General features: G+C 46.6%; 1 protein-coding gene across 6 annotated transcripts; it reads left to right on the top strand.

Annotated features, from left to right (window-relative positions):
* The first annotated feature begins 39,987 nt into the window (after positions 1–39,987).
* On the top strand, positions 39,988–142,871 carry pcdh7b (protocadherin 7b). Of its 6 annotated transcripts, none has more exons than XM_047608719.1 (4): positions 39,988–44,070; positions 88,256–88,451; positions 137,113–137,131; positions 138,353–138,499. In XM_047608719.1, the coding sequence occupies exons 1-3, from the start codon at positions 40,996–40,998 to the stop codon at positions 137,127–137,129; spliced, it is 3,288 nt and encodes a 1,095-aa protein (XP_047464675.1). In that variant the 5' UTR covers positions 39,988–40,995; the 3' UTR covers positions 137,130–137,131; positions 138,353–138,499. The 6 variants fall into 6 exon arrangements, with proteins under 6 accessions (XP_047464675.1, XP_047464684.1, XP_047464665.1 ...); XM_047608709.1 differs by having other exon boundaries at positions 39,989–44,070; positions 88,256–88,475; XM_047608699.1 differs by lacking the exon at positions 88,256–88,451 and having other exon boundaries at positions 39,989–44,070; positions 138,353–142,871.
* The last annotated feature ends 1,308 nt before the right edge of the window (positions 142,872–144,179 follow it).

Raw genomic sequence — 144,179 nt, 5'->3', positions numbered from 1 at the left:
TACAGAGTTCATGCGAGCGCAGCTTCTCTCCAAGTCTGCATGCGTCAGGAGCTTCTCCAGCTCCACCTGTAGCAAAAGGTGGGATATGGACATGGAGTTTGACACTCAAATCCTAGCATCACAGCAGCAGCATTATTGAAATGCATCGGTACTCGGAAGAGAAGACAATTACATGGGATGCAGGGGCAGCACAAAGTTAGTTGTTCAATGATTGAGATATATCAAGTAAAACTGTCAGTATCGGCGATACTAGCCCTGTATTTACTTGGTATCAGATTGATACCAAAATTCCCAGTATTGCCCACTCCTACTCCAGAGTGTTTTGTAAGGTGGGATAGTAGATAATAGATGGGATAGTAGATCATGTTTAAACTTGTCCAACTGTTACCATATGTCATTACTCTGTGCTGTTGCTAGGCTGCTAGCTTCTGAGCTAACTAGATGTGACTAGCCTGTGACATTTGGTCAGTGAACATGCAGCCATGATGTAAGACGTTTGGAGCATGTACGGTTGACATGTGTTAGCTCAAGCCCTACCAGCCTCTGCTCCACTTGTTGACTGCCTCCATTCACTTATTCTTCATTGCTTTCCACTGACATTCAATTCATTCATCTTTTTACACTTTTTAGACTTATGTGAAAGTGAAACGACTTATTTTCCATCCTGGCAAAAATGTTCATGGTTCGCTTGACAGATGCAAGTATCAGTGTTTCATTTAACTACTAGAGTTTCACAAAACTGCGGCAATGCATTTCGCCATGCCACTTCCTGGTGTGTCCATGGCATTAAGTTATAACTGGGGATGTGCAGTGAAACAAACAACGCTCATTTTTGTGCTCTGCTTGTACCAGGCCGGAATTTACAGCTTACTGTAGTCCGCATTTCAGAATCAAATTATCATTAATTTAATTCAACCATCATCTGCATAATATCATCAGCTCGGTGTCGTCAGCTCCCTCTATCACTTTCTTCCCTACACTATTAAAAGAAGGGATGATGGAGGGGGGGGAAAAAAGGCCTGGTATCCATCTTCGCTATCTTCTATCTCTCAGAAGCTTTTTACTCTCTCCGGTAATCACGCAGCACACCTCTCATTTCAATACAGGCCTGAGTGCGCTGAGTGAACTCTGCAATCTGGTCCTTGTAATGAAAACGTATATTCCAGCTCCCCTTCCTGAAAGGAGGCCCCATTAGAAGACTCAGTCTCATTGATTGAAATGCTTTTAAACGTGCACGTGTCCATTAATGCAGGAGGGGAGGCTTTTCAGAGGCATAGGACAATAGTTCCATACATAAGCTATTCAATATGAAATCAGTACAGAGTTTCTGGTTAAAAATGTTTTTTTTTTTTGTAACCACAGAGCCTATGAATATATTCCAACTCTGACCAAATTAACTCCACATTCTTACTTTTCTTATTCATACTCAAGAACGATGACCGATACTGATCGTAAAAGGAAACATTTTCTAACAGAGAAGTGTTTAGATTGCTTGTAGACACTGGCGGAAACTCACAACTGGTGACCCAAAAAGCCACCAAAATCTAATTTGACAAGTTTAGCGTTAGTGTTAGGGCTAGGGTTAGAGTTAGGGTTAGAGTCAGGGATACCTAACTCTTGGGTTCCCTAGCTCCCCTGATCCTGATGATGGTTGCTTTAAAGGTTAAACACAAGTAATTAGGTAAGTCTTATTACAGCTACTGTAAGTACTAAGCTTCTGCATTAATGAAGGAAGAGAAATTGATTCAACATACTTCACTCCTGCAAGACCATTAAGAACTCTGCTGTCAACCCACCGCCAGAAGCCTCAACACGAAGTTAAAATATCAACTTTTTTTTTTCTCTCCATTATGTATGCTATCAATTGCATCTAACGTAATCTTCTCCGCACGAAGGAAAAATATAACCCAAACACGTACTGTAAACGGCTCCCACTCCAAACCTGATAGATTTAATCTCTCCTGCTCCGGATGGAGTTGGCTTTCGCATTCCTCTCGCCCCTTCCTCCAGAGGTTATCGTAGCTGTCAAGGGGAAGAGCTGCGCGTTTGATCTGACCCCTCAAATTCAATTACGCGCCAATCAGATTCCCCCCCCTCACCCCTTGAGATTGACCCCACCCTCTCCCACCCCGGGGCCAGCCAACGAAATGGTCTTGTCTCATTTGGAAAGTAGAGGGGTGGATCTAGTTTTGCGTTTGTAGAGAGGAGTCTAGGAGGTCTGGGAGCGGGTGTTTGAGATGATTATCTAATCCAAGGGTAAGTAGAGGGGACAGAGGTCGAGAAGACAGTGAGGCAGGTGGACAGACAGATGACACACCCCTTGATTCCGCAGACCAACACACATTCTCTTGCTGCTGCCTCTGTCTGTGTTTCAGTCCAGATTAACAAACTGCTTACGTAGCCGGCAGTGTGACTGAAATCAGAGCTGAGTGATGCTCTGAGATAGATGTGTGGGAAAAAGAATCTAGCACAGCCTTGTTGGTTTAATTTCCTTGAGTGGAAAGAGAATAAAGTGTGCATTTACTCTGGAAGGGCTGCAGGATGCGGACGGATCAATTCTGTTACTGGTGTGCTATTAGATGTAAAGAATAACAAAAAGCTGCCCTACATATAGTACTCTGCAACCTGACTTAACATGATAGAAAAACGATTAAAACTGATATGCAATGGTTGGCTTAAAAGCTCCCTTTATGACGCCGCATTTAAATATCTGCTCTTGAAACGGTTGTTTTGTTTGATGAAGGTAACATTTTGACAGCTCAGTGGACCGTCCACTTTGACTGGCACCAGTCACCCATGAATTATTCAAAAAAAACATTCCAAATATCACCCAATATCATTCTAGCAAACAGAAAAAAAGGTATATTCATATTTTATCATTTGACTCCTGACCTTTTCGCAGGCCCGCTTCCCGTTTGCTCCCACCGCATCAGTATAAACCAATAAAATCCGACGGACAAAAGCCTTGATCAAATAGCAGCACCGCAGAGGCATGGGGGAAAGGAAAACCGGAGATGAGACTGTCTCGCAGTGGCAAGCGCTTGGCAAGTAAAAATAGCTGTAATAGCCTCAGGTAAGTCAACTGCCTGAAAGTCCCCGAACTGATTTTAGGTACAGCGCCGAGTGTGGGTGTGAAAATGGCCCCAAGAGTCGTTAAGCCTCTTTCAGAGAGGCTGCTGAGAGGACGCTGTGATAAAATATGAAACGGCACGATCGTTTAACCAAACGTTCTCACCTCGCCGCGCAGTTTGTGGGATTGTTGCGCTTTTGTTTTGACAAGACTGACCAGGAGTCAGCTTCAATGGCCTATTAAAAAGAAAAGTGATTAACGTGATTGCGCAAACAACAGATGTACCCTGGAACTGAGAAGATAGTTTTCGTTGTCCAGCATGTTTTCCGCTAAAGTAACATGCCATAATGGAGTGCAGAATGGAATGGATGACACCTTCCCGCTAATTAATTTGCCCCATTTTGCTGACCATCTTGAACCATCTTTGTTTTCCAAACCACTTCACGGTTTTCGAAAGCTGAAGTACAAATGATATTTGATTACAGAAATGAACAGGCCGGATGTTAATGGATTGTTAAAAAAAATAAAAAACACAGACAATTATCAGTGTGTGGCACAGGCCACATGGTGGGGAAATATCGGCCTCCATACATGATGCACTAAATATAAGATGTGTTTGCCCGGCACATACATGGTATTATCTCATTTGTAACCACCACCCACCTGCGGAGCGCCAGTAACTTCAGAATGCAACTGTGAGCCTTACTCAGTATTGGCTGCTGGATGCTCAGGGCAGCTGCCAGGCCTGAACTCCTCACAGGGTGGGGAGGATCAAGACGTGTGAGGGCTTGCATGATGAGAACAGCGGGAATTCTGCAATTTCCTCCAGCCCATCACAAACCGATAGCGCTGCGCCGCCGCATTTATTTATGTCCGAGTAGTTTGGATCCAGTGTCGGAGTGAGGAGAGTTAAGCGGGGAAAGGATGCGGAGTGAAAGAGAATAAACCGTAGCATGTGTTGAACAGCAACCGCATTTCTCCCAGGTGCCACAGGACAAGCTGGAAATGTAAGCAAAATACTCATCAAACCAGATTTAATGAGGCAATATCGGGATATCTCACTTGCCCCTGATCAGAGACCGAAACTATTTCTATACATTTTTGCTTTGATGTTACTTCATAAAGAGGAATAATAAACAGTGCATTTTTTCCTCCGCATGCATTGCTTTGTTTTCCCTTTATATGAGCCGTCTGTGCAGGGTCTACATAATTCACCAAAGAATGATTGCTAATTATGCTTACGAGAGCTCTACTACCTAAAAATGATGGTCACATAAAGCATAATTCAATCAAAACACCCTTTAAAGTTGAACAAAGTACATTACAAACTCTTTATTAAGTGCTTGCCAGTGCCATGAGTCCACGCTGGTCGGTGGGAAAGCAACGCTGTCAGTCTTAGGTCACGTTCTACCAGCTGTGATAAACATCAGTCTTGCAGTCCAGACATGTCTGGCGGGTTCATCACACTGTTAAACACATCTGGCACTTTTCACTGATAGCAGGCTAAGTGCTGTAAGTAGACAGTCCAGTCAGTTTTGGGCTGATGGAGTATGACAGCAATGGTTATAATAAGAGAACGCTTGAAAAGATAAGTACGTAGTCGTGTTTTTATCCCTTTTTGATCCTCATTTCTACCACATTTGCTGCGATTTTGATCTATAATTCAAACATGTTCTGCTTGTTTAGAAAAGATCTCATGTAATTTATTGAAACAAGGCTAAAATGGGGATAATACGAAAACTGCATTACACACAATACGGAGGGGGATTGATTGAGTGAACGGCCCAAACTGGACGTTACGTCGCAACTCTTTCATCCGGTTGAAAAGTTGGAGCTTTTCAGTTAGCATTTTGGGAAATGCACCTGAGAAATGCTAACTCATATCTAAATCTGGCATATTGCTTTCTGCATCCGTGTGAAAGGAAAACAACTCTACACACCAGCAGGTGGCAGCATTCTGTATACAACATTAAAAAAGGGAAGAAATGGGAAGCGTTAACTGGCAAGCGCTGGTTCTCTCTTTTCAAATGCTTATGGATGAGCTCTTTTAAAGTGCTATAGCATTTTGATTTGTAAGCATTTTCAAGAAATTCTCCACTCTTATTTTATTCCCTACTTTAGTGTTGTAACGCTAAAACTGCTAAAATCTCTTCCACTTCCGCTTCTTTCTGTTGACTAACCAATTATAAAACACACGCGGTTTTCAAAGTGTGAGGCGCGCCTCTCCTGGGGGGCCACAGAGGGCTTCAGGAGCGCTGGTGTAGGATACACCACTCAAACTGGGGCCGTAGGTGCTAACTTATGGCCCAACTTCGGCAGATGGCTAATCATTGGCTTGGTGTGATACGATGGAGGACAGGAGTAGGCATGCGTTAAACAAAGCTAAGCTAACCAGTTTCTGGATTAGTCACATTTTCTCTGGACAAATATTAATGTTACTGAACCTCTCATCAAACAGTGAGCAAATAAATAAATAATTAACAAAACAAACAGGTTTATTTAACAGTTGTGCCTAACAAGCTAGTAGGCTAACCTCTAACTTGCTAACTGCCCAATACTTTCCAGATCTCAGAGCTTCTATTTGCAGACAGTTCAATCTGTATATGTTTAGAACAGTTAGTAACCCCGTATTTTTACTTCAACACAAAATTAAATGGTGCGACACTGCTAATAAGATACAGTAGCTGCTCATTTTCACAGGCTCCCCTCCAAGGTCGGCACTCTCAAAATAGCTCACATCGGTCCCCAGTTTAAAGACTAGTGGTAAAGGTGAAAAAATGGGTGAGGATTAAGGCTCTTATGAACCTATGATTTCTGCGATTCAGTGAGGATGCCGTTTTGAATCTTAGTGCGTCCACACCTTTAGATTAATAGATTGAGCCACACGAGAGCTGAGTTCTAGATCCGTGGATTTGTTTGCCCAGACGTCACCAGCCTTTCTGGTAATGATAAAGGCAGTGACTGCTATGTAGCTATGTAGTTGTCGACCGACAAACTGTCTTGTTGTTTCCTTTTGTAAAGAAACCTTTTTCACACTTCCCAAAATCAATCAGGATAGAATCTGGATATGCCTAAAACCAGATTTCATCTGGCGGTCTGAACAGGAATCATATCAGTTAGATGTACATTTTCAGCTGCCTTCCCCGTAACAGTATTTATTACCAACCCTAGGCTACTTCAGGATTAACGGGTCAGCGCGGAGCCGCTTTATACCCCTCAGAGAAAAGGGCTCTACCTCGTAAAAGCTTTACGCTGTAGCACTGGCAGACATTTGGCATTTACATTTATTGCCAACCTGGGTTAATTAAACTCGACCTGCCCGCCATCTTGATTAAACAATGGTAAATAAAGACACAATATTTCTTTGCAGAAGAGAGTGGTGTCATGGTCGAGGGCACGAGGAAGAACTCTGAACAGGCTGCACAAAGAGCTTTGACACATACACAAAACATGTGTATGTGGATACTTAAGTGTCTGTCCCCCTGCTTGTTGTAGATGTATCGATCATGTGTTTGCACAGCTGTTAAACAAAGACAGCCCATGAGCAAAGCTAGTAGTTTGTGGGTTATATATATTGTTGCCTGGCCTTTTGAGTCACATATTCATTACTTAGGTCTATGCCAAGTCATGCGCAGGCAAGAGGCAATAAAATGACATTTGTTTGTCTCACCAGACTCCATTTTCTGGGCATGAAATGGCACCTTTTGCAAATTCTAATTTCCTAGACAATCCTCTAAACAGCCTATAAGCAAGTGAAGGGCAGGTAAACAAACCCTTGCCTAACCCCAACTCTGTGCAAGTGCTCAGCCTTTAAAATTGATCTGACTGACTCACGGCTTGTGCCGGGGCCGTTTTTGTGCAAATGTGGGAGTTACAGTAATTGCCTGGCCATTACAACACTCAAGATTGTTTTATTAGATTTTTCTATTTGCTTATTTGTATAGTTCCTGTTTGCTCATCATTTGGATTCTAGTGTCTTGGCCCCCAGGTGTGATTCATTAAAGCTGCATTGGGTCGTTTTTGTCCACTAGGGGGTGGAGAAACCACGAAGCAATCTCTGCAATGGGCTTGATATCAGCTAATCGTGTGCTTCTGGTTAATGTCAGGAAACAATTGCCTATCTAAACACCCGGCGGACATAGAGAATCTTTTTGGAGTCTGAGTCTGGCATTTATTTGTTTAATTATTTAAAAAAAAAAAAAAAAATGTTTTGCCGTGATAACCTCACGAGGGATGGGCCACAAAAAGCCAAAGCAATATTCAACATGTATATACTAAGATCCCCGGAGTGCTCTTTCTCATCATCTTGTTTAAATCACATGCAATTATCAATGCCATTTGGACATTCTTCATCCAGCATATGCAAAAATCAAATGAAATCTGCGCCGCAGCAGGTGCACGGTATATGCCGCGGCGCCTGACAGCCGAGCAGGTCTTTGCACGGCAACACAGAGGCAAAATCAATCCAGTGTTGTTTGTGTTGCCTGCCACTTGTCGTTCTTTCACTCTCATTTACTCGCGCACTGTTTTCTTTCCCCCCACGAGCGCAAAACATTGTCACTGGACCATCACTGACTCGGCTCAAATGACTTCTGAAATTGCTTTGCTTCCCCTTCCGCACGCACACATGTCACAGATTTTGTTTGGCCGACTGTGGCTGCGTGCCAAAATCAAGCGTGACGTGCTATTAGCAACTGAACCGACTGTGCGCGGTTTAGCCTTTCTTCCATTATTCATTTTTGTTGCAGGGTGCGGAGTAATCCAGAAATAAGTGTTCTGAGGTGGCACCGTGCTCCTGGCCTGCTCCGACCCCTGGACATGGCATGATCTGCAGTGAGTCATCCTTAGTCCGTGTGGTTAGACTCAACACAGACAGCCATTAGGCCTATCATGAGTTTATAGTATGTTTTGTGCGATTAGGCCTAAGAACACGGGAATAATAATTAAGCAAAGCAGCTGAAAGGCTTTTAATGAGATCGCAGTAACCGGTCCAAACTGCCACATTAATTCTGCCCTTCAAATAATTTAACTGAATATGCGCGGGATGACAGATTCATTTCCAGACATAAATGCAAGTCTGCGCCGGTGGCTCGGAGGAGGTCTGCGACGGCGGCGTGTCTGTTGTGTCTCTCTTCTTGAAGTTGCTCTGAGGTCAACTTCAGATTAACTAACGTGATGTATCCCCGCTGCCACCATGCATTACCGCTCGCATTGTTCTCCGGGTCGACTCGCAAGGCGGGCATTGCTTTCAATTACACCCTTAACTTTTCTTTTTAATTAAATGTACAGGCAGATTAATTACGGGGCAACTTAAATGATGAAAAAATTAGAGGTGTCCTGAAACGCTGTGTTTGGCGTGGATCTGCCCGCCCTCCCCTATGCCCCCCCCCTCCCCTCCCCCAGGGCCCTTAAGCTGTCACGCCCGCTGTTCAATAAGCAATCTGGCGGAGGAGGCGTACAAACGAGTGGAGTCGTGCGGGGCAGTTTGTTTCTGTTTGCCAGACAGGTTCGATTCTTTGAGAGACACGGCCCACAAAACCAGACACCCAGGGCTGGAGGCTGGGTAAAAACTAATTATGGTGGTGTTAAAAGGCGAGCTCAATGAGGCGCGGAGAAGACAGCCAGATTCTCAGCACCTCTTGACTTAGGCTCTGCAGGCCAGCCGTGGGAGCCGGTGGCACCAAACAATGCTGTTTGTACTTTGATTTCAAGAATCCCGCTCCCTAATGAGCATCCTATCTTTGAGTTCTTTCATCTTCAAAAAAAAAAAAAAAAATGAGTAAAACAGAACATCACCCCGGCAACGTGAACGCAGGAAGTGGGGAAAATGCATCTCCACGTATTCACTAATCAATTTCATTGATTTTCATTCACAATAAAAAAGAAGAAGAAGAAGAAAAGAATCGGGGTGGAAACATCACGGCTCATTTGGTTTCAGACTCTCGGAGCTCTGTGTGAGACCAGAGCAGGCAGGCATCCATCACGCCGCACCAAATGATCATTGTGATAGAGCTGGTCTATATCTGGAAGACACCAGAGGGCCTTTAAAAAGGCAGAACAACGGATATGTGGGTATCAGATGAAGGCATTAGGAAAGGGAGCCTGAGTGACACAAACATGTTATGAGAGATGAGCAACATCTGGTGCAATGGATCTTATCCTCTGGTCGCCAGCCATCACTTTGAGTTCATATTCAGATGCAGTATTTGCTCTATAATCTTGGCCCTAATTCCCGCGTATCCCCGGGCTTAATGGACTCTTTAGAGCATTAACATTTTTACTTCCCCAACTTGCTCCTAGTATACTTTAATGTTTTTTCCTTTACGCAGTTACAGGGAGCCCGTGCAGTTTGTTAATACCTATTAAGCGCGGAGCAGGAGCTTTCCGCCTTGTTTAAGTAGCATTACTTGGGATTTTATTGTACTTTTCTGGTCGTACTTTCATGCAAATAATAAACGCTTCGCCTCAGAGGACAGCTGTTTGTCATTCGGCGAGATGCCTCCGCAGATTTATAAAGTGCGTTATATGGGCCCCTTTTCAAAACTGGTGAAATGTGAGGAAGGGCGGCGGGGAGCAATACAAGGGGGGTTAGAGATGTGGCCGCAAGTGCCTCCAACAAAATGAGCGCAGCCCCTGAACTAAACCCAGGGGATTGAAAGTGGATTGAATGCATCTCGCCATATATAGACAGCGGCTGGCACCGAGGGGGGACAGTGATAGGGAAGGAGGGAGGGGGGGAGGGAGGGGTGGGGGAAGGGGTGGGCCTGGAGTGAGTCGACAAGTGCGACGGGGATGAAGAAAAGGAGCAGCGGGGGAGAGAGAGAGAAAAAGAGCAGTGGCGTGTTACCAGCTGACCAGTGGAGCTTTTCAACCCCACCATTACACCATTACCGAGACGGAGGGCCCTGTTTTCGCCCAGCCGTGCGGCAGCCTGGTCCGAAGCCAAGCCCCTGCTGGCCGCTCGGCTGAGCGTCCCGCCGCCTCGCTGCGCCGTCAGCACCGGGAAGCAGTCACGACTGGGGGAGCCAGACTAATTCCTGGATGGAGTAAGAAGGGCACCGGATTCCCAGGGGTTAAAATGCCTTAATCTTTTTATCCTCTGCCAGAGAGGACTATTCACAGATTTGATACACTCACCCTAAATCCTTAAGTGGCATGCCAGGGCAAGGCCGAGGGGGATCCCCGACAAACACATGAGCACGCTGGCGGGCAGCCAAGGATACGAAGCTACAAAACATCACATGCATGGCGTCGGGATCGTAGCGTGTGCCGCAAAGAAACGTCGCCATCCGAAGAAAGTAGCGCTTTTTGTGATCGGCTGATGAGAGTTTACTTGAGACACAGCTCGCAAACACATCTATTACTATCGCATGAACCCCCCCTACTCTTGCCTTTCTTGGTACTCTCCAGCATACTCACGCACATTGTCAGCATCCCCAGTTCCCTAATGAGGCGTGATCACTGTGTTAAACTGCTAATTAAAATCAGATATTAAAGCCTTCTACCCATAATCCCTCTTGGCTTGGCGCTACAAACACCAGGCTGGCTGTCGCCCGGTATTATGCTCAGACGGATCCTAGTTCAGTGGCTCCTCTCACCTTCATGGAGCAGCCAGTGCATCAATCAACAGCTAATCTTTAAAGTCCGCAATACTCCACAAGAAGATGACATACTCTTTTATTCTCCCCCTCCCCTCCCACCTGTGGTCATGTGCGGGTCGGCGGAAGAGGAGACGTGCGCATAAGGCGAGCCGAGCGCGGGAAAGCGTGTCCCAGGCATATGTCAGCATTTGAGCGGAGGCGCCGCTAGTTCGGCAAAAAAACGAGGCGGGCGCGTCAGCAGATACACTGGCTGCTTTCGCAGAACAGCTGGAGGCCTGTTACGGAGCGCGTAGTAATGATCGGCCGCGCAAAACCCATGAGTCACAATCTCTTAATTCCCAATATGTTAGAAAGGACCATAAATAGGTTTCCCTGCTTTTGTTCAAAGCCAATTCACATTTGGAGTTTTTTTTATGTATTTATATACTAATAAGGCATAACATTATCACCACCTTCCTAATATTATGTAGTTCTCCCTTCATGCCTCATAAACAGTTGTGACTCATCAGAGACTGCATATGGGTTTTCTGTGGTGTCTGGTAACAGAATGTTGTTAGTGGGGGCCTTTGGGTCCCTAGCCTCAGTGGATCATCCCACAGATACTTGATCAGTTTGGGATCTAGTGAATTCGGAGGCCAGGTCAACACCTTTCACGTTTTCTGAGTTGTTCCTAATCCATTTGTGTGCAGTGTGTTCCTGTGTCAGGCTGCCACATGAACGCCAGGTTCAAAAGTTTCCCGACAGAACATTGAATTATCGCAAGACGGTCATTGATCAGTGGTTTAAATGTTGCAGCTGGTCGGCATTATAGTGGCGCTAAATGTATTTGCCTCATTACTTTAATTGGATACACTTCTAAACAGATGGACTCTCACTGAAATTTACTTGGAATCCTAGAGGTGCACTTAATACTTTTGCGTCTCACTGATATGTAATATTGGCTCATTTTCCAGAATAAACAAACACACAATTATAATATATCTGTGGCATTTCTTAGTTTGGGTTCCCTTTGTTCACACAATGTTTTGAGTTATGTTTATGCAGAAGCGAAAGAGAATTCAGAGGGTCTCACTTAAGAGGCACTGTAAAGTAAATCCCTGGCCTTGCCAAACACAGCTCACACAATGCTGATTAATCTAATCAGTACAGACTCAATCCCTTTATATTTTGCAGTATACTGGAGTTTTTATTTTTGTATCTGTGGAGACGTTTAAGATGTGGCGCACCAACAGATTTTTATGTCTTTCCGGTTGTGTTGGTGTGTGCTGGTTTGCCTTTTCCACATGGGAGAGAGACCTTACTGCCTTTGGACCATAGACTGTATAAAATATGGAAGAGTAAGTAACATCCACACTTTCTGCCAGGCCCAGAAGTTTCCCGGCAGAACACTGAACTTTCCCAATGTTATTCACTTCTCCTGTCGGTGGTTTTAATGTTGTGGCTGATCGGCGTATCACGCACTGTCCCATTGTTATCGCTCAAATCTTTCGGAACAGCAGAAAATAAAATAAAATAAAACAAAAAAAAAAAATTCTCCAGCAATTTCCAATTAATATTCTGTGCTGTAGAGTGGTCGAGACCTCAGTGATCTTCTGTCTCCTTTGCTCAGGACGATGCAGCGCTGAGGGCGCTGCTCCAAACAAACTCGGGTCTCCACGGTGGAGGCTAGGGGTGATCTCTGAACCTCGCTCCGCTACCTCATTAGCCTGCATACACACCGGCATCTGTTCTATCATGAACTCTAATATGACTGCACGAAACCGGAAAATATCTGCTCTCATTGGGCCACGCCGGATTAGATCGGCGGTGACCGGGGTTCGCCGACCGCGTGACACCGCCCGGCTTACGTTCATTTGGAAAAGGAGTCGTCCGCTTAATGGCGAGAAAATAGCTAAATGAAGCTTTGGGGAAGGTTGGAGTTTTTTTTTTTTTTTTGACGAAATAAGGAGAGGAGCCGGGGAGAGGAGGAAATCGACAGACAGAACGAGAGGGGTCATCGAGCACAACGGGAACACGGGACCCCGCTCAGCTGGAGGGACTCTGGCGAGGACGGAGCCACCTATCTTGCCTGTGACAAGCGGCAAATGGGGGCCCATTACCGCGCCGAATGCTAATGCCAAACTTTCGGGGCCCCGGGGACTGGCTCGCGTTCCCCCAAACACGAGGAGGGGAGACCTGCCAGGGCGCATGCATGACAGCCTCAATTCACACCCACAAGTGCTGGAGATAATAACCGTATAAATCACACGAGACTCTTTCTTCCTCTCTCCCTCGTGACTCTCAATCTGTATCTCGGCCGCCTCTGTCACTATCACTTGCTGTTTCTAATTGTCCCCTCATCTGTTTTTTCCCCTCCCACACCTATTCTTCATTGTCTCCTAACAACCCCCCCTCCCCACCTCATCCCCGTTACGCGCGCTCACGGTTCCCTTCAACGACGCGCTGTCGTTCATCGAGAGGACAGCTGGTGAAAACCATTCATATTGATTAAACAATTTATGCTCATCACATCCAAAAATAGTGCTGCCGGCATAGGTTGAATGCACACGAGGCATAGGAGGTGTGACGCTAATAATTAGTGCTTGGTGAAGCTGTATTTTTCCTAGAAATTAATAGCAAATAACATTACGCGTAAATTCCCGACATGGGAGAGAAACCTCTTTCCTGAATCCTTTTGATCCATACAATTCTCTTTATGAAGGTTTCTTTTGAGAGCGGACGAATTAAACTTTTAAAATAAACTATCTCAAATGTGGATTTATTTTCCTTCCACCGCCGTGTTTGTAAAAAAGAAAGCCTAAATAAATAGCTGAAGTCAAGGGAAAGATGAAGAGGAGAGGCTGATGCAGAAAGGCAGACTTGTCTCTCGGTTCCCTCAGGCCTGTGGTGTGGGCACTGACTCTATTTGACATCGAGATGCGGCAGCTGAGAAAGACGGAGGGAGGCAGAGACAGCAACACGGAGGGGGAGACATCAGAGCTCTCGTGCCTTCGGGGGCTGTGTAAATGTGAGTCATGCCATGATGGGGCGACTTGTTCGGGGTAACGTCACCCTTATAACTTTCATTTCGTTTGGGGAGTTCAGACAGTTTCAGCTTCCTTGCTCCGACTGTTTTTTTTTTTATATATATATAAAAATACAGAAGTGGAGAACTGAGATTAGATGCTAAAAGGGAACAAGATGATATCTGACCATAAATTTGATCTGCCTTAGAGAAGAATAGAGCCGTGTACAGTATATAAATGCGGTATATGTATATCAGCAAACAATAGCAGCAGAGCTCGAACTGTGATTGGTGGTTTATAGAGTATTAAAAGTCCAAGTGTGTAGGATTCAGTGGGATCTAGAGGTGAGGTGCCAGATTTGCAGATTGCAACCAGCTGAATATCCCTGTGTCTACAGTGGGTTTTCAAGTGTGCAAACCACGGCGGCTGACGCATCCGCAAAACGTCACAAAAGACCCTCTCCGGAGCCGGTTCCAGTGTGAATTTTGCCAGATCGGGTGATTTCACACCCAGTGGGGCGGTATTGAAGGTAAAATTTTGCAGGTAAAAATAGAAATGGCCATTTTCACTCAAGCACACCGAATACGCACGGCTTGTGACGCGTTCTGTTTACCAGGGGGCTACGAGGCTTCATCAAGCGGCTCCATGGGAACTAGATGCGAGTAGCTGTGGCGGTCGGCTGCTGTGGTTGACTTCGATTTATGTTCATTGAGACACTGTTGGGTGTCCATTCTTGGGTGCCGTAGAAACATGGGAGCGCAACATGGCGGGCTAAGCTTATACTATGTCCAGGGCTCATTTTAAAAACACAAATAGCGAGAGGAGATTATGTTTCAACAAAAACACATTTATGAATGAATCTAATCAAACAAGTGCAGCATTATTTAAATTAATAAGAAAAAACAGTCAGTTCAACGACTAAGGATGGAGTATTTTACTGTGATGATGAGTAAATATTGTAGAGTAACTGACATTTACAGCTCGAAGAAAAAACAAGAATTAAAGTTGACAAGAATCAAGATGAAATGAAGAAACGGGGACAATTACGGTTTCATTTGTTTTGTCATATTCAAACATGTTTAACCTGCTATGTCTGTAATGTCAATAGCAGCGCTACTGGTTACCGTAATAATTGTAGTCTGCATGCAACATTTTTTTCTCATTCGGGGACAGCTCTAGCTGGCGGACGAGTCATCAAAACGGGGGCTGTCCCCAGAAATCAGGGACATCTGGTCTCATTAAAAAAACAAAGAAACAAAAAAACAATCGACATAGCACATTTTTTTGGCACAAGTTTTCTCGTTCTGCCGCTTCGTTGTTCGGACCTTTCCACCTTCACCACGCCTTGCAGTGACACAGTCGCACCATGCGTGATTAAAAGCGCAACACTTAAATTCGTCCGGTCTGAAACAGCGTCTCACGGAGCAGCGTTCCTGAACACTGTGTACGATGCACCAGTATGCTGGTAAATTAAAAATCCATATCATAACGACAAAAAATACCAGCATTAGCTCTATGTTTAACTAAAAAATGTCCCAAGAGGTGGAGTGTCAGTCAAGTTGAATTGGCTGGGTGAAGCAGAGGCCGACAGATATAGGCTATATATTTTTAGATGTATTTAGAATCTTCACAGACCCATCTATATGAAAGCGTTGCTCAATAGCACCACCTGTGGTCAAACGCTCCACGGGGTGCTTTAAAACTCCATTTTGATCTTTTCAAGGTCAGTCTGAAACCCACCATTACACACATAAAAAAAATGTTTTATCATGGAAAACAAAACAAAAAAATCAACATGTGTTTGTTTTTTAGTCTAGTTTGTCTTACATATAAATGAATCTAATGCCAGCAAAGTGCATTATTTATGGCGGACGGTACCACTGGTTACCATCTGAAGAAAATTTCTGCAAGGTGATTTTTAATACCTTACTGAAACTAATGCAAACTAATAGTAGCCTTGAGGGTGTGAAATCAGCCTTAAAGTGTGGTGCACTTTGAAAAATAGTCGGCAATGGCAAAATACGCATAATTTGTAGTTAATGGCCTAAAACATGCAAAAGCTTCAGTATGGTTCTTTAATTAGTTTTTGGCTACATAATTTATTGGAATTTTGTGCTATTAATCATTTTGGTAGCCCCTTTTATTACGAAAAGAGAGAAGAATACAAATGTGACTCTGTCCCTTCCTGCGTTCTACATTCATTTCCACCATTTCGAGCCAGTGCCAATTCCTAACCCCGTAAAGCTTTTGACTTCAGCGGAGGAAAAAAAGCGAGGCCAATATGAGACTAGCTACAAAGCGGCAGAGATGGGAGTAAAACCTCTGGGTAATGCACTCCACACAATGACCCTATTTACTGAGGCACCTGAAAGAGAGCTTCATGGTGCAAAACAGCACATTACTGCGTAGGAGGACTGTGCAGGATTTCACGGTAGCCTTCATGCGGCTGACAATAAACGCACACGGGACAAAGTGGATAGTGGCAGTCCTGGGGTGTTTTTATTGATGAGAGGGACGCTTTCTTCTCAGATAGATCAAATATGGTGGGTCGGTGTATGTCTGCGCGTACGTCTGTGTGTGTACCTGCTGCATTGTTGCATAATCCGAAGATTTAACTGTCCGCCATGTTGCACAGATATAATTACATTGGTTTTTCTTCTGGGTAATAATTTAACAGTAAAAGGCAAGAAAATCAGAATAGGATTTTCTTTTTTATATGAAATGTGGAAGAAGAAAATTGTCATTCAAACCAGAAAACTCAAGTTTTTCTCTATCTGCACTTTCCTCTTTATGCCACAAAGCAATTTACAGTGAATGGAAATTAAACACAAAGAGGGAATACGTTTTAAACGCTCTCTGTGTGCGTGCTGATTTATTTGCCTGCTCGCCTGTGTACCTGCTGTTCCCATTGTGTGCGTAGACTTAGACAGACTTTAATGATCCACAAGGGAAATTGCTCGGTCACACTAGCTAAGTTGCACATGAAAACACTCTTAAGAACCACGAGTCAAAAGAAAGATATAATAAAAGAAAAGGAAAAAATTAAATGTTCGTAAAATAAAATAAAAAAATAGTATAAGCCATAGGTCTTCAAACAGGGGGTACGTGACCCCTAGGGGGTCTATGGAGGTACTGCAGGGGGCAGCAAAATCTCTTTTTGATTAAACAGACAAACAAAGAAGAAAAAGAGACAGAAGAATATACATTATATGCAGAGGGGTGATAGCATGGTGCAATGGTGTCCATTAAAATGAATAACAGAAAGGTGAGTTGTTGTGCAGCTGGATAGAGTGCGGTGGTCCGTTTGGCCCCTGCGCGGGGAGAAGCGGAGCGGCCAGTGTTACGGATCCCATCCGGATTCCCCCGGCGAAGGGGTTTGGGCGCCTGTCTTATGACCGTGCTTTTCAAAGAAGCAGCGGGGTGCCCTCTTTGATATCTGCCCAAAGAACAAAACACAGCTCCGTTGCCTATAAGGTGGCATTTTCTATCAAAGCGAAAGGCCATAATCCAGATTTATACACTAAATCCTATGTACACTGACATAATGCCCTCTAAGCTGCCTAATTCCTCCTAGAGCCCTGTTTTCTCCTCTCCCGCTCTCTCATTTCTGTCCGTCTCACTCTTTTTTTTTTCTTACGCGCAGTATATCTTTCCTTCACGTCTCCCTCTCCTCTCTGTCCCTTTTCAAATGCCTGTCAGTTCACCCACTTCACAGTATTGTTCTTTGCCTCCTCTCTATTCATCTTCCTCTCTGGTCTACCCCATTGTCTCCCCGGTGCATATTTTTACATCCCCCTCCATTCTTTCTGTTCGTTTCCCCCCCCCCCTCCTATCTGTACTTGCATCACAATAACAAACAACAACAACAACAATAATATCCTGCCCAAACAACCATCTGAGCACTGCCGGTTGCTAGGATACCCCGCGGCCATTATAGCATCTCATTATAGCTGGGATTTGCCATTTAATCCAGGCTATGTAATTGGCCTCCTCTTCACTGTTCAGGAAGGCTTAACTCCTCAGACGAGCATACATTCTGCACTGCTGCTGCACTGCTATCGTGTATCAACAAATAAAGCGCGCTAATGTGGATGGAAACACACTCGACTCCTATTGTCGCGCACTCCTCGAGGTCTCCACGCAGCGCGAGCAAGCGAGGGTGGAAAACAACAGCCGCTTTGTTCGCCGTCCAGCTCGTCAGCAACACCCGGTCGACCAGTGTCACGCCACGCCACAAAAGTCAAGTTACGCGCCGCCGAGTTATGCCTCCACACCCACGCACATGGGCGTTGCGAGTGTGTCAGAGCCGGGGCCCACGTGGAACACACAAGATCTCCCCACAGAGGATGCGTCACGCGCACAAGATCAGGCCGAGGAGTCACGTGCGAGGTGACTGACGGCGAGACGTTAAAAGGTCGTCACACGTGCACGTGTGAGTATGAGTGAGAGTATGGATTTACGCGCTCGCGGGTATCAACGGGGATCATTCGTGTTTGGTGGTACATAAAACCGAGGCTATCTGACACGCGGCGCACTTAGACGTGAATCTTCCTCATTGCCGAGGCTCCTGGTGTATTGTTTCAAACCCTAATCAATTATTCAGAGGTTAGATGAAAGCCTGACGCATTCGCAAGGAAACATATTTTCTCACTTACCACAGGTGCTGTCCTGCCTTGGAAACTTTTGTTTTTTTGATTTATGTGCCTACCTACATTTTAGATGTCCGCCTATAAACCTTCACACCTTGCAAGCCTGAAGATTGGCATTTGAAAAACTTGCTCACAGGCTTCCTTGACCAACCTACGAGGAGTTCACCATTTGGATGGACAAACCAAGCAATCCTTTAGGCCGCCAGATGCCTTCCTTTTGGCATATTTTGCAATGAAAACAAAAAAAAACTTCCCAGAGTGTGCTCAATTTTTAGGCAACTGAACATTTATCATCATTTTTAGGCATATTTCCAGCTCCAAGCTGTGTGTGTATTTGTGTAATAAAGGAGGGTGTGGCCTAAGAACATCAACACCATATATCAAGGTGTGCATAATTATAAGGCAACTTTTTTTTACTCAGGAAAAATGGCCAAAAGAAAAAGATTTAACTGACTCGGGAAAGTTAAATAGTCTTTCCGGGGGATGCAGCACTCCTGAACGTTTGCACACGGGGTCTTCAGTCTGTTTTTCTGGGCAAGGACCCAGAAAATAATGAAGAGATTAAGTAGGGACCCCCTACCTATATGCGTTCTATATTAAACATGGACTAGCGCTATTTGTAAATGTATATTATTATCATTTTGCATTCAATATTAAGTTATTCAAATAATGCACAGGTTCAAATATGTGTTCATTTATTTCAAACATGTGCAACAGTAGGGTGGCTGTGCAGCTGCCAGAAACATATACGTACCTTCAAAACACAGCTAAATGTAGCTTAACAATTTACAGTTCTTGGATTTAACTTTAAACATAGCTACATGTTGCAGTGACGCCAGTTATTTCGGCCTCAGTGGTTGGCTGATAGGAGTGAGCTGCACTGTTAGCTTCTCTTCTGCTAATATTTCATCTGGAAGAGGCTTTTTACCAATTGTGGGGAACCTGATGGAATCAGCGTCTAACATCCGGCCCCATGATTGGCTCAGCATCGTTAGGGGCAGGGCCTACTGTATGCAGGAGGCTTGGATTGACAGGTCCGGGCTATTGTGGCGCTCTATGTGAAACCGTGCGCTGTTGAGTCAGGTCTTGTATCACTGACTGAAAGATAACGTCTTCTGCTTCCATTGATCCCTTGACTAAAATATGTTGGATTCATGTTTATGTATATTTCAAGAAATATACACTTTTGGAGACAATTAAAAAAAATATATATATATAACAAACAACTAAAGATTTTGAGATCCCCCTGCAGTACCTCTCCTGTCCACCTGTTGGAGACCTATGGATTAAACCTATGAAGGCCTTACAGAGCATTGACAATATCCTAAACCCAACCCCAGGGATCCTTTCTACCTACCCTAACACCAATTTGTCTAGTTTGGATTGCCTACGTCCAGTAAGTGTTCTTTGGACACTTGTTGTATGGAGCTAGTACGTACGTTCTTAGCCTAGGGTTCCTACACCTGTTGTTTGAGCTTTTTCATATTTCAACACTTTAAGTGCTATAACGGGGCGAATGACAGAGTGATAATTCAGAAACTTGGTCACGCAACGCGCAAAACAGAAATACATGTCATGTTGTTACCCAGGAGAAATGGCCAGTTTAAACAATCTACACTAGTGTCTCACTATGACTCTACGCTTGTGTCACACCATGACTCCACGCCAACTCATGCTATGACCACTTATGAATGTGTTACCCACTGTCATTACACACTTTTAGATATTTCTGTTTGTGTGCGGACATGCATATGTAGCAGTAACTAGGCTCTGCCCTAGCAGACTGTTTACGTGCTAATGGAGTTATGACTCCCATATGGCAGCCATCGTGGCCTGTACACACACAACCACACACACACACACACACACACACACACACACACACACACACACACACGCACACACACACAGAACACATGCTTTGAGATACAAATGCACGCACATTCAGTAGCAGCTGCTGGTAATAATGTTTTATGGGGCCCGCCCTTAGCCCGAGATGCCCATGCATATATATCCAAAACCACACAAGCGTCTACAGACAGACTGCTAGGTGGCATAACCGATATTTAAGATAATATTATTCAAAACTATTAGAGAATAAATTGACGAAAGCTGTAGGATTTATGTGTTGCGGTATGTGTTGTGCTGGTGTTGCTAATGTGAGTATTAAAACTATGTAACAGTCAAAAAGGATCCGTAACAATGCATATTGTCATCCTTTGTGCACATTTAGCTCCGCATCTTAAAAATACACATTTTGAATGCTAATGACTACCACGCAACACAGTACGTGTAAATGCCTCCTCTTGTGTATTACAAATACACCCCAGGCAGTCCTGATTAATGTCTTCAAGGATATATATGCGTGATGATGATGATTCCCGAGTAAGGATTAGCCCATCACGGCAATATTAAACCAGCTACTCAGGCAGGGGAGCACCAGTTCGTAGAGCCCACTGCGCCTGCCATTCATCTTCATTCAGCTGTTTTCACTCCATCACCGCTGAAGGTCAAGCTGAGAGATACATGTGAATGGAACGCTCAGTTCTTTTTTTTTCTGCGGTCAATTATATGTTCACGTGTCAAAGGCATGATGGAGGGGACGTGAGGATGCTGCATCGTGGAGAACTGTGTCTTTTTTTTTTCCATTTAGGTGAGAGCACGGCACCGGCTGATACAGAGCTACATCATACGAGTCGTTCTAGGAGGGAGATAGGAGAAGGTATAGCCCCATAAAACCGGCTTATCCTGTTCTCTTTCTGTCACCACGGTTTTCGTGGACAACATAATAAGTCGACCACTTTATTATGTTTTCTGTCAGTGGTGAACACTTCATTTTATGTTTTTTTTCAAATTATTATTCAAAGACATTGGTGATTAAATATAACCACAGCAGCGTATAGATCATATCTTAAAGGATTGGTTCGAAGTAATGAATAAACAAATGGTTTGTGAACCGGAGTGTGTATGGAAATCTGAAGCAGTAGCGGGTATACCAGGCAAAATGTGATCTCACATTGGGACATTTGGCCGCGGCGCTACCATAACCGCAAATGAAATCCCATTTACTACACTTACTCTACTTGGGGTAACCACTGAGTCACCACAGAGTGGGAGACAATTCCTCCAAAACATACTGTTCGGAAACCACTTCCAACAATAAATATCACCTTTGTGCAGCTTGCCCAAGTTTATGCGAAACACCCACTTCAGCTGCAGTTTTCACCGACCATATTTGCAGTGGGTGTTTTCAACCCTTCAGTCTCAGGGGTCGGTAACGAGCCCGTAATAGCTCGGAGCATCTGAACGAAGCAAGGAGGAGAACACCTTGGGATACGGAGAGAGGAATCCAAAATAAAAATTTAAGCCTCGTCAGAAGTGTTTTCAAATGGAAATTGTGTCGTTTACAAGAGAAAGGGTGTTGCGGAGGAATAACTTTATGAAAAGGGAGGAAAGACTTTCAGATCATTTTCGGTTAATTGAATGCAGCATGCAATCCCAAAAAGGTGTGAGGGTTCTGGTAGCTGCATCAATCACAGGAATATTTTAGATATTTATACCGATCAGCCACAACATTAAACCACTGACAGGAGATGTGAATAGCACTGACCATCTTGTGATGACCTAATCTTCTGCTGGGAACCTTTTGGACCTGGCATTAATGTGGTACCACCCACCTAGCCCAGACCAGGCACCACCACCCCATAGCAATTAGATCGTTTAAAGAACAGCACAAGGTGTTGACCTGGCCTTTAAATTCACTAGATTCCAAACTGATCAAGCATCTGTGGGACGATCCCCTCAACCCATAGGACCAACAGATTCCTCCACTAACCACAATCTATTTCCAGACACCACGGGACACCCTCAGAAGGTCCATGTCCATTCTCTGATGAGTCCCAACGCAATATTAGGTAGGTGGTCATAATGTTATGCCTGAGTATGTGACTGAGTCTGGTTGCGGAATAATCAGCTGCCTATCTGAACGATGGGTATTTGCGCTTCCCATGATTTGTTGCAGAGCAACTCCCAGAGACAAATGCATGTCACTATGTGAGATTAAAGCAGGGTGGCAGTGGAAGAAGAAGGAAAAAAAAAAGAGCTCCCATGCTTGGCAAACCTTCCCAGGATGTGTAAAGGTTACATTAAGCAGTGCTGCTGTCCATCCAATTCCCCCACAGCAGTGTCTTCTCAGCGTAGCCCTGGCGAGTTGCCGTTTTCATGTGTCTGACTTGTGTTGTTGTTGTTTTCTCCTGTGGGCTGAGTTTTACACAGTCTGTCAATCTCCTGAGCGTCACACATTAGAAGGACCAGTGGAGTGAGACACCAAGAGTGATCCCTCTGGGGGATAGCTCGTCTCCCACCTCCCGCCCCAACCCCTCTGTGTTTGTCTCTCTTTATCTCCCAGCTTTCCTCGCTCCCTCCGGCTCTCTCTTTCTCCGTTTTTTTTTTTCTTGCCACGTATCCTTCTCTCTCTCTCCCCCTCCCCATCCTCCTCTCTTCTTCCTCCGACTCCATCAGCGACTCCCCAGACTCCTGGCCAAGTTTGAGCGCGTCAGATCCCCTCTGTTTGGAGAGGCTACGCTACATCTGTTGACGCGCTCAGTGCTCGAGTGGTCGGCCAAGCCCAGCCAACATCCCCCAGCATGCAATCACAGCGAGTGTGCAACTAATGAACACGACTGAAGGAATGTGCCCGCGCCCGTCCCTTGCCTTTTTTGTTTGATAAGTTTCACTCTCAATAGGGGTACTGTTTACAGCGATTCAGCCCGGAACGAGCAGCGGAAACACGGAGTCAGATGACCGTGAAATGTCTGTGGAAACCTCTCAAACGAAAACCGGGACCACAGTCCAAACTTTCTTTTGACTTGTTAGGAGACAAAGCCAGCGAAGGATCACATGGAGATCCCGAGTGAGGCTTATCGAAAATGCAGGAATTAGTGAAAACCTTTAAATGGTGGGAGCCTCCTGACCCAGGGAAAGGCCTGATGGTCACGGAGTCAAATGAGAACAAAAAAAACAAACAGTGAATGTTAAAATCAACTTTCTTTGCCCTTACGGATGACTTTATACGAAGGGCGGCGTCTTTTGCATGAGTATGGAGATGGGGATGTGTCGGCAGCTGGAGTCTGAGAGTTAAGGAAATATAAAAATGCAGTGCTTTTAACTCTGCTTTGTGAATAGCCCTCGCATTCTTTGGATTTAATGAAAGCTCCCGAAGTGAGTGAAAGCCTGAAATAGCATTAGTTGGCACACAATAGTAGCCTTAACTCTAGGTATTAAACCTTAATAGCCAAGACCTACTGTAATTGGCTGACCAGTGAATAGACCAATGGGTGGCTGACTCTTAGGCTGCGATGTCAGAATGCCTGACTAGCCAACAGCCTTTCCCCTTGTCTCCTTCATTCTTCTCGCAAATGAGAAAAAAAGTTGGATGTCCCTCTTGAATGAACATCCGTATCGACTTTTACATCTCCCCCTATGCCCGCTCTTTTGTTTAGGGGCTTTTCTTCACTGAAGCGAAATTCTCTACTGAACGGCGAAGCCTCAGCCTTAATTTTTTGACAAATGCGTCCACCATCAGTTCTTCCCTCCCCCCCTGCGTGTTCCTCCGCGGTCCGAGTATGGATCTGTTCTGCGGCCGACACGTCTTGGTTGCACATTGCCGCGTGCTTTTAGCTCGCCTTCATGTGACAAAACCAACATAAAAACACTCAGTCAAGCGGAGAAAACATCAAACTCTTGGATCTTTTACCAAAGAGGGTGAATGTGTGTGTGTGTGTGGGGGGGATCCTTGGTGCATCCAATCACGGACTCCAATGAAGTGAAGTACTCCCCGGCCAATAGAGGAACAAGAAAGCAGAATGGCGGAGTACAATCATGCAGTGAAGCTCCTGTTATCCAGCCAAGTGTGCTAATCAAAACCTTGTGTGCCTGATCAATACCAGTGGACAACAGATTGCACTCCTGGGGAACTGGTGGAGGCTACAGGGGTGTACGAGAGGCCGGAGGAGAGGGGACAGATAAGAGAGTGTGGAAGCAGGGAGGAGGAGGAGGGGAGGGTGATGCAGTAACCAGGGACAAGTTGAGTGATTTGAGCGGGTATAAAGTGAGACACTGCTTGGCCCGCAGAGAGAGAAATATCACACACAGAGACACAAACACACACCGGGGTAGTCATTTGGAGTGACCGTGCCTGGTAGTTTTCCAGCAGTAAATTCTTTAAGTACGAAAAAGCTTCGCCAAGGCCCTGTACTCTGAAATGCAGACAAATAATAAGACACTTTTCCGTCATTTTATCCCGACGCCTAATATTTTAGAGTTCTTTGGAACTTTTGGTCTTGGAGGACATGCACACATTGATAAAACAATCAGAAACATGGCCAGAATTGGATCTGTCGGATACAGTCTGACAAACACAACACAATGTTTGAATCTTTGCCTCCATTTGTGTAAATTGACAGGACCATTTAGTACTTTTTCCAGTAGAAAAAACAATCTAATGACTGTCTCTAGGCGGTGGGGGGGACTAATACTGTTGTCAGGTGGCAGTGTGACAGCTTAAAGTTCCAGTGAAATTAGTTTAAGTTTTAAGTGTTTCATATGGCGTGCCTACGCACTATACCTGTGCTATTACCCAATTCCAAAACAATTACACATAAAGTTGTTTTTTTTCAAGCACTGTTTTAGAGCACAGGTGTTCAACAGGGGGCACTGCAGGGGGTTTACAAAATCTTTGCATGATTAGGCAATTTTTTGAATATATTTTTAAATTTCCCCAGCAAATTTTAATTTTCTTAAATACACCTTAACACAAATCCAACATATTTTAGTGAAGGGATAAGGGATAGCTTAATATTGAATGCAAAATAATAATAATGTAAATTTTAGAAATAGAACTACGCTGAGTTTAATATAGAACATGTATAGTAGGTAGGGAGTCCCTACTTAATCTCTCCATCAGTTTGGTCCTTGGCCTGAAAAACGTTGAAGACCCCTGAGTATGACGTATCCTGGAAAAAGATTTAAAAGTGATTACTCGTCCCAACTAGTTCAGTGAAAGCATCACCCCAGAGGTGATGCAGAACTTAGATGCCTCAGACGGATACAGCTGAAGAGTGCAGGCTTATTTCTTTTTTTTCTTTCATTGTCTGCTGAACTCTTTCTCTTCTGAATGTATTAGCGCTCACCGGAGTGATGGCGGCGCCGGCTGAAATCGATGCACACAGATTTACAAAAATTAACAACGTTCTTTAATCCCTCTGTCATCTCAGCGTGCCTTGAAACAAAAGAGATCACGGAAGGGATTTAAAGCGTAATACCTTTAATTCTAATCACGCCAGTAAAGCTGGAGCCTTTTATCCCTAAAAACATCCTATTTTCAAAAGAAGGAAAGTGTGCGCCCGTGTTCCTGACCATGACCAAGCACTGTATGCTGCGCCCGGGATAAACAGGTGTTAGGTGTGAAGGTTTGAGATTAATAGGAGTTTGGAGGAGTGCTGTTCATAATCTTGCCAGAGGCACGTCAGAGCGCATGGAAATGGGAAATTCTGGGGGCGGCTCTGAGCTGAAACATTAATCTAAGATAATCTATGATCAATCCTGATGATTGCATTAATCCAGGCAAATCACTGTCAATGATACAGCCACCTAATGGATTACTATCAGTGGAGCGGAATATATGCCACCGTGAATGCTGCAGATCTGCACAGGACCGGCGCAGACGGGAGCTTAACAATAACTGTGAATATAGAAAACAAATTAAATCGTTAATTAGTGATAATAGGGGATAAATCACTCCACAGATTAAACCATGCTTTTACTATTCATCGTGTCGGGGCCGGAAGGAGAGAGAAGCATGGCTATACATTAATGACAAAAAACAGCCCGTTTACTGGCAAGAAGTAGCCAGGTACTGCCACTTTGTCGCCGGGTGAAACACATAAATAAAGGAATCTAGGAATATGAGCCGATCAAAAGCAGCATGAATTCATCCCCTAATTACATGTAATAAAAGTAGCAACTGTGGCCTTGTACGTGTCTGTTTTATCTGGATCCACGAGATGTGCCCCTTTAGTGAGATACCTTTTTTTTTTTTTTTTTTTTAACTTTACTGGCAATCTTAGGGCAGGGCTGCACGCTGGTTTGGGGTGTTATTCATTGAAAATCAATATTTTCCATTTCTGAGGATGCAGAATGAATTATTACTGAGATGAGCATTGTAGAGAGATTGAAGACTTAGTCTGAGGCATCACTCATCTGAAGACTTTCACAAGGACATTTACTTCTTTTCCCTTGGAGTTAACTCAACGAACATGGATTTCCCTTTTTCTCGCCACTGTTAGGGCACATATCACCTCCAGTCTTGAAGTCTGTATCTCACACCAGCAGCACCAAACCCGGATGCACATTTTTTTTTTCTTTAAAAAAAACTAAGCTCTTGAACTCCTCATGTTTTAAGATCTCAATTTGCATTCTGTGGCTGGTCCCTAGGGTTGAGGGTTATCGGATGTTCGAAAGTTCCCATGTTGGGCTGGTTAGGCAAAACTGCCACTTTTAATGAACGTGTCCAAAAAATGCCAGCCGTGTAATTCGACAGTGACCTCAAATCCTTTGCGGGGAAATGATGAGCTAAGCACAGACACACTCTAATTAACGAGCCATTCACAATAGAGATGAACAAATTATGGAGCCAGTTTGAAATGTCAAGATAACCAATTATCAAATGAAAATGGTCATTAGGTAGTTCCTTCTGGCCACAGGTGATGAAACCACCTGAAATAATGGGTAGAGCAGAGGCAGAATGGGTTTTTAGACGCTGTCATAGGAGAAGTATTAGATCAGCCTTGAATGTAAGATGCCTCCAGGGCCAAATTGAGCCAGATAGATTTAGAACCCATACCATGAAATGAATAATCATTGGCTTCTTAAAGGGTACGTCTGTCATGTCTGAAATTTTTTTACATTTTTAATCACGGTATAATTAAACATCATTCTGTTCATATTTGTCACGACATTACATTGACCCCACACAGAACCCAATGTCCCTCGGTTCAGTATATGGAAAATACATATGTGGACGTGGGTGTCTTTGTTAAATTGATTGTCTTGGTACAATTCAATCTTCTGCAGGGAAAACTTCAGGCATTCACATGGATGTTCCTCCTTACATTCGTAAGACCCACCTCAATGTCCTTGAAGACCAATCATTTGGTACGGTATGTACCTTCCTACGGTAAACATTTCTCAGGGGGCAGCTCAGGGAGAACGACACAGCCCCCAAGGTGTTGAATCCCTAGCTCCCGGAACAAGCCCTATCCAATACACGCCCAGAGGATCCACTACCAACGTCACAGTACCAGACTCCATAGGACAACCCCAGAGATCCTAGGACAGAATTGGATTGGAAGGAACAGGCGGAGAGGTGGTATAGTCCTTTTTTAGACTTCAAATTGAGAGTTTGAAACCCCACAACACAAACTGAGAGACGGCAAGAGGATTAACAAGTTAGGAAAGACGTGGGTACATTTATCTTATTAAATAACTCAGTGGGCTTCAGTTGTACTTGCTCAGAGCTCAGGGGAACCGTTGACAATGGTGCCCTCAAATTTGTGGCAAAACTTTGGGAAAGTTTTTCATTATTTTTAGTTTAGAAACTTGACTGCTCCGAGCTGGAGCTCTTACCGTGGAGATGCTGAAGGCCTGGATGGGAGCAAACCCCTGTAGCCAGACTTCAGCATCACACAGGAAGCCTTCCCAGAGAGTGCAGACATATTTAACTGTCCAAACGTTAGATACGGACAGGACGTTCTTATACGCCTGGCCATTACAGCATCCCCTGGCAAATGACCCTGACTCATTAGCTTCATTCACTTTGATTTTGTTTGCGGCCCTGCCGGCTACACAGATCATAATCGCTCCTGACAAAGGTACCAAGACCTGCACTGTTCTACAGACAGGACCCAGGAGATAGACATCATGTTTCAGTGAAGAATGGACTTCTGAGTGACTGGCAGATACCTCACTGAGACAGAGAGCTCTGGCAGGGTTCCAGCGTGGGGTGGGGAGTGGGGGAGTGTTTTTCTCGGAGCAAAGGCAGCATTCAATGAGAGCTTCACTGGAGAGGGTGAGATGCCCTTTCTGTGTGCGATGAAGGATGGACAGAAGGGGGGTAGAAAAGCGGAGGAAGAGAGAACGAGGGAGCAAGAGAGGAAAAACAATGGGGTAGAGAGGGAGTGAGGAGGAAACTTTTCAGTCTGTGTTTTCCATTCAAAGACATTTTGACAGGGCAGAGCCCACTCTGTGGCAGGGAGTGGAGCCATTTTGAAGTCTCCTACCGGCAGCTTGAGGGAAGCGGGGAGCCAGAATAGATACATCTCGGGGCTGCCTGGGTATTATTTTTTATTTTTTTTCTCTTCCCTACCACCACACTTTCTTTCCTGTTTTTGACAGCCAGCTCCGAATCGCCGAGCAGGTGTCTTCTCATTTTCCGCAGAAGCAGTGGGACAGTGCACACAAACACTCCGGCGCTGTTCATAAACAGATAAACACACGGGCAAGACCAGACAGACAGGCAAACAGATGCGCGCACACACTCACACAGACATGCACAGCAGTGGCACTCGAGAAGTAACTATGCATTGGGAATGACTACCCTTCACACGTAATGTTTTTCCGCGGCGGCGGCTGAAGTTGAGGGAGGGCGCAAGAGACAGAGAGGGAGGGGGGGCAATCTGTGACTATCCACACTGACACAAAATGAGTGTCACAAAACAGAGACGCTATTTTCACTTTAATGCATGCAAATAACAGGCAGCCACTGACAAAGGGGCAAGATTCAGTATGCTCTGCAATTTTTAGGTCACGGGCAAGGGAGGGGTAATTCATCCTTATTATTCCCTCACCAGATCCTAATAATGTGGCTAGTGTCCCATGCTCCGGCTGGTATTTTTCTCTGTCTTTTTTTTAAAGTTTTTATCCTGTCTGGAGGGTGGGTGGCGCAGAATTAGCGGGGTTATTGTGCCCGAACTCCTCTTTTAAGTGTTAGATTTTCATGGCTCTCTCTTTCTCCGCGACAAGCTCTGAGCTCATTCGGGATCAGGGGGGCTGAGGGGAGGGGAGGGGCGCGGGCGTGTTGACACTGGAATTATCACAATATAAGTCGCCCCGGAGCAAATTTGCTCCAAATCAATCCATTCATAGGGGCCACAGCGGCCCTCATCCCATTGAGGAAGGAAGGACGCTGAATGGCTTCTTTGAGAGGTCGCCTTTTGAAGTTTGAGGGGCGTTTGAAAAGCAGTGTGTCCCTTGTGTCACTGGTGTCAGTGATTAAGTTGTGACTGGGTGACTGACTGTCTTTGAGTGGGGGTGAGTAATGCCTACACAATGTATATGCCCTTTGTACTGATTCGAGTGATATAGTGCCAGTGCTTGGGAGTGCTCAGGCGTTTGAAGGCTGAATGCAATTTTTTTTTGATAACAAAGTTAATAAAAAGCTGCAATAATGAAAATAAAAAAAATAAATTAAATCAAGTTTAAATAGAAATAGCATCTGAATGTTGCAAATCCTTGCACAGAACATGTTGTTCTAGTTGTTTGAAACCAATCTGGCTAGACTAATAATCTTTGAGTAAAAATGTAAGTAATTTAATACTTTTAATATTATATTAATAATCTCTTCATGATGAATGATAAAATGTACATGCCATTGTAGCCTTTCCTTTAGATCAGGGGTCTCTGACATTTTTCAGGCCAAGGATCCTTATGGACCCCTGATGGAGAGATTAAGTAGGGTCCCCCTATTTACTATATGTGTTCTACATTAAACTCAACCCATCGCTATTTATAAATATACATTATTATTATCATTTAAAATCATTAATTTCAATATTAAGCTATTCAAATAATACACAGGCTGAAATATATATATTTCAAACAGTAATTATCCCCTTAGGGACAGTGAATCACCAGCTGATCAGCTTCTCTTCTCCTAATATTGCAGCATGCGTCTGGGATTTCACTTCAGGGCTGAATAGGTTCTCGGCCAATTGAGGGAAACCTGACGGAATCGCTGTGTAATGTGCGTCATGTGATTGGCTCACCAGTGAGAGGAGCAGGTCCTACTGTGTACAGGAGGCTTAGATTAACAGGTCTCAGCTAGCGTTGCGCTCAGTGTGAAGCAGTGCACTGTTGAGGCGTCTCCTGTATCGCTGAATGAGAATTTCTCCCTTTACTGAAATATGTTGGATACATATTGAAAATACATATAAATGTGTAGAAATTTAAATTTGTGAGGGAAAATTAAAAAAAAAACACATATAAAAAATATCTAATCAACCAAAGATTTTGCGACCCCCCGCAGTACCCTATGAAGACCTACGCCTTAGATTTTCTAGCCCCATTTCTCATGGAAGTGGACACAAACGTACAGTTGCTTGCTGGAAACGCATAAAACTTTCTAATTTATAGTCAGTGGATTGCATCTCGACTAGAGGGACAAATACCATGCCTGGTGTAATGCATGCATTTTATATAAGTAGAGTTACACATTGAAGTTTGCAATGCATCAATTATATCACAGTTCCTTATCCCACTCACTCCCATCTGTTGCTTAGACAAGTTCAACTTATAAGTTATCTCACCACAAGTCTACTGCACAGTTAATATCAGTTTGATGGCAGTTGTATTTATGCTTCTTATATGATTTTGTAATCACTTAATATAAAACACAGAATTTTATAATAAGCCCCTCAATCACATTTTCCATCAGTATAAGGGGGACAGATTTTCAGAGATGCTTGTTAAAAAACAGTACCCCAAATGATGTCCATGCAGTTACATACAGAGCGGGACAGTGAGATCTGACCTGAAGAGCTGGCTGGAGACGCATGTGGAAATGTGTTTTAATGCCAGGTGTCAACATAGGCATATATATCTGACTGCTTGCAATCAGATGGCTTCAATGCAAGGACACAGCAGGACCAGGAAAAAAACTTTTCTATAACCCTGGTTCCATCATTCATTAATTTATTTTTCCCAACTGCTTGTCCTTAAGAGGGTTGCAGGGTTCCTAGGGTCTATCCCAACTGTCATTGGGTGAGAGGCGAAGTAGACCCTGGAGAAGTTGCCAGTCTATCACAAAGCTAACACAAAAAGACAAACAACCTATCACTGTGCCCAGACAGCAGCTAACGCCTATACACATATGTTGAACTCCATCTCACTTTCCACCACCTAACTCACTCACCTCCTATGACTCTGTATAACTAATGTAAAGAGTGTCACTTCAGTCCAGAGGCTCAACTTGCCTGTGAAAGCAACACAGACGATGATTTGTGTTCTCTCACCAACACATTGTGTCTTCTTAGCTGTTGTGCTAACGTTAGCTACAGAGAAACCCACGTTCAGAGAGCAGCTGCTGTGTGCAGTCACCAGGGTCAGCGTTTTGCTAGCTATTGACGGGGAGTAAACACCCCCAAATGGAAGGCAGTCGGATTGTTAAAATGTGTGGTGTGTGTTCAAGAAGATGTGATGCAGGTGTGGAGAGCTTGAGAGTTATTGGATGGTAATTTCATACACTTAGTCTCCTCGCGCTAAGATATAAGAGTAAAGTTGTTGGCCTGACTGAATCAAATTCTAACAGCTCCAACAGGACTGCGTGAGAGTTGGCCATCGCGGAAATTAAATTCTTCATTCCATCATGTCCGTGACTTAGGTGTATTAATTCTCTAATATTCAACTGGGTTCAATCTGTGATCTGTCAAAGTGTAATTTTTGGCACATTTTTATGCAAAGATACCCTCCAAGTTCATACAGAGATGTGTTGATGCTAACCAACAAACTGTGCCGTGGAGTGAAATCAAGGGCAAATTTATCTCAAGAACGTCCTCACTGGGTTTTATTTTCAAGAAAACACTTCCTCCTTTTCTTTCTGAAGCATGCCACCGTTCACATTACCCCCTTGTGACTACCTGAATGATGTGGCCAGCGTTGAAACTTTCTGAACCAATTCTATTGTATTGTGATCTCTTCAACGGTTCTTGCAGAGCCCAGAGGGAGAAGGCGGTACAAGGCGTTGGGAGTCTCAAAATAGCAACTCGCCAGAGGGGAGTTGGAGAGAAAAAGGCTCGCTGAGCTCCACCACCGTCGCGCTGGACTCTCCTCCTCTGTGCTGTTGAGTCACTCCTTGTTGATGTTTCTCTCTGCCGTTCAAAGTGGAGGATGCCGTGACATATTACCTCTCGGGCAACACTACAAAGAGTTGCCTAAGCGTGGCCTGGCTGGCTGCCCGACCGCCATCCTCTCGACTTTTTTACACATTCTTGACGGATGGTTGTATTTCTCTCCTGAGGCCATGCAGTCTGAGAGCGCGCTGCAATGGGGCTCTGCGCACGCTCTGCTAGGGACAATGACTGACACATCCACACAGCAGCATACAAGGGAAAACCTACACATATGCAAAGGCAGTGCGAAGCGGTGCCTGCACCCACACATGCAAAGACATATGGCAGAGAAAGGCGGGCAGGGAGATAAGGACACACACATATGCACATAGATGCTGTGTTAAGGGTTAGGCTTATTCCTCTTACATCAGGGAGTGTCGGCAGAATGTTGATAAGACACTGAGTGGGTGCAAATGCAACGCTAAAAAAGCTCAGATAGGAGGGACTGTCATTCATCAAGAGGTATTGTCTAAAATCTTCCTAACCACATCTCATATTTTTGTTTCTGTGTCTCAGCCTCTCTCCATGCTAAAACTTGCACACTGGAAACTGGAATTTAGACGTTAAGAGCACTGTATAACTACAACACTTGAGTGTTAATCATCACTTTAATATGATCAGCCATTACAAACTTTAAACACAATTTCCTGGTATATAATAGGTTCCATTTGTACCGCCAAAAGATCTTTGAAATCTTTTAGCTGCAAGGTGGGACCTCAATCCCCATTTTGTTGAATAGTGGTAAAAAAGGGCCAAGCTAATCTCTCGGATTTTGAAAGTCACGTGGTTGTGCAGTTGGCAGCATGGAAGGATGTTAAGCCTTCTTGAGGTGTTGTGGGCCTAACTTAATGAAACATAGGTGAAGGGAGGTGCCCAGTTGGACAGCCCGATGATGTGTGGCATACTGCCGTTGGCTAGGCTAGTTAGCTGGTGTCTTCTTGTTGGTTGCTTGCTGGTAGCTTACTCCTAGCTTGCTGGTCGGTTTTCAGTTGGACGGGGCTTCTAAATATGTGTGTGTTTGTTTTGTTTGTTTTTTGCCTGGCACAACGGGTATGCAATATATACAGTATACTATTTGTTATGCACGTACACATAAACCTTTATCTCGTATGTAACAGTCCTGTCCACACCATCTATATACAGCATATCCCCCCTCTTTGGTCCTTGTCATTATTTCTTTACTATGAAACTATACCCTATTCAAGTGCACTGACAGCAGCATATAACAAGATTTGAATTCCTTGTATGTTTATGTGCACACTGCCAAAAATAAAGGTGATCCTTCTTCCTTCAGTCTTCCTCAGTTGAACAACATACGCATATAGAGCTGTCCACAAATACATCATTCTTTTGACTAGGTTTTCTACTTCCATGCTCTGTGGTTTAGTTCTGATTCCCATATTCCCATTGTAGGCGGCTTTGGCAGTGGACTGGTGTCAACGTTGGCTCTGTGACTAGTCTGTAGAAAGGTGGTTTGACACCTTTCCACCCAAGCCCGCATTAAGGTTTTCAGAAATTTGTGCTTCACTAGATGTTATGGGGGATTTTACATAATGGGACAGGCTTTGCTTCACACGGTCATCAATAAACTTTAAGGCTGTTACATACTGCACGATAAGTTTGATCTCGCAGCCCTCATTTGGGAGTTCTCGCAGCCTATTCAGTCAGTGGTCAGAAATTGGAAGTGGACATGGTTAGGGCGGAAAAGTGGAAATGCCACCAACCACGGTGTGATACTAAATTAAAGTTGTGATCTGACGGACGCGGCCGTCAAAATAACTGTCCGAGATGTGAAGATAATAAGGAAAGTGCCCGAGGCTTATAAGGACTTCCCCAGAGTTTGGGTATAAATGACCTGGTCAGGACAAACTTCTTTCTTGCTCCCCCAGCCCCAGCAGTTGGAACAAATTTCTCGCTTCTCACAGAGCATGTAACAAGCTCAAGTCACCCATCACTGGTTAACCAGTTTACCTCCCTTGGACCTCTTCTGGTACTTTGGAGATACTCTGTCCGAGTCACTTAGCCAACACACTTCGGCCCCTGTCAAATCTGTACACTTACACCGTATACAAAATATCAACTTCAAGAACCACCCTTTCACCGAATGCTTAACAAATCCCTCCTGAAATCACATGCATTCTCTTTATCTACCTGTGGTTTTAATGTGATCTACTGTATAATGCACATTTCAGTAGTAATCGAATGTGCAGCTACGCTCATTCGGCACTGTGCAATGTCATAATTAACAGAATGCAAACAGTGGGGAGCTCAGTACTAACAAAAAGACACCATGACGATCAGCCAAGCTCTCACTGTTAGTGTATTATTAGTGGTCCAACCAACTGCCCCAACAGAGAAAGTGCATGAAATGATTTATTTTTTTCATGTTTAAGGAATGGAAAGGAAAATAATCCAGCTGTCATGACACACCATTAACGCATAGATGACAATTACCGCATATACAAAATGCTGAAAAGTGAAAGCCAATTAGGTAGCTGCCGGCATCCTGAGCCCAATTGCTGTTATGCATCACGAAAATGAAACTACACAAAGTATGGTTTTAAAATTAACTTTTTTTGTTTGTTTGTTTGTTTGTTTTTACCAAGTCACAGCTCCTGTCAGATACTGGATTCATTCTAACAGTTATAATCACATTTTTTCACTTTTCTCACAACTTACTTACAGCTGTTTTAAAGCAGTAAACACAGCAAACAAAAGTCTTGGCCTTCTTGCCCTCTCTTGTGATACAATGCTCACAAAGGCGATGTTCCACGGTCTGTTTTAAGTACTTTCCTTTATGGACTTACATATTTAAGTCCTTGTCTGTTTCAGTAGCAGAAGCTCTGTTCTTGATCTGTTCCAACTGGAGCTGGAACACCAGTACTTTAAAGACACAGTTAAAAAAAAAACTGTTAGTCTTTCTAGTGCCACTGGATTTTAATTTTGTTTAATTTTTAGTTTTTTGCAGAGAGCAGAAAAGAATTCCTGAAACATTGCATGGAAATCGCCAACACTGTAGTTACTACATCACGGCGGCTGAATGCCAATTAGCAACATTTTTCAGCAACAGTGGAGCAAAAATAAATTGCCAAAGAAGAAACAAAAAGGAAGAATATTGTGTTTGCGCCTTGAAGTTCTTCTACGATTTAAAAGACAACTCCGTTCTGGTTAAATGAATCTGAGACAGGCTGCGGTCAGGTTAGCCTAAAACCGATATTCCTGCTTTTGAAAAGACCATATACACTGATCAAGCATAACATTATGACCACTGACACGACAAGCAAATGACATGGATCATCATCAGTGGTCTGCTGGGGACCTTCATTCATTCATTCATGTGGATGTTACTGAGACGTGTAGCACCCAACTAGACCAGACCAGACACCCCGACTCCATAGCAATGACATTCCTTGATGGCAGCAGTCATCCCCAGCAAGATGCAGCCCGACACAGATACACCACAAAGCAGTGTAGGAACAACTTAAAAAACATGAAAAACCAAAAGTTGTTGACCTGGCCTCCAAATTCACTAGATGATCCACAGAGGACCCTCGCCTCAACCCACAGGACCCAAAGGCCCACACTAACGACATTCTTTTGGCAGACACCACAGGACACCCTCAGAAGACCCCTGATAAAGACGTACCAGAAGAATATTTAATCAGTGCGGGATATGGTGTTTGTTTGTGTGCCAATGCTTGAAAAACAGGAGAGGAACTGATGTGTGTCGGACTAGACTGATAGATCTATCAGTTCTGTTTTAGCTAGGCTCCACAAAAAATCCCACAGACCTTCTGCTGCTGAAAGTGCGATCAGACATAGACCAAAGACTCCTTTGTGTAACACTTGCACATTGCTGTCCTCCATTTATATGCAACATGGGAGAAACTGCAGATCGTCCCTGTGAATCCAAATCTAGCCATTTAGCGACTTGTGGGCAGAGCTTGTGTGATCACTTAGTATGCCCACGTAATTATTTTGAACTGCAACATTTCTCATGGCGCATATTGAAGTATTTATAGCCCGTGATAAATGTATAGAAACCGGGAGAAGAAAAAAAATGAATGCGAAGAAAATAGATATTCTGTGCATGCTCTTCTGGCGCATATAAAAGATTAAACCGTGCAATGGCTATTATGCGGTTAACAAGGCTTTGGTCGACTCTTTCAACAAAAGCCTTGGTGGAGGAAAACGTGTCAAATCAGTGGAGCAAAACTGTAATAACAAAAGGGGTATTTTTGGACTTGCAGCAATGCAGCCAGTCATTCCATTGCACCATCCTCACATCACCGGACAAAAGGATTTCCCGTTGACAGCTAGCATAATTGCAACTTTATTGCGCGCAGTGTTAGAGCTCCACAATAAAGCATTAACCACTGTAACATGTAAATAAGGACAGGCAGACATCTCTCCCCGTATTATGTTTATGAAATGGAACGCATTAATTCAGCAGACTGTGCAATCATCTCAGTTTTTCATTTTCTCTTCCCACATTTCATTAACGCTCCGAGACTGTCCACGGGGAGAGAGAGAGAAATAAGTTGAAGAAAGACGTACATCTTTTAAGATTAGTTTTTTTTTTTTTTTTGGAAGCTACAGCCATTCTGGAACTCAGCCATTACTTTATATTCCCTTTAAATAGTTTATATATAAAACATCAATCAGAGAAGGGATTTTATACAGGGGAAGGATGGGGGGTGGGGGGCACAGAGAAATGTATCCTCTCTGATCATAACTTGTTTTAATCTGTATCAGTCATAGCGTGGGAGTATGAGTCACTTCTTCTTTTTTTTTTTTTTTAACATCTCGTTTGCAAAACACCTCGTTTTTCACTGATGAGGTCTTTGCAGCGGCGCTGAGTGCTTTCCCTCGCATCATTTTAGACCACTCATCCACCTGAGAGCAAGATCAATGTTACGCGCAGCCATGATAATGATGCTCAGTGATGATTCGGAGCCTTGATCTTCACGGTTGTGATGGTAAACACTGTAACAGAATCACCTACATGCTCATTTCCACTTGGATATTACAGCAGCCTTGGGGCAAAGATGTATTATATTTATTTTATGTGAGTTCTTGTTTGATTCAATGGAGTCGTACCAGCTACTGAAAAGACAGCTTTGCAAGAAGATGAGCCTTATGCAAAACTTGACACAAAATTGAGCTAATTTCGGTTGGTGGAGCCTCCAACGCAAACGCCATCACATTAGATAACAGCGTCAGGTTATCCAATGCATAAAACATTAAATTGCAATTTGTTTCTGATTGTCAGCGCACTTTTCAATATCATATTTATGCTGATTTGCGCAATTTGGGAAGAATTGCGTCAGATAATGGATCAAAGTCATTGGTGCAGGGTAAAGTGGCAATATTGACTTAAATCTGATTCGTTTTCAGTTATTTTATGTCTTATCTACTTTATGGAGTCATAAATCACGTCACATGATAATGTCTGTTATCAGTACTTACCATATTTTGAACATAAAATATTCACAAGGGAAATAATTTGACCTACACCAATGACACATAACATGATGACCACATTCCAAAAGGTGTGCAGGTCTCCCTTGTGCTTTTAAAACAGTTCGGATCGATCAGAGAATGGACATGGGCCTTCTGAGGGTGTCCTGTGGTATCTGGTAACAGAATTTTGTTAGTGGGGGCCTTTGGGTCCTATGAGGGGAGGGTCCTCTGAGGATCAGGCTTCCAGAGCATCCCACAGATACTTGAGCACTTTGGGATATAGTGAATGCGGAGGCCTGGTCAACACCTTGTGCTGTTTTTCATGTTTTTTGAGCCGTTTCTGCTCCCATCAAGGAGTGTCATTGCCATGGGGTGGGGGTGCATGGTCTGGTCTGGATGGGTGGTAAATGTCTAAATAATGTCCACATAAATGCCAAGTCCAAACTTTTCTCAGCAGAGCATTGTATTGTCATAGTCAGTGTTATTTACTCCCCGTCAGTGGTTATAATGTTATGCCTGATAGGTGTTTAAAACCTTATCAGCTGTGTTGCGAAGAAATCTAACGAGAAACTCTAGAACGAAGAAAACGCAAACAATTCCTGCCGCATAGGTGCAACATGAGTGGATTTACCTTCTGTGCTGCACTCCAACCACTTGAGCAGGCTTGGTTTTAATTTGACGATAGAGGGCGCTAGTAAGCAAGGATAAAGCCACTGCTGGAATTCAGACAGCCGTCTGAGAAAGATGCAGCTGCTGAGACTTGCTGCTTCCCCACCTCCTCCTTCTCCCACCGTCCCTTCCTTCACTCACTCATTACGCACTGTACAGTTTCACATACAAGCATACTCCACGGTCCTTACGTTAAAACGGGAACGTGTTCTCAGTTCAAAGTTGAGGGGTATCCTAAAGCATTGAAGCAAAAGTCCTCGCTTTTATTTATTTATTTATTTGCACTTAACGCGGCGGTGCCAATGCGCATACGTGCAGCAGGAGGGATGGATGCACCTCAAACGCCGCAAAATACGCAAACCCCTTCATATCGCGCGTCCGCTGGGTAATATAAGCAAGCGGCTGGCCAGAGCGACCACCAGCCAGACGCGAACATCTCTTCAAAAAAAAAAATGTATCCAAGCACACGCACTCGAATGGCAACTGTGGCAGGACACACACGACGCACACTAATCTTGCACAAGGAGTGGGATTGCGCAGTGGCCGAATAACAAACCCTCAAGATCGCCTGAGTGGCCACGCAGGAGGGTAGAGATTTCAGTCTTTATTCATCTTTATGCAAATTAATTCACAGCCACTGTCTCGGATTCCTGGATGCTGAGTGGACTGAGCGGCACACGCAGTCGAAAGACACCGAGCCCGCTGCGCCGGAGAGCACAGCCGCCGGCGACCACACGCATTCGTATTAGTAACGACAGGGAGGGAAACTACAGCACTGCGCACACAGCCAGCACCGTCCCGTCTCGCCCGTCCTGCTGCGGCTGCCGTGCCGTAGCCGGCTTGACGGGCATCCGGGACCAACCGATCAAAACCAGATAACTTGTGTCAACCCTAGGCGTGCGTAAAAGTTTGTATTTGAGTGGCCTTGTCACACGAGGAATCGATTGCGGCAACAAGCGCACACAACCACGCCGCAGAGCCTTTAAAAAAAATCCAATAATGTCATTAAAGAATAACAGCGATACTGTAAAATACTTGTTTTCATCTGATATCGTGGCACATCGCCCACAGATACAATAATGAAGCTTCCGAAACGTCCTCATAAAGTGTCGGCGAGTCACGTCTCGAGAAAACACCAGTGAAAACGAGCACGTTAATGCATATTTCCTCTTTTCCTTTTTTTTTTTTTTTTGACAAATATAGACTGCTGGCCTCTGGAACCGGTGACTGAGACCAAGTCCGACCCTGTTTACGTGCGCTGCTGGGGGAGAAGAAACCGGAGGGAGGTGGAGAGAAGGAGCGAGAGAGAGAGAGAGCGAGAGAGAGAGAGTGTGTGAGAGAGAGAGCGTGAGAGGGGGAGAAGGGAAGAGAGAGAGACTGCAATATCATTTGTGAATCCCTCTCACAGTGCTGCAGATAGGGGCTGCCAACACATGCGGCGCGTCTGCAGGTGAGAGAACAGGCTGAGTATGCTGAGCAGAGTGAGGAATTCAACCAACGTTTCCTAAAAAAAGAAGAAGAAAAAAACTGCGTCGGATATACAATTCTTTTTCCTTTTTTAACACAACCCCATTTTTTTCTCTCTCGGCCGTGCATCGCGGAGTTTGCTCGCAAAAGGAGAGAGAACTGAGCTGTTCTCGCCAGTTGCAAGTGACTTAGAGGAAGAGAGCAGAATAGGAAGCCGGACAGGTAATTTGCTTCCCATTCATTTCCTCAAGATAAGAGCAGCCAACGCTTCGCCGTGCGACGAGTTTGGAAAATACGCGGGCATTTAAATGATCCACTGACATCCGTGGACGTATGATTGGACAGAGGAATATTTCAGCCTCACCCCAGCAAGAAAAAAGGAGATTCCACAAACTGTGAGTAAAAACGGAGCGACATGGACTGAATTCACTTTCTGGTGATATGATGCTCGGACTATGATATTCTGGCTTTTACGCACATGACATTCAAATACTTGGCACCGTCCGGAGCGCACGGAGCCTCTCTGGGGTCTTTTTTTATATATGTATTACTGCGGTTTTTTAATTAAAAGAAGGAAAGATCAACTAGCATCAGTGCTGAAGGAGGGAAAATAGGAGATAGAGGAAAGCCCGTGCACTTGCTGCTTTTCACTGCAGCAGGAGCGAAAGGAAGTCATCCGGAGGATGAAGTCTTACGCATCCCGAAAGAGAGGGCTTCATTCTTCATGAAATCAATATTAATTTTTCATCCTCGGACTTTCTATCAGTGATTTTTTTTTTTTTTTTTACTTTTATTTTTTATTTAAATATCTGAATTTTAAGTGGACATTTTTTTTTCCAGGGCTGAACAATGAGGACTACTGGTGCAGTGGACTATTTGTACTATTGCATGCTCATCCTGCAGTTTGTGCATCAGCCAGCTGCCAAGCAAGTGCTCCGGTACCGTTTAGCTGAGGAGGGACCCGCCGATGTCAGAGTAGGGAACGTAGCCACCGACCTGGGCATCGTCGCCGGGTCCGGTGAGGTGACGTTCACTCTCGAGTCGGGCTCAGATTTTTTCAAAATCGACAACATCACAGGTGAGCTCACCACCAACGAGAGACGGATAGACCGCGAAAAATTACAGCAGTGCCAAATGATATTTGATGAGAATGAGTGTTTTATAGATTTTGAAGTGTCGGTGATTGGACCAGCCCAGAGCTGGGTCGACCTCTTTGAAGGAAAAGTCATCATATTAGATATAAACGATAACACTCCGTCTTTCCCTTCCCCTGTCCTGACACTGTCTGTGGAGGAAAACAGACCCATTGGAACCCTTTATCTGCTGCCCACAGCCACAGACAGAGATTTCGGCAGAAATGGAATTGAGAGATATGAGCTTATTCAGGACAATGGGGAGAACTCACGGCGCTTGGGGTCTGCTGGGGATTCATACTCGGGGAAGAGGAGGTTTGATGAAGGAGCGAGCAGGAGCAGTGTCTTTGAACTGCAAGTTGCTGACACTACTGATGGAGAGAAGCAGCCTCAACTCATCATTAAAGGGGCACTTGATAGGGAACAGAGAGACTCCTATGAGCTCACGCTGCGCGTTAGGGACGGAGGAGATCCCCCTCGCTCCTCTCAGGCCATTCTGAGGGTAATGATCACTGACGTGAACGACAACAGTCCCCGGTTTGAGAAGAGTGTGTACGAAGCCGACCTACCAGAAAACAGCTCCCCTGGCGCCCCCATACTGCAGCTTAAAGCGGCTGATGCAGACGTGGGGGTTAATGGTCAAATAGAGTATGTGTTTGGGGCAGCCACAGAGTCAGTGAGGAGGCTGCTGAGGTTGGATGAGAGCACAGGGTGGCTGAGTGTGCTACACCGTATTGACCGCGAAGAAGTGAGCCAGCTGAGGTTTACAGTAATGGCCCGTGACCGAGGCCAGCCGCCCAAAATGGACAAGGCCACAGTGGTGCTAAACATCAAGGACGAGAACGATAATGTCCCTGCTATAGAAATACGGAAAATTGGACGCATTTTCTTAAAAGACGGGGTTGCAAACGTGGCCGAGGATGTCGTGGTGGACACACCCATCGCCTTAGTTCAGGTGTCTGACCGCGATCAAGGAGAAAATGGCATAGTGACCTGCACAGTTGTGGGAGACGTGCCCTTTCAGCTCAAACCGGCCAGTGAGATGGAGGGGGAGCAGAATAAAAAGAAATATTTCCTCCACACGTCTGCACCACTGGACTACGAGGCCACACAGGAATACAACGTGGTCATAGTGGCGGTGGACTCTGGAAGCCCCAGCCTGGCAAGTAATAACTCTCTTATCGTGAAAGTGGGCGACACTAATGACAACCCTCCTATCTTCAGCCAGAATGTAGTAGAGGTGTCATTTCCAGAAAACAATGCCCCTGGCGAGAGGGTGACAACAGTGGCAGCCATTGACGCAGATAGTGGCAAGAATGCTGAAATAGCCTATTCCCTAGACTCATCAGTAAATGGGATTTTCTCTATCGATGCAGACAGTGGAGACGTCCGAGTAAACACCATTCTGGATAGAGAGCAAACAGAGCGCTACGAATTCAAAGTGATAGCCAAAGATAAGGGCATAAACACTCTTCAGGGTTCTGCAACAGTGGTCGTCCTTGTGTCCGATAAGAATGACAATGAACCAAAGTTCATGCAGGATGTATTCACCTTCTATGTCAAAGAGAACCTTGATCCAAACAGCGCAGTTGGTATGGTTACGGTCATTGACGCAGATAAAGGCCAAAATGCGCAGATGGGTCTTTTCATCGAGGAAGAGGAGGAAATCTTCTCCATCGAGAACGAAACTGGGACAATTTTTTCCACCCTCTCCTTTGACCGAGAGCAGAAAACGACGTACACATTCCGTGTCAAAGCTGTGGACGGAGGCGACCCTCCCAGATCCGCCACTGCCACCGTTTCGCTTTTCGTCATGGACGAAAATGACAACGCTCCAACAGTCACCTTCCCAATAAACAGCTCGTACACCCTCCTTCCCCCCTCCAGTAACATTAGAACGGTGGTCCGAACCGTCCTAGCCACCGACACAGACACCGGCATCAACGCAGACCTGAACTACAGCATCATCGGAGGAAACCCCTTCAAGCTGTTTGAGATCGACGGGGCCACTGGGGTCATTTCACTAATGGCAAAGTTGGAACAGAAACACTACGGCCTCCACAGACTGGTGGTCCAGGTGAACGACAGTGGGCAGCCTTCGCAGAGCACCACCACCCTGGTCCATGTTTATGTTAACGAGACGCTTTCCAACTCCACAATTGTGGAGGCCCAGGTGGCCAAGAGCCTTAGCACGTCTCTCAACACCAACATTGCCGGCGACCCCAACTACGACCTCAGCAAACAGCGCCTAAGCATCGTCATCGGAGTTGTCTCGGGCATCATGACAGTAATTCTCATCATTCTTGTTGTTGTCATGGCCCGTTACTGCCGCCCAAAGAACAAGAATGGTTACGAGGCCGGCAAAAAGGATCACGAAGATTTCTTCACACCACAGCAGCACGACAAATCAAAGAAGCCCAAGAAAGATAAGAAGAAGCAGAAGTCCAAACAGCCGCTCTACAGCAGCATTGTCACCGTAGAGGCCTCCAAACCCAACGGGCAGCGCTACGACGGCGTCAACGAGAAGCTGTCGGACAGTCCCGGCATGGGCCGATACCGCTCAGTCAATGGAGGGCCGGGGAGCCCGGATCTGGCCCGGCACTACAAGTCCAGCTCGCCGCTCCCCACTGTCCAGCTTCACCCGCAGTCACCGACAGCTGGAAAAAAGCACCAGGCAGTTCAGGACCTGCCCCCTGCCAATACCTTTGTTGGCACCGGAGATAACATTTCCCTTGGATCTGACCACTGCTCTGAATACAGCAGTCAAACCATCAACAAGTACAACAAACAGGTAAGAAGACACATCTCAGTGTTCTTTTTTTGTTTCCCTCCACTACTCTTAAATGTCTTCTGCTTCTTCCTCTTAGTGTTCTCTCCACCATAATGCTTTCTGACAGGGCTAGTCTCAGTAGTCTTGTTGCCTTTATGGTGCTAATGTGTGTCAAGTTAGCGGTATTGATCTGTTTTGGTTTGGAGTGCCATTCACGTGTAATATTGAAAGGAAAGAGAAGGGTTTAGATTAGCGTAGGAAGGGGTATTGTTACCACTCGGCCAAACACGTCCAACTTTTTCACTTTTATCGCAGCGTGGGCTGAGGCTACCTTTTCCGTCAGGGGTGTCACAGCTACTAACCTCTGCAAATGTGTGTCTGAGTCTTGTAGACAGCTCACATAAGGGTTTGGTTTGCAGTTATTTTATCCCAGAGGGGAGCGTGGCGGGGGCCGGCTATCCTCCCCTTAGCCGGTGTCAAGCCCTGCCCTGCCCTCTGTGTGTGACAAGGCAGCCTTTTCTTCTTGTGAAAGGGAGAACAACAACAAAAAAAAAAAGCAAAGGAGAGAGAGAAAGGTACACTTTTGTGGCTTTTTGTGTGCTTCGTGAGTCAGTTTTACAGTCTCTGCATGAGTAGGAACATCTGGCCGGGAGGTCACACTAACATTCTTCTGTGCTTCAAGGTCTGCATCAATTCACTGACCTAGCAGTGAAAATGGACATTTTTATATCACCTAGCATATTGGGCCGTGGTGTCTTGAGCTCCCTTATCTTTCTCCTTGTACATAAACGTCTGCCATCTTGTACCTGCTTCTCCTCTCTTTCTGTTCTTTGCTTTTCCTTTTTTTCCCCCCCACGCCGACTCTTCTCAGCGTTTACGGCACAGAGAGAAGTCGTAGGTGGCACGATCTGGTATTTAATCTCCAGGAAATGTGTGTGCTCTCATTGATTCCATGTTGTTCTTTTTTTTGGTTGTTTTTGCTTTGTTTGGTGCAGCAACAGCGAGAAGCAAAGTTAATACTTAATGAAGCGGGGTGATTTGCGTTTTCGGGAAGGAAAAAAAAAGACGACATTGTTGTTTTTTTTTTCTTTCTATGGCAGTCTAATGAATTATTGATCTTTCTTTTACTTGGTGTCAGCACCGATCCTTTAGAATTCTGAAGTGTTTTCTCCCGATTTTTTTCCTTTCCTTTCTTTCCTGTTTTCCCCTTTGGTTCCCTCTAGATATCTCTGTTCGTGTTTGTCTTTGCTCGCTGCTGCCTTTTCTTCCCCTTCTCGTCATAACTCTCTTTTGGGCCTGTGCAGAGCATCCTTGCATGCCCCCTCTCTGTATTCCACTGTTTTCGCAGCCTCTGCCACATCATACCCCTTACAATGGTTCTCCCTGCCTTGCCTTTTTTTCTTTTCTTCTTGCAGTAGTGTCTCTCTCTCTTTTTTTTTTTAATCTCGACTCTCATCTCTCTATATCCCTCTCCCCCTCCCTCTTGCCGTCTCTCCTCTCTCAAATCATTTCGGCCCCCGTTTTTTACTCCCCCTGCCTGCTCTTCCTTTGCTCTGTCTCTTAACAGCCTCTAATATGGTGTATTCACTGAGCTGCTTCCCAGAGTGTGAGGAGTGCTGTTGCTTTCGGATGTCTCCTGCATAATTAAAAGGGCACTCTATTTGCTGCAGCAGCAGCAGCAGCATGTATTGTGTGTCACTATGCTCCACTTATATAATTATTTATTTACTCTCTACATTAAAGGCTGCTGTAACTTTTATGGGCTCGAGTGGAGCAAATTCAACCTGCAGTGCTCCCACAGAGTGATTCCTTTTGATTCATATCTTAAACAAGTTAAATTATGAGCTAATGATACTTGGCAGTATCATCCATGTTTATCGAAGCTGTTTTGGGATTTAATATACAGTAGCAGGAATTCAAATTGCCTTTCATAGACCCTATGGGCTCAGTAAACACTTAACTGTTGATGCATTCGCTTTGGGTGAATAGGGCGTAATTTAATAGCCGCACAAGAGAGCTAACTCAAGGGAAGGTGTGTGCTCATGTGCTCCAATAATGGCATTAAACCTGTATTAGATTAAGTAGTGAAACGGTCATGCTCTTGATTTTAGGGACGCTGCATCTAAAAATGTTCCGTTGTAAGTGCTAAAGACGTAATAAAACACTCAAGGGCACTTGTGTGCCTGAGTTACAGGACTCAGTTTGTGCGAACTCCTGATGGGAAACTATGACTTCACAGAATGGCATTTACATATTTTTGCGTTACATTTTCCAGTCTTTAAGCACGTGCTCGTATTGCAGAGCGGATATTGTTAGATGTGTTTGATCATTGTGTTTGTGTCATAGGCACCCTCACCCACAAAACCCTGCTCCCTTGCCACTCTCTCTCTCTCTCTTTTGGTCCATCTGTGGGAAGAGATAGAGACAGGCGCAAGAAAGACGGCCCTGTTAGCGGCGCAGAGAATGGCCGCTACTGTTTCACGGGGGACTTGGGGTTGGCCGGGAACACAGAGAGAAAGGCATGGGAGGGAGGGAGGGAGCGAGGGAAGGAGGGAAGGATGGGGAGAATAGTGCTGACCATTGAGTGTAATCTCTGAGGTATCGGGTTCCGTCTTTCTCCCTCCTCGCTCACCTAATCTTACAATGACTGCACAGGCAACCTGCTCAGGCAGGTAACCAGGCAACTGAGGGAGTTTATCAGTGAGGCGAACCTTTCCTTTTAGGCCGTCAGACATTTAAACAGTCATTAAGCCGAGCTAACTGGGAGGGAAAAGCCGGCGTGTCGCCCAGCAGCTGTTGAGGGCTCAAACAGGAGGGGCAACAGGCCTGACATTTCATCTCTTCCTCCATTGATTGCCGCTTGTGTTGTGAATTCTACCTGCTTTTTTTTTTTTTTTATTCTCCCTCTCTCTCATGTTTGCACAACGTTGCACCTGGTGCGTCTGCTCCTTTCATGTCCAGTTGCAAAGCTCGTAAGTATTGTTTTCACTTAACAGGAACACTTAACTTTATTGCTCCTGGCAGTAGCTTCCGTTCTGTCTGCTGCCAGAAAATAACGCAGTCCAGCCGTAATGCGGCGAGGAATGAAAATCGCTTAGGCCGCCGTTATTAGCGCGAGCCATCCGCTCCGGTTTTTATCATTTGACTTCAAAGCGCCACTCGTGCCCAGGTGGATCACTTTTAATCAGTGGTGAGCAGCGGCAGCTTGTGTTCTGCGCTCTGGCGGTGCGGGGCCCCCTCAGGGCAGGCAGAGCCCCGGTCCGCGCGCTTAGCCCGGGTTACGTCGCCTCGGGGGCTGATGCTGCAAAACATAACTGGACGTTGCGCTTAAGCCAGGTCCCAGCGCACGTCTCCCGCCGCTCCGGCCAGCTGTTCCTCCCACCGCCCTCCTGCGCAAGCATCTATTTTACATAGGGCGAACCCTCGCCTCGATACCCTCGTACAGGATGTCGGCATGCAAATCGAGGCCACCCCGGTTGGCTTTTGTAGACAAAGTATAGGATCCGATCACCCTTCAGGGTTCAAGCAGCTCAGGAAACCAATATGGAAATGTAGCACTTTGCCTATGGCCTCATTTGTTTCAGCCTACAAAACGTAGCTGCCTAAACACCTACGCTAAACCACCACTGTACCAACAAAAACATGCAAGCGACCCTACAACACTCACTGATGCAGGTCACCTTATTTTTAGAGGGGAAGCAGGAAGTAGCTTCTTTACAATTTAGGACGGCCAGTTGAAGTTGAACTATTGCGGCGACGTGCTTAATGAGTAGAAGGGAGCAATCTGGAAATCTTGCATCAAGCAAGAAATGAGGTGATGCGCGATGGTTTGTTTATTCTCGCATGATTATTAGCGCCTGTCCTCCGTAGCGCTGACTGCGGCTAACGCTACCTAAACAGTTTTGGATCTATCACGGCTTAATTCAATCTATCGCCACCTGGGCTTTTGTTGTTTATGTTCCGAAATGGAAAATGGAAAGGGTAAGAGAGCACAGTAATACTCGTGAAATTGCAGCGGGCAGCATTTTCTGGTATAATTTGGTTTGGTGATTTGAATGCATTCGCTCTAAGGCAATTACTAATCTAAGGATTAGACTTACCTGATACGCAGGCAGAAACGGTGGAGACTGAGAGAGAGAAAGTCGGAGGGAGATTGCCGTGCCTGGGTGCTATATTACTCTGCATAATATTTTAATACTGAGGTTATTTCTTTTCACTCCGTTTACCTATAGGGGAAAAAGCGCGTGAAGATTGCTTTGTCTTCTCCTCTTCCCTCCTCCCCTGACTCCCCCTTTCTGTGCACACAATAGATGTTCCAATGAGCGCAAGTTGCCTCCACGTGAAAACAAACACTCGTGAAGTGAAGGAGCCGAGGAAGCTTCATGTCTCACCCCGTCTTGTCATGATGAGACAGTGGCATACAGAGGGAGGGGGGGGGGCAGAAAGAGGAGGAATTTGAGCCACACGTCACCTTGATTGCTCTCCACGCTGCTGATTGCAAGTGGCAAGTGTCGAGGATGCCACCTTCTCCTCGGCGCTTTTTGCGCAATTTGGTTGCCACCGAAGACGGAATTTCATCTCATACTCGGCAGAGATCGCATTAGATAGGGCTCACCAGGATGAAGCCGATTCATATTTGCAGATTTGTCTTTCCTGCGGCACTATCAATCACGGCGCACTCACCGCGCTGCAGACTTGCTTCTCCGCTGCGATTGTTAGGAGGCGTTTGTACAGTAAATTGACTTTTACAAGGCTCCCAAGGTTTATGATATGCCATGCTAGCCTCGCGGTTCTCTCTATAGCTGTCCTCTCGTATCGACTCTCGAAGCCAGAACCAACTAAATGAGAACATCACTTAGCTCCGCCGCTGCACAACCCCGGGGAGTAGTCCACTGTCGACGGGCTGGATCACAACACGGATCAAACGCAAGGCATGTTGTTTGTGAGACTAATAGGCGAAGCAGCAGCGCGTTGTTTACTGTGACACTGAACCTCATCAAGAGCGCAACGGTGTCTGGCGAAGGCAGGCCCGTAATCATGTGTTTGCGTCGCTGTTGTTTTGCAGAAAAGGTCACAGGCCATGTGCTCTCCGTTCAGCCGCACAGGTGGCGAGCAGAGTTTCTTGAGTGTATGTTTAAGCGCGCCTCCGTCCCTCTGCCCGTCCCTCGCTCGCCGCGGAGGAGCGGGAGGCGTCGCAATGAATCAGGCGAATCGCTCCCTGTCACCGCCGCTCACTCGCGGCCCAGGGTGTCAAGGGAGCTGCCAGCAGGGTCCGTGCCCCCCCCCACCTCCCCGTCAAGATGCGCCGCGATTTAAACCCCTGTCCAGCGGGGCCGGGCCGCGCCGTCACATGTGCGGCCTTGGTCGGAAAAATGAGAAACACGAGCCGTGAAATCTGGACACATCAATCCACAATTCACCTCCCGAGTGGCACCCGAGTTTTTTTTTTTTTGGCCCTCGGGCGGGCCAACCGTGAGGCCTCTTAGTGCGAAGTGAAGTTGTTTGCGAAGTCGGGCCGACGGGAGAGGAGAAAGACGCTCTAACTGACGCGCTGTCTGCAAGACGACGGGGACAGGGGAGACGCTGGGCTCAGCTAGACGATGGGCAGGCGTGCGTGTGTGCACACGCGAAGGCATTGACAGGAGAAAAGCCAACAAGTTCAGCGGTGTAATTGGAGCGTATTTAATAGGTACAACCTTCACCCCTGGTTCGGGTTCGCATTGATTTTTTTTTTTTAAGGCTCCGACAGACTTGTCCCACATTCCTTCTCGCTCCCTTTTGGCCGCGCTCATTTGTATTGAGAAACTGCTAAAATATTAAGCTGGACCGAGATCTCCTGACTGCATAAGACAAAGTAAGAATTGTCCGCGATAAATAATGAACGTTAAGCCTTTTTGTCCCCCCCCCACCACCTCCCTTTTTGTCCAAAGGATGAGGCCTGGTTAATAACGGGACGCAGTCACACGTACGGTACACGCTAAGCAGCTGAGAGTATAATGGATATGACTTTACTGGAGGAGGCAGTGGAAGAGGACAGCTTGACTGCTTCTATTAGCCCTGTTTTGGTGCGGCTCCCACCATGTGGCCCCCAAATGAGATTATGTGTGTATGAAACAGGAGGTAGAGCACTCACCGACCATCCATCAAAGCCTGGGGGGACCTGTGTGAAAGTTTGCGCTTGTGTACTCGGCGGGTGCGCTCGCTGCGAAAGGCGGGCGCACGCGTGAGGGTGTGATGAAGGTGCGTGGGCGTACAGCACCAGTGTGTGTTTGTGGAGAAGAAGAGAGCGGGTTGGGGGGGTGGTGGTGGTGGTAGGGGGGGGCTCCACAGTTCAGCCTCTCCATCATCCTACATGCCAGGCACACGCGCAGCGACATGCCTGAGAGGGTTTCAATATCCTGTGTGTGTGTGTGTGTGTATTTGTATGGCTGTGCTGTTTACCCAAGGAATGCAGTTCATTATATTAGTATGTGTGTCTGGTTATTACATATACTCTCTGCACACACGCGCGCAGAGGCAGATGGAGCCTGAAGGCTAGAGCGATGCTTTATCCCCACCTGTTTAAAACACACGAGGAGCTCGAGTATCCCAGTCTTCTCTCGGCGTAATCGCACACCCGCCCCTGAGCGAGGGATCCTTCGCCCCGGACTGTGCCGATTGTCCGGCGCCGCCGCTGCCGCCGCTCAGGTAGCTCTCTTTAACATGCACGTACGACCCGCGTGGACGTGCCCACAAAAAAAAAAAAACAAAACAGGCAGAAATATTCATTAGCGAAGCACTGGCAGGGGCAGCAGAGGCCTCTGTATCAATGAGGCCTTACCTGGCAGAGAGCAGGCTATTAGCCAGGACCGATAAATCTTATCAGAGTCTGGAAGAATCCGCCTGCCCGCTGAAGAATGAAGGTCACGGGGCAGCCGGAGTTATGGCCGGCCTCGCAAGGTAGCTGCTATCAAATCAACTGAAATATGAAGTCCGGCCGGCCTCTTTTTCTTTTTCTTTTTTTTTTTGTGAAAATGCTAATATTTCAATTTGGCTCATACTTCCCTCTGCTCGCTCTTTTCTCCCTCTGTAGGAATTAAATAAGCGCTCGCATCGATTTATTGGATTTTCTTAAAGCATTTTTTCTTTTTTTTTTCTTCTTTCTGGCCTCTCCGCGGATCTCACGGCCGGCCCTGCACTTTATGGTTTGACGGCACGCGATGAAATAAGGCCGAGGTGGCAGGTCGGTCCGCACCGCGAGAACGGCGTACGACTTCATCCTGATCGTCCCTGTCGATCCGACTGACGGGAAATCTTTTCGGTGTCTTATCAGGAGGTAAACTCTTTCGGGGTTGTCAGATTCCACCCTAGTTACTACTTTTAACTAGATTAATTTAAAAAAAAAAACATTTGTTAGTGTTAATCCCACAGAGTACTAACAAACCCCGAACAGAAATTAAGAAATTTACAAGATATATGCAGTCACGTCTATTTTGTGCTGCAGTAATTAAGTGTACTGAATATATTGTGACAGCAGCCCTCATATGTTGCACATTCCCGGAGGCCTGTCCAGCTGGAATATGAAGTGGAGGTGACTGTAATAGTCGGACGTCGGACATTTAATATGGCTTCACGTATTGATCTGCGGCACCTTGCCCTATAACCTGTTTATAATCCAGCTTCGGTTTCACCTTTTACACTTTTCTCTCGCAGGATCTCAAGAGCCTCCTCCTCAGGCCTCCTTCTTTCTACCACCGTTGTAACAGCTACAAACAACCGATCGAGCCGGCCACTGGCGAGAGAGCTGTTAAGTTTTGTTGTTGTTTTTTTTTTGTTTTTCACGAAGGCGTGGGTTGGGCTCACGTTGCTGAATAATAATAATAACAATAATAACACCTTCCACCGGGCCGCGGCTTTTTGCTCGGCTTGCTACAATTACGGAAGGAGACAAAGGAGGGGGTGTGTAATCAAGACTGAGAGACTGCTCTTTGACGTGGTTCATTTGCTCTTGAGTTGCTCCGGCGCGACACTTGGGACACAATAGCCAATTGTAAATTACAGAGTGGATTCGGTGCTGAGAAGTGCCTCGAGAAGGGGTGTGTGTGTGTGTGTGTGTGTGTGTGTGTGTGGAGGGGTTGGGGGGGGGGTTCATAGTGTGCCCCACAGAGGCAGGACGAAATAGGGAACGCTGTTACATTCTTTGCCTTTTGGTTCTTGGCTGATGAGGTCTGGGATTGCGGGAAAGGCGAGGATATCAATCACACTGACACGTCCGGGGGCGGTAAAATGATTAGACTAATGGTAAACAAAGCTGCTTAAACATGACCGAGCTCCGTTTTTTCCTCCTTCTTCTTCTTCTTCTCCTCTTTTTCATTTTTTACCTCAGCTTTGTCCTAGACCCGGCCCTCGCTTTAATAAGCCTCACTTAATGTCAGATTCATCACTTTTAATCTGCCTGTAATGATATATTAATAACAGTCTTGAGCGGAAGGAGGGCGAACTGCTGGGAACATAAGTGCATGAAGGAAAGCCTATCGCGCGGCGGAGAGCTCTTATGAGCCGGCGACGCGAGGGAAGCTCTGAGTGACTTCCGCGGCGCGGCGGAGTGCCTGCGCGGGTGACATTTACGAGTGCGCGGCCGTGGGGATCCCCGGCCGGACCCTGGGAGGGAGAGACAGTTGCTTTCTGTTTAACCACCATCAGGATTCTGCGGGCGCTGCAGATTACTTTACCCCATGAAGCTTTTTTTTTTTTTTTTTTTTGCGGGCTACCGTTTGATGTCTGCGCAAATGTGCTTGACATGCATAACAGCTCTCGCCTCCCTTTTCCTTCCCCCGCACAGTTGAAAGATCCACGTCTGGGTGTGTGCATGTGTGTGCCCACGCTTCTCAAACCTCCTCGCGCTCCTCTTTCAGCCCCTTCTCTCGGCGAATTGCGAGGCGCGACAATCAAAAGGCCTTGTAATTTGCATTTAAAAATGCCGGAGTGGCCCGTGCCAACGCGATTTCGCTCGAACGAGCGGGGATAGTGGCCCCGGCTCCTCACGGCCGCTGTTTAAACCGTACGTTTGCTCAGGAATCCTTGGTGGGCTATCTATTGTTACTATGACAATATACCTCCACCGCGCTCTCCGCCACCCACTGCGACTTCTCCCGTGACCATATGCCTGGAGGTTTTTTTTTTTAAAAAAAAAAAGGTTTCTGTTGTTCTCTCATCTGGCTTGTACCCGGTAATTCAGACGCACGAGCGCCAACCAAAAGCCGAGCTGAGAGGCAACGACGTGGGAACAGCGCGTTGTGTTGAGCCGTTTTGGTAAAGCCATATGGCCTTGCAGGGAGCTTTTCAAAGAAGGAGGCCCCCGAATGCTACATTGGCAGCCGTTTGCGTTACTACGGTGGGCTCGCCTCTTCCCCGTGTCACGGGCTCCTTAGGGAGGCTTAGAAATTTACTGCCCTTCCCACTTTGAGCGCTTGATTCACGAGATCAAATTAGACAGCGAGGGAACATCAGTGGTCGCCTTGCTCTTTAACTGGAGGTCTCTATTTTGGCACTACATCCGCCGCGGTTAGCCACATCCTCCGTCTATTCCTGCGTGGGAACCGTGTGCGCGCTGCGTCGCCAAGCTGGGGCGAAAGTGATTTAAAACACGTTGCGCTGTTGTTGTTGTTTTTTTTAACTTTTAGTCGAGCCGGGAGAGACCAATGAGCGCGACGTGCGTTTGAATGGCCCCCGTCACGTTCCGCAGCCGTGCGAGAAAAGACACGCCACGCAAGGTCAAGCCTGCCGTTGAGGAGCCGCATTGAAATCGGGCGTTTTCTATTAAGCGGCCGTGGGTTTTAAAGACACACGGATGACGGCTGAATGGCGATGAATTCATCGAGCCAGATTAACTGGTGTCAAGGATCATAAAGGAGGACTGTTGAATACATACAATAAATGGAACAGAGTGAAAGGCCAAGTGTGTGTGTGTGTGTGTGTGTGTGTGTGTGTGTGTGTGTGTGTGCAGACTACAGCAACCTATCATACTATTTACAGGTATGCAGCCGATCAGGCCACAGTTTAAAAACCAGAAGCAGGAATCAAAGGAATGAACCCAGGCGAGGTGTGTGTTTTTTACAACCGTGCGCACGTGTTTGTGTGTGTGTGTGTGTGTGTGCAAAACAAACCGACTGACCGTCTCTTCAACTGTAAAGAAGGCGCAGAGCCTTGAATGAAGTGAGGCGGGCCCTCGCCTGTGTGGCGACGTGGACGCGCCTGAAACTGCCTTTGGCAAAAAGCGCATCGCGACCTGTTCGGAGGAGCTGCGAGGCGGGAGCCGCACTCGGGGATGCCACATGTTGATCAAGTGTGACGCTTTAACCTTGCTCGTATGAACTTCGTGAGGCGTCGTTGTGGTAGGAGGCTAAAAGAACGGTCTTTAAATAGAAGGTTCCCAGCCTTTAGGAACACACAGCGGCCTCTGTCTGAGTGCTAGCCTTTGTGTCGGAGCTCATAATGAGCACTGTGGGCAGTGAATGTGTGCGTAAAAAAGTGGAGGACCGAGAAAAAAAAAAAGTGTGGGTGTCTTTGCATGTTCCTCGGGCGCCAAATACAACAACACCGACTTCTACCTGTCTGCTGCCCCGGGCGCCCTGGTCTGGTTTTCTTTTCCACAGCCGAGCCTGCACCTCACTGCAGGCGAGGCTGTGTGTGTGTGTGTCAGAGGCTCAGCTGTTTTTATTAACACCCCAGAAGGCGCGCAAAGGTTGGGACTGGTGATCGCGGCAGGGGGGGGAGAAGATGATTACCTTAGTGAGGACGAACCACATTCTCTCTTTACGTGCGTATCGCTCAAGGCGGCGGCGCGTCTTTTACGCAGGCCGCACTTTCATGCGAGCTCCGACGCGGTCGGAACGCGAGGAAAAAAAATGAAAGGGGGGCGCTCACTTGCTCGCTGTCCCTCCCACAGTGATGTTTGTCGCCTTACACTGCGATATCCGAGCGCGATGCGCTTTGTGTGTGTGTGTGTGTGTGTGAGTGTGTGTGTTGGGGGGGGTGGAGGAGGTGGACGACACCGCCTCACATGTTTACCTCGCACAGGCACACAATGACAACAACAATCGCGACAGCATTAGGAGGAGGCCCTTTGTGCGGCGCGAGCTGATACACCGAAAGGGAGTGACAGGTTTGAAAAATTGGCAAACAGCGTTTGCTGGAAGGCTTCCTCGGGGCCCGGGTACCTTTGAAATCATGTGCGAATGCAGAGGAGTGTGAATGAAAAATAGCTGTGTGATCCTGCCATGTTGCTTCTGTCAAGAATGCGTGATTTTTCTCTCACTCCCCCCTCCTCCTCTCCCCCCCACCGTTCCCTGTCATCCTCATCTGCCCCTCAAAGCTTCTCTCCCTTCTCATCGTCTCCGTTTTAACACTCCATTCTCTCACCATCGTACCCTCCTCCTCCTCCTCCTCCTCCATCTCTCTCTCATTCTCACACTCCCATCCTCCTCCTCTTCCTCCTCTGTTCTTCCAGCTTAGCGGACGTGGTTATTTAAGGCTTAGAATCCATAAAGCCCGCCTTAGGTGTGTTTGCTTTTGTTACTTTCCCAAAATGGTGCACTGACGGCCGCGTCGTCGGGGCCGCTGATCCTCGCTCAGCCGCCTGCCCGGTCGGAGGAGAGCTTCCGCGCGGTTTAGCGGCGACTTAAGACCCCGGCGGAGCTCCGCTGATGCCATCAGCGGGTTTTAAGCAGCGGTTGTGTACATTCTCTGGGCACCTGCCTCCGTCGCTGCGGGCCTGTGGACTTAAGCTCTTTACTGCACAGATACTGATTTATAGAAATACATTCCAGCCTGACATGAGCGAACAAGTGTTCCTCGCCTCCCTTTTGTGTCCCGGCCATTCATCCCAGTTGCGGTGTAAGCTCCTTAACAACACAACAAGACAAACTCCTCCACGTGTGTGTGTGTGTGTGTGTAACAATTAGTTATTTTTGCCTTTCCGGAATAGCAAGATTTTTTTTTTCACCCCTCTCACTGTGACACGAACCAAAAACAGTCGCAGCAGGATACCTCCTGCACAACATCTGTCCCAGATTGCTTTACCCCTTCCTAATTAAACCCTGTTTACCTCAACGTTCTTAAAGCAGACTACAGACTAATTATTGGGCGCGAGCTCCTCAAAGCTCCTTTTTAAACCTCGCAAGCCGATGAGACCGCCGGAGTCGTGGCTGCAGAGCAAGCAGCCAAAAAAAGGAAGAAAAAAAAAATCAGAGAGGAATCCTAATAAGAGTCCCCCCCCTCTCACCCCCCTGGACAGCCCCTCTTCATGTCCACGCCTGGCCTTGATGATGCCATGTCTCCATACTGGTCTTTCACGCCGGGAAAAGGAGGAAATGAGGGAAAAAAACTTTAATTAATGCTCTGTCTCAACAGTGCTTAAATATTGTTTTGGAATATTCAGTGGGAAAGGAGTGAGGGGGGAAGAAGGGGGGGGAATCTAGAACTTGCGGCGATTTCCAGTCATACATTTTTAATGTTTATTCCGCTGTTTCTTAATTAAATCCATGCATCAGAATGGAGCGGAAAGCTTAGCATCAGAAGTGGGTTTTGGGGGAGCAGCAAGGGAGCAGGCAAATTTATAATGCATGTTTTCTCTGGGATTTTTTTTTGTTGTTGTGCGCGCGACATTATGCACTTGCCCTCTGGCCTCTGGGTTTTGGCAGAGAGGGTCAAAAGGTGGGTTCCACGGGTTTCCGTCTGCGGACCTGTGTACAACGTTCCCAGTCTCTTCTCATGTGATAACACATCCCGGCTAAATGAAATGAGGCTCAGAAAGACACGTTTTAATGGTTTTAAAGAGACTCCCTGCACACACACACATCTCCTCACTTTCTCTTCTTCTCTCTCTCGCTTTCTCTCACACACACGCACACGCAGAATTATCCTGGGCAGCAGCCTGATTCAATTAGTAGGAGGTGAGGAGCAGAGAGATGAGGGTCACGCTTGCCATTCCAGTCCAAATGGAGATGCTTCCTGGGAGACCCTGCTTGTCTCTAAATTTGTCTGCTCCTGGGTCATTGTTTCATCATGGCCCAGAATGGCTGCAGGGCTCTGTGTGACTCCTCCAGTCTTAGTGTGTCTATACATCTACAATCCACATTTCACTTCAGAAGTCCCCCCCACACACACACACACACTCTCCGCTCCCTCGCTGGTGTTGTTTTCCCTCCGATGTTGTCTGCAGTGGCGGCCCAGGACCCCCCGCAGCTACACGGAGCCGCGTTGGTTTGTTACCGCCAGCATATCAATGAGGCCGAGATTCAGCATCTGCATATAGCAACTCATGCACATATGTATGTATTCCTGAGCATTGCAGCGTATTTGTAGCATCCCCAGATTCTGGCTGTTTCTTTAGAAAAGGATGAAAATGAAAAACCTGTGTAAAATCACCACCTGCCGCTGCAGGTATAATGAGACCCTCTCGTCTGTTTTAAAGCCAGCACTCGTAATAAGAACGGTATTAGTTATGGATTTCCTGTAGCGGTGGTTACTGACACCAGCGTCTGCCCCCCATCCTCCCTCGCCCGATCGAGGCGTAATGGACAGCGGGGGATCAATGGCGGGTAAACATCAGGCCTTCGCGTCAGAAAGTTATTCAAACAAGCGCCAGCTCCCGTCTCTAATGGGAGTGTTTGTAAAGAGCACCTGGCTCTCCCTCGGCCCGTCGAGACACCGAGTCCCGTCGGCCCCGGCGCGCGCCTCCCGGCGACAGCTCCGGGGTCTGATATCACGGATCGAGAGGAAACGATGTGTATAAACAGCGCCGCGACGCGACTTTACAAAACTAGATGAATTCATTTCAGTGTTTCAAAAAGGCCCCGTTTCTGCCTTTGAGGACCTAATCCGTGCGTGGCAAAACATTCCTGACCTTTTTAGAACTGAGTCCAAAGTAAATCGTCTCCGTAGTCTTGTTTTCTTTATGCCGAGGGGATTTAATAAACAAGTGGCTCAGGCCAGAAACATCTACCAGGAGCCTTAGATACAGTGGTTTAGATTTGTTCCTACAGGAACGACAGGTGGGAGAGATCAACTGAAGACAAGAGAGCGGAGACAAAAAGCAAGAAATAGCACTAGCAGCAGGGAGACAAGGCGAAGGGGTAGGGGGGGGATAATTGTGATCATTCATCAAGGGAGTTTTGGAAACATACAAGTTCTTCTTGAGGTGTAGTGCGACTAAAAACAGAAGCGGTCCGCCTTGAAGCGCAGTCTGCAACAGTCCAGCCCTCGGTTGGTGTCGCCTCCGTTCAGGGGGATGTGTATCAAAGCAGAGACAAAGGCCTTTGAACGCCTTCAGAAGCCGCCCGGCTCTGCTCGGGATGAACAAACCCGAAGACATCAACTACACCCGCCGGGATTTTCTCACACCTTCCTCGGCCACGTCTGCTCTTATCGCTTAAAAAAAATAATACCTCGCAGGTTGACGCCAGTCGCTCCCGGCCTTCGAGGGTTAAAGCCGCCCAGAGTCGAGGCAGTTTTGTCACTCCGCTCCGAATCAAATTGTGCAAGAGGCATTTTGGCCTCAGGGGACGCGAAGGGAAGACGGATAGAATGGAGGCGCTTGACAGAAAAACAAAAAAAAAACAAAACAAGTCTTTCTCGTTCCTTTGATTCCTCTCAGCGATCGTTAATTACACACTGACGAGGCAAAAGGAAAAAAAGAAAATACATGAAAAAAAAAGAAGCATTAAATATCCGGTGTAATTACATTTATTGTGATGAGTTGGAACAAACACACTCCTGTCATCCTCCAGGGACGCCTCTCTCTGGGTGGAAATGAACCCATTTTGCGAAAGGAGCTGGTGTTATCCGAGTAACAATGGGCTACTTTGAAGTAACAAGTTAAAAGTTGTGCAGGGATTTTTTTTTTTTCGGGTGGGGAATAAACATGGGCCCCTTTTTTTTTTTTTTTTTGCGTCGCACCGCAACCGCTAACCTCCTTGCGAGCTCCACTCCCGGATCCCATGCCTCAGCATACCTGGCTTAACACGAAAGGGAAAGGGATGACTCAGGCCTTTGTCACACATTCACCTGGGGACTGAAGTCGGATCATTACTGCGGACGGTAATGGAGCGACGCGGGATCGGGTGAACAGCCGGAGTTGAAGGGCGCGGGGAAGCAATTAGACGTCAGGTGTGGCGTCTTCAAAAAACAGGAAGGGAAAAAAGGCGGAACGACAACATTCACAACTGCTACTGTTTTGTGCGTGTGTGTGAGAAAGAAGGCGTGTACGCGCTGTGCTGTCACGGTGGAATGCAGAGCGTGCGACGGCTCAGCTTATCCCCTTCCCTTCCCCCTCCCCCTCCTCCCCCCGCTGCTGCTCACCTCCTCGCAGAACCTCGGAGTGCGCGGCATCCGTAAGGCGGCGCATGCGATCCCCGAGAAAAGTTCCTTTCATGAGTGCAACAAGGTCACGGCGCTCGGCAAAGTTATTCCACTTCAGAGCCGCCGCCGTGCTTCTAGTAACTAGAATGAGAGAAGGGTTGAAAGCCGAGGAGATGGAACAGACAGGCTGCTGCCGCCGCTTCTGCTGCTGCTGCTGCTCATATCACAGTGATTTTTTCTTTTTTTTTTTCCTTTTCACTTGCCTGTTTTTTTGTAAATTCCAGACATTTCCTTAGACTTTGTAAAGGCAGCTTTGAAAAAAGAAAAAAAAGAAAAAGAAAACGGTACAGTCGGGGAAAGGGAGGATGAGTCACAGGCAAATTCTCGGCACAATTTCAGGTGTACGGAAATCACGACGAGGTTCTGCTAAAATGTGAGGAGGAGCGACATCCTCTGAGAAATCACTAACTTTACTTCCAACTTCGGCGTGTTTACTCCTGACGGAGCGGAGTGGATGTTCAGCGCGACTCCAAGACCGCTTCCATGAACTCACTCTGAACTGAGGCCTCCCGCGGCACCTGGCTACTTTTCTTTTTTCTTTTTTTTTTTTTTTTCTCCCTCCTCCCTCTCGCTTGATATATGCGATGCTGCGAGGAGACGTTAGATTCTTTATTCAGCAGTTATTCAACTCATGTCTGGAGCTCACTGGAGCAGTGTCTGTTGCTCGTGTTCCTAACACCCCTCTCCCCCCCCCGCCCCCGCACCCCAACCCCACGCATCATTAAAATGCCTCTGGCAACGCGCTCCCCATGTAAGCTGTTTCTTGTCTCCCACTTCTGCTCCAACATCTCATTTTGGCAGAGCTCGGTCGGATCACCTCGGAAAAGTCCAAATAAGGTGTTTTCTGCAAAAACACCTTATTTTTCTCCCCTCTGTCTCTCTGTCTCTCTGTCTGTCTGTCTCTCTCTGTCTGCCGCCGCTGCTGCTCCCGCGGCCCCTCATTTTTCTAAATCAGCACGCTCTATTAAAACAAAGTCAAACAAGGAGCTGTGAGCGAGGAAACAAACTTAGAAAATTCATTAGTCAGGGCGTTGTTTTTCGCAAATTAAACATTAACTTTTCTTTCTTCTTCTTCCCTCCTTCCTCAGCACCTCGCATGAGACACGCTTGCTGTGTTGTTTTGGAGCCGTTTCATTCGCCCGGGATAATGAGAAAAACTCTGCATATCAATATTAGCCAAAGAAATCTCATATCCATACAAGGATGAGGTTGGGTAATTTGAATTTACACCGTGGGCTTTGGAGGTTTTTTTTTTGTGTGTGTGTGTTTGTTTTCTGAAAAGAAAGATGGCCAGTCTCGTCCAACGGGAGAGGGGGGGAAAAAGAAAAGAAAAAGGCTTAGTTAGCAAACTTTATCGATGGGGTTCTCACGGCTGACGCCCCTTGTCGTGGCTTTCTGCTCCGCGGCCGCTCGCGTGGGTCGGGTAAATAAATGATATCGAAGCTTTATGGTGTGCACTAGGCAGGGAGAGAAGAATAAAAAGCCTCAATCTTTTGCTGTCTTCAGTTGGAACATTGTGATTTTGACAGTTCGCAGAGGCTAACAATTTAGCGAGCTAATTAGCGCAGTTCAGAGGCAATCTGAGTTGGTCCTAAACCGTTTTTGTGTGTGTCTGTGTCAGGTGGCATCCTGCTGGGGATGACTACTGCCATCTGCTACCGCGTGTCATTGCTGTGGGGTGAGGGTACATGTCTGAGTAACATCCAAACAAATAACAGGTCCAAAAGTTTCCCAGCGGAACATTGAATTGATATTAGATGGTCAAGATTATTTACTTCTCCTCTCAGTGGTTGTGATGGCTGATTGGCTTATTATCATAGAGCACCACTTTTTCTAAGCAAATACGTCCTAATTTGTGGGTTTCAATTTGGTGAATATCCCAAGAAGGTGGGCGTTTATACGGCATCGCTACCGCTTTGTAGCAGGTCTCGGGGTCGGCCAGCGTTGAGGTTAGCCACCCAGATGCAGCAAGCTACGGGGTTCGCTGCCTTCCAGTGAACTGCACTTGCCTGGCCACTGGAACAGCGCCACGGTGTAATCACCAAGCGAGTTCGAAGGAAAGTCAGACTCACGAGGTTCAACGGGTGGAAAGTGTCTCAACAAGGGAGAGGGCATTGAAGGAATTCACTTCTAAATCAAAAACCGTGGAAAAATACACAGAAACATGCAGTAGCTTCTGGCAGCTTTACAAGACTCAAATTACTTAAATGCTACTGCTTAGCAAATGAGCTTTACTTGCCGTGTACTTGTATGCAGTTACATATGAGGAATGCTTTTTTGGAAGCAGTGGGCAGCCACCTGGAAAGTAGTTTGGATAGTTTTTAGGTCACCGAGACACCTTGTGTACATAGAGGGAAATCAAACCGGTCTCTACAACTACTCCCAGATAACGAATATAAAAACAGGTGTACCATTGACACCCATGCTTCTGCCACACACCATGGGAATATTTTACACTGGCTTTCCTTTGGGACACAGAAGGCGGTGACAAACAAGGCGCAATGTATAGGTCCTGTTAATGCTCCATTGGCCAGTATCATAGATTGGGCTCACAGGTGTAATTCAAAGGTGAATGGCTGCAAACGCTGTGTTTAAATAGCGGCGGCATGAAAGATTTGCATAAGCGTAACACGCGACCTCATTATCACTCAGCAATGCTGTTTACGTGACCCAAAAAAAAAAACCTGCCCATGCACCAGCGTGGCTTTCGCCGGCAAACACATAAATTTGCGCCCATTGGTCAACTCTCGCTTCATTAGCGGAGGTAAGCGAATGCATTAAGTTACCTCCGCATGCGGAAAATGTGTTCACCTCAGCATTTTAATCCATAGAAGGGCCTTTTAATGAGGCCCGCTTTATACCGTGGCGCGTTATTCAATTAAGCCCCCCCCTCCCATCCCTCCCCGCCGCTGGCGCGCCGTGTGTACGCTCGCCGAGGATCGCAGCGAGATGATGAGAAGAACGGGATGAAGAGGAAGGACAGGGGTTGGGAAGGAAAAAGGCGAGAGACAGAAGGAGGCCGAGAGAGAATAAGCAATGCAACACACAAGTGTGGGCTGTGTGAATGCATTCCGCCTCAGCCAGATTAATAATGTGAGCACAACTAGACACACACGCAAGCGTAGCCTTGCCAGTGGCGGCGGGCAGCAACCCGCATACGAAAGCAGAATGAGAATATAATACGTTGGCTGGCTCGCCGTGGCATGCATAGCTCTGATGACAGTTGTTGAATTGCAAATGTCCTCGATGCAAAGCTCCCGCGCTTTAGTGGATTGTTGGCCAAGCCGTTTAGCATGTGAGCTAAAAGAGCGCCGCAGCGCTGAAAGCCGACATGTACCTACATTTTGTTACGTCTCTCACAAAAAAAAAAAAAAAAAGGGCTCCACCAGACCGTCGTCTTTGGCTGCCGGTCGAGCCCGAGTCAGGAGGTAAATTGAAATATGGAACACAGCGAGCGGCATTATGTATCAGTGCATGCCAAGCCATATTTGTGTTCCGCGCTGGCAGAAGCGCATTTAAAAAAAAAAAAAAAAAAAAGCAGGCAGGTGCACAAACATACTGCAGCTCCAAAGAACAACACTTGTCAGTGGCTCCCTCCCACTCTGTCACTATTTGAGGCAATGAGCTCGGTTTCTCAGGGTCCCTGAACAAATGAGCGCTGATTGAGCCTGATGTTTTGAAAATGCTTCGGTGCTCTCTCTTTCTCACGCGCTGTCGCGGGGGCCCGCACGGATGCACACGTACGGGCGCGGGCACAGGTCCTGGAAGATCTTTCCGGGCCGATCTCAGCGCGGGTTTGGAACCCGAGCGGCGTGAAACTCAAGCGAAACTCGGCAGCTGCCGTTCGCTTCCGGACGAGATTTCGCCTGAGATCCCCCTTCCAAACAATAACCTGGAATCACAGAGGCGAGAGCCGAGACGCAATCTCACTCAAAAGGCCCTGGATGAGAATACAAATGCCCGTTTTTTGTGTGTTGAGAGAGAAAATGCGAGGCAGGCTGGGATTGCACACAAAGTCCTTCAAATCCTCTGAGGCGCTAGGGGCCGTCATGTGCCGAGCGGTAAATTGATCATGACATAGCACCGCGGCAAAAAAGAAGCCAGAACGTACGAGCGTGTCAAAGGCACAAAAGATGAGGCGGTGGATGCGGGGCCAGAGAGAAAAGGAACACACACAGACCGCATCATTCTAACATCTTCGCTGAAAAGCGCCAGTGTGGCTTATGTGTCGGTGTCTTTATGTCGGCGTGCATGTGTGTGTGTGTACGTTCACGTAGGCACAGATACCTTGCACAGGGAGGGAACAAAAAAATAAATAAAAAATCAGAGCTGCCTCCTCTTACAGTCAGAAGTTGAATTCAGGTTCAGAGCCAAACCTTAGGCTCAGCACACAGAATCAGAACACTTTTTCAAACCAGCCATTTTTACAGAATTGCTATATTTTCTAGGTTAAACACAGCCTTCCTTTGAAGTGAAATTCTCTGTCCCAGAACATGCAAGTATTATGCCCACTACCCTGAAATATTAAAAGCAGAGTGCTGCAAAGATATCGGAGCGAATCCTCTATTTGCCTTTCACTGCATTTTCTTTGGACTGTCACACGCTGGATAGTGACCATCTGAATAAACCTTGCAGGATTTAGTAACGTATCCAAACAGCCAAATAAAGTAAATCCACCGGTGAAGTATGAGGTGCGGTGTCAGACGAGCCGCTCGGCCTCACCTAAACAATCTGACGTCCTGAGAGCGAAGGCGCCGTGCGCGAACGTGACTTTCCGCGTGATGCTAAAACATTCATCGAGGACACCCTCACGCGACAAGATGCTTTCTGTTCGTCGAGCGAGAGCTAAGGACTCGGCGAGGCGGTGGCGACGGCAGCGCCGGTTGCACGTTTGTTTTTTAATAGTTAATCGGTGGGGTCTGGATCCCGGAGATCGCTTTGTTTGGACTGGGATGTCTAGCTGACGATCACTAAACGTGAAGCGCCGCGGTCTGGATTGCTGGTTTATTTAACGAAGAAACGGATCGCGGCCTGAACCAGCTGCATAAATCAAAGCGACTGAGATTCTCTCTTAAACCTTAAACCCTTTTGTAGGCTGCACACATCACCGCAGAGTGAACAGACTTAAGTGTCCTCGCTGCTTAGGCATTGTCTGAGTCACCCCTCTGAAGTGATCCTTACCCTCAGCGCGCCCTTTGATCGGCCTGGCCTCCCTTGAACTCTCAACTCGGTGAATTCCTACACATGACATAGGAATGAATGAACGGGGATAAATAGAACCCATTGGCCTCATTGTTGCTCCTGAATTTTGAGAGGTTCCCGAGTAGTCCGCATTCTTTAGCAGGCGGATTTGTTTTTTTGTCTCGCACAAGAGCCTCCTGCTGAGGTTTAGAAGAATTACTCAAACAGGTGCTCTTGAAAATTAAAAAAAAAAGAAAGAAAAAAAAAAGGCCCCATTGTATCGTGGAGAGTAAAAGCCTCTTTCTCCTAGGTTTTGCTGTTGACCACAGTATTACCCCGAAATGCGCGGATTCATAAAACATCCCGGCCCGTTCCCAGCAGGTGATCTGGTTAACCAGCGAGCGGCTAGTGGTGAATCTTTAGGAGTCACGTCCACCCCCACCCCCCCACAAATCCCACTCATCGCAGCAGGGGGGGCTACCGCTTTGTCTTTATCCGCCCAGCAACAATAGGAAGTGCTGTTGAGTTTTATTCCTCTCTGACATCAATACTGCTTTGGAACCCCGCTGCAGAGATACGCCTCCTTCACAGCCGAGCTGGCCTCCCTCGGCCCGGGGCTACAGCCGACGTGTGCAGCATGCCTCAGCAGCACAGCCGAGGAACCTTCCTCGCCTCGGCCCTTTCCTCCTCTCCAGTCCCCTTCTCCCTTGCTCTCCTGGCCAATTACCAATTCCCTTTTGAGATACAATGACATTGAGTTTTGACAGCTGAGGTTTTTTCTCCCGTTGTTGTCACTGAACTTTTTTTTTTCCTCCCGCCCCCTCCCTACAGCCTCCTCCTCCTCTTCTTTCTTTCTTTCTTTCTTTCTTTCTTTCTTTCTTTCTTTCTTCCTTTCTCTCTCCCTCTGTCTCTTTTTTGAAGGTCTTTAATCTCGGCTCAAAGACAGGTGCAGCGGTTGAGCCGAGCCGCTAAATGAAAGCCCGTGGAATTGTAGTTGCCTCTTTGACCTCGGGTTCTCCTTCCTCAAGAGCGGGCCTCGTTACTGGCAGCGGGATGTCACCTCGCCGCGAGACCAGATCAAACGCCGTGTGAAGTGCGCGCACGCGTCTGCGCGCATCAGCCAGAATCCTATTAGAAGACCAGATAATGTCAAAAAAAAAACTGATGGGGAGAAAGATATATATATATAAAAATATAAAACGGTGGACACATTTGAAGCAACTTTTCAGGGTTTAAACTTACCCTGACAGATCCAAAGTTTTAGCCCGGGGATCAGATTCCCCTCGCTTGTCATTCCATTCCAGCTTGTCTCCTGATAACCATCTGCAATTTACAACCCAGAGGTCAAAGTCTGCATGTGGAAAAACCGAAGCTAATCCATCTGCCGAGGATAACTCTTTTTTGATGACACTTTGTGATGAGTACGGCGACATCCTGGGTTTGGAGAATATCTAATATTTGCAACACGCTGTGTTATTGAAAATGAGATTTTCCGTCGCGGAGAGGAAAAGCCTCAGCAGACAATAAAACAGTTTCAAAACTATTTATAAGATTCTTTCTCCCTTTAGCTGTCGTGTACTTTTGATGCCCGAAGCGACGTCTTTCCCACTTCCCTCTCTTTCTTTATTTCATTCGGTTTGTCCCTTCTCCTGTTTATTTAGTTTTCTGCCCTCATTCAATCTTTTATCAATCTGGCATTTGTGTCTCTGGCGCGGGAATGGGTCAAGGGCGGGAAAATGATAACATTCGCTCATTCTCTGGTCAAATTAGGAGCGCGGCAACAGGCGCGCACACAGAGCCACGCGGCGATGATGGATGAAAGGTCCTACGCCAAGGGTGTAAACATGATTCATGGCTCCTTTGTGGGTATTAGTCCTGCACAGGTACACATGAGCATTCACGCACACACACGCACACACACACACACACACACATGCTCACACACAAAAGCTCTCAATTGTACCCATATTTCTGAAACGCACTCTTTTGTCGACACATTTCTTTATAATGCCAGGTGGATTCCACCTCTGGCACTTCACACGCAACAAAACCCACTACGCTGTTTGAATGTCAACAACAAGAAAGAAGGAGAGAGCATTCAACACACCGCCTCCAGTCAGTCGCGGCAGGTGGAAGAAGGTTCAAGGAAGTGCGTTTGTACCCAGACACAATGCCTGGCGCTCGCGCACACACACACACACACACACACACACACACACACACATACACACACACACACACACACACAAGCGCGTACGGCGAAATGCCTCTGATAGCATTAGCTTTGTTTATGGGAGCAGCCCCGACGCGCGTCGAGTGAAGCGACGAGGCAACTCTTTGTTCGTGAATGTTCTCTTTCGATCTCTTAAACAGGCATACATCAGTCTTCACAGCGTCACAAAAGCTGAGTGGGAGGAAAAGAAAGACGGAGACAGAGAGAAAGAGAGAGAGAGAAGTAGGCAGGAGGATGGGGAGACACAAGTGGAAAGCAAGGACAAAGACACGAAGGCGAGGAAATAGAGCGGCAGACACAAAAACATACAGATGAATGAAGGGCGCATTATCAAAGCGGTTTACCTATACCTTTTCTGTGACTGTTTGCTGCCCTCTGCAATAAAAGGTGTGCAAGCGGCGCCGAACGCCACAGATTAGCTGCGCAACAAGGAAGCTAGTAGCATAGAGCCCCACTAGCTGCCTTATGAGGCTGACGCTGTAATCCTTTCGAACCGAATGCTTACATCACCATGACAAACCAAAAGTGACAGTGCTGGCATGCGTAGAATAATACATAACAAATATAGTCCAAGATTAGCTTAATAGCATGCTAACATTAGCCAATTAGCAAAACAATTGACACCCTCGTTGTGGCACTAGATGCTAGGTGCAGGCTGTTCGGGTTCATTCGGTTTGGAGCATGGATGATCCCTATAATTTATTTAGTCGACAATACACGTCAAACTCTCTCACAGATGGAGTGTAAGTTTTACTCTACACCTAACAATGCCGTTTGAATAAAAGGTAAAATCAAGGATCACCAACATTTTTAGTTTTCATCCTCTGGGGATTATGACTACATAAACCAATCAATGGCTAATCTATTTAATATTATTTAAAATGCCTTCAACTGAACAAAAAGGCAGCTTGATACACAGCATAGGTGGCCAGTGTCCACAAACTTGGGTGTGTCACCACTCCCTCTGGGTGCATGCCTCCGAACTATAAGCTCCTTTATCCTCCTATTCTCATCCACATTCCATCTTTCTATCTCATTCATTTCACCTACTTTCATGTTTTTTTCTGCTTTGTGTGACTCTTTTTTTTTTTTTTTTTTCATACAGCAGCTACAGAAGATGTGTGTTTTGTCCCCATGGTGGATGCTATAATCTGACCTATTTTTGCGATAAAGACTTGGAGAGAGCTTTTTCTTATTTTCTGAATTTTCACTAAAGCCACCCTAGCAAAGCTAATTGTATAAAAACCCTCACCGCATCATCTGTTGTGAAGAACTGTACAGTTGTTTAAGATGGCCGACCAGGTTGATGTGGATAAATGTTACCATCAGTAACTAAGTGAAACCCATAGTTCGTCTCTGATTTGAGGCGACACCGACACGGCAGACGGCTATTTCTCAAAAGACATTTAATTTGATTCTCTCGCGCTTCACGTTTTTCATCATTTGTCGACACGGAAACTGAAACTCTTGTTATTTCTCCCAGTTACTGTGTGACCACGGGAAGGCTCATAGCTCACCCACTGGGTGCCGTCCAACGGATTTGATCCCCTGCTCTGGCCACGGCCATCTGTGTCTGTTGGCGTTGTAATGAGAGCCCGCTGGTCTCTCCTCCAATCCCCAGCCTCAGCCGGACGACAGTAATTTGGTATCCGTCTTTCAAACGTACTACGACCCCACAGCCCCGTATCTGCTCAAGCTTGCATAACCTTGCGGATGGTGAAAACCGGATAAAGGGATAAATATATATTGGGAAATGGAAAATGAGCCAGGCACAAACAAGTAGTATTTTTGCTGTCTTTCTGCTCAGTTGGGCTAAAGAGATAGGGAAAACATTCTGCTTATCCCCTCAGCTAATCCCTTTAGACAAACGTCCAATCCCTCAAAGCATGGTGCTCGTTGCAACACTAGCCAACGTACGGCATTGTCAAATGATGACTGTTCACAGCCCTATATTTAAGTGTTTTATATTTTTCCTTTGATAAGTCTATTTCTCCTGCTGTTATTTTGTTCACTCTCTTTTCCTACAAAAGGGATTTGGACTTTTTTTGGGGTGGGGGAATGACAAATATCAGATGTTATGTTTGATTCGTGCAAAAGGTCACAGCCTGTACGGGTGGAAAGCACTTATGGAGCTACATCCAATCCACTGTGAATCCTAAAATCTTTCAAACAGTACAAGCACATCCATTTTCGCAAACTGTGAGCACAGTACAGGGTGTCGGTAAGCTAATAACTCTGATTCCACATGGTCATTAGCATATTGTTTCACCAATTCCCTGAAAAAGCTATTGATGTTTAGTACAGTGTAAACATATATACAATGTTCTACTTTTATTAACTTCCTTACTTATTTAACTTCCCTGTCGATAACGTTGGAAAAGAAAATCAATGCCATTCACATGTTGATTTGTTAAATAAAAGGGTGCAGTTAGCAGATGGTTAACCTAGCTTAGCTTAGCACAAAGTCTTGAAATGGGGGAAATATGGCTAGCTTTGCTCTGTCTGCTTCTGACAAACAAAAAACTAACAAACCTATGTTTATTTTGTAGCATAACTTGTGTAATAGAGGTAAGCCAGCCTGAAATTTCCCCATCCACAAAAATTTTGTGTGGGACAGATCACCAGTTAGCAGTTTATTAAACCAAGAGACGATCTGTTGACACAATCATTTGTGTTTGTGCTTAAAGAGAATATGGAGAAAGAAATCAAGATGTATGTTACGCAATCCATTGTCCTGATATATTGTCGGACCATCCAATCCACTCTTCTGTTGGGTTATGAACCGAGCATGGCTACGCCAGACTGGGGGTTACACTAAAACTGAGCTGCATCTTGTCCTTTTCAGACAGAAGAGTGCAAAGCGAATGAGGGTATTTCCCAAAAACTCAGACGGCTCCCTCAATAATGAATATGAACAGCGTGAACAAGCCTTTAAACTGACTTGTGTGTATGAGAGAAAGTGTGTGTGTGTGTGTTTGGCTCTAAATCCCACAGTGGGTGCCTCCCCATAATAATGATGCCATTAAACCCGACGCTTAAGCTGACTTTGCTTTCCTTTTCCCTCGTCCTTTATCCCTCTCCTTCCTCTTCCGTCTGTCTATCTTTCACTCTCTACACCCCTGCCCCCTCCCACACTTTCTGAACGCTCAGTTGACCCCCCCCTCTACACACACACACACACACCACCACCACCACCTCACATGGCCAATCCCTCCGTTTCTTCCCCCACTGCATTATTAGTGCGTATAGCTCTCTCCTGGCTCTGCAGAAGCCATTAGCTGAGATTAGCAGTGGAGAAACCAGGCTTCTCTCTCTCTCCCCATCTCCATCCTTCTCTTTCACTCACTTTATTTTCTTTTTTTTTTTTTTTTTTCAGGCTGGCCATAGCCACCACGCTTGCGGAATGATTACCATCCATTATAGGGGCCTTATTGTGCTGACAGAGGCAACTTCAGACCCTAGCCCCGGTCATAAAGAAAGAGAGAGAGAGAGAGAGGGAGAGGCAGACACTCATAATCTTAGACACACTTCTAGTTAGTGTGTGTGTGTGTGTGTATGTGTCAGGGATAGAGATGACGTGCCTGTAAGAAAGGAAGGGAGACTGAGAGGAGAAGGAGATAAGGCAAAAGAGAACTGGGATGTTAAGCGTAGGGGATTTTAGAAGGCTGGAAGCGACTGTGGGGAGCGCTGCTATGAATGTGAAGCAAGGGAGGGAAATTTGGCAGCGGTTATTTTCTAACTGTTATTTGTTGAGGTTTGACTGATGCCGCAGGAAATACGCGGCGGATGCCAGAGCACAAATGCGCCATAGGGAGCGATGTTAACCTTTCCCCAGCGAGGCGTGGGCCCCTGCTATGATCCCTCGTCGCTCTTGCAGGCTGCACCTTTGGCTGCAGGAGTCACAGACAAATGTTGGACACCGAAAGGGTGACAAATCGACTGTCTTTTGTGTACATATATACACTGATCAGGCATAACAATATGACCACTGACAGGAGAAGTAAATTGAGCATCTTGTGGCAATAGAATGTTACCTAGGCTTAGGGTTAGGGTTAGACATGTACCACCCACCTAGACCAGGCCAGATACCCCCACCCTATAGTAATGACAATCCTTGATGGAAGCAGCCAACCCCAGACCTGGCTGCTGCCACATCCAATTCACTAGAATTTTCTCTAAATTCACTATTCTCAAACTGATCAAGTATCTGTGGAGTGCACTGGAACAAACCTGATCCGCAGAGGCCTCTCTCAAAGCCTCACCCCACTAACAACACCTTGTCGCCAGGCACCACAGGACACCCTCAGAAGGCCCACATCCATTATCTGATAAGTCACAACTGTTTTGGAGGCACAAGGGAGACCTACACAATATTAAGAAGGTGGTCGTAATGTTATGCCCGATCAGAGTGTATGCATATAGTGTCCCGACAAAACAAAACAAGCTCATTTCCTGTCTCCAGATTTGGGTTATTGGAGAGTCTGAGATAGACAGAAAAACACCGCAAGAGGACTGACTGGAACAAGACGAGGACGGAATATCAATCATTTCTCATTTTCTACCCGTCTCCCCCCGTTTTGTTAGTACTTCCATCTATGTATAAAAGCGGAGGATGCTCCCCGCCGACAGCCGTTTGGGCCCACAAGGCCTTCAACGAATAACAGAGCCCGGGGCCCTTATCACAAAAACATACTTTTGAACCGTTTTCCGGTAGGTAGCTACGCTTTTTTTTTTTTTTTTTTTTTTTTTTTTTAAAAATGGTTGCAGTTGTGGTTTGCGGAAAGGGGGTTAAACAGCACAAATCTCTGTGATTTCACGCAACACGTACAGGGATTTCTTTCAAGTATTAACAACCCTCCCTCTCCGCTTTCTATCTGCCTGCATCTCTCTCTCCGTTTCTCTTCTTCTTCTCCTTCAGCCGTTCGCCGAGCTGCATTTCAATGAGCCTGTCCCAAAATGCCCCGTCAATATTCTTGACAGTTCTTTAAGACCGCGATACTGTAAAACTACAGAAAAAAAAATGACAAGCAGCGGTAGAGTTTCACCTGACTTTAAATCTGTGTCAGGACCATGTGTGTGTGTGTGTTTGTCTGCGTGTGTGTGTGTCTAGACAGTTCTGCCATCCGTCAGCTCATGGTCATGACTACATCTGTTGACAAGCCCGTACCTCTCTGCAAGGTCTGGATTAGCATGCAGTGAAATGATGGGCAGCCCCTCGCACATCAGACGACCATACCCTTGCTCCGGAGGGGCATTGGGTCACATGCCGCTCGTGCTCTGGCAAACGTGCACTTCCCTGTATTTTGCACCCATGCATTAGCACTTCCTGCGATTGCCTACCCTTCATCTCGGCTCGCCATCACTCCCCCCAGACGCATCACTCTCGATCTCTCTCTTCTTCGGCTCGCTCCTCCCATTTTCCCTCAGTTCTCGGGCTCCTTCTTTATTTGCAATCTATTCGCTCTCTTTTAACGCAGCCTTCTTTTCTTGCCAATACCCCGCTATCTCTTCCACTTCTCCCTTCTTTACTACTTTCAATTTCTCACCACTCAGCCATGCTATTCTCTTTTTGTTTTCCATCTCGTCTCGCTTACTCCCTCTCTGTGTCTCTCTTTCTCTGCCCGTGTTTCTCACCAGTCAATAATGAAAATTGCTTGCTACCTTGAATGGATTATGGGTGTGCGCAGGGGCCCTAGGTAGTTTGTTTGAAGGCGCAGCGGTGTCAAATGAAAAGGCCCGGGCCATTTTCTACCTGCCACGGGCCCTTCTGCCTCCATCACGTGCAAACACACACACACACACGCTGGGAAAACAACAGACCGAAACACACGGGTGCGGAGACACATGAACAGCCACATGATGGAAACAACCAGAAATAAACAACTCGCTCACACATCTGATCAATGACAGCGGATCAAGCATTACCACGCTTGCCTCCACACTCCAATGCTCTCCTGTACCTTTCTTGTCTCTCCTCCCATCTCTTCCTCCCTCCGGTCATGTATTATGAATGTTGCCTAATTACGCAGCCCAGAATTCTTCATGCGGGCTGGCACATTTATTTGTGTGCTTTGTATCTCTTTGCCTTTCTCTTGTATGCAAAATCCTTCTGTGATAGACTTGTTTATTCTTTGGCTCCGCCATGGCGGGATCAAACAGCGAGCAGATTGAACTGGGACACCGCGCGACTGATGGTCAATCCTCTGGTTGATGGCGCGCCCAGAGGGTGGGATGAATTGGTAAAATCGGCTAACAGTGGGGGATGCGGGGCTCCCTTTTCATTTATGTGGAATCCAGTCCGGAAGCACACACGCCTAAACTGCGGAGCAAATCTGAAAATTAGCTTTGGTTTTTCCTGTTAGCCTGCCATCTTAATTATGCTGAAGATCCTGATCTGCGTTTGTACCTCTCGACATACTGCCACAATTTGGTCCCATGTGCTATTTAACGTTCACGCTCTCTTTTTATTATTTTTTTTATCGCCTCCGATTAATTTTTTTTTTTCCCTCTCTCTCATAGCAGCTATTTCTTCAAGCGGTGACTCACGACAACTATTGAGCAGACCCACAAGTGGGAGTGTGTTTTGAAATTCGGTCAAGCTCTTGACTGACAGCTGCTCTGCATCGCCATGAGAAATGGTATCACACGAATGCTTTTCGCATATTTTGTTTTCCCCCCGGAAAGTGTAAAGTAGCCGCATCTGTTTGACAAATATGTTGAGGCGTCGTTGTTTGGTGTGGACATCGAAAGAGACATAGAGGAGGGTTTTTTTTTTTTTTTCTGAAGATGACGCAATCCGAGTGAGGATTACCACGTTCATCCACTGCTAGGGCACACATGTGAGTGTGCATACTTGTTTCGGTGCGTGGGAGTCTGTGTTTTATTCGTGTGTGAACGTATTGAGATGAAAGATCCCAGTTCCATCAGAATAAAGGGTGAGTCGCATTGAGAGATAAAAATAGAAGCAGGCCTCTGTGAGCCAATGCACCTTGTGGGAGTGAACGATCCCTAGGGTTAGGGTTAGGGTTATGTTAGGTTAGGGTTAGGGTTAGAGTTTGGGATTAGGCTTAAAATGTGAGTTTGAGTGATGGCCTGGGTCTACAACACCAATCAGCATTCCTTCCATTGTACTAAGTAAAGAACTGCGTGGGATAAAGAGTAGCTTCCTAATCTCTGGAAACACATGCTATCAAACTACTTCTTTTCCTCTGCTCAAAGCAACAACTGCTGAGAGATATCTGAATGTTGACAGCAATCAGGTTTTGGATGTACTGTTGCTTCCTTGCCTCGTCCGTCTTTTGCTGTATCATTTTGTGCAGAAATGCAAAAAAAAAAAAAAAAAAAAATCCTCTTAAAGAGAAGGAATAGTGCTTTCTGACTGAAGCCTGTGATTGCGAGAGGAGCTCTGGGGCTAAGATTTCACAGCCGCTAATAAGCATTCAGCCTCATCTCCTCCTCTGCCTTGTGGTGACTTGGCTGCTAATGTGTGACTGACAAGCCTCGGCTTCTGTTTTGATTGGGGCAGTTTTGCAGGTTGGCTAAACGCGCGACTGATGGACGGATCTGGGCTGCACGTGGGGTGGGCGTGCCCCGGCCGTGCGTGCTCGCGTCAAAGTTTGGCCTCTTGGCGGTGTCGGAAAAATAAAAAGATTTCGGCGCTGGCTTGCATTGCATGAGGTTTTATCGAAGCAGCAACGCCGAGAAAGATTCGGTGGATTTTAGCCATATCTCTATCATGGCCTTGTTTGGCTTGCAGCAGCGGGGAGCATTGGTTTTTATTTTGCCAGATTGCTGGGCTGCCTCTCTTGTTTGCCTGCTTAAATTAGCCCAGCAGGGACCTGTAGTTGCCAGAGTGATTTCGTATTTTTTTTAACATTAATTCCATCCATATCTCTCTTTCTCACTCCTCCTCCTCCTGCGTGCTCCCTTCTCCAACAACCGATCAATACATATTAGCTCTAAGCAGGCTAGCAGGCAGGAAGGCCACAAGGTCATGTGTATTAGAGTACACTGCAGGTCAGGCTCTCAATTGTCAGTGCTAATAATCGGTGCTCTCCCAAATCAGGACCAACATCATTATCCACCATTGAACAGACCTAAAATGAGAACGTTTTATTTTATTATTATTGAGTGGTTTATAAAGACTCATTGAGCTCTTTTCATTGTATGCAAACAGGACTCCTAAGTAGATAAAGGCCCGACGATCATTCTTCTTTAATCCGTTCCAGAGTCACTTTGTTGGCTTCTTAGTGGAAATAACAACAAATGGATCAATGACCACATCTCTTGTCGGGTCCCACTTTTAAATTTAACAGCACTATATAGTGGTAAAGGTCTCCTTCTGTGTTAACTCAGCCACTGAAACCATACTATTCTTGTGTTCCATAGGAGCAGGCATCCCTTTTGTTAAGCCTCCCAGCCCTATGAGGTATAGGCGGGGTTATTCAAAGGTCTTGGAATGAATGAGGCATTGTTAATCCAGTTCGGATGCCGCATCTTGGGTAAACCCATCAGAATCCAGCGTGCATTTAAGACCCGCACAGCAGGCACTTCACGCGCCCACGCAGAGGCTCTTGGGCGAGGCAAGCGGGTGGGAATGTCACGCAGTCCCCCCGATCCATTTTTAAACAAACACACAGCGATGTATTTGGTTTGCTAAATAACGCAAGCTGTTACAGATGTTATCATAATTAGCCAGGGTTTCCACTTTGTTGGGTCTCCAGCACCCACGGTTGCCTCCTAAACGAGGGACTTGTCCTAGACCAAAGAGAATCTGTACCCAGCAAATGACTGCGGTCTCTTCTCATTTAGCCGTGCAACACTTTAAATCCCCGAATGTTATTTTATTCATGTGGATCCTGGTGGTCCCTTCACTATCTCTCTCTCTCTCTCATCAACCACCGCCCCGCTCCTCATCCTCACCCCCCCTCTTCCCATGCCTAGCCTTCCACTCGGCCCCTCTGCCTGCTCTCAGCCGTGCTATGAGGACCACGACGAGGGCTCAAATTAATTTCAACTTGTTAATTCCCTTTGAAAAAAAAAAGGGTGAAAAGGAAGAAGGAGAATTAAAGAAGCAAGCCAGGTCGCTGTTTGAGATTCTAATTGCCAGGGCCCAGAATGTGACCTACAGATGTGAAATTCCCCACTTGATGAAATATTAACTAGGTAGTAGGACGGAGATCAGCTATGCACCGTATACGCACATGTAAAAAGAGATAGAGCGAGAGACGCTGAAGGAAACAGGGAGAAATTGGTGTTGCAACTTAACTCACCGAGGTTGGCAGGGTCGTGTTAAGGAATGCGGGAATGAAATGGAACTCATTAGTGGAGAGGGGGAAGGATGACTGGGAAACTTATGTGTGCGCCTACGCATGGGAGCGCGAACACCGCTCCCCAGGAAAAAAATTCCTTGGGGGGGCTCGCGTTCCAGGGAAAAAAAAAAAGTAATCGCTCACCTTATCTGTGGATTTACGACCCAACAACCCATTCATCTTTCTCTACCTTGTTAGTATTGCGCCCGGGCTCCAAAGTATTGAGATAAGCGGAGCGCGAGACACGAAAATTAGGGAGTGGATTGAGTGTGATGGATGACTTGGTGGGTAATATTCTTGACAGATGGGTGAGAAATGAAAAGTTGTTGGTGCTGAAAAAACAAACCCACTAATGGCGATGATCACATCTGGATGGGCTGATACCTGGCAGACATCAGCTAAATTAAAAAAAAAAAAAAAAAAAGGAAAGAAAAGAAAAAAGAAAAAAAGTGACGACTCTTCGTCAACAGCTTGGCAGCTTGTGTAAAAAAAAATAAAAAATAAAAAATTATAAAATAAAATGCAATCAGCATTGTCATGCAGGACTGTGGGCATTTGCCGTGTTTGTGTTTCAGTTATGACAACTGTCTCCGGCACTGGTGTCGAGTAAACATTCGGCAGATGCGTCTAGGAAGGGAAAAAAAACACACACACACACACACAAAAAAGAAAGAAGGGACAGCAACCTCACACCCTTCTCTTTTCAGAAGCACTCCCTTGGGACTGCGTGTCAGTGGTTACAATTACTACATATGTGCGGAGTTCCGACACCTGAAATAATATTCATAAACAGACTGCCACTTTTTTTTTGGTTTGTTTGTTTTTGCCTTGCACTGGTGTGTTGTTACTGTATTGAGTTGTCATTTACGCCTGACCTGCTTTTAAATCTGGCCGAAGAAGAGGGCCAGAGGCGCAGGGATGGGAGGAGTGAGGGGCTGATTTGGCAGAGGGGTGCACGGGAGGGCAAATAAACACAGAGTAAGAGAAACTCTACCATTGGCCCAAATTCATGCTAATACAGATAAATAAAACACAGGATTCTCTTGTTGGCATAGAAATGTGGGCCAGTCCCCACATCTCTTCTTTTAGACATCTGATTATTGTTTTAAGTAGGAGCTGGATCTCCACTCCCCCGCCCCCCCCTGTGACCTCTACCTCTCAATTTTCACAGGGGGTTAAATTAGCCAGCCTGACGAGGGCCATCATTAGTGCGGTGGGGTGCTGCGATGCACTGCGGCTTCTCTTTTTGTTTGCTTTGAGGAAGCTCCGCAAAAGGAGAAAACCTGTTCTGCAGAAACTAGGTACGGCACGGCGGAGCGGAGCAGAGCAGAGAAAGGGTTTTGGAAGTGGCCCAGTCCGAGACAAATCCTGAGCATTGTTCTAAGATCAAAGAGAGGAAAAAATGGCAACGTAACACGAACTCAAATTAAATGGATGTTTTGTCTTTTTATGTGACAGCCTCGATTCTGGCCTTGAGTTTTGATGTTGTGTTTTTTTTTTTTTTTCCTTTTCTCGAGCAGTTCATTTGTGGCTGGGTGACAGAGGGAGACGGAAAGTGACAGAAAGCGGACGGGGAGTGTGTGTGGGGGGGGAGGGGGGGGGCAGGATGTGAGAGTGAGGGAGACAGAGGAGCGCATCCGTCTTCTGTTCTAACTGAAAATCCACAAGGACGCAGCAAACGGCCTATTCGTGGCAATCGCAAACGCACATATCGCTAACCCGGCTTCGCTCCCTATTGATCCGACATTGTAGATCTTCGACGGTGCCGCGCGCGTTCTCGGCACTCGCCCGCCGTGATCCATCATGCCGAGTTGTCACTTTAAATAACCATCTTCGCGCCGTTGACCTCCACCGCCGAACGCACACGCACCACCGCCGCCACCGGTGGAGGCAGCAGCAGCTCCTTCAAGTGGTGTCTAGGATGTCTACATGCCGTCCACCGCCCCCCCTGACTCCCCGTTATCTTGGGTTACTTCAATAGCAGCCATTGTTCAACTGCCCCTCGTAAAAGATCTCTGCCCTTCACTTGATTAGAAGCAAAAGGAGGAGGGAGAGTGAGGGGCTGTGAATACAGTAAGGTGCTTTCACCTGCATCATGGGGAGAAAGGGGGGGGTTTCGTATTTCTAACTCGGACGCAAGGTCCGTTCCATCTGCCAGCCCCCCTCGCGCACCGCTCTGACCTCTCCCCACCCACCATGCTCCTTCATCCTCCGCTGGCTACCGCACTGAGGAATCTTTTATTCCTGGGATGCCAGCTGCCGGTAAGGTGATAGGTGAAGCGCACACATGCACACACACACACACACACACACACACACACACATTAGTAGGCGGGGAAGGATGGCACAAGGGGCATTAGTACGCTGGCGCAGAGCTCGCCGGAGAGCAGATACAGGTGTCCAGTAATCATGCCTGTTTGACCTCTCAGTACCCTCCGGTTGGGAAAAAAAAAAAAAAAAAAGGCAGATAATATTTTCCGCATTCTGCCTGTTTTGCTTAATGCCTCGACAAAGGGAGCCATTGTTGGCGATCTCCTATGTAACCTGACCAGAGTTCATTTTTGCTCTTTCTTATTCACTACGAGGGAACAGCTTGCAGCGCGGAGAGGACAGAAAAACACGGACGTATACCTGCCTTGAGTGCTATTTTTTTTTACCTTGTTTGGTAGAAGGATACCGGAGGGAACAAAAAAACAAGCTGCAATGTTAATTGTGTTTTCCGATACTCCTGTTCCCCCCCCACCACCACATCCCTTAACAAACCGCCACTGCCGGCCGGAGTGGTGGAAAGCCCTGACAGCGGGGACCAAAACAACCTGACGCCATTATCAAATTTCCCCATTAGCCGCCCCCCCCCCGTCCCAAAAAAAAAAAATGTCCGCCCAGTCAACAACTGAGTAATGAGATCTAATGGTGCTGGAGCCGAAAATGAGACCTTAAGAGCATGTTGTGTGGATCTCCTTAGCTTTTATTTTTTTTTCCCTCCATTCACTGGAAATAGCGTCAAAGAGAAGGCAAGTACAAGAGGGAAGGATCGGAGAGCGGAGCGACTGTTAGCTAAGTGCACTCGAAGAAGTGCCTTGGAGGAGAGGACTATTTTACATGCGGATTAGTGAACGTATCGCCGTCATCAGACAGTGATACGGCGCCTTGATAGGCCGCCTCTTTGATGCCTTCTGCCGCGCCGGGGCCCTTATCCCTTTCGCCTATCTTCTGTGACAAGCTCCTTGTGCGCGCACGTGCGCCGATCCGGGCCTTCGGAGCCGGCGGAGATGGAGCAGATTGGATTGTGAGATGCCTTTTTTTTTTTGTAGAGCAGATTGCGCGCCTTTTACAAGCAAACGCAAACATCCGAATAGGGCACGAGTCAATGTGATTTTAATCAAACACCTGAGCGGGACCCGGGCGATCGTTCACTTCTAAACCCTCGAAAGGTGAATTAAAGACACGTAATCTGTGGAGGCACAAAGCACACGTGCACGGTCACTGTTCCCGCCGCCTCCGTCACTGAATGGCTGCATTGTTTCGCCACTTCATTTCTCATTTAGAGAGGATGAACGCCGTCTGCTGAAAAAGAAGCCTCCCCCTCCCCACTTCCCCGACTCTAACGCTATTAAGACTTTTTGTTATGTTTTCCACTTTAACCCCCCGTGAACGCAACACACGGGGATTGTCTGGGCGCCAGCCAAAACACCCATAAATTTTAATATTAATTTGGTCAGCACCTCGGCGGCCTCCGCCAGCCTCCTAATCTCCCGCCGCATATCTTCATTATCTGAAAGTGTGCTTTCATCTTAATTCCATTTTCATCCATCAAACGTCGGGGAGGTTTGACCTTGCGCGATCTCGACGAAGATAGCGAGTCGGGGATGGGGGGAGCGAGAGGGACGGAGGGAGGAGGAGGAGAGGAAAGTTGGGAGATAAGGCGCCAACTCTAGGTGATGAACGAGGATGGAGGGATGGTGAAGATGACAGGGAGAAATGTGTGTGTGTGTGTGTGTGTGTGTGGGGGGGGGTATTTACCCTCCTGTGCTAAGGTTCCGTTGCACCACCTAACTCGCAATCTTTGAATCCCTCTTCAATTTCCTACCTCACACCTCGTTATTCATTCCTTCCCTGGCTCGCCTAAGGCCTCCTCCATCCTCCTTCCTCCTCTCCCTTCGCGCCGTCAGTTTATTTATCCTGACGTAAGGGTTTAATTAGTCATTTGTTGTAATTGTTTTCATAATTGTTCGGATCGTAATTGTTCTACGCTTGTGTTGTCAGGAACAGGTGGCGGATGGGACCTGTAAGGGAAGCTTATGTATGTATGCATGTGTGTGTGGAGGACTGTTGAGGCAAACGAAAGGCCGCCTAGTGGCGCTCCCCCGAGGTACAGACAAAAAGTGCGAGGGCTACTAAAATAACTTGTGTAAAAACGACATGGGCTAGGAACTTGAATGATACATGCTATTATGATCATACCCAAGTAGAACGGCTCATTAGCAGATAAGCTGGATGCGCTCTCTAACCTCCCCCCGATCTATCTCCCTCCTCTCTTTTGCCTGCTTGGATAGCAGCCCCTGATCCCCTAAACGCAGGTTATCTGTCATCAGTGACTCAGGATGGTAAATAAAGAATCATTTATCAGCCTTATTAAAGCCGCTACGCCGTCGCTTTCCCCTCCTCCTTATCTAAGGCTTTTTGTTTTCTTCCTTTATCCCTCCGCTGCTTGCCTATCCCTCTTGATCGTATCGCGTCATGAGCTCATTTGAGGGCTTTCCGAACCGTCCGTCTGTCCTTCTGCGGGATAGGTAGCGGCAGGGAGATGGGGAGCCGCTCCGTCTCCCCGGCCCTGGCATTTGGCCGCTTTGCGCCGTCTCCGTTGACGTCGCGTCCTGCTGACGCCCAAGCCCCGTGTCACAACGAGCTAACGTTAGCGCCGGGGCCGGGGCTCGTCGCGGACTGACAGTAGTGGGCCGCTGGTCAGATGCAGCGCTGCCAGTGTTGTGATGGATCCCCCACAGCATGCGACACCTAGACACCCCTCCCCTCCCCTGCCCCCTACCAATGCCAGGACTGGGAAGCTCAGATGATGGCAGGCTGACATGAGAATTGACATGACAATGCCAAAGACATGACACACCACACACACACACACACACACACACACGAGCGTTGACTTACATCCAGACAGACAAGAGGCACTTGCACACCTGAACGCACAGGGGAGAGATCTCACTTGATGCGTGCACGCGCTCGCTGAATAGTGTGCCACTCATCTGTCAGCGTGTACAAACTAAGGCCTAAAGAAGAAGGAGGAAGAAAAAAAAAAATAGGAAATGCGATCTCAGGCCTTGCAGGCAGATTCCATGTAAGCAACACCAGGGTCAGGGTTTGCTTGACACTCATTCCTAGTGTCCGCCCGCTCTTGTGTCAGCGGCGGCGGCTCGAACACGGCGACACGGGAGAAGGTCCCATCCATTTCTAATGAGAAAACGTAACATAACTCGCGGTCGACGGCCGCAAGAATCCGCCACATAAAAGTACCGCGGCGTGAATGGAAACACATCAGTGATTTGGTTGACAAACGACAAGCTTTCCTTTGTGAATTATGAAGCTTTAATTTAACCTTTCTTCGTGTCCTTTTAAGCCTCACACTATCGGTTACACGACGCTGGGCTTGCTATCACAGTGTTCCTGTAGCCCAGCAGAAAAAAAAAAAAAAAAGCAGCAGAATCCCACAAAGGGTGTTATTTGTCAGCTTGAAGCTAATCCACTGCCACTCAAAAGTGACACCCCCCCCCCCCCCCACATGCAATCCATTTTGGCCTCTATCCCATGATTTAAAAAAACAAAACAATAAAAGTACTTCTCCTTTGGCATTCAGAGCAGGTCATGGGTTGGGCTAAGCTTCTGAAGATGTTCAAACGCATCCCCCCAGAATAGTATCTCTGTTACACCAGTGGCCTAATCCGCCACTTGAAGAGCAATTAAAAGTTTAGCCCAGACTTTAAGAAAGTAACCATGTGTGATCTTTTTTTCTGTCTTTTTTTTTTTCTCCATTCCTTTCGTCCTGCGGGCCTGCCTCTCCGGCTGCGTGCATGGGGTGCATGCTAATGGGAAAGAGCTAGCAGTGGCGCTCTTCCAAACGCATTCCAAACACACTGGGAAAAGGAAAATACTAACCAGGGGGAAGTGGATGAAGGATGAAAATGGAGCTTAAGATGGAAGGATCACCAGTGTTTTTTCATTTGCTTATTATCTAATTCCTCCCTTTGCCTTTCTTACCTCCCTGCTCTCCCATTTGTCTGTACTCTTTCCAGTTCTTGCATCTTTTTTCACCCCATATCTTTTTTTTTTTTTTTCAGTTCTCGCTTTGTTTTTTCAATCCAAAATGGTTCCCAGTGCACAAGCTCTGAGAATTGATCCCCACAGAGTTTCTTGGGAGGACATTTTGTGCCTAGCAACAACTTTTCATGGCACAGCCCCAGCCGTACAACAGTGAGCCGCTTCAGGGAGTTGGTGTTTTGGGTTTCCTGCTGTCTTTTTGAATGTGTTAAATAGCTTGGTCTGACTGGGGCACATATATTTATACAACTCTTCCCTCTGCCAAACGAGTGCAATAAAGGGTCAGCGAGACTCGAGAGAACGCCGGCGGACAAGCACTGAAGGGTGTTCAATTGATCGGCGTTCTGTCAGACCATAAAACGGCCACATGGTAAAATGGAGGGGTAAAAACCCCTCTCACGATCTCAAAGATCGACAAGAGAGCGCTAATGGCATCATCAGGTCTTAACAAGACGCATTTCCCGTAACGTCCGCGCCTCTTGCAATAAAGCTATTTTTAAAAGGTGTTTAAATAATGTTATCATCAAGGTTTGCGCCCATGTGTATTGTACGACCTCACAACTCACTGACATCATTTCGAATGCGAGATTCCAATCCGCTTTTGTGTGCACAGTTAAGATGTGGAACTGGATGCCCTTGTAAGCCCAGCTGTCTGAAAGGATTTGAAAAATCGTTCTTTTTCAACTCGGCAGACTTGAAAAAGAAGAAAGAAACACTCTTTGCATGTTTGCTGAAGATAACGGAGGAAATTCAGACACTGCAAGAGTCGCAAGAGCCTCTTTTATCTTGCATTTTGTTTTTCTTTCTTTTCCTCCTGGAGTCTTGGGTGTTCTTTGGCAACGCTACCCCAGATTCTCCTCTTCATCCTGTCTCTTTGTTTTTTGGGTGACCGGGGAGGAATGTGTGCGGAGAACTTTGAAGGAGACGTGGAACGTGAAGAGGAGCAGTGGAGCTTGACAGGGCCAAAGCTATCAGTCAGGCCAGAACATGATACCTGAGACTCTGCAGGCGGCTGGCCTAACAAAGCTGCAGCCAACTGCTGCGCCAACATTCCTGCAACTTACTCAGCCCTAACCGAAACCCCTTTTGTGAAATTCCCTTGGCCTCTCACAGGGGGGTCTAATACACCTGAGAGGCGATCATTCAGCGTTCGGCGAACTCGCGTGTTTTCAACTGCTGAGGCTGCGGACGTTCTGTTCTGCAACATTGTAATTAAGTACAACCGAGGAGCACCCAAATAGAACCTGAATCCGCCTTGATAGGTTTCCAATTGATTCCCTGTCAGTTCACCTTGAGGGCGTTTGTCTCATTTACCACTTCGGCATCAGTGTGTTTCGTGATATTCACTTGCATCTGAGCTAAGCAGATGTAATTGGGTTAAGGCGATTTAGGATCTGTGCATGTATGTTGTTGGGTGTGCCGTGGCTACTTGGCACTTGCTGTGAGTCTCAGGTGGCGTATTAAAGGTCACTCTCTGTTTGCCCATTAAATATGAAACATGGGTTCTTAATTACCGACAGGCATTTTTGGCAATCGTGGGTGTACTCGTGTGTCTTAGCTCTTTCTCAGTCGCTCCAGCTCTCTTTGCCCTCCCCTCACTTTGAGTCGGCGTCTTTATCATCCTTTCCATCTCTCTTACTCAAACTTCCGTCTCCATATCCCTCCATTTTCTCTTGGTTGACTGCAATAAGACACTGGTCCTGCAGTTTGTGTTTGCTCCCTGTGCCCCCAAGTCCAACCCAGCCACAATTACTTCCTGTGGTTCACGGTAGTGGGTCACTGCCATCCGCCAAAGGTATTTATGGCTGAAATTACACACACTGCGCCTTTTTCCAACCAGCCTCGCTTCCATCGTTCCATTATCCTTCACTTCGACTTGAAGCTCTAGGAAAGGTGGGCTTAATTACAAAGCCAGACGCACAGAGAAAATGGGTACGGAAATCTTCCTGGAGGAGGAGTGGCAGTAGAGCATAAACACAGTGACCATTGTGTGTTCTGTGCATGCACTCTATCCCAAAACCAGAAGGTCTGGTGAGATCTTTCTAGATAAATGTTGGCGCTGCTTCAAAATGTGCGTTGAACTGGTGTCATTGTTCTCAGGTTTTATGGAAAGGTGGAGTACACCGGCCAAGCAAGGTTTGCTGGGAGATAAATACGAACCAAGGCTTAGACGGTGTGTTGCCGATGGCGGAGGGGGGGGAAATGAAAATCAAATCCAAGAGGTCACACATTATTGACACGACTGGCACGGCCTTGTTTTCATTGGCTCCAGGTTTGCTTGAGTGAGGCATGTGTTTTCCCTTTAGCATCCAGGAAATAGGTCGGGCCACGCTTCGGCCAGAGCTCCCAGCGAAGCCGTTCATTCATTTTTTTTGGGAGGGGGGAGGATGACAGATTTGCTCAATCACCCGTGGCTGTCACAGCTGGATTTCAAACACAGACACACCCAAATAGGGCCCCTCCAGTGCTGGGACCATAAAAGAGGTCCGAGCATCTGGCAGAAATAAAGCAAACTAGTGCTAACTCGTAATGAAAGCCATACATTAAAAGCAAAGGCCCAGCATGGGTTTTAGACTTAAAGTTACACTCGTGTAAACCCAAGGCTGTAAAAAAAAAGAAACATGCATCGACAAAGGAAAAACCACAAACTGAGTTGTTTGTTTTTTGAAAATAATATGTCTTTTAAAATGAAATTGTAATAGAGTCATGCCATTTCACTTCATTGGGAACTGATTGGCGGCTGAGTGGACGAGGAGGGCAGGAGGTCACCATAGGAGGTAGGAGTACCAGCGTTGAAGGGCATGCAAGTCAAGCCTGACAAATGCACCAGTCCTGGAAATGGCCAGCATCTTGGCGAGAGGGGTCAACTGTGTGCCACATGACAGCGTGGACAGACAATCTGTTTTCATTTCTCCTCATAAAATCTCTTTCTGCCATCGCTCTCTTCGCGGGCAGCTAAACACCAGTTGTCGGGCCTGATCCTGCAGATAATTGTTAATTTCTCCCCGTGGTCTGGGAACATGCACTCGAAACGGTGTTCCCTATGAATGCTCAAGAGGGAGAAACAAGATTGCCTGTGACAGCCCCCCCCCACCAAAAAAGCCATATGTGATTCCACATGGCACGTTGGGCAGTTTGGTTTTCTTCCCCGGCTACCACTGAGAAACACACGTCGAAACGCACACACACAAATACAAACAGAAGAAAATGACAGAATGACAGAGGAAGATGTTTTTATTTCATTCATTATTTAAAAGACACAGAATGAAGGGAGCGAAGGTTGCTGTGTAGACGGTGGTTGCTGCAGATTCTAATCCAAAGCCTCCGGGCGATCTCTGCATGAACTCCATTTCTGGTCTGCAAACAAATTAGGTTTTTTTTTTATATCCTCCGCCACTCTCTTCTATCTTGCTCTCCCTTCCAGTGAAAATAAGGGTGGTGGTGGGGGGATTCAGGTGAATAAAATCTATTTGTTCGTTTAATGTTTTTTTTTTCTCACGTCTTTTCTTTCTCCCAAACTCAATTTTCCCTCAGTATGCACCATAGATCGAGTGTTTCTTTTCTTCGCTACGGTCTAGCCGGCAATTCATTAGGCAACAGTGGTTTAATTTGTATCATTAGAAAACCGTGTTTCCCAAGGAGTATGGTACGCCACTAAATCTGATCCAGACAAAGTACTTTTATTTATTTTTTTCTAGCCCCAAGCTGTGGGACTTGTTAACGCACACCTCACACTAAATAGAGTAAAACCAAACAAACACACACACACACACAGAAAGAACGTAGTTTTATATCTTAACATCTCTTCAAGTGTTATTATGCTTATAGAGAGCAGTTCTCCTTCCGGGCCCCCGGTTTTAATTATGCAACAAATGTTTGACTATCCAAGTGAAATTTGCATGAATATTTATACCAATTCATTTGTTGAGTGTTGATTGTAATTACATGGAAACATGATTTATTGCCAAGATTGCTGTGTTAGCCAGCCAGCCAAAGAAAGAGAACCGGGAGGAAATATATAAATAAATGCAAATTTACACCACACGCACACACACTATGGGAAAAGAAGCCTGTTTTTTTTCTCCCCCAGTGGCTTGTGGGAAATTTCATTACCAAAAAGCAAATCTCCCACAGCTTGTGTGTGTGTGTGTGTGTGTGTGTGTGTGTGTGTGCCTGGCAGAGTCGCAGAGGTGGCTACAGTGAATGTCTGGGGATGGCAAGACAGCAAAGAGGTCCACCTTACTTCTGCTGCATTTGTGCCTAAGCGCCATTTGTAAGTCTCGTCCTAAAGACGCCGTTTCCTGCATATCAAATAGAATATCGACAGAATATTAAGTCAGAGGTTGACGGGATGTTTCACATCTGAGAGTTAGTAGCGCAACGGGGCAGATTTACTAGACTGTAGTTCATGAGAGGAGACAATTTGGGAACAAATGGAGACAGTGGACGACAAGTGGAATCACTTTTTGATTAACCAAGCTGTGTAATATTCTCATGATGGAAAAAGAAGGACAGAGGGAGGCAGTTCTAATCCTAGGTTCTGGTAGACACGAGGCAAAGGCATACGAGTGCTTTTCCCCTCTAGTCGAAACTACCAAAATTTGTCATAGATAGAAGGGGGGTCCCTAGGGGGGTTTGTGGAGTATTGTTATTGTATTGTCATTGTTTGGTCGTTGTAGGCCAAAAGGTACACCAGCAGAGGCAAAGGCAGAAGAGAAAGACAACATTAAAGAGAGTGATGAGGCCCAGCAAGATGCAAGAAGAGAGGACGCGCTGCAACAGAGGCCAGCTCTGACAGTGTTTGTACCTAATTAATGAATGGCATTAGCCATTTGTTCTGCCATTTATTCTGGTAATGACCAAGCCTGATCTTTCATTCCTCGCCTCACGCTAATTCTCCCTCTTTCATTCCTCCTCTCTGCCGTTACCTCTGCACGAGGCTCAGGCAGGGGTCGAGAGACGCCGCGTCGAGAAAGGGAGCGAAGGCAGGCCGCCTCGGCTTTAATGACATGCTCTGTTACTGCTTAACACAGGACGCTGTTCAATAACGTGTTAGAGCAGGCTGCACATATTGATGCCGTGAACCGGCAGCTCGTCTAAACAACGCGCATTGTGTGTGTGTGGTGCGTGCATACGTCTGTCTTGCCTTTTGTGCATCCGTTCCCTGGCGTCAACTCAGACCTCCTGCAGAGCTGATTGCCTGTTCACCTTGTCCTGTGTTGAGTGGGCGCACAAAGAAGAGAACGAGTCCGGTACATTTTTCCCTCTTTAGTTCTGTTTACCACGCAGGTTTAGCTAGCTACCATGTCTCCTTGGTCCCCCGAGCTCCGAGCAAGTCTGTGAAAGACTTCCTTTGTGCAGCCTCATCCTTGTCCCTATTACAAGGTCTTCCTATTGAAAACTGTCAGGGCAGGAGAAAGTCAGTAATAAGAGATGTTTGTTGGCAATTTTGTAAGAAAAAAGTAGGTTTATTTTGATGTTAGGGTTCAAGGAAGTGACATTACCCCTAGCTTGGATGGCTTTAGTTGTTTCCTTGAAGTCTACCTAGAACTCTTCCACTACTCCTAGCCTGCTTACCTTTGCCCCCTTTTTTCCCCTAACCTATTCCCCCACCATCCTGACCCGACTCCCATCTCTAATTTCCAAAGGACGCAACTCCCTAGCTGCCATCTATCAAATAAAAAGAAGCAGAAAAAAATAAGTAAAACAGTCCCTTTTATAGTGACCCCCGGCCGTTTGGTTTCTCTTGTAGCCGTTTCGCCGAGTGACCTTCTCGGTGGTGAGCCAGCCCCAGGACCCTCACCAGCAGGGATCGCTGCAGAGCTGCTACGACAGCGGCCTGGATGAGTCGGAGACACCCAGCAGCAAGAGTTCATCGGGCCCCCGGCTGGGCGCCCTTCCCCTGCCCGAGGACAGCTACGAGAGGACAACGCCGGATGGCAGTGTCGGTGAGGCAGAGCACATGGAAAATGGTAGGGGCAAACACTGAAAGGAGATTAAAAGAAATCGCTAAGATACAGGAAGCACACACGCACATACTGCCTATTCCAAGCAGGGCGTTCGATGGTAGGGAGTCTCACAAACAGAGCGCAGCAACATATACAGTTTCCCCTCTTCGACAGCCTAGTTCTGCTACCAGGTGTGATGTGGTGTGGTCGTTACGACGTGAAGTAGGTGCTGCGATTTTTCTATCAAAGTTGAAGACCATTCACAAATGTACATCATGTGAAGATGAGGCCTGGGATTTACTCGGGGTCTGTTTCAGGAACGGCAGGCTTATTTGATCAAAGGAGCTACATTGGCGAATTTAAGCAAGAGATGTGTTCTTTTAGATCAACACCTTCCAGGCCGTCTTTATCCTTTTTCGTTTGCTGCCGTTTTGGACTGCTTTACAATTCTCGCTGAATCTCATTTGCCGCCTAAGTTCGGGCTTGACACAGGCTAGATTTTTGTATAAGATCTCTTTATCTTGCCCTGTATTCTTTGAGATGAAGTGAAAGATATGTGTGTGTGTGTGTAGGGGGGTGGGGGGGACTTCCAAACCTGAATAGTTTGGAAGCTATGTAGACAGCTGCAGCACTGTTTTAGAATGTGCGTTTGGCTCAAGGCCTTTATGAAGGAGTTCATTTGCTCCGGTTGGGGGATTGAACTGTTGTTCTGCAGGTTGTATTGTTAAAGGACTGTAGTCTGGAGAGAATGAGTGGGGCAGTGGGGGGAAAAAAGGCTTTTGTTAAAGCAGTCTCCTGGTAAAGCACTGGATCTTCTCTTGCAGAACCTTCTCATAGCTAGTTTCCTACCAGTGCCCAAATATGCACGAGTGTGAGTTTGTGTGTATCTGAGTGTGCAGTGAGAGATGGGGGTAATGGTCCCATTCATAGTCTAGGAGTCTGAGGCGATGCTTAACAAGGAGTAGCTGTCTTGAGAGTGCTAAGCCTAAGTGCAGAGGCTTCCCCACTGCAGCTTAAGGATAAGGATATTCAAATGACTTGCAAATTCACATCCTCTCCTTTTAGATGGAGATGTTTGGTAGATGACGCCTTAACTTATGTCGGATCAATGCAGTCGATGCGGCGTTCCATTATGTCCGCAAGGTTACCTTGAAGGGAATATCCGAGTGCGTTAATGTCCAGTTATGGGTTTGCGCTGACCCTAGACTTCGCATAGAAAGTCGGGGCAAACCGGACAGATGGGCTCATCAAACGGGCCGTTACACAGGTGTCCACAGTGAGCTTTCTCAAAATTTGGTCTTAACGGAGATTGAAAGGGATTTGCAAAACTTTAATGTGAGCCAAAATGGCTGCCTTGCGGATATCAAAAAGCATTCAGACAATAGACACCCATTTAGACTAACAATTAAAGTGAAACAGTCAATGGCAAACCAGTCAGGCAGACCCCCTGAAAACGGCATAAACAGTCCAGCAGATTAAACCAGAAATGGAATATCAAATACCCAGAATGCCTTACTTACTGCAATGTATTACCATTACAACACCAAATAGATGGTGTTATAACTCCCACAAATTCTGGTTTTAGCTATGTATGCATATGATGGGGCTTCCAGGGGTAGTACACCGCAGCTTTTGAGGAGATTTGTTGGAGAGTCAAGGTCAATTCCTGAATCGGTCTCCATCTAAGAGAAACAACATGCTGCTGCCGCTGCTGCTGGCATCTTTAGTGGAATCAGTTGAAACGGTGCGTATGTGGATTGAGGCAAGTAAGCGTAAGTGAATATCAACCAGTCTCACATTTCTTTGCGGCGCGTTTCTGCAAACCCAAGTCCTTACACATTGTGTACCAAGGCTACAAGGTGATATAATCCGAAAGTTTGCAGGCCGCACGGTGGCCCCACACTTTGAGAGGCCGTAATTGGTTCGTGTCTCATGACTCAAATCTTAGGAGAAAAAAAGAAAGCATATCTGTGCTTCCATCAACGCGTCCTTGACAAAGATGCTGAGTCCCTGTTTGCTCATATATGCTAGGTCAGAGCGGATAAGGGTGTCAGCTAAATACCTAAGTGTAATGTGAATGCAATCATCTAAGGTTAGGGCAAATATTGGCAAACCGCTTGAGCCTCTTGAGGGACGCTAACTATAGTCATTAGCACTCCCCCTTCTGTTGTAGCCAGAGCTCACTCTCTCTCTCTCTCTCTCACACACACACACACACACACACACGCACACACACACAAACACCATCAGCGCCGCATTTGCTTGGTTTCTTTGCTAGGAAATTAGCGAATTTACGAGGATTGGGGGAGAACAAAAGTTAGCAGATGGCTGGCTGGTGCTCAGTGCTGACATGGGCATCATTAACGACGTGTAACTGCGGACATTCATGTGCAGCAATTTGAGGTCTGTTTTAGATCTCGACCTGCAGCAAGGAAGCAGGGAGGTGTTTTTTAGCTCGATGTGGGATGAAAGGAAACAACGGTTGTGGGGGGAGGGTCAATAGGAGACTATTAAAACCTCGTCCTCAGAACTAGGAAGCATGTGTATCAGTTTGAAAACTTTGAGGCTGTGGATTGGATTTTATTTTTTTTTTTCTCATTTCCCTCGTTATTGATTCATCATGTTTGATTGCTGTTGCTTTGTGTCGGGGTAAAACGCAGACAAAGGCGAATGTCCCTTTTTTTTTTTTTTGATTCTCCGCCTTTTCTAGAGCTGACTGGCTTGTTGTCAATCGATGTTCAGACAATGCGCGCGAACAATCGGGCCCCGCTGCTCGCACACATCAAGGCATTCACGCGCGCACGCAAGGCCACCCCACCACCAGCGCCAACTTCCACCCATCCACCCACCCAGGGACACATGCACCGACTTCACTGCGCCTCCCGCTCTTCATCCCACCTTTCTTTTCACCCATGCACAGATGTGCTGAGGGACCTTGTTTTGTTTTTCCTCATCTCCTCCATCAAGGTCAGGTTTCAAACTTTATTATTTTCTGTTGGGCAACTCCTTTCCGTGGGGAGTCCTCAGAAATAAATAAATAAACAAAAACACTGCCTCTCCATCCAAGGCAGATTCCTCTAGAACCGGCTGAAAACAGGGAGTGCTGGGGTCACCACGGGAATACCAACACGTTCTTGACCTATTCCACGCCGCACAGCTGAATCATAGACTTTGTTTCAACGGAGTGAAAGACAGACGAAAGCTACGCGCCGGGGGCCCCGTGAGAATTCTGATGTGTCTGTGCAAATGTTGTTGAATTTGTTCAGCTAAACAGTGCATTAGGGTTTGTGGTTTTTATTTGCAGAACGCATGCACCGCAACATTATAACCAGTGACGGGAAAAGCAAGTAACGCTGAGCATCTTGTGACGATAAAATGTTTTGCTAGCGTTCGTGTGGAATTTACTCAGACGTGTAACGCCCACCTAGACCAGACCGGGCACCCCGACCCTATAGCAATGGCACATCACCCCACATCACGTATCTGTGGGATGATCCTGGGAGGCCAGGATCCCTTAACACATAGGACCCAAAGACCCCACCATGGGACACCCTCAGAAGGCCCATGTCCATTCTGAGTCCCGACTGTCTTAGAGGCATTTTTTTGGGTCATGATATTATGCATATTTTACCATTATTCTCGGACAGCACCTTAAACTGCGACACTCTGCGTGCTTCATGAGGTCTTGAGCTTTTTGATGCACAGCTGGGCCCCTCACTTATTCATAACCTTACGCCGGCGCTCATAGGATATTCATAAACACTGAGTGTTTGCAGTCAAACACCCGATTAGGCCGCTACAGATGTCAAAGAGCCCTTCCAGATGCACAGTGTTATCGGCGGGTCAAAGACTCCTGCTCCATTATTGATCTCCCAACACCGCCTGGAGGAGGGAGGGGCGGCGGCGGCGGATTTTTCAATTTCTTTGCCGTGTTAGTTCAAGTGCACCTCAAAATAACATGCTTTCACTTTGCTCCTTCATGACGAGAGAGGTGTCTGAGGCGCACAAAGAGGTTCTTCATGTGAAACCTCTGCATAAATCTGAACAAAACGGCTCCCGGCGCTGAAGATGCAATATCATTTTTTCAGCTATACACACACACGGCGTGCCGCGCTTCTTGCTGTAGGTCACGCTGCCAAGAGCCTATCCTGTTTGATCCGTAGCATGACTCATCGCGGCGTTTTCATTTTTCCCACGGAAGAAGAACTGCATCGAGCTTCACCTTCTCGTATTCAAATGTGAACCCATACGACGGCATGTGCTCGGCAGCCGGGCACCACGCCAGGGCACGCGAGGTTAATACATCCGGCGTCGGCAAATACAAATTTTCCTATTGTATTCTCAGATTGAAAACTTTCCTGAAAAAAAAAAAGTAATTTCCCTCCGCTTCGCGCGGGTGATTTGTGCCCCGTGATGATCTCCAGCGGACAGCGGGGTGTGCATTAGTTTACTCAACTTTTTATTCACCGCTACATCACCGAGAGCACCTCGCGGAGGCTGCTCGCCAGATTTCGCTCATGCCGGCCGCGGAGACGGATGAATGGTGTAAATTTATTGTGGCCTCTAAGAGAGTAATAGCACGTCCTACCGGCTGCTAGCGTTAGCATGCCTCCCACGTCTCCTTTCTGCTTTGGCTCTCTCGTCTTCCCTGCTGAGAGATCTTGGGGTACCACCGCTGGATTGCAAACATCATTGTTTAGCGTCGGGCTAGCTGCTTCAATAGAGTAGGACGGACGAGCGGAGCATCGCAGCAGTTATCAATCAGGTAGTCGGCGAGTGGAGACGCTGTCTTTGCTAACAAACTCACAAAGATAACAAGTGGACAGCCCGGAAGGCGCACTTTTACACACACAAAAAAAAAACATGTCAAGGAAGTACACACGACTCTTCATTCAGCGCAATGAGGCACTGAATCATTTTCCAGCTCCGTGAAGCACCTCTTCAGATCACTTCATTGTGGTTTTTGTTGTTGTTGTTGTTGTTGTTCTCCATTTCCCGAGCTCCTCTGCCTGTTGGAATGCTGCTTAGCTTGGTTAATAATGCGCATGTGTATGTGTGTTTGTGTGTACGTCTGTTCATTAGGCAAGCCCAATTGTGGGGCCAGATGGCAAAGCGAGTTTGTTTAATTAAAACCATTCATATTTCAAGAGCCGTGCGGCACCAGGCGCTGGTCTTAGGTCTGATTTCCCTCAACTGTGTGGAGGGATGAGTGGAGACTGTGTGTGTGTTTGCACGCCCTGCGTGCCCATCACGACACCGGCTCAGAGCGGTGTAGTGAAAAATCACCCAGCGGAAGACGCTCGCGCCATCAATCGCCACGTCGCGCACAATTTTCGCCTCCCCCAAGGTCACGGAGCACGCGCGCACACGAGTTAAAAACAATAAAACCTTAATTGGAAAATTGAAATCGCAGAGGAAATGAAGGAAAGCCTAATCGGTTACATCAAAAAAGTAAAAAATTAAAGGCTTGTGCAATCCGAGTTTGTTTTGTCTGGGCCTGCGGGCGTGCCGCGCGCCTCCCTTTCATTTCCATCTGTCCCTTACCCCCTCGCCCCTTATTCCTTTTCCGCTATCCTCAGGCAAGGAGACAGCGTGGGAGACGGAAGAACAAGGAAACATGGCGAGTTGATGTGAGGGAAAAAGAGCACTGAGGGGAACGTTAAAAAAAAAAAGAAGAAAAAAAAAAGACTGAGTAAATGATTAACGCACTGCACGGGAGCCCAGAAATGGATCGGAGGATGGGAGGTTGGGAACAGAGCGAGAGACGGAGGGAAAATTAATAGAAAACAGGAGAGGGAGACAGAAGGGGGGAAAAAAAGAGAAAAAGTGAGGGATGGAGGTTACATGCGTGGAGAAGTTGCCAGCAGGGAGTGGCGGCTGACAGAGAGATGATTGATCATTGCTCAGCCGGAGCAGGCAGATATTCAAATCACACCCTAGTGTCACATTCACAGCCCCGTCTTCCTCTCCGTCTCCTCAACACGAGCACATGAGGCCCGTAAAGCCTCTCCCCCTTCGGTGTATTCTTAACTCAGCGGCAACTACAGCAGCGCACCACGCCGCCTGGATGAAGCTCAAGGGTTATCTGGTCTTAAAATGAAGAAGAGAGGGGCTGAAGGAATTTGCAGGGAAAACATGGAGCGCTGGCCTGTAGGAGCCAGGCTCTATTCTTGTCAGAATATGAGTCTAGTGAGAATTCAGCGTGCGGTGTGTTTCGACCAATACGAATGCACGCAAGTGGATTGTGCTGCAGCCAGTCAGGCAGAATCAATGGTCCCAGTCCCAGTGGAGCAAGTCCAGACTGTTAAAAAAAAAAAAAAAAATGAAATGTTAATGGCAGGGGAAGCTTGGGCTGGCTTTAAAGCTAATCAAACACTTATTTATTTGTTCTTTTACAGAGCTAGCTTAACCAAAGTGCCAACTATACCGATCAGCCACAACATTGTGACCACTGACAGGAGAAGTAAATAACATTGTGACAATCCAGTGTTCTGCCCGGAAACTTTAGGATCTGGCATCCGTGTGGGTGTTAGCTTAGACATGTACCACCCACCTAGAGCCGGACCACACACCCCCACGCCATAGCAATGGCAGCAACCAACCCCAGCAGGATGCAGCCTGGCACGGGCACACACATACACAAAAATGATTGAGGAACAACTCAAAAAAACATGAAAAACAGAGTAACCTGGCCTCCGTATTCACAGGATCCCAAACGCATCAAGTTTACATGTGGAAGGATCCACAGAGGCCCCTCCCCTCAACCCAAAGGCCCCCGCTAACAACATGCTGTCACCCTCAGACGACCTATGTCGGTTCTCTGATAGGTCACAACTGCTTTGGAAGGCACAAGAGACACCTACAAACATTAGGTGGTCATAATGTTATGTCTGATCTATGTATTTGTCCTATTACAGGGCCAGTTTAGCCAAAGTGGAAAAAAGATGCTCTCTTATTTCTTTCTTTTGCTATCTAGCATTCACATGATGCAGACGTTTGGTGGAACCGTTCCTTTATCAGTCCCAGTATCAGTCCCTGTAATGCGGGTTGCAGAGGTGCAGGAAGAAAAAAAATGTTGCGCAAAAATGCATGCCATGGATGTCCGGATGTAGCACGGATCGAGGGAGAAGCAGAATGGGTTTTTCACCACGCTGGGGAGACATGACTGTATTTTCAATGAGGGCCTAAGGTCCGCTGCGCCTCCGTGCCTGTTTCGAGCCTTTTTAGGTGCAACGAGGCGGCGACTGGCAATTTGACTCGCCTCCAAATGGCACGGGGCATTCGTTATGTAAAAACACAAAATCACTTCCTTCGACAGCTGCTGATTTGGAACACCTAAGCTTGCCTTTCTTCCCGCTTATCTCTCACGATGCCATCGCTCTTCGGGTGGCGGAGTGCACTCGCGAGGCGCGGCGGTTCGGGGGAACAGGTGGGGCAGTCTAAAATAAAGACAATTAAACAGCCTCCAAGGCATTCAGCCAGAACCTCCCACCCCTTCCCCTGTTTTCCTCCCCCGACACTCAATCTTCTGATTATTCTCCCTCCCCTCTTCTCTCTCTCTCTCTCTCAGCTTCCCACTTCCTGCCCAAGTATCATTCTTCTCCCAGGTCATCCTTCTCTTCCTCCTTTTTTTTTTTTCCCCTCAGTCTTCTATCGCAGCAGCCGCTTAGGATTCTGCGCATGATCGCGATGAGGTGAATAAGTTGTGCGGATCACATTTGCCGGAGCACGCTGGAACATCAGGTGTGCAGCGCTGGGACACAGTGGGCGCCGTGTATTTCCCAGTGTGAGGTCTGTAGCATGGGAGCGGTTAGCTGCAAGGCATGCCAATAATCTTGCTCCCCCGTGCACTCGTTCTTCTGCAAGCGCTTATTTATTTATTCATGTCTTTTTCTGGTTTTTGAATGTGGGCAGAACATCCAAAGTAGAAGTTTCTCTCTCTCTCTCTCTCTCTCTCTCTCTACATATATATATATATATATATATATATATATAAGCATATGTTGCAGCATACCAACATCACACCTGAACCATATCTGAGATGAACACTGAGAAATAAAAAGAATGAAAGCTGCTCTTTTTCTTTCTATTTTTCTCGCCTCAGGGAATTTGTTGAGAAGCACAAACAAACAGAATGGCCATAAACACATTCAGGTGTTCGCACATTCCGCGGTGGCCGACACCTAGCCGGGGACACTCATGCATTCGTTCACGCATTCGCCGAACACACAGATACTTTACTTTAACTCTCCTGCTGGTCCCCTCCCTTACCCCCTTCCCTGCATGATAACTCAATTTACGGAACTTTCGTAGTGAGCGCCAAAAAAAACGGTAAGCGGGGAACCAGATGTAACGTGCGCGCAGCCAACGTACGTAAATCTGAATTCATTTCAGAGCAGCTCTGCCAAACGGGTAAGAGATATCGTTGCGACTGCGTGTGTTGAGAGAGAGCGTTTCAGCTGGAACATAAGCAGTGACACTCTTTTTGACCTTTAAGGTTCGGATTTGCAAACTGCGCGCACATTTCTGGCTGTGCACGTGCTGAGTCATGCATGTCGTTATAGCTCCTTCCCCGCGTCTTCGGTGTGTGGCATGGAGGCTGCCAGCAGTTTAACCTTTGCCGTTCCGTGCTGCGCGCTCCGGCCACCCATGAGTGCGCCACCGACTATTTTCTTTTTTATTGCTCCTGTGGGTTTCCGTCGCCGCCTCGTCCTAGGTTTTACCCACAAGCGGCTGTTTAGCAAACAGGCTTCTGAGCCACATCTCCAGCAGGCATTGGCTGTGGACTGGCATTCCTTCTGGGAGAGGCTTTTTATTTATTAGTTTGTTGTTATTGTTTTTTTGTTTTTTTTTTACAGAGAAACTCTAGTCATCAGCTGCTACCGCTAATTGACAGCAATTAGGTAGTATTATTTAGGGAACATGACACCGTGTTCTTTCATCGGGCTGGTTTGATGGGCCAGAGACGCAGGCAGAATGCAGCAAAAGTGTCAAAACATGAGCAAGTGCCTATTTGCTATTTCAGTGTGGTTTATGTAGAGGGTAAAGTACGATATAGAGAAGTACAGCTATGTGCACCAGTCAGGCATTACATTATGACCACCTGCTTAATATTGTGCAGGGCTCCCTCCTGCCTTCAAAATGGTTCTGACTCATAAAATGGACTTCTAAGGGGGGGGGTGCTCTGTGGTGTGTTATAGATCATAGGTGCCCCTAAGGGTCCCTGACCCCTACGGCACTGCAGGGGGGCCGCAAAATCTTTGGTTGATTAGCCTTTTTTTTATATATATATATATTTATTTATTTTTTACTTTCCCCCACACATTTAAATTTGCTTTAATACACATTAACATGAATCCTACATATTAACATATTTTAGCGAAAAGATAGAGGATAGCTTAAAATTGAATGCAAAATGATAATAATACTATATTTATAAATAGCAATAGGCTTAGTTTAATATACAAAACATATAGTAGGTAGGGGGTCCCTACTTAATCTCTCCATCAGTTTGGGGGACCTTGGCCTTGGTCCTGGGTGGGTGGTACATGTCTGAGTAACATCCACATGAATCCCAGGTCCAAAAGTGACATTTACTTCTCCTGTCAGTGGTCATAATGTTGTGGCTGATCTGTGTATATTTGTTATTTAGCCTGGAAACTGAAGCAGTTAATCAGTTAGCAAATTTGTTGTCCAGTAAAAAATTCAGATTTCAATGGGAAACCGGAAACCAAAGAGTTTGACCGTTGCTTCTTCATACCAGGAAGAGCTCTTGTTGATGAATGAATCAGCCACGATAGCTCGTTATGAACAGTTAATTAACTGCTTATGGAAGCTAATTATAGCGGTTTTCAGCGAGAGGGCCGTGGATCGATGCTCCGCGTGTGTATTTAAGCATGCGTGCGCAGCACACGCTTGAATCCGAGCGGCGCTGCATCACCCTCTCCCCGGTGCAAACGCGACAACTGCAGCCCACCAGAACTTATTTTTACTTCCCTTTCTCCTCGGCCCCTCCGCTACCCCCCCCCTCCCCGCACACTCAACCAACCTCCTCTCCCCGATCCTCGCCTTATAAAAATAGATGAAAGCGTGTAACAATGGAAGAAGGGGGATTATCCTCCCCGCTTTCTCCCTCACTCCCTCTCGCCTGCTCTTCTTTGAGGACACAGTTAATGTGTCTCATATGGCGGGAAGGTGGGGAACGAAGCGGGGGGGGCAGAAAGTGAGAGGGTGGATTGAAATGAAAAGCCAACACGCGTCTTATGAAACGAGGCTCTGCGGCCGTTTTTTTGTGGAGTCGCGTCGGGGGGACTCCATGTGGCGCTCGGCTCGACCTTTGACATCGGCGGCGCTGGAGGGTTTCCTGACACCCCACCCACCCCGGGACGTGACACATGCACACAGAAGTACTCAGCAAATACCTCCGCATACAGCTGTGTTGCTCCCTGCATTCACCTGCAGGGGCAACGTCCTCCTGAGCTCTCAAACCTGAGGAATTTCATTCTTTTCTCCTTTCTCGTTTCCGATTTTTTTTTTTCAGGTGGAAGAAGGGTGCTATCTTTCCTTCCTTTTTTTTTTTTTTTAACCCTGAACAATCCAGAGAGAGTTGTCAGTGACTTAATGTGTGTTTCTTCTCCTTTTTTGTTTTTTCCTTCACAAAAGCTCGTCCATTTAGCCCCATCATCGAACCCGTTTCCCTGGCGACTGCGAGACAAGAAATCCACATAACGGTCAGCATTAGCGCCATGCATGTTTTATGAGGGCCGAGAGCTCGCCCGGCTACTTAAGGAAAACGCTCGCTGAGCCTCTCGCGCGGCGGTGAGATCATTGCGGCGAGAATGGAACGGCGTGCGTGTGTGCGCGCATTGGCGGGAAGAAGGCGTGCTCGTGTGTGTGTGTGTGTGTGTGTGTGTGTGTGTGTGTGTGTGTGTGTGTGTGAATGTGCAGCTAATATTTGCACTCTGGCTGCTCCTCTCCTGCGAGCGGGGAGAGCTGCTTGCTTATGCGATGTTGACCCATTTTAAGGGTTTCGGCAGTTTATGCCGCTGTGCGGGCTCCCAACGCGCAGCACCTGCGCAGAGCCTCGCCAAGGAACCGAGGAATTACCCTTTTTTTATTTGTTTGTTTGCCATTTTCATCCTCATCTCATCTCCCCCCCTGTCTCGGAAAGCCAGGATTTTAAGTTGAATGGGAATCTGGGCCCCCGCTCACAGCTTTTTCAATTATTTCCCAGCACCACGCACCATTTCTCCACCCCGTGCTGGGGTGGATATGTATTGGCACCCAGTAATTGAAGTGCAGCATCAACTCGGGCCCATGACTTGACAAATTTCGCCCAAAGCCCATCGCAGCGGCACACCTTCCCGTTCATTGTTTGTAATTTCCATGCGGAGGCGTGCGGCGCGCATCCCGCATCCCACCCACCCCTCAGGTGCGCATTCTTGTTTTCTCCCCTTGCGGTCATAAAACGACCAACAAAAATGAATTCTCCTCTCCTTTGTGCGCCTCTCGCCGCGGCAGCTGCCTTTTCAAGCCTGTAAATGCTTCCAATCACCTCGAAAAAAAAAAAAAAAAAAAAAAAGCAGCGGCTCGTCCATGCACGTCTTAAGCAACAACTCCCTGCGAGAGACGGCGGGAAAAAAAAGAAAGCTTAAAAAAAATCCATTTAAACCACAATAGAAAAGCACCCGAGAGCCAAAACACATCAGCGGACACAATCAGAGCCAGGTAACGTGACACTGAGACCAAACAATGGAGGTAAATGCGGTGCAGATTTGATGAGGGAAAGCCAGGTGAGTTGTTTTTCTTTCCCCCTGGGGGGGAGGGGGGTTGACAAAAAGATTAACCCTTTGAACAAATGCAATAGTGGCACACCTGTTTCTGTCTCATTCCTGCCCTTTTGTTTGCAGTCCCGCCCCACAGACTAATGGCTACCTTGAAGGCTAAAACAATAGCATTTATCTTGTCTGTGTCTCAAACTAACCCTCAGGCAACCACTTTAGCAGAGGTTCGCCAGACTAGTCGGAAGTGCCTCCATTGGAGGGGGAGGGGGCACGCAGGATTGGATTTAAGAGGAGGAAAATTAACTACTGTCTTCTCCCCTCCTTCAACTTCTCATTTTTCCACACATCGTCTCAGCTTGCAACCGTCTCCTTCGACTCTTATCAGGCACGAGGGGAGAGAAGAAGCGGGGCGACGTGATGACAAAAGACGCCCCCTCGATGCACGCGCCCCCGCCGCAGATGAGCTGACAAAACAGAGCATCCTAATCCAGATGACGAGCCCGCAAATCCGCTCGCCTAGCCGGCAAACATAACGCGCCGAGACACGCGCGCGGTCGCTGGCGCGCAAATACATATGTGCAGGGCCAGGTTTAAACACATGTGTTAAAAAAATAATAATGAAAAAAATCTCTCTCCGTCTCTTTGAGTGAAAGCCCTGATAGCGGCTTTTGGCAGCCTCCGCTAACATTGCATCTCTTGTAACTCACAGCGAGGGCTTTTGTGCGGTTTGTTGGAGGTTTGTTGCCACGGGCCAGAGGGTTACCTCTGGCAAATCAAACGACTGCGTGCGATAAGATGGACGTCTGAGAAATTCAGAAAGACCACGAGAGGACGTGTGTTTCCGTTGGGATGGTTGTGTACATGACACCAGGCTACCGAGGTGTGTGCGCGGAGCGCTGCCTCCCACACACACACACACAACGTACAGCTCGGGTTTGAAAATCTCCTGGAAGTGACAGATTGGGTTCATACACGGTGCAGGGAAACAAGCTGCAATCATTATCCAGTTTAGCTGTTGTGATGAACTCAGAATTACTCTTTGGGTAGTTTTTAAGAGTGCCACATGTGAGTCTCTTGGCTTAGTTTAGCTTAGGAAAAAACAAAACACCTTGAATTTTTTGTGAACTGTTTGGAATGTTCCGTACATGGTGCATGCATTTGTGAAGAGTTGTCACAGGACCTTTGTGTCTCCATGAGGAGTTTGACGGTGAAAACATGCACGCAGAACTTTGGTCCGATCCAGATCCCTGCTTGAAAACTGTTGGTGGTAACCTAGATGTCAGATTTTGACAAGAAGAAGAAAGGTTTTCACTTTAAACTGGCTGTTGTGAGTCTGACAGAGTAATAGCATGTAATAAAATGCAATAGTATATCATTGCAATAGCAGTAGTCAGCACAGGCTGCCCCAATTAGAGAGAGTTTTCAATTGGATCTATGGACACGTCGCTGACGATACGTTCAACAGGATTCGTTTTAGTGCCTAAGCACAAACGAGTAAAAGCTTGATCCGACCCTTTGTCTCTGGTTGGAATAGACACATTCCTTGTGTTCCTTGTGCACGAGGTTCTGGTAGATCCCAAAAATAATACTGACATGAGTCCAGGAGTCGGTTCTAAATGACTGGTAGAGGGTTTAGATTGTGGCTTGACGTTGGTGACTGAGAAACATTTACAGGCGGTTTCTGTTACAGTTTGTGGTAACAAAAAAACCCAACAACCAACAGCTCGTTCAAACAAGTGTTTTAAAAGATGAGGCCAATGTGGGCAGATTTCTGCGCATGCAAGTCAGCAAAGTTCTTCTATGATTGATGTTTTGGGGCACTTAAACGCTTAAGGTAGAATCCCCGATCGGAATTATTTCAGTCAGTTTAGAGAAATATTCTTCCTATAAATGCAGCCGGTGTCATAGAAGTCAAGTACACTTTTAAGGCACAAAGGTTCTGATGGCCTTGTTCGTAGCGAATGCTAAGTACCGGGCGCGGCGAGAGTTATAACAAGAATCCAAACTCGGGGACGGCGCGCTTTTGGGTGAACCGAGTGCAATAGTCAGATTTACTCCGATGGCGAAGAAGACAAAGCGAAGGGGATGAGTGATGGCTCCGCGGCCCCACACGTTGTGAATCTGAAGTCACGCCGGGGCACCATAAATCATCTTAATCCCTGAGTGATTGCAGACGGAACAAGGACACGTAAACATCCAAACACGGGCCTCACCTTGCCAAACGCCCCAAATCGCTGCTCAAATCACTCATCTGTATTTTATATTATTTAAAATAAAATAATAATAAAAAAAAATAGATGAAGATGCTGCGATCCTAGAAAAGCCTGCAGGGCTGGAGCAAGGTTTAATCTTAATCAAAAGCAGACGCAGATTACAGGCAGCGAGAACAGATGGTTTTGGAGGGAAAATTGTATTTTTCCAGACATTTCTTGATTGTTTGCGCTTTTCTCGCCCCCGCCTTCGGTGTTATTATTATTATTATTATTATTATTATTGCTGCCCCTGCTTCTGGTGATTTCATTTTGCTCTTACGCGCATTATCTGGGCTTAAGACTAGCTGACCAATTCCAAAAACAAACGCTCCTGCCAGGACCTTTCATTAGCGCCGCAGTCTTAATCCACCTCAGTGCATACATGCGGTAATCCCCCCCCCACCCTCCTCTCCTCTTGAAAAGACCATGGCTGATGGCTGTCAGCACTCATGTTCTCTGGCTGAACTCGAGGCGAGGACAAAGCAATTTGTTTCCAAAGCACCAGAAGAGGAGGAGGGGGGGCTTTGCGGAGGCAAGCGTAAGAGGTGGCTGCAGGAGAGGTGAAAGAGTATGCAGAGTACGATTTCTGATTACTGATTTCTTTAGGTTTTTGCAGAGACGCTGCAAGAACGAAGATGGCGAGACCCTTTTTTTTTTGGTGGTTTTAGGCTTTGACAGAAAGTGTATCCTCTGGAAAAAGGTGCAGATGGAAGAGAGGAAGAGGCGAGGGGCTCCAGTGTGGGCATTTTTGCATTCCCGCCGTTGCACGTGTTACGCAACCCCCGGAGCAGACTCTCCTTGTGATTAATTGCGTGCGTGTGTCATGCAGGAGATTGTGTCAGTTTAATCTGAAGTGCCGATTGTGTGAATAGGGCAAAAAATAATGAGAAACAAAGAATGCGCAGTTAAGATCCCGGAGAGCACTCCTCCTAATGAAATGCATTTTCATACATGCGGGCGCACACACACACACACACACACACACTTCCTAAATGAATCCTTACTCTCGGGAGCTGCTGCAGAAAAAAGAAAATCCGAAAGAAATCAATTGCATTATGCTGCTAAGCTAATATAAAGAGCAAAGGCAGCGGGGGAAAAAAAAAAAAATAAGAAAAAGAAAAAGTGTATAAACTCAAAAGACCGATCTGTACGCGGCGAAAACAGGATGTTATTTGCGGCGCATTTGGTGCCAAAATAGGGCAGAAAATACAAAAGTTCCCACCGTTTCGAACACGAAATCGCTTGTTTATGTTGGAGTGAAAATGAGGCCACAGACTAATGTGCTCCCCTGGAAAAAAAAATAAAAGATAAAAAAAAAGGAGAAGAAGAAGAAGAAAAAAAACAGGCAACAGGAATGCAAGAATAATCCGCAACAAGCTGCTTCAAATCAGGCAAAAAAAAAAAAAAAAGTCAAATGTTCACAGCCCACTCAGTGACACTGGGGTTTTGATTCTGCAGCGTGATGTGTGTGTGTGTGTTTATGCGTGCGTGGACTGTAAGGGTCCGCTGGACGTGGCTCTCTTTACTCACCCTGACAGGCAGAGAGCCGTAAAAAAAAAATTGCACCGTATTTCCTCTCAAGTCTCCTCTGATACCGAGGAGCAATGTTTTCACAGCTGCCTCGCGCTCTCTCCTCTGCAGCTTCCCACTGTGTGCACACACACATACACTGTGTATGTATGTATGTATGTGTATATATATATATACTGCTGTATGCAAAAATGAGAGCAGAGATGAAAAATGAGAACTAGGTGCCGACAGTTTGAGGCAGCAGAGAGACATGGGAGAGAGGAGAGGCCTCCCACCGCCCGGACCACCCCTCCTCAGACGTCTCCTTTGCAAGCGCCTGTTTGTGCAGATGATTCACGAGGTAATCCGCTTGCCACCTTCCCAAAGAAATATTACTTCTGGCACTTTTATTTTTATTCCTCGTTTAATTGAAAATTTGATTCCCAGCGCTCGGTGGCCGTTCACGGCGCGAGTGACACGGATGCCGTCTCCTCCACGTCCAATTAGAGACCAGTCATGTATGATGACTGCGCCGCGTCGGTGAGGTGGGGGAGAGGGGGGGCTGCCGCGGCTAACGACAGGCCGATAGCTCTGACGACGGGTACAAACGCACGCAGGGAAGTTTCGGGGCGTTGCTGCGGGAGCACGGCTGAGACTCGCACGCCGGCGCCTGTGCTACAGATCTCAGTGAGTCACCAGCAGGCGACAGCGAGAAAGATTAACTGCACATTCAACCAACAACTTCTTCTTCTTCTTCTTCTCCTTCTTCTTCTTCTGGCAAAAAATCACAAACAGGCGAGCCAGCGCTGATTATTATTCAGCTAATTACTGGTGATGGAGCTGCATCCAGACTCACATTGCCCTAGAAAGACGATAAATCCAACAGAACAAACAAACAGCAGTTTTACTTTTCACTTCCAGGGTTTAAAATTCAGATCGTGCATAAATCCCAGGTCTCCCGCCGTCCTTGACTGTACACTTATTTTCCCGCTGCTGACGCGCGGAACCCAGAAGGCCGCGTGCGAGTGTTATTGCTTATTGCTCGGTAGCCGGTGCACTCCGCGTTCCGGGAGCTACTACTAGGAGAAGTATTGATCTGGTCTTTGCAGACAACCTTGACTGTGGAAGGACAGGTATGTGCAACATGCAGCGTGTTGCTCAACCTAAAGGTAGCATCCGTGTGGCTGAATAACAGAAAAAGGGCTGGGTCGCTTCCTCATGCCGGGTAAAGCTGGCGTAAATGCGCGTGAATACTTGCGAGCTGTTTAATTTCGCATCTGCCTCGCAGGGGCCGCCGAGCATGAAAATCAAAAAGGAAGTAGCTGGAGAGCCCTTCGCTTAATAATAGGAGTTAAGGTCTGGGAGCAAGGTAGAGTGTGAGAAGAGGTGTTTGCACAACGGGGGAGAGGAGTGTGTGTGTCGTTGCTGCTGCTGCTGCTGCTGTTTTTTGTTGTGCAAAAAAAAGAAAAAAAAAACACTCTTTGTCTCACTGTATTTCTCCCGGTGCCACCTCCTCACCGCCGACGTACTGTACGCCGCCCCGGCTTGACTGTCACCCACATGCCACGGCGAGAGGAGCGGGACGCGAAGCCGCTGACTGACTGCCCGAGAGGCCAAAGGCTTAGGAACACCGTAATGTGTGTAAATGTCAACCTTCCTTAAAGAAGTCTCTAACCTCGGCTGCCATTCTGCCAGAGCTGTGCCCTTCTTCACCTTACATGAGGCCGGTGGGATGACACTGAACTGTCAGGACTATGGACATGCACAAAAAAAAAAAAGAAAAAAAAAAGTGGGGGACTGCTCTATTTCTCTAAATCCACCTGTCATATGGGGATTGGAAAATTAAAGATGGAGCTCTCTTATCGACTTTTCACCAACTTTTCCATACTTTACGGACGCTTTTCCTGCCGTAGGTGTTGAAAGGAGACCTGGTTTACTCTCAGATGCTGCATTCAAGGACCTTCCGCTCAGGAAAACATGCATTTTGCATGTGCTGAGACGTAAAATCCAGTTTTAAAGAGGTATAGGGTTTGGTCTAAGCTTGTTTGCAGGGGAGAACGAGTCATGTAATTATAGCTGATTAGAAGGTAGCGGCCTGGAGGTAATAGTGCTTCTAGTAGCTGCAGTGATTTCAGGAGGGGAGCGCTGTGTGCATCAGCTGACAGGGAGATGATATACCGGCCGTGGCAAGTGCCGCCTGACAGTAAATGTCTTCCCCCTCCTGTGTGTTTACGGTCTTAAATGGATTATGGTCCACGGGCAGCTCCGCATCAACCTGCACACATGTCTGCTCCCGGGTTCACACGAGCCCGTAACTTAGCACCTTTCGCGAGCTGCCGGGTGCAGCCTCCGGTTCGAACGCCGGCATGTCACTAATCACGTTAGCATCGATCATCTCGGGCGCCCCGGCTCTGACCTCGCCGGATTGCGTTCCCTCTGAACCTCTTTGCAGAGCATTTAGTCTATCAGTGTCGGCGCTAATATGCGGAAACGGCGCGGAGGCGATCACTCAGCAGACCGTTGGCGCGTCTCGGCTGCAGTTGTAACTGTTGAGGTCACGTGTTTTAACCCCACCCCCCCACCCCACCCACCCGCACACACACACACACACACACACACACACACAGATTTAATGTGCTAATATGCATTAGAATTAAGCCGATGCCTTCTGAAATGAAAATACCGGAATTAGCCGTCAGATTGAGAGCCACGCTGAATGAAAAGAGTTGGAAAGAAGAAAGTGGGGGTTGCAGTGAGTTGGTGGTGGTGGTGGTGGTGGTGGTGGTGGTGGTGGGAGGGGGGGTTGGTAATATCATAAATGTAATGTTTCTTTTCATTAAGTCGAGGATGAGGTCGCCACAAATGATTCCCCTCGACGTAAGTCCGGGAAATGAAGCTTGCTCTTTTCAACGGGTATAATTAGCTGGGCTGACAGTAGATCCCCCCCCCCCATTTGCGACACCATTTTTTCTCCCCACCAACTCTAGTTTTGGGACTATAATCCCTCCTCTGAGATGCGCAAGTGACAGAAGTATTTTTGTCCTTCTGGACTATTCCCGGCAATTAGAGACGGTGCAATAATACCCGTCAGCTCCTTGTAATTAGCGAGTATTCGAGATGACGCGGGAGAAACTGAGAGCCCCTTCGACCTCGGCGTGGGCCCCCACCCGATCCGCGATGCATCTCGTGTCCCTCTCGTGTGTAGTTTGTTCGTGTGTCTCCGGGTCTCCGGGCGCACACGAGGGAGTCAGGTTAGGATGAGTAAGCAGTTGTGCCTCCACCAGAAAGCACACAGTGTACCCGCGGGCACCCTTCAAGCAAAAGCGCCGATTCAGCATTCAACGGCGGCGCGTTCGAAGAGCGTCGCCGCCTTCGCGGCCGCCTCCGTGCGCGAGGCTGGAACCGAAACCCCCTCCGGGCCTTGCACGTGCACGTGCGTGTGCGTGCCTTTGAAAAGTTCTCCCCGCGTCTGTTGTTGTTTTCAGCTGCCAACTTGTTGTTGACTGTCTCTGTCCAGCGATGGTTATCACAGCTGATGACGCCCTTCCCTGTCAGGCCGCGACCCTTTACTCCCACTGAATTATCATCTGCCAGAGACGGAGCGAGGATGAGGGAGGGAGGGAGGATGAGGGAGGGGGAGGAAGGGCACAGAGAAACAAGGGACAGAGGGAAAGATTTGGCCGAGTGCCTCCAAGGTGTTTAATTGTCTTCATTGATGACCGCCCCACCTGCTCACTTGACACACATTTCCCAGCCAAGGCCTGTCATGAATAAACAAATAACTCACGCACCAAACTACACAGGTGAGATTTATGGGAATCAGCCAAGCCTCAGTAGCGTTAAAAAAAAAAAAAAAAAAAAGAAGAAGAAAATCACAGAAAACCACTGACTTCATTTCAGGCCTCCTTGTTCTGAATGATTGGATTAACAAGCAAAGTGTGGAGGTCATGAAATTATGTAACACAAATATGGCAGCCCGGGCCCCCGACCTTGGCCCCCGTGGCCCCCGCTCTATTATAAGCGAGCGAAAAGCTGCTATTACTTCAAATGGTTTAGTGCTCGTGTCATTAAATTTAACTGCACGGTGCAGGGGGGGGTGGGGTGGAAACGGAGCTCCAAATAACACCTCAGCTCGCGCAAGCAGCCTAGATTTAAACATAAACATATTACAAAAACTGGGAGCGCAACGGTGCGGCGGTGGGGGTGGGGAGCGAGTCGAAAGAGAACTTGCTCCTCTTTTCATTCTCCCTCCCCGGAGTTTCTCTCAACTGCGGAGGAAGACTCGAAAAGTTTCAATTAGGAGTTCCGGGCCGGCGCGGGGCCCGTCGCGCTCCCGCTCTCCCCGTCGCAGACGGTAGTTTGTAAAGGTCAGCGCTGTCTGTCGGCTTTATTTGAGGGCGTCTGAAGACCCATTTAAGACTGACTCCAGCTCCGAATGTGCTGACCTAGACGCCTGCTGATCTGCTCGAGTCCGGGGCGGCACGCTGTGATTTCCCTCGCTCTCTCCAGCCATCTTTCTGCATTAGTCTCTGGCCCCGCTTCATTCACTCAGATCGCTCTCGGAGAGAACTTCTGAAAGCCCTTGTAAAATGCTTAAGCAGGCTAAACACCACATATAAAATTTAAACAGGTCTTTATAGTTAAGATGCGGGGGATTTATTTCATTTTTTCGGGCACTGCTCTGAATGGGTGTTGTTAATTAAATGCGTTCTCAGTGGCCTCACGCGTGTTTCTGAAGGCGCGTCCGACTGATCTGTCGACACTTGCTGCTTTTAACGGCGTGTAAAATCCCGCGTTCCCGGACACCCCGCGTTCTTCTTACTCGCGGAAAGGCATCTCAAAAGAAAAAAGAAAAAAAAAAGACAGATTACAGTGCATTTATATAAAAGTTATCGCAGGGCAGTGAAACGTCCGCCTCCGCCATGCTTCATCCTCGCAGCCAGGTGTGACACTAATCGTTTCGGACGGAGACGAAGGCGCCGGGGGAGGGCAGGGAAGGGTGGTGTCTGGTGACGAGCGGGAGGGGTGTAATGGAATGAAAGGAGATGCAGAGAAGGGGAGTCATGAAATGGCTGGAGGTGATGCTGTTGGCCAAAGTGGGCCATTTGTGTGTGTGTGTGGTGTGTGTGTGTTTTCCACGGTAAATAGATGTCAGGCCCCATCATCCTCCCCAGCTTAACAAGCCATGACACTCTCACTAGGTGGGGCCACGAGGGCGCACAGGTTAGCGGTTGTTTCAGTGGCACTCACATGTACTCGTGATACAACCTTTCTCGGTCACGTATACACACAGTTCGTCGCCCATGTGCTCGTCATGTCCGGCTAAATGCAGGAATTTGTATTCAAGTTTGGGAGGTGCGGCGTCCTCGTGAAGCAAGGATGCGAAACACTTTTACTCACGACCTCGGGCCCACCGGGTGTGATTAAGCGTCCGGTCCGTTCTCCCTAAACGCAAAAAAAGAGACGCCGCTCTCCAGCGAACATTCGGAGGCGGAGGACGGCGAGAGTGTCCTGCCCCACTTCTCTCTCGCTCTCTGCTCGCCACTTCTCGGTGAGAGTAGAGATGGAGGCTGCTGTCTGTCCCTTACTTTAAATAGCCCTTCCCCTGGGGGCGCCGCTGGACACATGCAAAGTCAACCCTGTCCAACCCACCCACATTCTCCCGCCCGTTTACCCTTCACAGCGCGGGGTGCACTTAAACATTGGTCAAATCAATACTAATTCAGTGCCCGTGCTCCTTTTGCTCAAATCCTCCCTACGCCATCCACTCGCTTGCCTCTAAACCCTGCTACTTGTCCATCAAATCCTTCCACCACTCGCTCAATATCTCTCCTTTACCCCCCTACCATTGTTACTCTCTCTATACCTTCGCTTAAAGCACATCCAATTTGCAGGGAGTGAGTTAGACGGAGGTGATATGAATCTTATCTCGCCGCTGCTTTAATTATTCCATCTTCAAGGTGCATTCCTTTCGGAAGGGGCTGGGGTTATTAAATAGTGTCCATTTTAATCAAGGCCTGCTATAGCCCCAAATTGGGCGAGTAATTAAAGGTGGAATAATGAAATTGAATTGGAGAGTCGACTACAATTTTCTCCGGAACTGGATTTGGTTCATTTTAGCGGCGGCCAATTGGTCCTCGCTGACAGGCGGCCGTCCCGTGGGACAGACCGAAGTGGATTCATTTCTGAAGGGTTCCTCTCTCATACGCCTCGCCATCTTGTGCAGCCTGCTTCTCCTTCTCGAACTCTTCTTCCCCTCCCTTTCGCTTTCGAGTCGAATTATACGTCTTCATTGCTTCTTTTCTTTTTTTTTTTTTTCCCCAACCTTCCTGGTGTCTTCTCTTCATCTCAGTCTTTCCTGTACTTTGTAATGAAGCATTACCGTCTCCCAGGCAGACAGCGATAATTACCGGCAAAGTGAAGCAGACCGCAGTGCAGTGGCTTCATATACCACAAAGACACCTTTTATGGGATTAGAGTGTCCCTTTTATTGTGTTCCTGTCATGTGGAAGAAGTGCACATTTGTGTGTACGTGCCTGGGTTCCCTTAGCAACGAGACAAATCACAGTGTCCGACAAGAGGTTTTGGTTATTGTTTACCACCCAAGTATAATAGTACCTCCAAACACTTCCTTCCCCTATCCAGCCTTTAATCCTCTCCACAAATAAAAACATGAAATTCTCAGACTAGAAATTTCCTCTCCTGCACCAACGACTCACAACATTAAAACCACTTACAGGGGAAGTAAATAACTTTGATCATCTTGTGACAATTTTCTGCTGGACCTTGCTGTTCGTGTGGATGTTACTTAGACATGTGCCACCCACGTAGACTAGACAGTCCATGATGGCAGCAGCCATCGCCAGCAGGATGCAGGCACACATAGAAAAGTGGTTTAGAAACAACTAAAAAAAAAACATAAGAACAGCACAAGGTGTCACCCTGGCCTCCGAATTCATCCAAAACTGATCAAGTATCTGTGGGATGTACCTCAACCTATAGGACGCAAAGGCCCCAACGATTAGGAGGCACAAGGGAGACGAAGAAGAAGTCGGTCATGATGTCGTGCCTGATCAGTGTGTATACATGCGAACATCCAACAAAACAAAAGAAGCTCGTTTCCTGGCTCCAGATTTGGGTTATTGGAGGGTCTGAGATGGACAGACAGTATTAGAAAGGTGGTCATAATGTTATGACCCATGTGTATACATTAAGTTTGGGGAAAATAAGCGATCCAGTGCTGAAATAGTTGCAGAAGTTGCTAATCAATGAACAGGGACAGCAGATCTTTGCTTTGCCTCAGTGTGATTTTGATTTGTATTTCAGTGGCCGGATTATCCGCAGTTCTCGAAAGACAAGCGATCGAAGATTTAAGCCGTGTCCCTCCCTGCTACTGCACTCTCTCTGATAAAACTTGTATCTGTTTTCTTTAGAGGTGCACAGCCAAGTCACAATGACTGTAGGGTTTGGGAAGTTCATTTCGTACATCTGTAGGGTGGAACCTGGCAAAAAAGCTAGGGAACAAGGCTTCTAGCTGCGCCGTTGTCACCCAAACTTTGGGGAGGGGGAGATAAAAAATTTGTTAAAAAAGTCATCCCCCGTCGGCTGCGTACGCCTCCTCTCCCCAAGGGCGCGCGCAACTGCAGCAGAGCATCAGAACCACTTCTCACCCGCCTCCCCCTTTACCTCGCATCCCTCTTCCCGTCTCCCTTCTTTGTGCCTCAAGGTACCCGAGTGCCCTATCAACTGCACTCCAAACAAACAGCCGTCGGATCAGTCGGGCTCCCTGGGATATGCCTCCGGGGGAGAGAGAGAGAGAGAGAGAGGAATAGAAAGAGAGAAGGGAAGTGGGGATGAGGGAAGAACAGGAATGAGGAGAGCAGGGGGGGGGGGACGCACAAGCAAGGAGGGATTGCAAAAAGGTGTGGTTGATGTGTGAATATGGGCATGTGTGAGTTTATGATGTACCTCGGGGGAACGGGCTGCACAGGGAGTGAGCTCATTAGTCCTTAGTGTACAGTATCCGTCTATCTTCCAGATAAACAAATACACTCAACACCTGGGCACCTCGACCTCACGCTGCTTGGACTGTTGAGTAATACCAGTGTGCACTTACGCAAGTCTTGCTCCTTTTTTAACTCTACTGTATGCATTTGCATATTCAGATGCACGCACATGAGGCTGTTTCTTAGCGGCTTGCGTATTTGTCTGATTTGTGTGCGCCCGGGCTCTGTGAGACATTCCCTCGCAAGCCCAGAGACAGTGAGCGATTCGCTCTCTCGCGCTCCCGCGCTCTTGTTTCTGCTGGCGTCTTAGCGGGCCTAACGCAGAGCCTCTGTAAGCAGGTAATTAATGGGGAGCGAACACTGCAGCTATGGATGGAGAGCACTGGCGGGTGGGGCCCGTTTAGAGGAAAGCTGACAAAAAAAAAAAAAAAAGAGGAAAAATTCCGAGCAGCGGAGAGGTTTTCACTCTGTCGGAGGGGAAACGAACGCCAGAAACTTGACGTCGTGGTTGTGAAATCAAAATGGCTGCCGTGGAGAAGGCTTTTATCCTCTGTGAATGGACTGTTTGCTGAGTCACAGCTTAGCTCTTTAGCGACGCTTTATTACTCATTTCACACATCCGAGTTTTCCATATGTGTGGCAGCGAATAAAGGGACCCAGCCCGGTGTGTGTGTGTGTGCGGGACCAGACGACATTGATTGATGCTCGGCCGTGATGAGCAATCCCTGACTGAACGTTGGCATCCCAATTTTGCGTCGATGCAGGTAGCCACTTGTTCGACCCGGGGCACAAACACAAGTGTGTGCCTCGCCGGAAAGGACAAGTCATTTAAGCTTAATGATGCGACCGCATGCGACAACTGTATCGAGTCCAAGTTGGAAACCCGGGGCTCACTTCTGTCCACACGCTGGCATCATTAGCCGGCTTGTGTCCACTTCCTGAGTCAAGGGTCACGATGACAATTCGCCAGTACCGTATTTAGGAACATTACCACCATCACTCACAGCATTAATGAGGGAGCAGCAGATGGATGCCATTCTAGAAACTGCTTTTAATGACCGAACAGGGGATTGGGCTCTGGTCTCCAATTGGACCCTGCAGACGCTCACTCTTAAAGGGCAACTGCCAGATATCCAAGCCAAATGGAGGCAGGAGGGCCCATTCCTACCCTTTCCCTTCTTTTTTTCTTCCTGTTCTAGCTCTGTCTTGCTCTGACGATTATTCTGTCCCTGGTGCGAGCAGAAACAGTAGATGAGAGGGAGAGCTTTATCCTTGGTTTTTGGGTTTGCCTTCTGCGCAGGCTCGGGTAGCTGGCTTTGGTTTTATCCAGTGTCGGCCATTTGGGAGCGCGTTGTGTTTCTTTGTCCACCCCTCCCACCCCGCCGAATCCCAGATTCCCCCGCAATCCGCTGTTTTGTAAATGGATGCTTGTGATGGCCAATCAATACTGGCAGATTTAGAATGGGATTTAGCATTACAAAGGTGGTCCCACAACATTGTAATCCCCCGCCCCCCCTTTTCCTCCCTCACACAAAACAGAAAATACTGTAGCTTTTATCAACATAGACAAGCTTAAGAGCTCTTTTATGCCTCGTTTTTTCTTTTTTTTTCTTGCTTTTGCCATTCCGCAGCCACACTGATCATTAATGCGACCATTTTGCAAACTTATATTTTAAGTTTTAATTGCTGCACAGACAGGCAGGGAGCGGGAGATAATAACAACATCTATATTCCCTTCCTGTTGGCTGTGCTTTTAGCTCAACCCCACAACAGCTAGAAGACTAGTTGAGAAACTTCGTTAAGGCCTCCAGGGAGAAAAGGGGGCAAAAGGTTGTACTGGCACCGTCCTCTCACTGGGTGCATATCCCAACCCCAAGAGGCTGTCGTGCTCTTACCTCATTTCCCCTGTTTGTAATTAGCGGTGTGTATTAGCAGTTAGCCGGTGTAGTTGCGGGCCTTTCAGGACACGGGGGACTCGCTGTAACAGGATATCGGGCCATCTTCCTCTGGTCCCAGAGGGTAAAGCAGGAAAACAGCTTAAGCAAACAGCCTCCCAGGTAGCATCCTCATTAGTGCTATCATCGCTATTAACAGCATTAGTGCCAATGTTTTGATTGCTGTCATTATCATTAGCAGCTTGAGAGGCGCCGCTACCTACCAGGAAGGGGTTGGCAGTGGGGTACGGCAGGTGTTTTAACTCAGCCCTTCGTGACAGTGAACATCTAGCAAGTTTTCTGATTGGAAGCAAACAAGTTCTAAACATTCTTTTACGTGCCTTACATACATACATAAGAACCGGCACCGTTTTCAGAACTTATTTCCACTTACAAGCTCCCAGACCTTTGCACATGCTTTAATGAAGTTTCTTACCAAAGCTGCCATTTAAACAATGGGGCAGCACAAAAGGACATTAACCCATGGGTTGAGATACCACGATGTGTCTTGTGTTATTTTGTTGTTGTTGTTGTTTTTTCTTGCAACGGAACAGCATTAAGTGAAATCTCCAGGCAGCTTGCACTGCTCTCTTAACTGCTCCCGCCTTGTCCATATTGGCTTGATTCATGAGGCCATCGAGCTTTGCCGCAGCAAATTGCTTTTTCTCCCATAATGCCCCGCTGGTAACTGCGTGGCATTATGGTCAGCGAAAAACCCATGCAGCCCTGATGCTCAAACATATCTAATGAGATTCAGACTGCACATGTCAGTGGCTTGTCTCGCTCACCACAGTGTTTTAAATCTTAACTAAAACGCCAATGTGTCTTCTAAACAATTATCTACTGGCAGCCAATAAAGTAGGTACATAAATATACAAGTACCCTCTTGTGTAAAAAGAGGGATTATACAACAACCTCCGGACGGAGGATGAACAAGAAGAGGCAAAGGTGGAGAGGATGGAGAGGAGTCAGTGGAGGGAGGGGGAGCAGCCGCATGGAGGATTTGTATTTTTTTTCCAGCTTGTTGCTGCACTGAAGCAGACATTTCTCAGGCCTTCGTGATTGACAGCTTTGGTGTCAGCGGGAGGGGGTGCGTGCACTGGGGAACAGTGGGCCACGCGTGTGTGAGTGTGCATTCCCCCGTTTATGTCATCCGTGTTGTTTCTGGAAAGAGGCCGATGCATTGGAAGCGGGGGGGAAGAAAATATAGGAAATGAGAGAAGAAAGAAAGTCACAGTTGTCTTACGGTGGAAAAGGAAAAACAAGTACGGCAGTGGAGGGACCGAACTGCTTCAGCAAAAGCCATTGTCTCCCTTCTTTGCTCCTCTCCTCATCATGGCACTGTCCTGAATAATCAGAACAATAGAGGTCACGGAGATAAAAAAAAAAGAGAGAGAATCAAAGATGGCGCCCTTTCCCTGGCTCGGCTCTTTTGTGCACGCCATGGCACCTCCCGCTCCGGGGGCCTCTGATCAGGTGGTGGTGCTAACAGGCATTCGACAGGGGGAGATTAAACGAGCGACTGTCACGACGCGGCGCCCGACGCGTTAAATTACAGCTGCGCACATGTGACATTAAGAAACCTGCCAGCGCCAGACACGTCGACAAAAGAGACGCGGATGGTGAAAAGAGAGGGGAGGGAGATAGGCGCTGGATGTGATGGCAGAAGAAATTAAAGCCTTTCAACTACTTATTGACTATTATACAAGATTTAGAGAGGAAAGTGGGAGAAAGAGGGAGCAATAGCAGAAAATGCCATCGACCTCTTCACTGAAAGTAACCTTCTCTCTTGGTATCTAGTGTTTCCCGTCAAGCGTGATATGAAAGAAACTTAAAAGTGGGTCCTTTACATAATGTACAGCAACCCTCCGGTACTCACATGCAGTATTTGATGCCATACCAGCACCACTGCACACTAAACCCCGAGCATTTGCAGGGTTTAGTGCGAGCACCACCGCGAGTCTGCTCACCTTCTCCATACCGCAGATGTTGACATTTGTACGCTGTACACTAGGGGAGTGGGTTTGAAAATAACTATTGGCATCAACCCAGGATACCACCATCTTTACAGTCTAATCCTTCATTGAGGCCATTGTCAAAGCCATGGGGGTGGTATTGATTGTAATCTGAAAAGAGAAATCTATGGTTTTTACACGCTCAGTGGCTGCCTCCCCCGGTGCCTAACATTGGAGATGAATCACGCTCCCCTTAAGGCCCATTATTCACCCATTATTGGCAAGTGCTTGTGCTCACTTAATTGGACAACTTGTCTGCAACTGCCAACCCCCTGGGCCGGCCAAGACACAGCCTAGGCCAATCAGCCTAATTGATCCCAGCAAATGGTATTAGTCACCGCTCATGGTGGCTAAGAGTGGAAGCATTTTCTGGTGAGACCCCAGAAGTGGCTCTGGAAACGTTGGAGATTCCCGGCATCATGTTTTGCAACCGTCAATTGCCTATTTACTTATTTATTTGCCAACTCTTTCTTGCATTGCCAGTTCTTTGCCGGTTCTCGTGCCAAGATCTGCTCACTAGGAACAAATCCTCAACTTTATCTGTAAAATATTGGATAAACTTCAGCAAGTTGCAGGCAAAATGAGAACACTGTTCCGGAAAGACAGTCAGGGAGGCAATCTTTAATCCCAAAGGGCAACGCTGGCCACCCAGGCAGAGGTGTCCTTTTCTTGGCAAGGAGGAAGACAAAAGAAGGGCTCCTCCTAAGTGATTTAGCGTGGTCTATGTCAGCAAACATCATTCCATGTCAGTAGCTTCCAAAGCTAATATGTCTCGATTGTTCGGATGCACTGCCAAAGTCAGAGCTGTTATTTCCAACTCGTTTCATTTGTGTGGTGTAAAAAAGAGGTGAGAATCGGGGGTACACGGGTGGACGGCAGGGAACAGTGGAATAGACTTGCCCCGGAGTCAAACTTTGACTTCCAAGGCTTTTCATGTTTGTTGTTAAAGTGCTCACAGCCAAAGCACTATTCATTGGTCCTGAAGGAGAAGAAAGGCTTTGGCCCACATAAAAATAAATAGCGAAAGCAACGAAACGCATTAAGAGCGTAGTATTAAGATCAAATGAGCTCACCCTCCTTCTACGAGAGAGGTACAATAGAACTGTCGTGCGAAAAAAAGGCATTATCGAATGCGTAGACCGAGAAGAAAGCGTCTGCAGAAAATGGGTTTAATCAGCTGAACGGGAGTCACAATGTTGTGTCTTCTGCACATACACTGGGCAACAAAGTCAAACGATAGAGAGGGTGAGGGGGTGGGGGGTAGATGGGCACTCAGCTGACACATACCGATCCCAGTCCCATCACTCCGGCTGGAGTCAAAGATTTCCATTCAGCCGCTGATTAGAAACAAAAAGAGGGCCGTCGGGAAAATCTGTGCAGCTTGAGGTTTCTAATCACACACTCCACATTTTTTCCTTTTTCCTTTCCTGTGAGCGTACCTCTTCAAGTGGAGAAGTGTGATAGAGCAAAGGAGTATGTCATTTGGTGTGATTTTGATCCAAACTGAGCAGTGGCTTTGTCCTTGCCACTGTGCTACGCACCCCATGTTTGTCCAGTAGTCTACTCACGGTGGATTCATGAACAAGATATCCTGGGTTCTTTGGTGACCTCTGGGACTATTAGGCGTCTTGCTTTTGGAGTGATCTTTGCTGGTCGACCAAGAACAGTTGTCTTAAATCTCCTCCATTTGTTCACTATCTTTGTAGCTGTGGATTTGTGGATTGTAAACTCTTTAGAGGTGGTTTTGTAACATTTTCCAGCCTGATGAGCAACAACAAATCTTTTTATGAGGTCCTCTGAAAGCTCCTTTGTCTGCGCCGCGATCCATGTCCGTAAATATGTGTTGTGAAGATGAGACTGTGCCCAGTCCCTCATTTTATATTGAACAACAGGGTGACACCTGACTCTCATTACATTGTTTGGAAAAGCTGGAAAAAAACAGATGGACTCTAATTTGATCTTGAAATGAACTCGAAATCTTACCACATGAAGATACGCTGATGTTTCAGTTCATTTTTGAAGCAGAAATTCTGAAAGGTGCAAATAGCTTTTCGTCAGCAAGTGTACGGGGGGCAAAGAGAAAGACACCGAAATATATAAATAAAAGAGAGGAGAGGAGTCGGCCTCGTGCGTGGACGCCTGCTGTCAGGTCCTTCTGTCAGTGTGAAATATTGCTGATCCCACCACACTTCCAGTGGGGAGGTGGTTGTAATGATTCAGTCCTAGCGGGGGTTCAAAATGTCATCTGTCTCACCTACCTCCGAATGTACCGGTGTCCTCTAAGTGCAGACTTCTACAGGCTAGGGATGGTTTGTTTAAAGGGAAAGGGGTACAGGAATTCATCTGAGAACATATTTAAAGGTAATGCTATTAATAGCAATGCTCACAAAACAGCAAGGTACCGCAACAATTGCTATACTTTATAAAGGTTGTCTGGCGTTGAAACATTAAGTGTCACCATGCCTGACTTTGCAGGGCACCGTGCTAGCTTGACTCCTGCAGCATACATTCATCCTTTAAGCACCCATGGAAGTGAGACTATTCCCCTATACAAGCAAAACGTTGACTTTGCAGCAGCTCCTTCGCATCCGAAGAGAAATTGACTGCATTTCACACATTAATTACCTGTGTCAGGGATCGCAGCTATGCTTCACCATTTCCAACGGGCTGCATTCCAGCCCTTTTCGCTTTTCACAGTTGACCCCTTAAGCACCCCCAGCCCGCTACCGCTCCCTTCCCTTCCACGTCTAATCGATAACCTGCCCCTGATGAGTGGAGACTCCCTGTCACCAGCTCCTCAGCCGATGGCAATCAATAAAAAACAATACCCATCTACATCCATGAGCTCAGAGACCATTTGTTTTCCTGTTTACCAGCGGCGGGTGCCATTCCATCAAACGGCGAAGAGAAAAAGTATGAAGAGAAATGTCATTACTTCAGCGCCTGTCGGAGAGGGTTCGGTGCACAGATTAGAAACGCCATCAGCGCCGTTCGACTAGTCAAGAAACCCTCAGGCACTTTATATACCTCAACGGTCTCGATCTTCATATGCATGAAGCTTAATCTCAAGATTTACCAAAAAAAAACAACAACAACTTCTAAATCTGGTGATCTGTAACAGTCACAGCATTGTTTATTTCTCCCTTTCGCAACAAATGTCACAACCACAGCCATGCTGCACCACCATATAGTCTAATTTCACATGCTGGCACGGAGCAATGTGTATCTCAGCAATATGCTCCCTAGCTTGTTTGTGTCAGTAAATACGCGCTCACTTTCAGGAAGATGGCCCTAATCCGTTGCTCAGCTGTTAGCGGCTGATACGTTTGTTGCGTATTAAATATTTGGTGGGCTTTTCCCCCGCCTCGTTGCCGATATCCGCAGCTCCAATCGATTGGCGGGAGATTTGGCGCCCCGGAATGCGCCTTGTGTTTGAATTTCAAAATCTGTGCATAGTGTTGAGGATTGGTTGCGGTATTTGTATTGTACGCCGCCGAGCTCCCACACATGCAAACGAGAAAAAAAAAAAAAAAGAAGAGAAGAAGAAGGAGAAGAAAGGCTTTGTTTCAGGCAATTTGAAGGGTGACACAATATGCTCTGTATAATTCTCCTGTGAAAATAAAGAAACAGATAAACGAGCCCGTGTTGCGCGTATTGTATTTCGGCTCTTCTGAGCTTTAAAAAAAAAAAAGGAGAGAGAAGCTTGTTCCGTTTCTTTTTTCCCACTTGTGTTTTCGGCGCGGACACAGAGGCATTTCACATGACACAAAACCATTTGAGCAGCACACGCGGCGTATTTATTTATGCTTTGCAGTAACTCCCAAAAATATAGGACAAACAGAATCCAAGAATAGATGGTGTTTCATAGCCTAAGCTCATCCCTTTGATTCTTCCTGAGGCTCTCTGGCTGCTGGATTCAATGAAAATGTGCTTTATTCTCCTCCTCCCCTTTTTCTAATTGACTTCACAGGCATCACAACGAGACAAGTTATCTCGGACCTTGGTCATCTTTTAGGATGGAAATCAAGTTGAATATTCAGAAATGAGAGATGCACTGCACCTTTCCGTTTCCCCCAAATCTCCTGAGATCAGAGTCTGCTTTTCTGTTTTTATTTAATTTTTATTTTTTTTTACCCCCTTCTCCTCTCTTAGACTGTGTCGGATCCACATCAATTTAACACGCCACCGGCGGCGCTCGCATAGCATCCCTGTTTTCTTCTGGACAGATTTGAAGACTAATCTCATACTTTAGGCCTAATACAATTAAACTGTATTGAACCGGCGCGTCGTTCCATACATCAGTTCCCGCGCAGTGAGCGATGGAGCCCGCTGTTAGCCTCGGGCCTCGGGGAGACATATGCGCCAGGGTGAAAAGGTTACGACTGTGGCTCTGGGGAGGATCAAGAAATGAATCCGGCGGCGTTCCCGACGCGAGGGACCCTGAGAAACGTACATATTTCATTCATCTGCTTGATAATAATCCTATATTTCCATGTCTGCTTGTGTAATTTAAACAGGGCTGAAGTCGCGGATTAATCTAGGGGAAACCATATAAAACTCCAAGTGCCTCGTGGAGCAAAAATTGAATAAATGAGCTGCATGCTGTGGCTCGACGGAGATCCATCAGTGCTTCGACGCGTGTAGCTGTGTTTAAAAGCCGGAGAGCATACATAGCATGTCGGCGTTTAACGAGAAATGGATTGTGGGCTAAAAAGATGTGAAAAGAAGCGCGGAGGAGAGGCTTCTGGGCTGATAAACGTCCTGCAACTGGCTAAAATTTGAAGAGAACTCTCAGCAGGAGTACGGTATAGCTAATAAAATGAGCTAAATCTATGCAGAGGGTTAAAGGAAGACTTTGATGTTACTTTTAATAATTTCTTCAAAGGTGAGAGGCTTCTTCTGTCCTCCTAACGCCCATAATTGGAAGGATGTGGCCTTGTGTTGCCAAGCTCTGCACCAGAGTAACTACTCATAGATGAGTATTCGCCGTTGTTTGAAGGATTTAAAATGTGACTTAAAGGCCCGAAAAGTGGTCTTAGTCAGTTTTCAAGGTCCGGCCGCGGGTCCGGCAGGTGATTTTCAGCCGTTGGCAATGCCGGGCGCGGACCCTCCATCATTTTGCGCCTGCTGTCAGTGAGAGGCTGCAAACTGTGCCCTGACAAGACAGAGAACATTCATAAAGTTCCTGCAACGTCTCAGCAACCTTGACAGGATGCTGTGTGCCTTCTTTCTTTCTTTTTTTTCCCTCTCTCCCTCTACCCCCCTTTTCCGAACTTATCTCCAGAGGCAGCAGCTGAGGGGAGCGCCGCCGTTCACAAGTAGCCTAAGAGCACCTGCCACATTCGCGGCGCCGAGACGTCAATAAATCTAGCCGCTAATGTACCGCAGAATCTTTTTTTTTGTTTGTTTGTTTTTTCACTTTCACCCCACCCTCTAATATTAATGAATGCCAGCTGAATGCTGCCATGGGCAAAGATAGAAACGTGTTCCCTCCGCTATGCTAACATAGACAAAGTTATAGCTTCTTCCTCGGGTTTTAGAAGAACTGGAAGAGAGGTGCACTCGGCCCGGAGGAGTTATCGCAGAGCCGTGCATGAGCATTAGCCGAGTGAGAGACAGGAATTAATGACTTTATTCATTCGGGGGGGGGGTGATTATTATTGCAAGTTGAGCCAATGAACTTCCCAACACCTGGTAAATTATTATAAAGGTTGAAATGAGGAGAAATAGTCCTGCAGAGAATGAATAAAAACAATAATAATAAGGTGTAAAAAAAAAAAAAAAAAAAATGGCAGTATAAAAATATGCTTTGCACCAATTCTACCCAGTGTGGGAAAAAAAAGCCTTACAGCACATGAAACCTTGGGGCTATTTTGAGAGGACGCCTTTGAGTGCAACTCAGCAGTCGTAGCAAGTGAGAGAAAAAAAAAAAGAAAGAAGAAAAAAAAAAGAAACTCTATTCTGTAATGCTCTCCTAAAAGAAATTGTGATAATGAGGCTTCACCAGTGGGCTTTAATATTTGATGCTCCCCACACCCAGCCTCTTTAGAATACTGTATAAACGTATACAATCAAGGAAAATCTGCATCAGCCTTTTTAGCATTCCTCCTCAGCGCTCCACAACTGACTCCCGATTTCTCTTTAAGACGCAACGTCAAACCGTCGCGGGAGAGCGCGAGTGTGTGCCTTCACACACTTGGCCTATATCCTGCTGTGATAGTCACATGGCTTCTCTGAGACAGCAGTCATTTGTTACTGTCCTTTTAATCATGCTAATGCAACCCCTCTCCCTCTTCCTCCTCCTCCTCCTCCTCCTCTTCTTCTTCTTCTTCGTCTTCTTGCCGCTCGCAGAGGCCGTCCGCATACATATCTGCTGAACACACACTCGCACAGACATTAAAGGGAAGAGGGAGAAAAGAATGGAGTGCCTAGAGTCCCCTAAGGCGTATGAATATCTTAAGTGGAGGGTTCTATAACTCGGTGTCTTCGCGCGGGCCGCGGGCGCGCATTACACGCGGCCGTGTTCACATGAACCGTGACGCACGCGAAAGCGCGAGAAGAATAGAAACGGGAGATGCTACGGTATTGAATCTAATTAAGTGGTAATTTTTGTAGCACCAGAACGCTGCCACTGTCTTTTGTCGACCCCTCCCCCCCCCCCCTTCCCTTTTTTTTTTTTAACTCAAGTGCTCCACTTTATTAGTATTCTGAACAGAAGCTAGTCCGCTTTCTTTCTTCTCCTTCTCCCCTGCTCTCCCACAGACTCTCCTCCTGGGAGTTGAGCCCAGTGCATGTTAAGTGATGTGGCTTCAGACGCTCACCGGCAGGGCCGTGGGTGCCACATCGCGCGCCGCGAGGAAGGGAGGAGAGGGGCCCTTTTTTTTTTTTTTTAGCAGGTCCGCCCACCCGCGTAAAAAATGATCAATCTCGCAAATTCGCCGATAGGGAGCCGCTGGCCGATCTGCGGAGACGGAGGCACGTAATGAGATGAGCGGGGGTCGGGGGAGTTATCGAGGGGAGGGAGGGGAGAAGGGGTGGATTAGAGGAGGCACAAAAAAAGAAAAAACAGCAGATGAGCCTTGATGGACAGAGTTGCCACGAAAGACAGGATGTGAACATCGGTGTCTGCTCAGGTGCTCAGGGGGAAGGGGGAGGATTAGGTGAGGGGAGGGGGAGAGGAGAAGGGATAAATGGGCCATGTTTTTTCTCCCTTTTCACGCTTTGCGTCCCCCGTCTGAAAGTCAGCAGGCCGTTCGGGGCGGCAGTGGAGCAAGGCACGTGTTTGGGGTTCTTTTTGTCAAGCGTGAGCAGGTCCCGGTGAGGTAGTGACAAGAGAGGGGATGGTGGTGTTTAGAGGAGGAGGAGGAGGAGGAGGAGGAGGGGTGCCCATGTGTGCCCATCCTAAATTCAAGGCCTGGTATAGCCTGAGGGGGATTCCTACACCACCATGCTGCGTGGTATGTAAATGTCATAGGAGTCAACAGAGCGAGAGGCTGTCTTTCTCTGTTCCTTTGACACGACATGACAGGTCGGGGATGAAGGGGTGGCAGCGGTGGGGGGGGGGGGGGGGGGGGGGGTACATTTCTCGGTTGTGTTGGTGTCAACATGAGCACATTTGAGTTTGACATACCTGAGTGGAGTCGCGCTCCAAGGCAACTCGGGGAAAGTAAGGAAAAGAAATGAAATGCACAAATATGCTAAACTGTTTTTGTTTTTTTTTCCAAAACTAAATCCCTCAAATTTACACTTAAGAAGATATATAGATGTCATTATTGCTTTCATACTTAAGTATGCTGCGGTTACTACTGAAATACATCACAAGGAAACTCCAGGATAAGAAAAAAACATATTAAAGGCATCAACTAGTCCCTAATTATGCTAAATGTATTTTAAACTTTGTTTGTCGAAGCCTTCTGAGATAATACTTTATTGATCCCCACTGGGGAAATTCAAATGTTAAAGCAGCACAAATCAAGAAAACCAGTGACCAGAAAGAAATCAAATAGGACACAGAGAGCAGGCAGCAAAAAATAAATCAATAAATAATAATAATACAGTACGCTAAGTGACAACAGTTGTGCATAAAGTGAAGCATCAGTTATCAAGAGTAATCAGTGTATTTAAATCGCTCATGTTCATCAGACTGGTGTTGGAAATTAGCTAAGGCTATAGCAGCTATGAAAGATAAACACAAAGCATGTGGACACACTGGTTAACATACACTGATCAGCCTCAACATTAAAACCACTGAAAGGTGAAGTGAATAACATTGACCATCTTCTGATAATTCTGCTCTGCTGGGAAACTGCTGGACCTGGCATTCGTGTGCATGTTACTTAGGGTTAGGGTTAGACATGTACCACCCACCTAGACCAGACCAGACACCCTCCAACCCTGGGCAATGACTGTCCTTGATGGTAGCAACTTCAACCTACAGGACCCAATGGCCCTCCACTAAGAACATTGTGTTTCCAGACACCACAGGACACCCTCAGAAGGTCCATGTCCATTCTCTGATGAGTCACAACTGATTTGGAGACACAAGAGAGACGTACACAGTCACTTCCTGGTCATATCTGGAAGTCAAACGGTTAGCTCACAGGCGCTGGGAATGTAAAAAAATAATGCGTCCAACACCTTTACTGATATAGAGGAGAAGCGGCCACTTTGAACCTAATCGTGTGGAAAGTCTTTCACTTTGTTAGATCTGTGTATATCTGTGATGAGATGCACTGTTAAGTGTTAAGTAACATTTGCAATATCCGGGTGCGCATGCACTTCATCATTCAGAGACTCAATGATAAATCTGCAACAACAAACACCCAAACAGGAAGTCTCTTAAAATCCAGTTGTGTGCACAGGGCTGGCATTATTCAGCTGCGGCCCGCGCGGCAGTTCCGCGACCTTAAAGAGGGGGAATGTCGGGAGAATCGCAGCATAAGGAGAAGAAAGTGAATAATACTTTAAAGTGTAGCCTGGGGCGCATTAGCATGTGCGCTAGGTACGGCGGCAACGCGTGGCTGTTTTTTCTTCTTCTTCTGTGTTTTTTTTTCTTTTTTTTTTTCTGCAGCGCTTTCAGCACACCCCGTTTGTCAGAGGGAGGCATCATCCTTTATCGGCACATTTCATGTTTCCCAGAGGACTCTGTGAAGCGGCTGATATTATTGAGGAGCGCTGAGCCTTATTAAATTCCCAAGCATATTACCAGTCCCTCTCTCTTTCTCCTCTCTCTCTCTCACACACACTTGCATCTCTCGCTCGCTCTCTACCACTCGCTGATTATGTTTCTCCCTCTCTCTTAATTTGGTTGCACACTCCACTGTAGCTCAACAAGCCACCCTCCTATTTGGCTCTCAAGAGGAAACAAAAGGAAGTAAATACATATTATTACTTTTATTTTCTAAGGACACTCATCAGGTATTAACGCAGCATGCCCTTCCATAGCACTGGGGCCTCGCATGACTCACCCACTTCCGCGATGGAGAACCTGCAACGGGGAAACCGTTCAGTTCAAATTCTTTTCATCTGAAGAAACAGGGAACTGGATAGAAATTGAATTCAGAGACTGATAATCCGAATGCGTTTTTTTACTTTAATATCATTTTACAACCACTACAACTTCTTTCCCGGGAAGCTTCCTTAATGGTACCTGGCCTCCACGCAAGACAAGAGGACACATATGCATTGTAAGGGTGATAATGAGGGTGAACCCGACACTTCCCTCTACTTCCCGCCCCTGGCCGAGGGAAAGAGCATGCATTGTATTTATCATACGCTCTTTTTTCATTATTATTATTATTTTTCTTTTCCACGACGCTGAGACAGACGGTGATGCCTTGCTGCAAGGGGAAAAACCTATTTGCATACGACCTTGCGCGCAGCAATTGGCGGGACGGGGATCGGCGGAGTTTTATTTGACTGGAATGATGTGCTTTTACCTCGGATGTGACGGCGGAATATGAATATGGAAATGGGAGAAGAAGGGGGGGGAGGGGAGTTGAGTCAGCACGGGTCGTGATATTCACAAGGATTAGACATAATGTGTTTACTAGCCTGGCTGCTGACTCTACTGTATGTTATGTCGGTGGACACGTGGGCTGCTGACGATTTAAACATGTCGCGGTTTGCATATACAGTACGTATGGTCCTGCACGTTTGAATGACGGTCTGACGCTTCATACGAGGACGGAAATTAAATGAAACGAGAAATATCAGTCTCACTGGGAATGCCTCCAGTTTCTATAGGGTTTGGTGTACATACAGAAGAGACTATAATCACGTAAGACGTTGCTGAAATTGTGTTTCTGTGGAAGCAGAGAGAGGCAAGGGTCCTCGAGGAATGCTACCGTCTACGCACCGACATTCACTCTGCGTCCCCTATATGAAATCCATACTGCATTCATTCAGACAGTAAAAGGGCTTGAAGAACTTCAACACTGTTACACAAGAGTCCGTGTGTTAGACGGAGCCGTTGAGGCAGCTATGAAAATTTGATGCTGAAAATATCCTATTGGCGCTGCATTTTTAATGGGGACCACGCAGTTGCAGGAACTATCATCAGAGTGCTCCCTCCCTCCCTCCCCGGGCTGCTCGCACACAGCACCCAAACAACTCCCTCACGCCTTCGGGGCAGACTTGTCTGGGTCTGCTTCGGGTTTTTCAATCAATCGCAGAAGATTTCCATTTGTCTTTTTAAAACACTGTCAGCACACGGGAGTCATCGCAGAATCAACAAACACTCCATCACCGGTCATCACCGGTTCTTTTTTGTTTTAGTTTTTTCTTTGTTTTTTTGTTTGTTGCTCCAGTCAGTCGCAGGAAAATGATTCCGGCCTTTTGGGCTTTATTGCCTTTATCTGCAGTCCGGCCTCGCGCCTCTCCCGGCAGTGATTGATATTTGGAGACATTGGTGGGACAAAAACTGTTTGAGTTCTGACGTTCATGAAAGACCCATCAGCTCTGTCGTCGATCAATGTGAATAAATATTTCCCACAACCCAGAAGCATTAGAATCAAGGATGGGAAAAAAAAAAAAGACAGACGGAGGAAAGTGGAAAAATCAATTGGACCCAAGCTTTGCTGAAAAGGGAGTGAGGTGGTGATGGTGGAGGTGGAAGAAGGGGTAGGAAGGGGTAAAATAGGCCTGTCAAGATGTGAATAATGAAGCGTGCTTTCTGCGCTTCAAAGGCAGAGGAGAGAAGTTATGCTACATCCTCTGTGTCATCTAATGTCACATTAATTAGCCAGAAATACAGTATGGGATGCTGAGGTGAACTCTGCGGGTATTAATTTGCAATTCTCAAGTGTCTCTTTAAGGTGCAGAAAATACCAGCAGGAGTTTTCAAGAACTGTTGATCAATGTCAGATTAAAACTCTTTGAGTTCATGACTAAATGAACCAGCCACTCATCTGTGGATGAGACTGAGGTGCCTCAAACTCAGTCTGCGATGTTGAGTTGACCTTAAAACAAATATGCAGCTAATTTAAGCCCCACAAGCTATGTTCATAAGCTAACCCCGTGAGCTAAAAGCTAATGCTTGTTGTCGTCGCAACACTGCAAATATAAGTCAACATTTAACCAACATCCAATTGCATTCATGTGTTTGAGTCCTCTCACATTACCACATCACAATCTTTTGGCGAGCCAAGTCGTTTTGGTGCCTAAACCTAACATAGTGTGAGGAGCACCTTACCAAAAATAAAATCAAACTCAACTCAAGCTCTTTGGGTGTTCAATCTCAGCACTTAGCATTACTAAAACACCATCTAAGACACTGAAGCTCGACAAAATAGCAGTGTTTGTTGATTTATGAAGTCTGATATGCTAACGTTAGCTTTTATCTCTAGCTTCAGTGCTGTAGGAGTCTTGAAATTGACGTATTGGATTCATTGTTGCTTTGAAAGTTGAAAACATCTTCTCTTAAACGTTCAGCTGAATGTCTCTAAAGAGTTTAATTTGAATGAAGTTCTCTTTTAAGATGTAAAGGTCTAACCATGCTGAGTGAACGCAGTTTTTCAAAACAGACAATTGTTTGAATGTCTAGAGCAGGCTAGGCATAAACGTATATATCAGCCAAAGGCTAACTGTCATGGCCTTTACCACATCTGTACCAGCTTTGAATGTAACTATTTCTATCAAATTTTTACTCTAAAATCGGACCATCTGCTCCATCTCACTGAAATCCATCTTCAACTTTATCACAGTGATTGCATTTCTGTGTCCATGTTCCTTAGTTACTGCCCACCTGTCCAATCTTCACCGGCCCACAATATGAATCTCTTTCGCCCTGTCTATCTCCCTCAATCGTTATTTTGATAGGGGATCCATTTGGTTTAAATTGACTCATTTTGTCGGCGGGAATCAGAGCAGGGGAAACTGAAGAGGTAGAAACGGGCAAGCGGCTGCTGCTGCTGCTTTGATCCCCCCCCCGACAGGCAGCGTGAAAAGTGCATTTCATAAAGGATGTTCACCTGTGATGAGCCCGCCAGAGTGACAAATTGGGCCCCTGATGCTTTAAATAATACACCGTGTATGGCTCCAGCCTCGGCGCTGTAGTTCTACGTCGCCAACCTGGCCCGTTAAGGATGGGTTTAGAGAGGGTCACGGTTTGTGAATCCGGACCCTTCCATTCGCCTCCCTTCCTTGTCCGTCTGTGCCATGCAAATGCAAATGCACTTTTGCATTCAGATCCGGACTCGGAGCTTCAAGGATGGGAAGGGACTTTTGAGCGATGATCGAGAAGAGACTTGTTGTCTCCCTGTGGTGTTTGTTGCTCGCGAATCGTGGGGTGATGACAGTTGGAGATGTGGCGTGCCGCTGTTGCTGCCGCCGCCCCCTTCGCTGGTGAAGCAAAGCGAGGAGGATGGCGGATACTGTATGTTGTGCTGCTTCGCTTAGAATTTGAATTACACGGGCAATGCACACGCATCGAAGGTGATGTGTGTAGGTTTTTACATGAAAACATCACAATGAAAGGCAATATTTAGTCATACGCTGTATGAGTTGGAAGTCTGGGACGACAGGTGTCACTACATCTCATTCACGAGCAAGCCGCCCTGAATGCCTCTCTGGCTTACAAATGTGCAGATGGTCACTCTTGCACCAAGCAGCAGATCTCGCACCCGCCCCCACCAACATATATGCCTCCCCCTCTCCCTGGCAGATGCATTCCATAATGGAGGAATCTTCAGAAAGAATCTGGAGGTGGCGTGACCCACAGTGGAGTCTCGAGTCAGATACAGACAGTGAATAAGGAAGGTGACAGCACGGTGCCTCTCTGCTGCGGCAAATCCAATATACTGCACCAGGAGGGAACACACTGTGGCCTATCTGCGAGATAGTCTATAATCCAGGACACCTTGGCGTTATCAGGCTGTATCGCTCTGAGCTTCTGCCTGAGCAAGAGTGGCTGGAAAGTGTTTAAGGCACTCCACAAATCAAAGATCTCGATTCTTATTGAGCTCACAAGCCTCTCGGACTGGAACAAACCCAAAGTATATATTGTATTGTGACATTTTCTTTTTCATTGTATGCTATATACGGGCACGTTTTGTACGGAAATGGAAATTTCAGCTGATTAATCCTTCACCACGTTTGTGCCATAGCGTAGGAAGAGGCCTCAACCGACTGTCACCGAAGCCTTTGCCTTTCATTCTTGAACACTCAAAACACCGCGGGAGGTTTTTACACAGCGCAGGCTCCCCGGTCAGACTCAAGGATACATTAAAGGGGCGCTGGAGAACCTATTTGCTGACTGGCACATCCTTTTAGCACTTTCATCAGGGGCTGCACTGTGCAAAGCCATTTGATGCGGTTTGTTTTTAACCTTCCCGGTAGGTGCTCCATCTGTCCTGAGGGGAAAATTCTCTGAAATCTGTCTGATCACTTGTTTGGTTTCCCAGGTCATTACAGTGCAAAGCTGTGTCTGTATCTGTGTCTATGTCTAGTGGCGCTGGAAGATACTAAACTTGTGAGTTAATGGCCATCGTGCCAGTAGTCCAAAAATAAATCCTAAGTGAACCGTCACAGACACCTTTTCTTCGGGTTTTGTGTAAAAGATGGGATTTCACTATAACAGATTAAAGCCGACAGAGTCCACAACCCCGAAAGATTAATGAAAACACAGAACTTCCAAAGACGGGAAACTCTTAAGCTCCCTAAATCACCAGGACTTGGTCAGATCTGTCTTCCCTGAGAGGTTTCAGGTAGAACACAATAGGAGTCCATCTTTTCTTTCTGTAACCTGCTGAAACACAGAAAATGTCTTCCTCTGTGAAAACGTAGGCCCCGGATAATTTGCCTCCTGTGCCCTGGAGTGAAGCTCACTTTGCGCCTGTTTATGAGCCTACACGCTGAAAAACTGGAAGCCTGTCTCTTTAGGTCAGCATAATTACCCCCACCAGCTTTCCATTAAGGGTCGTGACTCACCACCGTGCCCCGCTTGCTCCAGCCCAGGACTCGCTAGCAGCTGAGAGCTAATTGCCACACTCAGGATGACAAGAACCGTAGTCGGTGAGTGTTTTGGCCGGCTCACAATTAGCCAACGAGCCAGCTCCTCGTCGCAAACATCACGAGCGGAGCCTTTTGTTTCAGACGCTCGGTGCTGAAAATGCCGGGATTGTGTTTTCCTCAGGAGTCGGCTGAATCTTTTATTTTGAAACGGAGATTACGTAATTCGCAGTATGTAGGTCACACTAAATCTTTCTGGTAAGCAGGACGCATAATGGAGTCCTGATGCAAATTAGTCGCTAATATGCGAGTGGCGAGTGGTATAATACTGCACCCTCTCTTAAAGAATGTGCTGCTTAGGGCTGAACATGAAGTATGTTCCTATTTGTTTCAACCATGTCTGATAACCCCCTCCTCCTTTCCAAAGTTGGGGCTCCTTTCATATTTTTTTTTACCCCGCGATTCTCCGATATTCCTAACCAGTCCAATGCCTTCTCTTATTGGCACAATCGATAGGAACGGATTTTCTATCCCCCCATTTATTTTTTATTTTAGGATGGATTTAATTGAAATTGTATTTTGACAAATAACCATTTAATGGTGTAAAACAGGTTATTGTGTGAGTGTGCCTGGGAGTGTACGATAAGAGCAACAGTGGAGGGGAAGCAATGACACTTATTTTTCTAAAGGGCTGGAGACAGAACGGGAGTGTGTACGTGTGAGAATTTAGAGGACTAGTAAACAGTAAAGAAAAGGAAAAAAAAATTCATTTAAACTGATTTAACCCCTCGCTCACGCTCTCACGGTAGCTCAGTAAGCCCTACCATTTTCTTCACACACACACACACACACACAACCTTTTTTTCTGTGTTTGTCTTATCAAATTAATGCTTGTTTTCTTTTCTGCGGCATCGATGCGGCAAAAAAAAAAAAAATGGTAAAAAATTCTTTTATTGTTGTTATTTTTTGCCTCACAGATGTCGCATGAGTTGATGTAAAGCCGTATTGTTTTCGGCTCCTAGCAGCGTTGCATGTGTGCTCCGCAGCAGAGCGGCTAAATCTAATCCTTGCGGTGCTTCCGTAGCGCTCTGCATAAGCTCGTGGTGGAGCAAACACATATACGGGGAGGTACTTTAGGGTTTGTGAAGGGGGGGTGACAGAGTACTTTATTTTAAACTGTAATTGGGTGTTTTTCAAGCGGAACTCTATTGCGTACACAAAGATGCGCAAAGAGTCGCAGGTTGTAAAGGTGATTACAAGTGTCACGCTTCGACGGCGATACGGAAGTCTGGCGAGAAAATCCCTTTGTTTTAAGATCCTGCGGTTTTGCCAAACGTGCTGCGGCTCAAGGGACTGCTGTTTCCGAGCGGGGTGTCCGTGGTCCGGTGCGTGGCAGGAGGCCGGTGGCATCACTTTCATCCGTAGAGCCGATGAGTCACTCCTCCCGCTCTCGTCCTCACAGACGAGGTCAGGGGTCGGAGGCGCTCTGAGTTTTAGGCATGTGCACCTTGCAGGGGAAGGGGCCGGAGCAGAAGACCACCTGCCGGCCTCGCGAGGTCAGCTAGGGGGAATGAAAGGGGGGGCGCCCTGACACCCGGGGACTTTATTTATGGTGGTCTTACTGCTTTTGGAGTGCCTGAGAGGGTATTGAGAGCGCGGGCCGCATTTGATAATTGGCCGGGAGATCGTCAAACAGAATGAAATTATGCTAGTTAATCTCGCCTCAATTAATTACCTTGGGAGCGTGCCGCAAGTACATTCATTATTCCAGGAAGAGTGTTGACCCCGGTGGAAGGGGAAAAGCGGCTGTATCATACCCATAATGCCTACTCATTGCGTCGTTGTAATCCATGTTGGCGTATAGGCGACGGGCAGTTATATACCTGCATGTAGCTAAGAGCATTTTCTCCCAGAAATGCTGGATGCTGCAGTTCTTATACTCTTTGTTCCAAACAGACGTCTGAGTCTGAGGCCAAAAGGAGCCGACAGCTCATTACAAAACTCGATCAGTTCCCTGTACCTCTGCCTCTCCCCTCACTCACTCCATTCCTCCTCCTTTCTCTGCTTTTTTCTGTTTTTTTTTCTTTTTTTTTCACCCACCTCTCGAGGCCAGATTATTCCCTTAGTTGCCCCCCTCACCAGGTAGTGAATACTTCAAGCTCGAGAGACGGCGCAGAGCAGATCACCTGCTGCCACTTTCAACTGCATTCCTCCGGCTGGCCTGGAAGCAGCACAGCGCGTTGAAATAAAAAAAGGAAATAAAGGGCTGCAGTGTGGAAAGATTATGGGAAAAAAAAAAAGGTCAAGGAGGGTCAAGCGGTCTCTTGCGCAGACGTTTGGCTCCCGTGCCGCAATAAAACGTCACGGCGACCACAAGGGGTGGAAGATGTGCTATGTTATGCTCCTTTGACGCGATTGGGCTCCTCATTGGTAGATGTTGGCTGGGTGAAAGCTGGGGTAGGTGTTTGAGCTTGGGATTTAACCCCCCGTGCCACTGAAAAACGAAAGAAACAAAAATAACTCTGCCGTTGCCGTTAATGCCGTCAATTAATGGGGCTGCTAGCGCTGCGCGGCGTGACTTGCGTTTTCGAAGGTCATAGCTCCCCAGGACTCCCCCTGTTTCTGTCCTCGTTTCCCCCACACTGCACCACTGCGTATCCTCCATCCCTCCCTAATTGTCTGGCAAACATCTCAGCGAGAGAAAGACAAATATCGCTTTTTCCCGTGGATATTGTTCTGTCTGAACCCGCCGCCGCCGCCGCCGCCGCCGCCGCGTTAATAATTCAACACCTTTTCTGTTTCTCTCAAGAGCACTTCCTCCCCTCACCTTATTCTCTCCTCTCAGGCCGTTCTTCTCTCTTTCTTCTTTTTCCTTTATCTCTCCCGATTCCTTCCTCTCACCCCCCGCCCCCCTCCCTCCTCCCCCCACACGAGGGCCACCTTTGGTTTTCATGTGTTTGCGTATCAACCGGCGCCTTGTGTGTCTGCCCGGGCTTTGATGCCGAGGACGTCTCGGCGGTGAGGCAATGCCACGGGGGCGCCGCGAAGCGAGACAGCCGGGTAGACTCGCTCTCGCGCCGTAATTAGTCGGCAAGTTTCACCTAATTAAACGGGACCCTATTAGGAGTGAGAATGAGTGGAAAAAGGAGGAAACAAGAAAGATGACTCCGGGAGCTGGCGCTAGCTTGTTTTTGTTTTTTTAAGCTTTGGTCTCCTCGTGTGCCCCCCTTTTTCATTTGTCGCCTTTCTTTCTCCTCTTATTCTCTCCCCTCTTCCGAGCAGTGTGTCCGACAGCGGGAGAAATATTTCCCCTCCTCGAGCCACACGGAGTAATCAGTCTGCACGCCCAGCAACGAGCATTGTCATCTCCACGGCGATTGCTCCGCCGTGCAAAATAGATCTGATCCGTACAGGGAGGCCTTTGATGAGGGGTGCAAGGCAATCACAAGCCCATTTTCCCCCGGCTAGACTCACCGTTCTTCCACAGATGCCTCTTTGCCCGGGCCCCTGAAAACTTTCTCCCCCCCCCCACTCCTTCCTCCTCGCCTATGATTGAGAAGAAGACGTTTCATTTTGGTTTCAAATTGAAATCACGCGGGCGGGGTGTAAAATGGCATTTGGAGGTTCTTGATATAGCGAATGAGATGGAGGCATGTTAGATTGAGTTAGCGGAGAGGCGAGGGGGCCGCGTCTGGCTGCACACTGGTCCTCATTGTCTGGGAGGTAATTGTTATATTTTAAACAGGCTAAATCAAGGTCTCTGGACTGATAAGTTAATGTGCTTTAAAGCGCATGGAGTGACCTGGAAGCGCGGTTTATTTACAGCACGGCGCATCGCCTGTTATCAAAGTTTTGTTCATCATCCCTCGTTCTCGTGCTCCGTCCTTCCTCCTCCTCCTCCACTCCTCCCTGTCTTTGCTAATGTCCTCAATTCTTTCTCCTCTCCTCCTGTCTTCCCTCCTCTCCTCTCCTCTCCTCTACTCTCCGCTGCTCTCTTTGGCAGTGTGTCTGGCCTGTGACGGCCCAGAGGCAGCCATGCTGTCTTCTCCACTCAGTCTGCCGTTTCCCTTCTCCCGTGCCCTGACCCTGCTCCGCTCGGCACACACACACACACACTCGCGATCTCCCTCCGTCTTTCTCTCTCCTTTCTTTTTCCGTCTGTCTGCCCCTCCCTACATCATTCCTGTCTTCATCCTCACCCTCATGCCCTCCTCCTCCTTCTCTTTTTTTCTGCTCTGACCCCTATCTGCTATCCAGCCAAGTGCAATGTCTGTCAAAGACGCAGCAGAAAGGCATGCATCCAGACGCATCATCTCCGTTTTGTTTTTTCCCTTCCCTCTCCGTCTTCGTCATCTCTTTCCCTCCATCTCTTCCTCCTCTTATTTTTTTGGGGGGGGGGGTCCGGTCTTTTCAGCACTAGCTCCATAAAAAAAATAAATAAATGACACAGTGAGATTAAACGCATACCAACAGCAGAGCTTGCTGACATGCTATAGTCAAGCTGCAGTTCCAAACTATACAACATGCATGGTAAATTTGAATCGGACAGAAATGCCTACACTGCAGACAGTGGCGTTCACATGCCCACAGCGACGACGGTCTTAACCCCGCTTTTTTTTTTTTTTGTACCCCACCCGCCACCGCCGCAACATCTTAGCGAGCGCTAAAGACACCGCATCAAATTGCCACTATACCCCAGCGGTGGAGGTTCTTTGAAATATCCAAAGCTAGTCAGCTGATAGGCAGGCGGACTAAAGCCAGCTAAGAAAAGCCACAGCTCAAGCCGTGCAGCCACTGGCCCAATTTCAGCCTGCGTCCTTGCACAAAATAAAGTCCTCTCTTTAGACTGCTTAAAATCTCCAAATGCACACAGTACGAGATGCTAATATCTCGGAGCGCTGCTGTACAGCGGCATCCCGTGGGTAATTATCGTTTCGGCAGCGGGCGACTTTTGTCCATATGGAATTACGTCTCGGCAAAAGCTGCTCCTCTTCCGTTCCGCCCATTGCCCCTCTAACTCATATGTCAGTCACTTCCTAATTCGACGCTGCCACCCCTTCCCTCTATCTCTCTATCAGAAGCGTCTTTTGAGTAAAAGAGTCCTAATGGCTCGGGCCTGGCTGAAAGCCCTGTGGTGATAGGCCTCGTCATTGTTCCTTAGCTCAGGAACCCCTGGGGACGTAACCTGGGATGGACAGGCCGCCCCTTGTTTGCTTCTCTGTGTTGTACCGAGGCCTTTCAATGCAACACAAGTGACCCACTTGTATTGTGTGACGTCACGCTCGATGGTACGGACTCACGGGACGTTTGCGAATATGCTCTGAGGGCATTTTCTTTGAAGACATTTTATACATCCTGGTTTCCGAGCTGGGTCTTGAAAGGGCCAGTGGTTGTGGGTGTTTTAAAGCTGCATTGCGATATCTGCTTTCATTGTTCCCACCTCCTACATCCTTGGAGAAGTGAGTTTGAGGCAGCAGGTAAAAGCGCGAATCCGAAGCTCTTGGATGTGTGTCCGTAGGACAGACAGACTTAAGCAGTTTCAGACGATTCATATTGATCCCCCAACCTCAGGGGTTGGTGACACTTTTAGAGAGAGAGGGTGGGAAAAAAAAAAGCATTCTTGCTTTGATATCACAGCCCAATTCATTAGCTCAGTGGGAAATGTCTTCATTTTAGCAAGCCTGCAGAGTCAGTGGACCGTGGTCAGGAAATCAGCCTCCTTTCAGCGCGTACAACACACAGAGCGCCAGCTAACAACTTCAGCATCTCACAGCGCGGGGCAATAGAAATGCGGCGCTTAAGGTTGAGAGCTGGAGGAAACAAGACGTCCTCCCTGCTTCCTTTTTTATGTTGTGGTGACAACTTTGTCTGGATTGAGGCAGCCGACTGGATGAGCATTCAAGAGCAGGAGGCCCCAGGAGAGCCGCTGTGCGTTGTGGGTAGCCCGACAGCCGAATCCGAGGTGTAAATGAGCAAGACGATCAGTACCTAGGTATCCGCTTGTCTCTTTGATGGCTGTGCTTTTTCGGGCTGAGGCGGTGGGGGAGACGTGCCGTGATCCAAAGCCACAGTTATCATTTTCATCACATCAGCTGGCGTGTTAACTGTGTCTGCATTCACATCTTTCCATCTCGGCTCATTTTCCTGCCTCCCCTCTCATTTATTTAGCTATTTACAAGTCATTAAACAGGAATGCTCAGTTGTTTGGGCGCACTAATGGCAAAAAGTTATTCGATTTTTTTTTTTTTTTTTTGCTATAGATTGGCTCCCTGAAGTATTTGGCTATATACTGACTGGCAATCAATAGCTGATTCCTTACAAAGGTAATTTTTTGACTTGAAAATGGATTGAAATAGGCATTTAGCGGGAACATTTTAAGCAGAATAGGAATGGCACTCTTGAGGTAATGACGAATGTTCCGCCAAAAGGCATTCACAGCACTTTTATTGTCGATTAAAAAGCCAAATTAGCAGGACTTCAGAGGTCTCTCATTCTATCCCTCCCCCCTTCGTCTCCTCTTTCTTTGCTGTCCTCGTCTCGGCTGCATCGTGTCCCCAGTCATTTGTCTGCTCTGCATAACACTTTTTTTGGTGCTGTTGTGTCCTTTGGTTCCAGTTCCAGCGCCGCTCAAGGTTTCTCATACAGCACATATATTATTGAACTAAGTGAATAAGACATAAAGAGTGATTTGTGTTCTATTTTTTTCTTTTACAGGAGAAAAAGAGCATTAAAAGTAAGCCATGGTCCAAACTAATTTTTTTTTTTTTTTTTTTGTTTTTTTGTAACTATGGGCAAAAGGCATGCTTGGCTTGGTTTTGCACTCACCTTCGCTTCCGCTTGATTTTTGGTTTCCCATATTTTGCATCAGGTCATGAATAAATTACATCTAACATAGCATAACACGGGCACTTGTATTAACTGGCACCGCGTAACGTCTAGGCATTCGGGCTGTGGAGCAGACTCCTCCTTTCCCTCCCCTTTTGCAGTTTTTTTTTTTTAAACTGAACCAATTGATCAGCTTTGGTCTGGATTTGGTTTAATTATCTTTCACAATCGCACCGTCTGACAGTAGTCGCAGACAGGAGTGTAGCCGCCTAACTCGTCCTGACGTGGCACTGTAAGCACTTAATTTGCTTTCTACAATAGCACTGTACACGTAGTTAAGCTGAGGCGAGCACCCAGCTAGGTAATTGTTTAAGACCCCTATAAGTGGATTTAAGAGGATATGAGAGCGCTTGAGCCACGCAAAGCTATAAAGCTACTTAGATCAGAATGTGATTGCCGTCTGTCAATCACCAAAACAAGAAAACAGGGTGTTGTTGGATCTCGCAAAAAAAAAACACTCTCGCCCCCGCACGCGAAGCAGGACCTGATTGTGCATCTTAAATTTTAGACTACACCCACAAACTGACCTCTCCCCCTGTCTCATCGCTGCTCCCCCTTTCCCTTTCCCTTCCAGCACAAACGCGTTTTTGAAGCATGACATTATTTCAACTCTGATTCACGCCACTGTATTTCAGTTTGAGGCTGTTGTCGTAGCCAGTGGAGTCTTCTTTTCATTGTTTTATTCTTTTGTTACTGTTTATGTCATGTGGTATGGGTTCTGCATGAAATCAAATTCTACCAGTAAAAGCTTTCTTGAATTCACTCGTGATAAAAAACTTGAACTTGTATTAGCAGTGGAAATATGTGCCTGGTAACCATCGTGACCAGTTTTTATTGTTTTCTACCTTCTCCATTAACATTCAGATGCGGTGACGACCTCATTAGGGAGAAAATTCAGCCTCACGCATCTAATAAGGAATTCATGTTAGCAAAACCATGTGACACATACAGCAACACGTAGTGGCAGGAAATTTTACCTACGATCAACGTTAGTTTATCATTAAATATCCCATTTCCGCGAAACATTCAGTTGTATTCACTTTGCCTTTCTCTATTCTGTTTCCCTCAGACTCCCGGCCCTTGCCTGACGTAGCCATGACTGGCAAGTGCACCCGGGAATGCGACGAGTACGGCCACTCGGACTCCTGCTGGATGCCTGTGCGCACGTCGCCCGAGCGACGGCCATCCAAGTCAACCACCATCCCTCAACAACCAAAGCTTTCCACTTTCATGAGCGGCAGCGGCAGCAGCAGCACCGAGCAGCCCGGCAGCCAAGAGACCCTCGCCATGGCCGCCATGGCCAACGGAGACCCCACCGCTGCTCACATGATGGGCGACCGCAATCGCAACCTGCTCAACAAGAAGATGGCCTCCTCCTCTTCCTCCTATGAGGCCTTTGGCTCGCCCTCCTACGGCCAGCCAGGGGGCGGGGATGAGGCACTGGGCCACCCCACCGAGGAGATTCCCCTTGCGCCGACTGGGGAGTACAAGCCCACATCCTGCGGTACCCTGACACGACGGGAGGTGTACCTGTGAGCTGAAGGGTTACACGCAATTGATGTGCCCCAACATGTGGCATTCAAGTATAACACTAAGCAAAGCTGCTTAACGACCACCATTACAGCTCTAGAAGCTTTTAGCCGCCCTTGTTCTGCGCAAGGTAGGACTAAACATTCTCCAAAGACTTTTACAACAGCTCCTTGGATATTATAAACATAGTACCATTTTTCAAGTGCTAATTCCGGCTATGACCTGGAAGAAAGGAGGAGGAGGAGGAGGACATGTTGAGGGCACTGATTGGACTTTCAGTGAGGCTGTTCTACTGGCGAGTCGGGCTCTTGGGACACAGTCTGCTGCCTGACAGTCAATCTGTACAGTAACCAACTCATTTTACACATACAGTACATGCATGCATTACCCCACATTCCCAGTGAAGGCTCGGTTCTCTGAAGATGACACTGTACAAAAGAGACCATTTGTTTTGCAGTTTTTCTAGGAACAAAGATGTACATGTAGACTATTTTGACTTTAAGGTGTGTCTGGATATGCCTTTTTTTTTTTTTTTATTTCCAAACAGTCTGGCTGCAGTGTTCTGCTGCTGTAGTAATGCATTGGACAAAAACAATGGTCTCACGGTATCACGCAGACCATGGATTCTGCCACCTTTACTGTTTGCGCTGAAAGTTGCAGACCAAACGACTGTATGACTGTATTCGAATCTTAAAAGGACGACAAAGACTCAGCTTTAAATACTCGTCCCTCTGTCGATGTGGACATTCTTGGACGGAAGTGGACGCCAATGGAATTTGCTGCAACAACTCCTTGGTTTGAGCGCAATCCCATTCGTAGACTACGGTGAACTTATGATGACTGATTCAAACCTACCTACGCAGGTGTCACTCATTGTACATAAACACTGGACCATAGCAACAGTGCTAACTGCTCTCATTCCCTTTTATCTCACTCCCTTTCCTCAGTCTCTCGTTCTTTGTCTTTGATTGCCGAGATTGAGACCAAAACCCTCCCGAGAAATGCAAGCGCTTAGAGCCATGACCTACAATCGCATTGGTTGGAAACAAGCATGTCCACGGTTGTACACTTTTTGGATCACCTTAATGGCTACAGTTTATACCAAGTTGTCATACTTGCCCTGTTTTTCCCAAACACACACACACATACACACACATACACACACAGACACACACACACTCACAGAAGCAGAAATGCAGATTCATTTAATGGAGGCCAAGGCTATACAGACTGAAAATCCTGGGTAAGCACAGTGTGTGGCATGAGATTAAAATTATTGGTGCAACTGAAGTTATGTGTGTGTATGGGCCAGATATGCAGTATATAGTGTGTTTGTGTAGGCCACTGTAGATGTACACCAGTAATAGGCTTAGGAGAGCATAAACATGGCCGAGTTGGTCCGAAAACAGCTGCAAGGACAGCTTTTTACTGTTATTTCCTTTTACTTTCCGTTGTGTGATAGGACTGAGCAATAAATATCATAATGTACATGTGACCAACGAGCATCAACTTCTTTTTCACTTCCTCTCAAGCCGTCACGGTGACAGTAACCCACACATGGCTGACTTTTAGCACTAGCAAACGCTGCTTTCAACAGCAGCACACGGTGACGGCATCTTCGAGCATGAATGTAAGAATCAGCTCAATGGAGAACAATCTAAAGGCAATGTCTGAATGAGCAGATACCAGGAAGTTTTCGGATTACAGGCTGAGATAAATTGGTGTCAAAGTGAAACCAAAGCTTCGCGAACAGAATGAAGCACCCCCTCCCCCTGACACACACCCCCCATCACACACACAAATGAAAAAATAGCTTTCTAGGAGAACTCCGCTTTATGCACTCCTTCCATGAAGAATTTTTTTCTTTATTTTTTTTAATGAAGGATTGAGCTTCAATGTTAAGAATGTGATGTCTCAACAAAACGTCCATTACATCCTCAGAGCCGATGTTTTATGACCACTTACACACAGACACATAACAATGTTGAGATGTTGTGCCTCCCAGTCTACGTGATTTTTCTTTTTTCTTTTCTTTTTCAGCTTTTTTTTCAGAGGTGCAAAATCTCATGACTGTAACAAAGCTAAAGAATATCAGATGCAACAGAACCTTTTTTCTATGTTAGCAAAACCCCTTTGGTTCGACCGGAGCAGCTTTTTCCGCATTCCGGGAATCTATAGTCTGTAAGTACTACTCGTTGTTTGAAAGAAAAGTGCTCCTATACTTATCAACTGTATACATAAATATTTACTTTTTACTGCACGTTTAATGGGAACTTACTTCACTTACTGAGAAGGAAGAAGAAAAAAAAACTGTAAAACAAAATGTACAAAAAAAAATGTTATCCCTGTAAACATGGAAAATCCATCATGTTGCTTGCTTTTGTTGTACCTGAAAAGACATGTAGTACAACTTAGTACATCAACTACAACCACACTGTTGTTTTTTTCCCATACAGGTTTTTCATAGATTTCCTCATTGCGTCTTATACCACAGCCCCAAATCTCTCCTACGTTTGTTTTATATCCACTTGGTATGTTTATTCGTTTCTTTTTATTTTAAAGCCTCGCACATGACTCAGTTACAAAGTCAACTCCGTGGAAATGATCATGACAATGTACCTTTTTTTTTTCCTTTATCTGATGCCACTTTGTATATTTAGAGTGCTTCTGAAAAAAGAAAAACAAAAAAAAAAATGAACAAAAAAAAAAACGAAAAACAAAAAAACAATAGAGTGAATGCAAATATGCAATTGTGCCTTTTTATACCTATTGGTATGATTAAATGTTGGTTTGGAATGGTGCATAAAACAGTTACGTTGACATGCTTACTACAGTAGATGGGGGTGGCATTTAAGGACTGAACTACATTTGCATATCTTGAGCGGGAATCCCGTGGCATCGGGAAGGCTCCTTTCGGTGGACGACCAGTCAAATGTCGGTGAGCCTGAAGGTCTGAATACTCAAAGCTGTTCGCTGGGTTCAATTATCTTGTCGAAATATCCATTCCTAGCTTAGTGCATTACCGAATGAGTACAGGTACATTCAAAAGTTGCTTGTTGGTAGAAATAATAACGATATAATGGATTTTTTTGTCGTGTTCCACTCATGTACATGTGTGACATCAGAGGTCAGGTAACCTTCTTTGTGCATGAAACAAGCTCTAGGACTGAATTTAGAACTTTAGAAAGACAGAAGGCGGAGGTGGAAAAATGAAACGGAGGGAGAAAAAAACGACGCTTGGAGACATTTGACTGCTCAGAGTTGAGGGAGTCTAGAGATAAAACAAAAAAAAAATGCTAATGCGACGGTTTACTAGGGGTGGAAGCGAGGAGATGGGGGAAGAAGGAAAAAAAAAAGCTGCATTGGAGAGGAGCAGACAGAACACACACCTCGGGATGCGCCGTGCAACCTAACACTCGTACACACAGATTTACAGTATATGCATATGATGAAATCCTCCCCTACGAGTAAACGGGGTGTGCGATGATGTTGCGTGGTGACGCTTTGAATATCTCGAGCAGATAAAGACGGAATGAAAAAGAGGAAATGAAAAAAAAAAATGGCAAATGCACCGAGTGCCGTGTGCACTACATCATTTTTGAGTGGTGGTAGTCGCTGAGGTACAGGCTGTAGAAATCTGGACCGCAGTAGGTGTTATTAATGTCGGAGTTCTCTTCTTAATACAGAAAAAAAAAACACCGTAACAGTAGCAGTACCATCAAAATGTCTGTATGCTGCCTGAGGTGCGTGTTCAGTCCGCGCTCTCCGCTATCCTTAAAGCATTCACAGTGTGTAATGAGATTTGTAATATTAACCATTACTATTTGTCCTGCGACTTGGATGTTGATATAGAAATTGAGGAACAAAAATCTATCATCGTTTAATATGAGTCACTATGCACGCAGCTTAGCTGAACATGGCAAAGTGTATTGAACGCAAGTCCACTTCTATTTATGAGATATTTTACATAATTTAATTTGCTTTTGTACAGGTTTGTGTAAATAAATTGCTTGTCATTTTTGTCTCTGCAGAAATTAAAATATAACATGGTAAAACAACACCTGTCTCTCATGTGTGTTTGGTTCATTAATGTCTGTGAGTGTATGTTTGTTTGTTTTTCTGTTTGTTTGTTTTTGATTCCCTGTATATAAAAAAATTAAAATGAATTGCTCGAAGAGTGGCACCATAATTCTGCAGTGCTCTTGTTAAAACATCAGTGTAAACAACTAATTATTTGGCTTATTGAAGTCAGTGGCAGTAATGGCCACTCGTCTTATTGAACTGCAACATTAACTGGACAGTTCTCATAATAAAGTGCTCGTTATGTGTACTAATGTAAGCACTCCATTCCAGCTGCTTACATGCCACATTAATTTCGTTATGTTAGCCAAACCATTAAATATCCAAGATTAAAATTTCTAATCATATTCTAGTAACTGTATCTACACTATATTATTCAAACTATTATTTAGAGCTTTATTAACTGGCTTCTTTTGGCCACAGAAACACCAACACAGATTACAACTTCGTGCACTAATGATGGCTAATGTGTTAGCCTAGTTGAACTTAGCCAAAGACCAAGTACTTTTTTTTTTCCTCCTGTTGAATATTAATTCAATAATCACTCAGTTTTGGTCTCCACACTCTCACAATGTAAAAAAAAAAGGAAAATAAAGTCATGAGTTGTTAGCTTCTAAATGTGTCATTACGCTTACAAGACGTCAGCTAGGACTTATTTGTAGACTGAACACTATAGGTGTTGTACTACTTACAATATACAACATAAAAATATGCATAGAATAATGATACAAATAACCGCTTATCTTAATGAGGTGCTCATTATGGCTAATGTGTTTTATCCTCTTTACCCTCAGCAGACACGGAGCAACATTAGCATTAACCGTGAGTTCTATTTCTATTCACCCATTAGATGTACATTCAGTGGTGACACTGCTTGGGTTTCCACATTTTAACAATTTAAAAATAAAAATGAAACAAAAAAAACAAAATCTAAATGTGTAAGCTTTAAAATAATTCAATACGTTCATAAGAGGCAGGTGATGTATAGTGAATAGCGTTTTTGTTAGCTGCCAGCTAGCATATTATATTACATATTGTGTAGTAGTTATAGATTTATATGTCTTTGTTTATGTGGAACAATCATCTCCAAAATTTATTCAAAAAATATTAAACATTTTCCACAAATAGAGGCAGGTGATGTGCACTAAAAATAGTGAATAGTTTTTGTGTTTTTTGTTAGCTGCTGGCTGTAGCTAAAAACATAGGTGAAAACCAAAACATTGGCCTGAAATACAGTTGTTGTTCAAGGTTCATGAATCTACAGAGAAGAATGGAATAGGGCAATA

Source organism: Mugil cephalus, chromosome 1 (genome assembly GCF_022458985.1).
Source record: "Mugil cephalus isolate CIBA_MC_2020 chromosome 1, CIBA_Mcephalus_1.1, whole genome shotgun sequence".
Classification (NCBI taxonomy): domain Eukaryota; kingdom Metazoa; phylum Chordata; class Actinopteri; order Mugiliformes; family Mugilidae; genus Mugil; species Mugil cephalus.
This window is presented reverse-complemented; position numbering and strand designations above follow the sequence as displayed.

What these genes read in the sequence shown, in the direction of transcription:
- pcdh7b (XM_047608682.1), top strand. Translation starts at nt 40,996, where the DNA reads ATGAGGACTACTGGTGCAGTGGACTATTTGTACTATTGCATGCTCATC. An exon ending in TCAACAAGTACAACAAACAG is followed by an intron (nt 44,071 to 88,255) that starts GTAAGAAGACAC and finishes TTTCTCTTGTAG; the next exon opens with CCGTTTCGCCGAGTGACCTT. An exon ending in GGCAGAGCACATGGAAAATG is followed by an intron (nt 88,476 to 138,352) that starts GTAGGGGCAAAC and finishes TGTTTCCCTCAG; the next exon opens with ACTCCCGGCCCTTGCCTGAC.